The 144,179-nt window shown below is 43.0% G+C and overlaps 1 protein-coding gene across 1 annotated transcript; it reads left to right on the forward strand.

The window, feature by feature from the left end:
* The first annotated feature begins 306 nt into the window (after positions 1-306).
* Positions 307-58,929, forward strand: LOC124717282. Its single transcript, XM_047244097.1, has 7 exons — positions 307-505; positions 2,014-2,278; positions 8,481-8,656; positions 21,211-21,338; positions 27,955-28,130; positions 30,714-30,925; positions 57,415-58,929. Exons 1-7 carry the CDS (start codon positions 346-348, stop codon positions 58,896-58,898), a joined length of 2,601 nt encoding a protein of 866 aa, XP_047100053.1. The 5' UTR covers positions 307-345; the 3' UTR covers positions 58,899-58,929.
* Positions 58,930-144,179: the final 85,250 nt, after the last annotated feature.

The raw sequence follows: 144,179 nt of genomic DNA on the forward strand, positions 1-144,179 counted from the left end.
GGCAAATGACTTTTTCGACAGGGAACTTTGAGTATGACGCAAGAAGAAACGACACGAAACAGCAACGATGTCAGTCCTCTATCTTTTCGTGATGTGTTCAGTTAGGTAGAGTGGTCGGTGTTTTCTCTTTGAGTAAATATCTGGAAGTGAGGAGATAATTGAGGAGCCGCACGGACCAAAATGGAGTCTGCGGCTTTCCTTGACGGAAGAACAGCTTCTGGGTACGGTCACGATTGCCAAACATTCCGTCGCTTCCTGCAAGCAGAAGTCCACTCTTCGTTCTGCCACAGCTTGCTTGTGTCTCACAACTGAGCCGCAGTTTCGTCGACGCGTAATGGCTGAGTGATGCGCCTGTCGGGTCAGATGTGTGTGCTGTTGCTGGTGCTGGAAGCTTCGGCAGACAGCATTTTGGTCCTTCAGTGTTTCTGCCACCATCCCGAACTCCTGAGCGACCGGGGCATTATCACTACGGAAGCGGACTCTGACGTCAGGAGTTACTGTGACGGTAAGTACCCTCTGTTGCGTAAGTGCCGTGTCGCTACTGTCGACAACTCTCTGGATTTCACTTTTTCGGGGGCATTAATTCTTCTGACTGATTTGATGCGGCAAATGCAACTTGTTCATCTGACTACGCCTGCCGTTTTGACCGAGCGGTTCTAGGCGCATCAGTCGGGAACCGCGCTGCTGCTACGGTCGCAGGTTCGAATCCTGCCTCGGGCATGGATCTGTATGATGTCCTTAGGTTTAAGTAGTTCTAATTCTAGGGGACTGATGACCTCAGATGTTAAGTCCCTTAGTGATTAGAGCCTTTTGAACCATTTTGTCAAATGGTCGATCAGTCACAAGGCCTACTGCTAACTTCTCGATGTTAACGGCCTCGAATCACCAGCAGTCGAGATGACAGGCATCTTACCCGCTTGCCTGTAATGGATCGTGCAGCCACGTCTCGATCCCTGAGTCACCAGATGGGGACGTTTGCAAGACAACAACCATCTGGACGAACAGTTCGACGACGTTTGGAGCAGCATCGACTATCAGCTAGGAGACCATGGCTGCGGCTACCCTTGACGCTGCATCACAGCCAGGAGCGCCTGCGATGGTGTACTCAACGACGAACCTGGGTTCACGAATGGCAAAACGCCATTTTTTCGGTTGAATCCAGGTTCTGTTTCCAGCATCATGATGGTCGCATCCGTGTTTGGCGACATCGCGGTGAACGCACATTGGAATCGTGTATTCGTCATCGCCGTACTGACGTATCATCCGGCATGATGGTATGGGGTGCCATTGGATACACGTCTCGGTCGCCTCTTGTTCGTATTGACGGCACTTTGAACAGTGGACGTTACATTTCAGATGTGTTACGACCCGTGGCTCTACCCTTCATTCGATCCCTGCGAAACCCTACATTTCCGCAGGATAATGCACGAGTGCGTGTTGCAGGTCATGTACGGCCCTTCTGGATTCAGAAAATGTTCGACTGCTGCCCTGGCCAGCACATTCTGCAGATCCCTCACCTATTGAAAACGTCTGGTCAATGGTGGCCGAGCAACTGGCTCGTCACAACACGCCAGTCACTACTCTTGATGAACTGTGGTATCGTGTTGCAGTTGCATGGGCAGCTGTACCTGTACACACCATCCAAACACTGTTTGACTCAATGCCCAGGCATATCAAGGCCGTTACTACGGCCAGAGGTGGTTGTTCAGGGTACTGATTTCTCAGGATCTATGCACCCAAATTGCGTGAAAATGTATCACATGTCACTTCTAGTATAATATATTTGTCCAGTGAATACCCGTTTATCATCTGCATTTCTTCTTGGTGTAGCAATTTTAATGGCGAGTAGTGTATTAGTATGACGTACCCTCGACCACATAGAGATAGTTCTTCTTTCGTGTTCGTCTACTTGCCAAAAACCAAACTTGATGTAGATTTCAAAGCCCAGGAAAGCGCGTCAGCCACTCGCACAGAAATCGCCTTCGGGATTTTCAGTGTCACTCCTGTTTCCAGCTGCTGCCGGCATGATCATCAGCTTGAATCGCAACACGACATGTGATGACGTCATGCGCAACAGGACGTTCAGCACCACTGCCGGAGAGCTGGTGAGAAGAATCGTGCAGAAAGGCACCAGGAAGCCTCAGAAGGACGCGTCGGTCCCAGGTCGTGACGTCTGTCATGCTCTGCTGTCGAAGATGAAACCCATTTCCAAACCCAAAGTCAGAGCGTTGCTGTGCGAAGCTGCCTCTGCCGAACAAAGAGTCCCCTTCGTCCACTGGTAAGTGTTTGTGCAATTGTTTAAAAACAAATCATTGTTTATTTATTACTTTTAGATTACCTGTTGTTGTGGTCTTCAGTCCTAAGACTTTTGACACTGCTCTTTAGGCTAATATATTTATTTATTGCTTGATTATCCTGACCAGATTAGGGCCTTAAGGCACCCTCTTACATCTGACCAGGAACAACACATACCAAAGACTTCACAAAAACAGTGTTCAGTAATAATATACATGATATTAATAATGAAAATAGTAATATTGACACTATCAGTAATAATTATCAATAATAACGATAATGACAGCAATAATAATAATAATAGTGAATGGCATAAGGAATTATTTAGATTATTTTAGTACATTTGAGTCCATGATTAGCTTATAAGAGTGAAAAGAATATGGATGAAGGAGAAGATTGAAATGACAGTGAAAATAGGTAACAATAAAATACAAATAGAGAACACTGCTAAACAAGAGGGGAAGAGCGGGTGGGAGTTGTAGGGCAGAGAGAATTTGTGAGAATAAGCTGCCCATCTATGGGATAGACGGCAGTTGCGACAGAAGGTGGACCATTAGCTGTATTTTGTAGAAGGTGTTTGGTTTCTATGATATTTTGTGGAAGATGGTTTCAGGGTCGGATTCCTGATACAGAGAATGATTTAGAGAATATGACAGTGTTATGTGCTGGTACATAGAGGATTTTACTGTGTTGAGAGCGGGTGATTCTGCTCTGCTGTTCAGATGGTAGCGTAAAAGTTGTCGATAAATAAGAGGGTTGGTTCAAATGACTCTGAGCACTATGGGACTTAACTTCTGTGGTCATCAGACCCCTAGAACTTAGAACTACTTAACCTTACTAACTTAAGGACATCACACACATCCATACCCGAGGCAGGATTCGAACCTGCGACGGTAGCGGTCACGCGGTTCCAAACTGAAGCGCCTAGAACCTTTCGGCCACACCGGCCGGCCAAATAGGGAGCGCAGTGATTGAGAAGATGATAGAGCAAGCATAGGGTGTGATAGTCTCTACACTTATTGGCACTTATCCAAGATAATTGTTTGTAGGCAGAAGTGATATGGTCGGGAAAGAGAATGTGACAAATGTATCGTGCACGAGCGTTCATCGCCAGTTGCTGCGTGAATTTTCGTATAAAAGTCCTTAGAGAACAGCATTACCATAGTCGAGTATAGGGAATATAAATGACTCTACAAGCTTCTTTTTAAACTCGAAGGGAAACAATTTCTCATATTTGTCTAGAGAGTGAAGTGACGCAGGCACCTTATCACAGATTGCAATTGTGTGTTCAGTCCAGTCTAGGGGTGATGGTCCAGAACTATTCCCAAGTTGTTTGCAGAAGAAGAAAAGGTTATTACTCTGCCGTTTAGGATTAATGGTGGAAGAGATTTCTGTATTGAGAGGTACTCAGTCTTTTATGAGCGATAAGATTGCTTGTGTTTCAGATGGGGTAAGTTTCAAACCTAATTGCAGAGCCCAGAGCAAGAAATATATGGTATGCAAGTCTCTCCATCTCAGTGAAACTGCTACAAGGTCCCACTCAACTTACTTAGCATAGTCAAGCCTTGATCAGTCTCTGCAGTTATTATTATTTCAATCTTTTCCCCTCACCTAACGATTACACAGTGTCATATTACTAAGACTCATTTTTTAGACGTCTGTACACCCTAGGCCTCTGGCTTTGGCTCTAGTGGTAGCGTCTTTGACCAGTAATCAAAACTTCTGAGTCTCGGGTTCGAACTGAGCCAATGCTTAAACTTTTAATGAAATTCATCGGCAATGACGGCCGAGGAGTTACCGTGTATCGAGTCACCTTCGCATTACCAACGGTCTTGTCAAAAAGGCTGTAGGAGCGGACAGAGTTTCAGGACAACCTCTTCGACGATTGGGGTGAGAAGATGCCCCTAAAAGGCGGAAGAATTAGTGATAATCAATGGCACGAGGGTGTAGAAGGGAAGCCACAGCATTAAAGACACACATTGTGTAGTCACAGGACATGTGGTCTGTGATTGAAAGGAGCCGGAAGAAATGTTAAGTAACAGAAAAAATACTTCAACTGATCGAGAAAAGAAGGAAGTACAAGAATGCCCAGAGAAAGGCACAAATAAAGGAATGTACGTTTCATAACACTGACCCCATGCTACCTGGGGCATACTTTATTAATCGAAAGTAACATTATGTATAAACCTGTTGTGTGATGTCCTTATATTAGTTAGGTTTAAGTAGTTCTAAGTTCTAGGGGACTGATGACCATAGATGTTAAGTCCCATAGTGCTCAGAGCCATTTTATAAACCTGTTCCTGATGTCTGATATCTTTTTGGAATTACTGTTTTAAAATATCTAATTTTTGTCTGATTTTTTTACCGATGTGTGATAAAACACCACACTTGGTCTTTCTTTTCGCTTTATATTTCCTATCACTAAACCTGTTGGGTCGGTCCATGCTAGATGGCAAGGAGTACGTGGGTGCTGTGATAGAGAGCAAAAATAATGAGAAACGCACGTAATATGTATGTAACTCTGGTTTACTTAACTTATGTGCAGCAATTCCGAATATAGTCCAAAAGTTCCGAGAGAGAGGCATCTTCGTCGAACATAGTAACAACAGAGGCTAACTAGTAATGCTTCGAATGCATCGATAGAACTCCACGATCAGATCGGGCAAGCATCAGTGCAGCACCTTCTTAACTCGGCACGGTGGTGGCATTAGCTGCGTGTTCTGCAGAGGCCGTGTCTTGGTGGTCCAGTCATTTGAGTGACTACCCCAACTTCTCGACGTGGGCTCCATGTGGTATCGACAAAATACACAACATGTCTGCTGGATTAAGTCGCCTCCACGGTGACACAAGCTACACGTGCTGCAGAGGTCGTTTCTCAAGAGCAGGCCATAGATTGGTCTGATAGTCAAACGGCCTACTGCCAACTTCTCGATCTGAATTGCCTTGCAAGGTATCGCTAATGTATGACACCACAGTAACACATCTGTTGAATTATGTCAGCTGCACATGCTGCAGAGGGTGTGTTTAAAAGCTGGCCTCAGATTGGTGGGGCTGCCACATCGATTACTGCCAACTTCTCAGTGTGAACTATCTGGTGTGGTATCGAAAGCGCATGAAAACACGAGTAACATATCTGTTGGACTTAGTTGGCTGCTTGGTGGTACTAGCTGTGTGTGGTACGCAGGATGTGTCTCTGAGCTGGCTGTGGCTTGGTTGGGCAGTCATGAGTTACTGCCAACGTCTGCATGTGGAATTCCTGGTATGGTATTGATTGTGGTGTGGTATCGATAGTGCACATCATCACACTAACAAATCTGTTAGCTAAGTCGGCTTTGGTGCTAGCCCCACATGCTATAGAGAGTGTGACTCAGAGCTAGCCATGGAATGGTGGGGAAGTCACATAAGTAACTGCCGTCTTCTCTATGTGGGCTACCTAACATGGTATCGATAGTGTAAGAAACGACAGTCATATATCTATTGGGTTATGCCGGTTGCATGGTGACACTAGCTGTGCGTGCTGCACAAGGTATATCTTGGAGCTGGCCATCGATTGGCTGGACAGTCACACGAGCTACTGCCAACTTCTCTATGTAGACTGCCTGGTGTGGTATCAATCGTTTATGACACCACAGTAACAAATTTGTTGGATTAAATCAGTTTCGTTGTGATGCTAGCTGCGCATGCTGCAAAGGGTATGTCTTGGAGTTGGCTATAGGTTGGCAGCCCAGTCCCATAAGTTATGGTCAACTTGTTGAAGTTGATAGCACGTGGTACCACTACGCTATACTTTTTCTTTTACTTTTTTCATTTACTTGTAAAGATCATCAGCTACTTAGTACCAGCACAAAGGCATGTAGTCGAGTTGACATGGTCATTAGTTTTCTTTGTGCCTTTCCATTACACACATTAAAATATCGTGCTTCCCTTTATTAGACAATTCGTATTTTAAAATATGTAATGGTTTAATTCAATAACAAGACCTATACAATAGCGTTTGGTACATTTTTGAGAAAGTTGTAAGTTAAGTGTTCTTAGTTACATCAATGATCCAAAACGTTATGGTCACATACCACCATGGAACTGAATGCCACCTAGTGGCATAAGGGAAGTGCGGGTGCGTGCTGCAAGGCAATGCCTTCCAAATTTTGATGTGAAAACTCTTAAAGCTTTTCAAATAAAACAAACGTTACTGACATTATACATTTTTATGCCTCATGTCTTCATATTTATTTCTCAACATAGTCACCGTGGCGATGATCACATTTCTCCCAATTGAGATACCAGTTTGTTGATACCATCACTGTAGAATGTTTGAAGCTGTTGACGGAGCCATAGCTTGCATAGCTCCATCACTATCGTAGTGCAGTCTTCTAAGATATTTCTTAAGATTCGAAAACACGTCAGTGGCTCGAAGACTTCTAAATAATAAAATACGTTGTCCTCGACGGGGAGTTTTCATCAAAGACAATGTTATCGTCAGGACTCTCTGTATACATAAATGATCTGGTGGGCGGGATGAGCAGCAATCTGCGACAGTTTTCTGATGACGCTGTGGTGTACGGGAAAATGTCAGCATCGAGTGACTGCAGAAGCATACAAGATGACCTAGACGGAATTTCTAGCTGTTTGGAATGGATGACAGCTTCTTCTAAATATGAAAAAAATATCCGTTGTAGCAAATGAGGAGGGAAAACTTTCTCATAATGCTCGACTACATGATTAGTAGTGTGCTGCGTGACATAGTTGTCTTGATGAAATATCTAGGCGTAACGTTATTCCGTATGCTCAGACCCTTGTTAACACTCTGTAATTGGCCATCGTGCCAAACGCTTTTCGAAAATCTAGGAATACGGAAACTGCCTGCTGCTCTCCATCCATCGTTCGCAGGATATCAAGCGAGAAAACGGCAAGCTGAGTTTCGCATGAGCGGTGCTATTTAAATCTACCCTGATTTGTGTGGAGAAGATATTCGAACTCAATGTATTCAAGAATTCTGCAGTGAACCATTAGAAAGGATTTTGGTCAGCAATTTTAGGGATGCGTTGTTTTATCCTTCCCATATATAGGAGTCAACTGAGCTTTTTTCCAGCCTCATGAAATATTCGCGGTAAATGGAAGCTAAGTTCGGGACCAATGGCGTACAGTACTCTCTGGAAAACCGAAATGGGATTCCATCCATCTTGCTAGCTTATAACGGTGTGAATATTCTTCATGTTTTCCTTCAATTGTATATTGGGACCTGAAGATGGTCGATGCACTCAAACGTATTGTTAAAAAAAATAAATAAATAAAAATTACCAGCAACTCTTGGCGTCAAATCACGACGTTTTTCAAGTGCTGAAGCTTGTTTATGCCAGCAGAAATTAAGACACATTTATTTTCCTGTTACAACACTGTAATACTTACGGATGTATTGCTACAGGTTATGTGTTAAAACCAGCAACGTATTAGAGGTGCTGACATTTGGGATTGCACGTTGATGCATTGCTAAAGGCATTAATGTTGTTGTTGTTGTCTTCAGTCCTGAGACTGGTTTGCTGCTGCTCTCCATGCTAATCTATCCTGTGCAAGCTCCTTCATCTCCCAGTACCTACTGCAACCTACATCCTTCTGAATCTGCTTAGTGTATTCATCTCTTGGTCTCCCTCTACGATTTTTACCCTCCACACTGCCCTCCAATGCTAAATTTGTGATCCCTTGATACCTCAGGACATGTCCTACCAACCGATCCCTTCTTCTAGTCAAGTTGTGCCACAAACTTCTTTTCTCCCCAATCCTATTCAATACCTCCTCATTAGTTACGTGATCTACCCACCTAATCTTCAACATTCTTCTGTAGCACCACATTTCAAAACCTTCTATTCTCTTCTTGTCCAAACTATTTATTGTCCACGTTTCACTTCCATACATGGCTAAAAGCATTAATAATGTCTGTAATAAACTTTATTGTTCGTTATATCATTTTTAAGTTCAGTCCTCGCACTCCTGGATACTAAATCGTATTACAAAACTTAAAATGATTGCCACATTTTCATCTAACTTCCTCTCATTGCTTGTTAGCCTCTGCTTGCAGGGGCCAGCATAGACATCAGTAGTTCTGCCAAGGCTTTTCTCACCCGAGCCACATTTGACTAGAATACTAGTAGCGTCATGCCAGGAACTATTTTCTTCTTTTTGTTTTTAAGGACGAACAAGACGGAATGGAACGAGCAGGACCTTAAAAATGACGACCAAAGGAATTGTCTCGTCGAGCGAGTGCTGGATATCAACAGTCGCATTTCAGAAGCCATTACAAACAACGTCATGTGTTACTATCTGAACAAGGCGGAGTTCGACCTGGGCGAAAGCACGATTGCCGCTGGTGAGTATATTGTTACATGACAAAACTTTCTAAATGTGTGGACTGATGTCTTATTGTTTAACAGAACAAAGCTGTTTTGAAGCCAATGTTTCCTCTGGGCATCAGAGTGCTTCACTAGGCATGATCCGTGGGAGCCGGTACGTCAGTGCATTCCTTCAAATTCTGAACTGACGTGCCCAGTCATTTAAAATGGAAATTTTCGCTTCGACATGGGCCCAGAACCACGGGCCAACACGGCATTTTCTCATTTAGAAATAATGGCCAGATGAGTAAGAAGTGACACACGAAAAAGCGTCGGACAGAGCAGAACTGATGTGCATATGGATCTGTAAGCTGACGTACTTTTGACACATTGTCATTGATTTTCTTCCCTTCCTTTCATCCCTTCCTCCCCCTTCACCATTGTGTTCCATGTCGGAGTGGCATTCTCCAAAATAAAATATGTATAATCTTCTCCTGTGGGATTCCTAAAGCTGTTGCCGCGGCCCATGTATCAGTAGCCACTGTTTCCTACGTACCTATTGTTCCTCTTGCATTTCTAACTTTTTCATGGCCGCCTTTACACTATTTAACCAGGCAGCCTTCGGTGTTCTTCCTGTCTTTTTTCCCTAGGTTCTCGCTGGCCATCCCTCATCCGTCAGTCGCATTACATGTCCAAACCAGCTACTCTGTCATTCTTGTATTCTATCTGCGATTCTTTCTGTAGTGTGGATCACTTCCCTTTAGATTTTCGTATGTGGCCACGCCGAAACTTTCTACCCGATTTTCTGACACAGTTCATTTGTACAACTCTCGGTTTGTTTTTGTTTTATCCAGTCAGGTCCCAGTACTCGCATCCATAAGTTGTTACATGCCCTGCAGTACTTATACGATCTTCTTGAGTTTCAGTTTATCTTGTAAAACCATAACAAAGAGTTTAGCTTCTGGATTGCTGTTTAGCCGTGGTCTACCTGTTGCTGTATTTCCCAATTACTTTTTCCATCTTCCGATAGGATGCTGCCCAAATACTTAAATATTTCACGTGCCTTAATGTGCTAGCCATCAACTATTACGCTTCTACATTTCCTTCAATGCACAGGTATGTTGTAATTTGAAAATTTAGTCTGCAAATTCTAAGGAGAGATAAAGAAGAGTCGTTCGAGTTAGATTACGGTGAACAGAAGATAACTTCAAAGTTATTTTGAAGACAGTATGACGTTAAAGACACAATTGTGCCGGCCGGAGTGGCCGTGCGGTTCTAAGCGCTACAGTCTGGTACCGAGCGACCGCTACGGTCGCAGGTTCGAATCCTGCCTCGGGCATGGATGTGTGTGATGTCCTTAGGTTATTTAGGTTTAATTAGTTCTAAGTTCTAGGCGACTGATGACCTTAGAAGTTAAGTCGCATAGTGCTCAGAGCCATTTTTGACACAATTGTAAGCAAGTGTTGGCAGTTCAAACAGCTCATCAGTTGGTTGATGTTGCCATGGTGTCCTTGTGATGCCAGTTTCCATACATTGTTTAATGTGACAGCAGTTGGATTCACATGATATCTAAATAGGCAGAGTTCTGAAAGGGCATTCTGCAGCGGATACTGACTTCAAGAGTGTTTTCCATTTCTCGATTAACACTGACCACAGACAAAGGAGATGGCTTAATCTGCATGCTTCGATCATTTCCTTGAATTTTTCAGGTGTTTCCATCAGCGGCTTTGTGCTCTGTAATCCAGAATTTTTATGGCACTGTAAATACGAATGGCCTCGCAAAGGAAAGTAATTTAGCCCAGTAAATTGATTGAGAGTTACATAATGAGTGACAGGAAACACAAAGATTTTATTTTGAGCACAAACAGATTCACATAATATACAGTATGTATTAGGAGTAATGACCAGTATTCAGTGATATGCCGGGAATGATTATTTGAAGCAAAACAGGGCTCTAAACTGCATGCCTTAAGAGCTAACGATTTCAATCAGACTTGATATTTATATCTCTTATTGGTTCGAGATCAACTCCGTGGGTATAAAAAACACCTACCTATCAAAGACGTGGGCTGAGTATGAAAAAGCAATGTAGTCCACAACGTGCGAATGCCCATAATTTAGTCTCCAGTATATGGGAATGAGAGAACTTAGCGACTTGCAACTGTAACACAGTTTGTACATAATTACAAATCTTTACGAAAATTTTTCTCGCTTACAGCGCCCACAAAATGATGAATGGAAGAAGTTTATCACTTACTACAATTGCATTGTTCATACAGTAAAATTGCCAGGCAGAAATTGTGTGTTAATTATTTCTATGCTGTTAACAGTATTTGCGAACTGAAGAATTATACCATTATGGGATACATAGTTCAGGAAATATGATGTCAAATACTGAGATGTGCGAAGAACTGCTGCATCGTGTACGACGTTTTAATTCATTACGTCTTTACTAGTAATTCTACTTGCACCACATTTCGCAGACAGCACCCACACATGCCGCTTAATGTAACTATAAAAATGTATCATTATATGACAGGTAGTTCAGCATCAGGCAAGATGTCTGAATTTGTTACTTCGTTGCTACTAACTCCACTCACAACATGTTTCGCAGACAGTAGCGGGTATAGCACTGGATGCATCTGCAGAATTATATCATTGTGCAGCACATAGTCAAGGAGACACTACATCATAAACATCGAGCTGCGTCCAAATGAGAATGCAGAGCGAAATTTGATAGAGATACAGGTGAAATATGCGTTAAATGCATGTGAAATGTATCTGAAATTTGCGTATGCGTCCAAAGCCAATGGAAAAAGTTCATCTTAAACCCCTGGAACGATTTCAACCAAATTTGGTGCACAAATTAGTTACGATCTGGAAAGAAATACTCTTGGGAAATTACAACCAGCCTCCCATTTAGTGGGCCTGATGATGTGGAGAGAAAAAGGGAAGATGAGTAGGAATTTGACAGAGAGAGCAGGAAGGAGGACATCGATAGATAAAGGAAAGAGGAGGAGATGCATAGACAAAGCTGGAGGAAGAGATAGGCAGAGAGAGAGTGGGAGGTGGAAATGTATGAGAAGTATATTGAAATTTGCGTATGCGGCTAAAGCCACAGGAAAAAGCTCATCCTAAACCAGTGGAACGATTTCAACTAAATTTGGTACACATATTAGTACTCTGGGGGAAATTATCACCAGCTTCCCATTGGAGTGAGCGTGATAAAGTGAAGAGGGAAGAGGAGGGGAAAGTTGACAGGGAGAGCAGGAAGGAGGAGTTGTACAGAGAAAGGAAAAAGGAATAGAGGGAGGTGGAAGAAGAGAAAGGCAGAGAGAGAGGGGGAGAAAGAAATGACCATAGAGAGAAGGAGGAGAAAATGGAAGGAGGAAGGGGAAGAGGCGATCAGAGGGGCGAGGAGGCGATCAATAGCTTGAGGGGGAGGATGAGATGGATAGAAGACAAAAAGGATATGCATAGAGAAAGAGATGGAGGAGGAGATGGATAGAGTGTGGGGCGATGGAGGAGGTGGTCAGAGAGAGGCAGTGGAGGAGATAAGTTGAGAATGGGTGAAGGAGGAGAGGACGAGAAGGACTAGTACAAGACTGGAATGTAAACATATGTAGACAGTGCTGGGTATATGAACCAATTTGGAAGTGATTTGGGGGTAAACAAAATGTGAAACTTCAGCAGCAATGATTCTAACCAGACTGGGCTTTACGTTGAGCTGAGTTTGGATGATATCCAGGGTGGTTCATTGGTAGTGACCGGGCCAATTATCTCACGAAATAAGCATCAAACGAAAAACTACAAAGAACGAAACTCGTCTAGCTTGAAGGGGGAAATCAGATGGCGCTATGGCTGGCTCGCTAGATGGCGCTGCCATAGGTCAGACGGATATCGCGTTTTTTAAAATACACTCCTGGAAATTGAAATAAGAACACCGTGAATTCATTGTCCCAGGAAGGGGAAACTTTATTCACACATTCCTGGGGTCAGATACATCACATGATCACACTGACAGAACCACAGGCACATAGACACAGGCAACAGAGCATGCACAATGTCGGCACTAGTACAGTGTATATCCACCTTTCGCAGCAATGCAGGCTGCTATTCTCCCATGGAGACGATCGTAGAGATGCTGGACGTAGTCCTGTGGAACGGCTTGCCATGCCATTTCCACCTGGCGCCTCAGTTGGACCAGCGTTCGTGCTGGACGTGCAGACCGCGTGAGACGACGCTTCATCCAGTCCCAAACATGCTCAATGGGGGACAGATCCGGAGATCTTGCTGGCCAGGTTAGTTGACTTACACCTTCTAGAGCACGTTGGGTGGCACGGGATACATGCGGACGTGCATTGTCCTGTTGGAACAGCAAGTTCCCTTGCCGGTCTAGGAATGGTAGAACGATGGGTTCGATGACGGTTTGGATGTACCGTGCACTATTCAGCGTCCCCTCGACGATCACCAGTGGTGTACGGCCAGTGTAGGAGATCGCTCCCCACACCATGATGCCGGGTGTTGGCCCTGTGTGCCTCGGTCGTATGCAGTCCTGATTGTGGCGCTCACCTGCACGGCGCCAAACACGCATACGACCATCATTGGAACCAAGGCAGAAGCGACTCTCATCGCTGAAGACGACACGTCTCCATTCGTCCCTCCATTCACGCCTGTCGCGACACCACTGGAGGCGGGCTGCACGATGTTGGGGCGTGAGCGGAAGACGGCCTAACGGTGTGCGGGACCGTAGCCCAGCTTCATGGAGACGGTTGCGAATGGTCCTCGCCGATACCCCAGGAGCAACAGTGTCCCTAATTTGCTGGGAAGTGGCGGTGCAGTCCCCTACGGCACTGCGTAGGATCCTACGGTCTTGGCGTGCATCCGTGCGTCGCTGCGGTCCGGTCCCAGGTCGACGGGCACGTGCACCTTCCGCCGACCACTGGCGACAACATCGATGTACTGTGGAGACCTCACGCCCCACGTGTTGAGCAATTCGGCGGTACGTCCACCCGGCCTCCCGCATGCCCACTATACGCCCTCGCTCAAAGTCCGTCAACTGCACATACGGTTCACGTCCACGCTGTCGCGGCATGCTACCAGTGTCAAAGACTGCGATGGAGCTCCGTATGCCACGGCAAACTGGCTGACACTGACGGCGGCGGTGCACAAATGCTGCGCAGCTAGCGCCATTCGACGGCCAACACCGCGGTTCCTGGTGTGTCCGCTGTGCCGTGCGTGTGATCATTGCTTGTACAGCCCTCTCGCAGTGTCCGGAGCAAGTATGGTGGGTCTGACACACCGGTGTCAATGTGTTCTTTTTTCCATTTCCAGGAGTGTAGGAACCCCCATTTTTTATTACATATTCGTGTAGTACGTAAAGAAATATGGATGTTTTAGTTGGACCACTTTTTTCGCTTTGTGATAGATGGCTCTGTAATAGTCACAAACGTGCAAGTACGTGGTGTAACGTAACATACCGCCAGTGCGGACGATATTTACTTCGTAATACATTACCCGTGTTAAAATGGACCGTTTACCAACTGCGGAAAAAGTCAATATCGTGTTGATGTATGGCTATTGTGATCGAAATGCCCAACGGGCGTGTGCTATGTATGCTGTTCGGTATCCTGGATAACATCATCCAAGTGTCCGGACCGTTCGCCGGATAGTTACGTTATTTAAGGAAACAGGAGGTGTTCAGCCACATGTAAAAACGTCAACCACGGCCTACAACAATTGATGATGCCCAAGTAGATGTTTTAGCTACCGTCGCGGCTAATCCGCACATCAGTAGCAGACAAATTGCGCGAGGATCGGGAATGTCAAAAACGACGGTGTTGAGAATGCTACATCAACATCGATTGCACCCGTACCACATTTCTATGCACCAGGAATTGCATGGCGACGACTTTGAACGTCGTGTACAGTTCTGCCACTGGGCACAAGAGAAATTATGGGACGATGACAGATTTTTTGGACGCGTTCTATTTAGCGACGAAGCGTCATTCACCAACAGCCGTAACGTAAACCGGCATAATATGCACTATTGGGTAACGGAAAATCCACGATGGCTGCGACAAGTGGAACATCAGCAACTTTGGCGGGTTAATGTGTGGTGCGGCATTGTGGGAGGAAGGATAATTGGCCCCCATTTTATCGATGGTAATCTAAATAGTGCAATGTTTGCTGATTTACTACGTAATGTTCCACCGGTGTTACTACAAGATGTTTCACTGCATGACAGAATGGCGATGTACTTCGAACATGATGGATGTCCAGCACATAGCTCGCGTGCCGTTGAAGCGGTATTGAATAGCATATTTCATGACAGGTGGATTGGTCGTCGAAACACCATACCATGGCCCGCACGTTCCCCGGATCTGACGTCCCCGGATTTCTTTCTGTGCTGGAAAATTGAAGTATATTTGCTATGGTGATCCACCGACAACGCCTGACACCATGCGTCAGCGCATTGTCAATCCACGTGCGAACATTACTGAAGGCGAACTACTCCGTGTTTAAATTTAAAAATCTACCTTTTACCAGCTGTTCGTCTAAAATTGTGAGTCATATGTTTGTGACTATTACACCGCCATCTATCACAAAGCGAAAAAAGTGGTATTTCTGTACGTACTACACGAATATGTAATAAAAATGGGGAGGTCCTATTTTAAAAAACACAGTTGATGTCCGTTTGACCCATGGCAGTAGCATCCAGCGGGCCAACCATAGCGGCATCCGGTTTCCGTCTTCAAGCTAGACAAGTTTCGTTCTTTATAGTTTTTTCGTTTGACGCTTATTTCGTGATATATATGGCCCGGTCACGATCAATGAATCAGACTGTATGCAGGAATATCGTTCTATACATCTCTCTGCCAGAACCCATCAGTCATAGTGGCTGGCACTGTTGTGTGCCAGTCTGTCTGTCCATAACAAAGTGTTTTCCGTGGGTGAAAATCTGAAGAATATGCTAATCTGGGCAACAGTCGAACACTCTGTGGGGATAAGTCAGAAGTGGCCTTGCGTATTTTTGTCAAATAACAACTACATGGGGACACCGTAGGCGCGCATCGTCCTTGGAATTAAACGTCAGCAATGGAACTGCTGCTGTCCAAATAACCAGGTACGAGAAGTAGAGATGCCTCCCGTCGGTTCGACCGGTCGCCTGCTGCATGCCTTTTAAGATGACGCCATTCGGCGACTTGCGCTTGGATGGGCATGAGATGATGATCATGAAGACAATACCCAGTCCCTGAGAGGAGAAAATCTCCGAATCAGCCGGGAATCGAACCCGGGCCCCTTATCGTGGCATTCCGTCGCGCTGACCACTCCGCTATTGAGGCGGACGCGGTGATGGTGTTGTGTACTCAATGCACCTCGTAGCATCCCGTCACGTTCTCCTCAGAACCTCTACAAGTGGGTAAGTCCGTCATGAAGCTCTACACAGAACTGGGCTTCTGCTGCCATCTCATGAAAATGCGTAACAGTGGTCGCTGTGCTGACTGTTAGTAATGCATTACCGAGCGAGGTGGCGCAGTGGTTAGTACACTGGACTCGCATTTGAGAGGACGACGGTTGAATCCCGCGTCCGACAATCCTGATTTAGATTTTCTGTGATTTCCCTAAATCTCTTGAGGTAAATGCCGGAATGGTTCCTTTAAAGGACATGGCCGACTTCCTTCCCCATCTTTCCCTAATCCGATGAGACCGATGGCCTCGCAGTCTGGTCTCCTCCACAAATCAACCCAACTCATAATGCATTAGTTTATTCATGTTGAGCTCGAAGGGGCGCATCTGTAGTGATTACTTAGGAAAAGAAGAACTTCTTAGCCGCGATCGCTATACAAAACTTTATTGTAGATAACCAGTTTCGGCAAAACTAAGTTACCATGTTCAGATCTTCATAAATGTTATTGCAAACGTCATATGCCACCTAAACACAAAATCTTTCCGTTGAATTTCCAGGTACATAAAGCATGAAATGGACGATGCGTTGGCACGTCAAAATTAAAATTGCTATGTACATCACAATCCCCCAGAACATAGTTCCCGTAACACCACACATCACGCCGGCCAGAAGACTAACTGCCACTAGCCAATGCATGAGGCGAACTGACCACAGGCACAACAGGCGTCGCTGCAACACGTGTTTTACGTACCTGGAAAGTCAATGGAAAGATCTTGTGTGTAGCCGGCACAAGACGTTTGTAATAACCTTTATGAAGATCTGAAAATAGTTTTATCGAAACTGGTTATCTACTACAGTTTTTTTAGTGATTTCTTGCACTGTCTGTGTTGATACTCGTCTTACTGTGCAACAGGTCTACCAAAGAGACTGCTTACATTACGCTTGTCCGCCCTGGAGTACTGCTGTGCGATGTGGGATCCGCATCAGGTGGGACTGGCGGATGTCATCAAAAAAGTACAAAGAAGGGCAGCTCGTTTTGTACTATCGCGAAATAGGGGTAAAAGTGTAATAGGGACCCGTGGTCTAGGGGTAGCGTCTTCGATTCATAATCAAAACGTCTTCGGTCCTGGGTTCGATCCCCGCCAGTGCCTAAATTTTGATAAATAATCAGCACTGGCGGTCGAAGACTTCCTGCATAAGAAGTCAGCCTCATTCTGCCAACGGCCTTGTCAAAGAGGGCGGAGGAGCGGATAGAGGTTCAGGGCATTCTCTTGTCCTAGTGGTGGGAAATTGCCCCTAAAGGCGGAAGAATCAGCAATGATCAACGACAGGAGGATGCAGAAGGCAATGGAAACCACTGCATTAAAGACACGTAACGTGTATCCACAGGACATGTGGCCTGTAATTGAAGAAGTGTCATGATGATCTCTCCATTGGCAAAAGATTCCGGAATAGTCCCCCATTCGGATCTCCGGGAGGGGACTGCCAAGGGGGAGGTTACCATGAGAAAGAGATTGGATAATCAACGAAAGGATAACGTTCTACGAGTCGAGGCGTGGAATGTCAGAAGCTTGAACGTGGTAGGGAAACTAGAAAATCTGAAAAGTGAAATGCAAAGGCTCAATCTAGATATAGTAGGGGTCAGTGAAGTGAAGTGGAAGGAAGACAGAGATTTCTGGTCAGATGAGTATCGGATAATATCAACAGCAGCAGAAAATGGTATAACAGGTGTAGGATTCGTTATGAATAGAAAGGTAGGGCAGAGGGTGTGTTACTGTGAACAGTTCAGTGACCGGGTTGTTCTAATCAGAATCGACAGCAGACCAACACCGACAACGACAGTTCAGGTACACATGCCGACGTCGCAAGCTGAAGATGAACAGATAGAGAAAGTGTATGAGGATATTGAAAGGGTAATGCAGTATGTAAAGGGGGACGAAAATCTAATAGTCATGGGCGACTGGAATGCAGTTGTAGGGGAAGGAGTAGAAGAAAAGGTTACAGGAGAATATGGGCTTGGGACAAGGAATGAAAGAGGAGAAAGACTAATTGAGTTCTGTAACAAGTTTCAGTTAGTAATAGCGAATACGCTGTTCAAGAATCACAAGAGGAGGAAATATACGTGGAAAAGGCCGGGAGATACGGGAAGATTTAGATTAGATTACATCATGGACAGAGATTCCGAAATCAGATATTGGATTGTAAGGCGTACCCAGGAGCAGATATAGACTCAGATCACAATATAGTAATGATGAAGAGTAGGCTGAAGTTGAAGACATTAGTCAGGAAGAATCAATACGCAAAGAAGTGGGATACGGAAGTACTAAGGAATGACGAGATACGTTTGAAGTTCTTTAACGCTATAGATACAGCAATAAGGAATAGCGCAGTAGGCAGTACAGTTGAAGAGGAATGGACATCTCTAAAAAGGGCCATCACAGAAGTTGGGAAGGAAAACATAGGTACAAAGAAGGTAGCTGCGAAGAAACCATGGGTAACAGAAGAAATACTTGATTGATGAAAGGAGGAAGTACAAACATGTTCCGGGAAAATCAGGAATACAGAAATACAAGTCGCTGAGGAATGAAATAAATAGGAAGTGCAGGGAAGCTAAGACGAAATGGCTGCAGGAAAAATGTGAAGACATCGGAAAAGATATGATTGTCGGAAGGTCAGACTCAGCATACAGGAAAGTCAAAACAACCTTTGGTGACATTAAAAGCAACTGTGGTAACATTAAGAGTGCAACGGGAATTCCACTGTTAAATGCAGAGGAGAGAGCAGATAGGTGGAAAGAATACATTGAAAGCCTCTATGAGGGTGAAGATTTGTCTGATGTGATAGAAGAAGAAACAGGAGTCGATTTAGAAGAGATAGGGGATCCAGTATTAGAATCGGAATTTAAAAGAGCTTTGGAGGACTTACGGTCAAATAAGGCAGAAGGGATAGATAACATTGCATCAGAATTTCTAAAAGCAATGGGGGAAGTGGCAACAAAACGACTGTTCACGTTGGTGTGTAGAATATATGAGTCTGGCGACATACCATCTGACTTTCGGAAAAGCATCATCCTCACAATTCCGAAGACGGCAAGAGCTGACAAGTGCGAGAATTATCGCACAGTCACCTTAACAGCTCATGCATCGAAGCTGCTTACAAGAATAATATACAGAAGAATGGAAAAGAAAATTGAGAATGCGCTAGGTGACGATCAGTTTGGCTTTAGGAAAAGTAAAGGGACGAGAGAGGCAATTCTGACGTTACGGCTAATAATGGAAGCAAGGCTAAAGAAAAATCAAGACACTTTCATAGGATTTGTCGACCTGGGAAAAGCGTTCGACAATATAAAATGGTGCAAGCTGTTCGAGATTCTGAAAAACGTAGGGGTAAGCTATAGGGAGAGACGGGTCATACACAATATGTACAACAACCGAGAGGGAATAATAAGAGTGGGCGATCAAGAACGAAGTGCTCGTATTAAGAAGGGCGTAAGACAAGGCTGTAGCCTTTCGCCCCTACTCTTCAATCTGTACATCGAGTAAGCAATGATGGAAATAAAAGAAAGGTTCAGGAGTGGAATTCAAATACAAGGTGAAAGGATATCAATGATACGATTCGCTGATGACATTGCTATCCTGAGTGAAAGTGAAGAAGAATTAAATGATCTGCTGAACGGAATGAACAGTCTAATGAGTACACAGTATGGTTTGAGAGTAAATCGGAGAAAGACGAAGGTAATGAGAAGTAGTAGAAATGAGAACAGCGAGAAACTTCACATCAGGATTGATGGTCACGAAGTCAATGAAGTTAAGGAATTCTGCTACCTAGGCAGTAAAATAACCAATGACGGACGGAGCAAGGAGGACATCAAAAGCAGACTCACTATGGCAAAAAAGGCATTTCTGGCCAAGAGAAGTCTACGAATATCAAATACCGGCTTTAATTTGAGGAAGAAATTTCTGAGGATGTACGTCTGGAGTACAGCATTGTATGGTAGTGAAACATGGATTGTGGGAAAACCGGAACAGAAGAGAATCGAAGCATTTGAGATGTGGTGCTATAGACGAATGTTGAAAATTAGGTGCACTGATAAGGTAAGGAATGAGGAGGTTCTACGCAGAATCGGAAAGGAATATGTGGAAAACAATGATAAGGAGAAGGGACAGGATGATAGGACATCTGCTAAGTCATGAGGGAATGATTTCCATGGTACAAGAGGGAGCTGTAGAGTGATGTGGCTGTACGATTCTGTACAGCAGAGTGGGCGGTCTATTCTCTGGTGGTAGTCACGTTGAGATTAGTTTCTGCGTAGCCCTCCTGAACACAAATATTCCATACTAGCTATTATCCGCGGCTGCCCTCACATATTAGTAAAATGAAATGAAAACTATGTATAGCTTTCTTTACTGGCCGGAAGCCCCCTTTCGGGAAGTTCTGGAGATTGGTGCAAGTCTTTTTATCTGGCGCCACTTCGGCGACTTGAGCGTCGACGATAGTAAAATTATGATGATGACAACGTATGCATATCCAAGCGCGAACTGAAATAGTTCAAGCCGGCCGGGAATCTAACCCAGGACTCTACAGACAGAAGAACGCTAACCTTGACTCTTCTGATCACGCGTCTTAGAAACTAAAGTGAAGCGTGACGCTCAGTGGCTAAAATGCAGTGGGTTTCCTGCTGATATTAGTATGGACGTAATGGTTAAACACATGGACGACTGTATAAGCATTGTATTCATTACATTCAATCGTATTGTACAGACCATATCAAACAATGATGGGCTACTCACAAACATAACAAAGCTCAAAAGTTGAAAAACTATCTAGTTTTTTCGAAGAGTAATTATTGTTCTTTATTTCGGGTTATGTTCTTCAAATCAACAAATGTGTTGTACTAATACTTTCGCATTTATAGCATTTGCATGGATTATCATGAATGCTGTGTGTCCACGACCAACAAAAGCAGCAATATTGTGGAATGAAGATCCCTAGTCGCACTACGGCGTGAACCACAACAGGTCTCGACTTGCTCTTATACGGACGACGAGTGGAAGACTGTATTAATTGCCATGGAGCAGTGTGAAGTACCAACTTCACAATGATTTGCTTAGTGTGCATATATGTCTAAATTTACTACTACTGCTCGCAGATCATTCTGCACAACAAGTATCTTTGTTTCAGAGGCGAAGATATTGTCCGACAACTATCATCAGTACATGACCACACTGGTTCATCACCGCGCTGAGTTAGTATCATTCGGAATAAACAACACTATGCACAATTTTGTCCCGCTCGCCCTCGAAGGGATTGTGAGTATAAGTGGAATATTCCACTCTATGGCAAGTCTTGTATTACTGTGGCGCTTGAACCTTTAATATTAAACAATAACAATGTTTATTTGTTTAAGAATTTACATTTAAGCATATATTTATTCCGATTGCTAATATTAAGTAACTGCCGCCGTGCGGCAAACGTCCAGCATTTGGTAAACAGCAGCCAACTTCTCATTCGACGGTGACCACCAGTCATGGTACATAGCACAAGGGCCAATAGACAGCAGAGGTTAGGTTCTCCCTCCTCCACAACAACCTATAAAATAAAGTTCCCTCTCCTTAACCCTCCGCTGCTCGCGCGGATGACATTCGTCATCCACGTGACTTCTCCGCTCAATTTTTTCTGACAGGGCTGGTTTGAGTTCGCGCCATTTTCAGTACCTTTCTGTTACCTCTCCAGGTGTTAGCTCCAATCATTGTTGGCTTTCAGTTACGAAAGATACATTGTTTACGAAACATTATTGTAGTCTGGAGGACACGTGTCATCCGTGCGAGATCTGCTACCACAGTCTGAAACAAAGACTGTATTACTTTGTTGCTTTCCTAGAATCAATCGATCTTTTATGTGCGTAAATTTAGACGTATTGAAACTGATTGCAGTTACCTTTCGTCTTACCTAGTATTCTCTTTATACACTCCTGGAAATTGAAATAAGAACACCGTGAATTCATTGTCCCAGGAAGGGGAAACTTTATTGACACATTGCTGGGGTCAGATAAATCACATGATCACACTGACAGAACCACAGGCACATAGACACAGGCAACAGAGCATGCACAATGTCGGCACTAGTACAGTGTATATCCACCTTTCGCAGCAATGCAGGCTGCTATTCTCCCATGGAGACGATCGTAGAGATGCTGGATGTAGTCCTGTGGAACGGCTTGCCATGCCATTTCCACCTGGCGCCTCAGTTGGACCAGCGTTCGTGCTGGACGTGCAGACCGCGTGAGACGACGCTTCATCCAGTCCCAAACATGCTCAATGGGGGACAGATCCGGAGATCTTGCTGGCCAGGGTAGTTGACTTACACCTTCTAGAGCACGTTGGGTGGCACGGGATACATGCGGACGCGCATTGTCCTGTTGGAACAGCAAGTTCCCTTGCCGGTCTATGAATGGTAGAACGATGGGTTCGATGACGGTTTGGATGTACCGTGCACTATTCAGTGTCCCCTCGACGATCACCAGTGGTGTACGGCCAGTGTAGGAGATCGCTCCCCACACCATGAAGCCGGGTGTTGGCCCTGTGTGCCTCGGTCGTATGCAGTCCTCATTGTGGCGCCAAACACGCATACGACCATCATTGGCACCAAGGCAGAAGCGACTCTCATCGCTGATAACGACACGTCTCCATTCGTCCCTCCATTCACGCCTGTCGCGACACCACTGGAGGCGGGCTGCACGATGTTGGGGCGTGACCGGAAGACGGCCTAACGGTGTGCGGGACCGTAGCCCAGCTTCATGGAGAGGGTTGCGAATGGTCCTCGCCGATACCCCAGGAGCAACAGTGTCCCTAATTTGCTGGGAAGTGGCGGTGCGGTCCCCTACGGCACTGCGTAGGATCCTACAGTCTTGGCGTGCATCCGTGCGTCGCTGCGGTCCGGTCCCAGGTCGACGGGCACGTGCACCTTCCGCCGACCACTGGCGACAACATCGATGTACTGTGGAGACCTCACGCCCCACGTGTTGAGCAATTCGGCGGTACGTCCACCCGGCCTCCCGGATGCCCACTATACGCCCTCGCTCAAAGTCCGTCAACTGCACATACGGTTCACGTCCACGCTGTCGCGGCATGCTACCAGTGTTAAAGACTGCGATGGAGCTCCGTATGCCACGGCAAACTGGCTGACACTGACGGCGGCGGTGCACAAATGCTGCGCAGCTAGCGCCATTCGACGGCCAACACCGCGGTTCCTGGTGTGTCCGCTGTGCCGTGCGTGTGATCATTGCTTGTACAGCCCTCTCGCAGTGTCAGGAGCAAGTATGGTGGGTCTGACACACCGGTGTCAATGTGTTCTTTTTTCCATTTCCAGGAGTGTATTTAGATTGTAGAAGAGATGTCAAAGGCAAAATAACCTCGGACAGAGTTTAGTAGAGATCCTAATGCATGGTTGAAATGGTTCAATGAGCTAAGTGATGAAGATGCTCACAGTGATAGCGCTGACTCGAAGACTGAGGACTGTGTTCATGAAATCGGTCATGATTCAGAAACAGAGCAAGAAGTGTCAGAAAATGATTAATATGAATCACAAGAAGAAGTAACTCAAGGGGATGCATTTTTTTTAGGGAAAGATGGAATAACTAAACGGAAGAAAAATTAATATCCTACAAATGTTAGAAGCAGATCTTGTAATATTATTACGTATTTGTCTGGACCAAAAAATCAAGCTCGTATAAAAAAAGACAGAAATAGAAATTCTGAATTAGTTCCAGACAGAGGTAACACTCTAATTAACAATCGGGATAATGAATGCTAAAATATCGCTCGATATTTATTGTAATGGGCTTGAACAACAACAGAAAACGTATAGCATGTGCCTTTCGGTACTATAAGTTCTTTACCATAGTCTAAATGCCCTTAAAAGTCAATTCAAGCTCACATGCACGGAAATCCTAATTCTGTGAAGTAGTTATTTGGCACCCTTTAACTATTAATTGACTATTATTGATAGCTAAAACAGCCTCTGCAATTCAGGAAACCTCTTTTGAAGTTCATTACATGATTGTATGCTGTCGCGCTAAATAATAATCAAGTCTTTTCGCTATTTACTCCTGAAACATTATTTTTACTTCTGAGCATACACAATGGTGGTAACATTTATTGTCATCAAACTTCCATTTGGCCTCGTGAAGACTTCATAAGAGATATGAGAATTTCCATTAAAGTTGCTTGACGATTTTTCCTGTACCTACAAACCTTAAAAATTAGGTACTCTTGTATTTCGTATCCCAAATATCATTATACTTCCTGTGAGAAATTCTTACTTACATTCAGTTACCAACTGATACGTGTGGCGCAAAACATAAATTTGTAACCTTCACCATTAGACATCAGATACAATAGCGAGTACAATTCATCAATTCATTTTATATCAAGACATTTTTAGTAAGTAAAATTTAGTCCCGACAATGCCTTTCAGGTCGTCTGCCGCCCAAAAGCCGGAGATTGGTTTCCAGTAGCGCTCGCTATACCTTCTGCTGAGTAGCCAGAAAACCATTAGAAAACCATTTTGAGCTCGATCGTGGATCATTAAACAAATAACAAACAAACATTCCTAAAACTTCAATTGATATAAAATCTACAATGGAAAATTATAATTATTTATACTTGCCTGGCGTCGCTCAACGGAACTACTCAGTGTTTAGCACTATTTATCGTAAACACTACGTGAGTGTTTGAATATGTAACAAAAAGTAATCATGCGCTGTATTTTCAGAATATTTCACGTAATCATCCTGTAACGCTGTTAATAGGGTACTTTATGAATAACAAACACGTCTGGGATGCCATAATGTTAAACTACGTTGCAATAAGCAAATAAAAGAACCAGTGTAACAAGAAGACTGTAACTAGCCGACAATAAAAAAATCGGTGCTTAATGTAAAATGTAAATTTGCATGTGTGGTATGTCATGAGGTTATAAAACATTGCAAAGGCGATTTTTTAACCAAAATTGTTTAAAATGGGCGCTTATTTATAGAGAACAGTGCTCAGGCAACCAACTACAAATAAAAAATAGAAAAATTAAAAAAGTAATGTGGCAATAGCCGTCGGTGATAGCGAAACAGACACAATGTCTGGTTTTCTGGATCGTAATAAAACTGAGTTTGAAATTTTTCTTTACCAGCAAGGACAGGCAAATACAAGCTCCACAAATTCTGTCAACTTTACGTGAAATTTGAAATCAATGTAGAGCGTCTGAAAATCAGTACTTTACAACATATGTTGATGTGAATGGTGGTTAACGGAACAAACTAAAACAGACACCAGCAACATTGAGAGTCACAGGAGTGATCTAAAAGATTTTTCACCCGTAAAGGAGAGTGAAAAAGGAGGACAGTGTATATGATCTAGTAGTCACCTGCATAAACATTTTTCATGTATGTTTCATATCTCTACTCCAAATGTTCACTGACTCCTTTTTCCTTTAATCGGTAGATGTATGAGCAAAAAATACATTTATTAATTCTAGGGATGGAAGAGTGAGATTGGTGTACTTAATTTTTTTCAGTTTAGGGTAAGGCATTTCGCAGGTATGAGCCAATTTTTAATTTATTTTCATGCAACCACTAATTGAAAATAGAAAGGTGCTACCCCCATTAAAAAAATAATGATAATAGGTACAGAATTGAAATGAAAATAAAAAAGAATTGTCAGTAGCGAGATTTGAATCATCAAACATTGACGCTATACATTAAGCCACCGGCGCTTTTGTGAATAAAGGCAATCAAAAATATTGTAATACCGAAAGTGATCTTTTCGAGTCTTTTTGAGAATATCATCATACTTCACGATTCATGTATGGAATAGAAGGAGTTACCTAGGAGAAATGTTTCTAAATTTGAAACTAGCAATACTACCTGTTAAACATTTTATGTTATTGCGCAAAGGATCAAATATTTATGTTGATGGGCAATGAAAGTCTATACGAGTCAGTGACAGCTTTAATACGTGTAACAAAAGTTACATTTTCTTCTAGTGGTTTTCATATCGACAGCGTTAGTCTTCTCAGATTCTGATTTATTTATGAGGAATTTCATTTGCGAATTATACTGTGTAGATGCAGTTAAAGTACCGAACCCATTGAAGAGGTACTTACAACATATATAAAAGTCATTACTCACAGGGTCAACAAGTGGCTTCAGCCCACTGTTCGCTCATGTAGCCCCACCACATTGTAGATTCCTTTGTCCATCACAAATATTTTCAGAGTTCTAGAAACGTCTCCTCTGTTTTGATGTTTCGTATGTTTATTGGGATTTCTTGTAATAATTTGATACTGACATACCGACACCCTGTTTCAAAAATCTGAAGCCTGTTGAAATGAAAGGCACAACAGTTGTTTTCTGTTTCAAGAGTTATGGTTGCGAGATCTGTTAATGTGGTCACAATGATCTTTTATATATAGACATGGAAAAGTGAAGATTTAAAATCATTAAAAAGAGCTCCGTGGCATTCTTCTTTTTCAGTACTATCAAAATGGTTTTTCTTTGTAGTATGAGTCTTCTTTTCATTTTTGTCGTGGTAAAACTTCCCCATACTACGCCTCCATAGTGAACATGGTTGAATAACACCATAAAAGCAAGGCACAAGAGCTCTAGATATGCGTACCTAGAGGATAACTGAAATTAACATATGTGTTGTTTCCATTTTAGCACACAATTTGACCTGATTAAACAAGCACGTCGCCAATAACAAATCTCTTTCATTGATACAGATTTTGGCCATTAGCCTTGCGCAGAACACGAAATGTTTCTTTCAGTCAGTAATACAAGTTTTAGTACACATATATCGTTTCCTGTTAGCGCCTGTCCATTAACTTAGAAAAGAAACAATATAGCTTTATTAGTGACTTCTTGCACAAAATTTCCATTACCTAATTTTAGTCTGACACTCTGACAAGTCTTATAATGACTATCTCTGGGTGCTTTAGTACATATGGCAGTGGTTTCCTCCTCCCCTATTTCTTCATGTACCTTTCTGTTTCATACTTTGTCCGGTTTAGTTTCCTCTCTACAATATCTGTTGTTGAATCCAGCAGGCTACTTTTAAGTCTACCGTATTAAACTATAGTAGAATGCTTTGACCTAAGACAGCCAATTTCAGATTAGTCAGCTTCAATTAAAAGTCAATATGTGGTACCAAGAGTCCATTTATGAAGCCTGCAGCTTTCTTTCGGTGCGGAATTATCTTTCTGATGCCACGTTTCCCTACGCTACCCTGTCTATTTTCTTAAAGAGTCATGTTAGGTACCTAACGAAAAAAGTTTTAAGTGTATTTTGGAGTAGCATGCGAATTCTTTATTAGTTTCTTTTATGGTATTGTTTGTAGGAAATCTTGGTTCATGTTGCGCAATCGAACATTGTTTCCTATTGCTACTTGTATTAGGCAGCTCCACTGTTTAAGTGGTTCAAATTAATATCCAATTAGATGCAAACTTTTCGAAACAATTAATTTGAATCGTTGCAAGACATCAGAAAAATTTTTCTTAAATATTGTATTTAATTCGATACAATGTAATCTGGCTTCGTTGTTATCATCAGTGGAACAAAATTTAAGCTGTTTTTAAAACGTGTGTGTGAATTTTTTCCTTGTATTGCAACATTTTATTACGTGTGTACGTTTGATTGCCAATAACGATATTTACCAGTGGGTCACATTCAATCTTTCTCAAGGTGCACAAGTATCTACTTTTTCATAAAATTTTTGATATACTGGAAACATTTCCTATTTCACCAAAAAATTTGACAATCCGATAAACTGTTTTACTCTTGCTCATATTAGTCGCAGCGCTCTAATGACACAAATTTCAATGTCTGCTTCACTAAATGTTAAATGGACACAGTAAGATCTGTATTTCTGTCTGCAGGGTAGAACACTGCCTAAAGAGCGGCTGCCGGTTTGGGTGAGGCAGATGGGAAAGCTTGCAGACTGGTTTCGTATGAGAATGAATGCAGTGGTGGAAGACATCGTTGCTATAAATGAGGAAATGGACAGAATAGAACTGGACGCCGTCGACCCAAATCCGGGGCGTTACGCATTTCCGTGAGTATGAAAAGTCTTCGAGGTTTACATTCTCTTTCCCAAAATAGCAACGAGTTGTCGAGCACTATTGTCGAGCAGTACTTCAGAAACAATGATTCCATATTCACAGTGCAACGTCCTTTCCGTCGAAATGTTAGATTTGGATGTCGAGGTGCAGTGCTTGATCGAAATACTGTAATCCGATGGGTTGCAGCTTTTAGAAGTACTGGATCTGGGATGAGAAAGACACCCCCTGATCTTTCCCGTTCAGTTTGTACTCCGGAAACGGTAGACCGAGTCAGAACGGAAGTTCTTGCTGGTCCGAAACGATCGGTTGGACGACAGGCTATAGCGCTAGGTATGTCATGTCTTTCGCTTCACCGCATCTTACATGATGACCTTATGTTTCACCCGTACAAGGTAATGATAGTCCAGAAGCTTAGTGAAGGGGATTTTGTGCAGCGCAGAGAATTTTGTCGCGTAATGGGTGCTACAGTCTTGATGAGTGATGAAGCACTGTCAGAGACGGCAAAGGACTTGGAAGAGCAGTTGAACGGAATGGACAGTGTCTTGAAAGGAGGATATAAGATGAACATCAACAATATCAACACGAGAATAGTGGAATGTAGTCGAAGTCGGGTGATGCTGAGGGAATTAGATTAGGAAATGTTCCGAATTGTCGGTATTGGGCGCTAGAGAATCCACATGAATTACACCAAAAACCACTCCACAGTTTAAAAGTAACTGTGTGGTGCTGCATTTCAAAGATGGGGATTGTTGGACCCTATTTTTTGAAGAGGAAGGAACTGCAGTTACAGTGACATCAGCGCGCTACGTTAAAATGTTAAACAAATTTCTTCATCCAGAACTTGAAAGGCGTCAAGTGAACGTGAGAGAAATATGGTTTCATCTGGACGGTGCCACAGCTCAAACGGCGAGAGCATCCGTGGAAGTGGTTCGACAAATGTTCGCAAGACATGTTATTTCGAGAAATGGTGATATTTACTGGTCCCCCGCGCATACGATTTGTCGATATGCGACTTCTTTTTGTGGGGATATCTTAAATCAAAAGTCTACATGAAAAAGCCTCATACACTCTATGACCTGAAGAATTCCATTCGTCAGGAAATTGAAACCGTGCCGGATGAAATGTAGGAGAGAGCCATGCGTAACTTTCTGGAGAGGATCCAAATGTGTATCCAGCAAGAAGGACGTCATCTCCAAGACATTATTTTTCCAACCTAATTAAAGTATGTATATTCCAAAACTGCATTAAATATCTATCACTTAATGCTTCTTTTTATTATTTTTATCAAACCGTGTCCCAGTCATTCAATAGTGGAAAACATGTGTTTCCTCTGCTCCACCCTGTATATCCCTGCATCGGAGCCCATTGGCCATTTCCTGCAAAAATGAATATAAATTTATACAACGTCAGAGCGTTTTGTAGCAAATCTGCTTATATGATGAAGAGGGATTTAAAAGTCTTCCTAGAACAAGTGACGCTGGCAGGTATACAAGAAAAAACTAAAGTCTTTTTATTTCGTTGACTCCTGGACAGCCAACAGAGATGACGTACTAGACAACTCTGCAGTTCCTGAAGGCGTTGAATTCATCAGGAAGCTTATTCCAGCAAAGAGCACAGGTTCAAAATGGTTCAAATGGCTCTGAGCACTATGGGACTCAACTGCTGAGGTCATTAGTCCCCTAGAACTTAGAACTAGTTAAACCCAACTAACCTAAGGACATCACAAACATCCATGCCCGAGGCAGGATTCGAACCTGCGACGTAGCGGTCTTGCGGTTTCAGACTGCAGCGCCTTTAACCGCACGGCCATTTCGGCCGGCCAAAGAGCACAGGCATTTAGCAATCTGCTGACGTTTTCTTCTTCCGTCCACTCAAAAATTTTCTGAAATTTATTACAGATACAGTTATAGTGTGACAATAATATATGGCATAGAGACCACTTCTTAAGCCTCCAGTCGTTTCTGTATTTCTAGTTCTCGGCGGCACGATTCTCCAACTTAAACAGATTTGCGTGTTTTCGGTGCGACTCCACCGAAGACCCTTCTGTTGTATTCAAAACACCTGTACAGTACTGTTTCGAAGATGGATTAACGGAAGACTTTCCGTGAGAAGTGTGACCAACCTGCTTTAATCAAACGTGCGCACTGCGAAAACTGTCTATGCACTGGGCGTGCTGTTATTGCTCAGTTAAACATTTTTTGCCTCCGATAGTGTAGTCAAGAAAGTAATCTCTGTTAAAGAATGTTTCATGTCATATTATTATTTGTCTCAAACAATACAATTGTGCAATAAATAATTCGTACTTATGGTTTTCTCTTCGTAAATTTGACGACTGATATCCCTTGTTCTAATAGTCCATAGCAGCTGCGGTTTTTAAGCTGTATGTATATTTTGTTGCTAACTGCACATTGTACGAATATAATTTGTGCAACAACACATTCTGACTTTCTCTTGCCAGATATTCCATACAAGGTACAAGCTCTATATAAGAGTCTGAGTCGAGTGTATTCAAAAACTAGTTATTTCTCATTCAATTAGAGACACTCTTGAGAATGGTATCGTGTTTTATTTTGCAGGCTAGCGCTGCTAAGTGAGCGATTACTGACTTATCATAGACGGCCACTTCCTCTTCAAGAGGCGTTTGGAAAGCAATGCGGAAAGCAGATACCCGAGGGGCCTGAAATGTTGCAGCTGATTGAGACACTGCACATGTATCTTATTATTAACTGGTTCCAGCTAATACCTTACAATCGAGGATTAACCTTATCCAGAGATTTTACGATTAAAGGTGAGCATACTGTGGTATGATTTCTTTTCCATTCAAGTCCTCTTTTATTTGACGATATCCGTTAAGCTACCAATACCAAGTATCAAGAGTTGAAACTTTCCTGTGAAACGTTAAGGGCTCAATTGCAGCAATTGCCGGAAGTAGCCCCGCGATCACTAGTACGGAAGAGAAGAATATGGTTAGACGCAGGTGGGTGGTTATTAAAAGCTGTGTTTGGAACAGCAGACAACGTGATTGTACTAAGCTCGAACGACACGACAGGAATCGTATAGAAGATAACACAAATAGCAATGATGGAATAGGGGATAATGAATGTTGTCAAAACAGTGGGGAAGCTAACAACAGTATTAGAACAGTACACACAGAGCACCGTAGATACCCTAAATAGAAACTGAAAAGGTGCAAAGTCACCAGTGTGCGCTTCATAAGAGAATGGTAGTAGCGAAATTATTGAGGTCGTTAGCAGACAGCTTGGGGGATGCAAGGATCGAGATTGTAGCGCTGCCATCACTGGACAACTGAGAGCAACTTGCGACAGGATTACAACAAGCACAAAGGGACTCTCCCACGGGGTTGCCCTACGTCGTACCTGTAACAGAAAAATATAATCTTGTTTCATCACACATCTGTTGTTAAAGTTAGTACTGACAAAGCTAGTGTATATATCACCATATAATTTTGAGTAGCAGGAGTAAATGTACAATATCGATTTTTACAATCCATGCATAAGGGAACAACTGACAGGAACGGGGGAAAGAAATACAGTTGAAGAAGAATGGGTATCGTTGAGGGATGAAGTAGTGAAGGCAGCAGAGGATCAAGTAGGTAAAAAGACGAGGGCTAGTAGTAATCCTTGGGCAACAGAAGAAAAATTTAATTGATGAAAGGAGAAAATATAAAAAATGCAGTAAATAAGCAGGCCATAAGGAATACAAACGTCTCAAAAATGAGATCGACAGGAAGTGCAAAATGGCTAAGCAGGGATGGCTAGAGGACAAATGTAAGGATGTAGAGGCTTATCTCACTAGGGAGAAGATAGATACTGCCACCAGAAAAATTAAAGAGACCTTTGGAGAAAAGAGAACCACTTGTACGAATATCAAGAGCTCAGATGGAAACCCAGTTCTAAGCAAAGAAGGGAAAGCAGAAAGGTGGAAGGAGTATATAGAGGGTCTATACAAGGGCGATGTACTTGAGGACAATATTATGGAAATGGAAGAGGATATAGATGGAGATGAAATGGGAGATATGATACTGCGTTAAGAGTTTGACAGAGCACTGAAAGACCTGAGTCGAAACTAGGCCCCGGGAGTAGACAACATTCCATTAGAACTACTGACAGCCTTGGGAGACCCATTCCTGACAAAACTCTATCATCTGGTGATCAGAGAGGCGAAATACCCTCAGACTTCAAGAAGAATATAATAATTTCAATCCCAAGGAAAGCAGGTGTTGACAGATGTGAAAATTAGCGAACTATCAGTTTAATAAGTCGTGGTTGGAAAATACTAACGCGTGTTCTTTGCAGACGAATGGAAAAACTAGTAGAAGCTGACCTAGGGGAAGATCAGTTTGGATTCCGTAGAAATATTGGAACACGTGAGGCAATACTGATCTACGATTTATCTTAGAAGAAAGATTAAGGGAAGGCAAACCTACGTTTCTAGCATTTGTAGACTTAGAGAAAGCTATAGACAATGTTGACTGGAATACTCTCTTTCAAATTCTGAAGGTGGCAGGAGTAACATACAGGGAGCGAAAGGCTATTTACAATTTGTACGGAAACCAGATGGCAGTTATAAGAGTCGAGGAACATGAAAGGGAAGCAGTGGTTGGGAAGGGAGTGAGACAGGGTTGTAGCCTCTCCCCGGTGTTATTCAATCTGTATATTGAGCAAGAAGTAAAGGAAACAAAAGAAAAGTTCGAAGTACGTATTACAATCCGTGGAGAAGAAATAAAAACTTTGAGGTTCGCCGATGACATTGTAATTCTGTCAGAGACAGTAAAGGACTTGGAAGAGCAGTTGAACGGAATGGACAGTGTCTTGAACGGAGAATATAAGATGAACATCAACAAAAGCAAAACGAGGATAATTGAATGTAGTCGAATTAAGTCGAGTGATGCTGCGGGAATTAGTTTAGGAAGTGAGGCGCTTAAAGTAGTAAATGAGTTTTGCTATTTGGGGAGCAAAATAACTGATGATGGTCGAAGTAGAGAGGATATAAAATATAGACTGGCAATGGCAAGGAAAGCGTTTTTGAAGAAGAGAAATTTGTTAACATCGAGTATAGATTTAAGTGACAGGAAGTCGTTTCTGAAAGTATTTGTACAGAGTGTAGCCATGTATGGAAGTGAAACCTGGACGATAAATAGTTTGGACAAGAAGTGAATAGAAGCTTTCGAAATGTGGTGCTACAGAAGAATGCTGAAGATTAGATGGGTAGATCACATAACTAATGAGGAGGTACTGAATAGAATTGGGGAGAAGAGGAGTTTGTGGCACAACTTGAATAGAAGATGAGATCGGTTGGTAGAACATGTTCTGAGGCATAAGGGTATCACCAATTCAGTATTGGAGGGCAGCGTGGAGGGTAAAAATCGTGGAGGGAGACCAAGAGATGAATACACTAAGTAGATTCAGAAGGATGTAGATTGCAGTAGGTACTGGGAGATGAAGAATCTTGCACAGTATAGAGTAGCATGGAGAGCTACATCAAATCAGTCTCAGGACTGAAGACCTCAACAACAACAACACGATCCATGCATATCCGTTTAAGTGGGACACCATCAATAAATGGGTAAAAGTAAAGGCCTAGGAAAAGTCACTGGCCACGAAACAAAAACATGACCTTAGCGGAAAAGTTATTGGTCTCAGAACGAAAAGACGTCCATAGCAGATATAACAAGTGGAGCCATTTTCCAGCCAGGTATATGAGACCAACGAACAACTATTTATTCGGAAAATGGAAGCAGTACAGAGTAAAAGGAAGCACTGCTCCCATAGCCACATTTCCAGAAAGTTGGTTAGCGCTGTATTTACTCCATATTTTCATTAGAGCCGCGCGGACTGGCCACGTGGTTTGAGGCGTCATGTCACGGACTGCGCGGCCGCTCCCGCCGGAGGTTCGAGTCTTCCCTGCATGTGTGTGTGTGTGTTGTTCTTAACATAAGTTAGTTTAAGTAGCGGATAAGTCTAGGGACCGATGACCTAAGCAGTTTGCCCCATAGGAATGTGTGAACATTTTTTCAACAGCAAAGTTGATTGTCAACAGTTATACACGAGCAGAAAATCAACAGGGATGACAGAATTGCGAAATACCATATTACTAATCAACAGAACCAAGTGTGACATAGCGAGAACATGGTTTCATCTTCCAGCTACTATCACAGGGACAACAATGGTTATCTTTTCTCGACAAACGTTGTGTTAAAACCGTGTGCCGGACCGAGTGTCGAACTCACGACCTTTCTTTCGCAGGCAAGTGCTCCATCGTCTATACTACTCATGCACGACTCACGAGCCCTCCTCACAGGTCTACTTACACCAGTACCTCGTCTTCTACCTTTGAGCATTTGCCCGCGAAAAGCAGAGGCACTGTTTTAATCTGCGAGGAAGTTTCATATCAGCGCAAACTCCGCTGCAGGGTGAAAATTTCATTCTGGTAACATCCCCCAGACCGTGGCAAAGCCATTTCTTCGCAATACCGTTTTTATCCTGGAGTGCTAGTTCTGCAAGTTTAGTTGGAGAGCTTCTGTGAAGTTTGGAAGGTAAGAGACGAGGTACTATCGGAAGTACAACTGTGAGGACGGGTTGTGAGTCGTGCTTGGGTAGCTCAGATGGTAGAGCACTTGCTGCGACTGGGAAAGGTCAGTTTTAATCTGACACGAAGTTTCATATCAGCGCACACTCCGCTGCAGAGTGAAAATTTCATTCTGGAAACGTTGTATTGCTAGAAAAAGCATTATGCATATTGAATGTACAGAATAGCTTAGTAATGGGCGTAGGAAGTAAAATTAGTTACTAACTTCTTAAATAAATGGGGAATGTTACGCCACAGGGTAGGAGAGGGGAAGACATTAAAATTTTTCTGAAGTTTACGCAGGCACAGCCACTGGGGACATCAGACAGAGGTCATGTACAATCGAACACTATATGAATATAATTCGTGCGAGAACATATCGCGACTTTCTCTAGTCAAATATTCCATACACTGTACATAATAAAATTTATTTAAGTTATTGAGCATACGCCACTATTGGAACACACTTGAAGACAACAGCAAAGATAACGTGTACATACTAATGTGTTCTAATTGCAAGTTCTTCTGCAGAGTAGAAGAATTTATCTAGAAGAAACAACTTCAGAGTAAATAGATTTCTTTCCTGCTGGTCAGATACTTTGTGTTGTAAAAGTGGCTTCAGATTCTTTCAGGCCACACATACTTCATCCGTTTCCGAAATAAGCAGAGTTTTAGCGATAATTGGTGAATTTATTTTTACTTATACTTTTGTAGGTTGACCATTATTATTACACTGAAATTATTTCCACGTAATGAGGTACCCTAACATGCCAAAGCGCATTAAAGTGTAGAATAGTGAAATTTATACCTATTTATTGATTATGTTTGGTTGTGTTGCGAGGTATGATGTGAAGAGTAGAAGTAAATAAACTAGGTGTCTCATATGTTCCATAATACATTCGATATTTTCATTGATACGTACACCCTAAACATTGTATGTACGGTGCTATTCCTTGCACATTGTCTCTATGATACAGTTAATGTTTGTGTTATTATATCTGTTGTATAGGAACGATATTGCTGTCTTTTTCTTGGAATTTAGGAAGAATCAAATTGTAAATAACAAATTAATTGAAACTAATGTTTACAGTTTTTTCTATGGCTTCCACTCCAAATGATTATTTGAAATTCGTGAGTCACTCGAAAAAAGCCCTACTGTTACATGTAGTACATGGAGGGTGATTTGTAGACGTAATGGAAAGAGTGGACTCCAAAATCAACCCCGCAGGAATGTATACATTATTTCTCCCAGTTTTTCACGTTCTTATTTTTCTTATATTGTCTGAATTATCCAGCGAAGCAATATTCGTTCTTCTTTTAAAGCTAACATCCGTTGCAGTGTTCAAGTACACCTTGTCATCTTCAGAGTATATACCACTATACTTGATGAAGCTAAATTCCTATTACACTCTATGATGACAGGTTCCTTACTCGAAAACAAGAAAAAAAACTTCGGCAAACATGGACTCTAAAACGTATATCTTAAGATCTGTGAGTATTTCCTCAGTAGGAAGGGTGTGTTTCACAGTATCAAAGACGAGCAAGCGTTCTCAGCTTTTAAGGTACTCATATTAGGGCCCATGATCAACGGACATTTCTCTCTTGTTATGGTCGTATTACCTCCTCTACAGAGATGAAATTCATAGAGCCTGCAGTGGGAGAGATTTGTTTAAAGGTTCAGAGGCAAGACTTAGTTTCAGATTGTTTCCGAATATCACGACACTTTTTGACCGATTTCCTTAATATTTTTACACTATATTCTAATAAACCATCGGACGGACGTAGATTACACGCATGCCTGGGCACCTGAGTGAGTTGTGGCCCATGATTTGCGCATGCGCGACGCTGAACCGTATAGTAATGTACACTACTCGCCATTAAAATTGCTGCACCACGAAGATGACGTGCTACAGACGCGAAATTTAACCGACAGGAAGAAGATGCTGTAATATGCAAATGATTAGCTATCAAAGCATTCACACATGGTTGGCACCAGTGGCGACACCTACAACGTGCTGACATGAGGAAAGTTTCCAACCGATTTGTCATACACAAACAGCAGTTGACCGGTGTTGCCTGGTGAAACGTTGTTGTGATGCCTCGTGTAAGGAGGAGAAATGCGTACCATCACGTTTCCGACTTTGATAAAGGTCGGATTGTAGCCTATCACGATTGCGGTTTATCGCATCACGACAATGATGCTCGCGTTGGTCGAGATCCAATGACTGTTAGCAGAATATGAAATCGGTTGGTTCAGGAGGGTAATACGGAACGCCGTGCTGGATCCCAACGGCCTCCTATCACTAGCAGTCGAGATGACAGGCATCTTATCCGCATGGCTGTAACGGATCGTGCAGCCACGTCACGATCCCTGAGTCAACAGATGGGGCCGTTTGCAAGACAACAACCATCTGGACGAACAGTTCGAAGACGTTTGCAGCTGCATGGATTATCAGCTCGGAGACCGTGGCTGCGGTTACCCTTGACCCTGCATTACAAACAGGAGCGCCTGCGATGGTGTACTCAGCGACGACCTGGGAGCACGAATGGCAAAACGTCATTTTTTCGGATTAATCCAGGTTCTGTTTACAGCGTCATGATGGTCGCATCCGTGTTTGGCGACATCGTGGTGAACGCACATTGGAAGGGTGTATTCGTCATCGCCATACTGGCGTATCACCAGGCGTGACGGTATGGGGTGCCATTGGTTACACGTCTCGGTCACCTCTTGTTCGCATTGACGGCACTTTGAACAGTGGACGTTGCATTTCAGATGTGTTACGACCCGTGGCTCTACCCTTCATTCGATCCCTGCGAAACCGTACATTTCAGCAGGATAATGCACGACCGCATGTAGCAGGTCTTGTACGGGCTTTTCTGGATACAGAAAATCTTCGACTGCTGCCCTGGCCAGCACGTTCTCCAGATCTCTCACCAACTGAAAAGATCTGGTCAATGGTGGCCGAGCAATTGGCTCGTCACAATACTACGCCAGTCACTGCTCTTAATGAACTGTGGTATCGTGTTGAAGCTGCATGGGCAGCTGTACCTGTACACGCCATCCAAGCTCTGTTTGACTTAATGCCCAGGCGTATCAAGGCCGTTATTACGGCCAGAGGTGGTTGTTCTGGGTACTGATTTCTCAGGATCTGTACACTCAAATTTACAATTACAATTACAAATTTACAATTTGTACAGAAACCAGATGGCAGTTATAAGAGTCGAGGGTCATGAAAGGGAAGCAGTGGTTGGCAAAGGAGTGAGACAGGGTTGTAGCCTGTCCCCGATGTTATTCAATCTGTATATTGAGCAAGCAGTAAAGGAAACAAAAGAAAAATTCGGAGTAGGTATTAAAATTCATGGAGAAGAAGTAAAAACTTTGAGGTTCGCCGATGACATTGTAATTCTGTCAGAGACAGCAAAGGACTTGGAAGAGCAGTTGAACGGAGTGAACAGTGTCTTGAAAGGAGGATATAAGATGAACATCAACAAAAGCAAAACGAGGATAACGGAATGTAGTCAGATTAAATCGGGTGATTCTGAGGGAATTAGATTAGGAAATGAGACACTTAAAGTAGTAAAGGAGTTTTGCTATTTAGGGAGTAAAATAACTGATGATGGTCGAAGTATAGAGGAAATAAAATGTAGACTGGCAATGGCAAGGAAATCGTTTCTGAAGAAGAGAAATTTGTTAACATCGAGTATAGATTTAAGTGACAGGAAGTCGTTTCTGAAAGTATTTGTATGGAGTGTAGCCATGTATGGAAGTGAAACATGGACGATAACTAGTTTGGACAAGAAGAGAATAGAAGCTTTCGAAATGTGGTGCTACAGAAGAATGCTGAAGATAAGGTGGGTAGATCACGTAACTAATGAGGAGGTATTGAATAGGATTGGGAGAAGAGAAGTTTGTGGCACAACTTGACTAGAAGAAGGGATCCGTTGGTAGGACATGTTCTGAGGCATCAAGGGATCACAAATTTAGCATTGGAGGGTAGCGTGGAGGGTAAAAATCGTAGAGGGAGGCCAAGAGATGAATACAGTAAGCAGATTCAGAAGGATGTAGGTTGCAGTAGGTACTGGTAGATGAAGAAGCTTGCACAGGATAGAGTAGTATGGAGAGCTGCATCAAACCAGTCTCAGGACTGAAGACCACAGCAACAATGCACCCAAATTGCGTGAAAATGTGATCACATGTCAGTTCTTGTGTAATATATTTGTCCAATGAATACCCGTTTATCATATGCATTTCTTCTTGGTGTAGCAATTTTAATGGACAGTAGTGTAGTTTGTGTACTGGTGGTCTCCGCCCGCAGCGAGCGCCTGTTGTACTGGGAATCTCGCGCAGTTTTCAGCGCGTCCGGTTTCCCGTGCGGATACGGGCGCTCTCGGCAGCGTTGACCGCTTCCGATTCCGCTGCCAGTCTGGATCGGGCTGCCGCACAGGCAACTGCTGGAAACGACTCAAGAGGTGTGCCATTGAAAGAGGTGCAGGCACTCACGCCATAATGTATATAAAGCAAATTACTACAAGGAAAATCCTTATCACGACTGATTCTTTAACTGCAGGGGAGGGACCGTTTGTTTTTATAGCAGTGGTACTGAATTTTAGTATTAATAAAACTGCTACGTTCTCTCGTAGTAGTGGTTGGAAACGCTTTTAGCAAAAAGCTAGACAAGTTCTTTGATGTACTTCATATATTTGCACGGTGCTCTAATGAACTTTCAGACGGACATAGGACATATATTTTTTAAGAACAATATACATAAAGGGTGATTTTTTCCACAGTGTACAAACTCTAGGGGTTGATCGATGAGAGGATACGGAACAAAAAAGCTGTAATGAACTTACGTCCGGAAATCTATGGTTTCTAAGCTAGAGAGCATTTATTCGATCATACATTGCCCCAGAGAATGCGGCGTAATACGCGCTTTACCATGCACCCTCTAGGAGGAAACCATGCATACTCTAACTGTGGCTACGTGGTATTAGGTCAGAGTCTCTGTAATAAATTATGATTGAATAAGTGGTGTATACCATTGAAACCAAGCATTTCCGGTATGAGGTCATTAGACCTTATTAGTTGCATGTCCTCTCAACAGTCAATTCCTAGAATTTTTTTATAATGAACTTATATCGGAAATGCATGGTTTCAATGCTAGAGACCACTTGTTCAGTCATAATGTGTTAAAGAGACTGTGGTCTAACATGCACTGTTACAACGCAACAGCTGGAGAGGTCTCTTTCATATCCCATGTACCACTGATCCAAACCGATTAACCCATTCATTCTCAGTGCCTTTAATTCCCGGCCAAGGTTTCGTTTGCAATAGCAATAAACAAGACTCAAGATAAGAGAAAGTGGGCAAGAGGAGAATAACGGGAGAGGGTGGGGGGCGATGTAATGGACGTAAAAGTGGGGGAAAAGGGGGAGGAGGAGAATGACAGAGAGAGGTGGAGAAGAAGACGGTGAGAGATGGGTGAGGATGACATGGACGAAGAGATGGGGAGAAGGTGATGGACAAAGAGGGGGAGGAGGCAGAGGTCATGGACAAAGTCTATGGCAAACCTGTCACGGAGCACTCACAGCCTTGTAAAATGGGAGACATGATGGAATACCTCATTCATGAACAGACCAGGTTAGCGACAGAGGTACAGGAAGATGATGCTTTGGGCTCCCTTGATCTATTAGTCCACCATAGATCTAGTAGATTTGTCAGCTGTAATGCGCACGACAAATCCACCCAAACTGTCCGAAATCTTTACGTTCTTAGCTACTACCATTTAGGACCGAAGTGTCGAATACAAAAGTCATATGAAAAAATTATCTGTATTTACAATGTGTCAAGTGGTTTTATTTATACAATCGTAGGTTAAATGCCCCAAGGAATTTCTGCAACAGCATTCTTCGCTTTGGCATCAGGAACGTTCTATATGGTATCTACAGTAGTACAATATAGACATCATGTGTGAGGTAGCCAGCAGATAATGAGCGTTGCGAAAATCTCAAAGATTGCGTTGTTCAAATACACATACTCCTCGTAGTCTCTTCAAACTACGCCAGCAGCTTATTGCCACAAACAAATACACTGATACACAAGCACACATACAATACACAACACCCCATACACTTACATACATAAAACTTTAAATTTCGTCTTGAACTTTCGGACAACCGTATGTCAAAATAAAATCAAGTAGCTGCAACACCCCGGTTGCAAACAAGTGTTTTGGTCACTAGGTGAACGCCAGACCTGGAAATCTCGAAACTAATATTTCCATCGCCTCTAAAAAAGAGTTCCCAATACAGCTGTCGACTGCAATCAACAAGGTCATCACTGCCCAGGTCGGGCTGCTCATCAACTTCTTTTCACTTACTTTTACTTTTAAGGACATCTCCGCTGTTCATTAATATCTCTCTATTCTCTTTCGCCAACACTGACGATCATCGCAGTCTGCCTCTTTGAGTGTTCTCTTCCTCATCGTTCCAATCATTCCTGCGCTCCATGTTTTTCTCAGCCGTCTGTGCTTCCGCCTTTATGATGGCAACCACTCCAGGGTTTGCTTTCAGCCACCACCGTTGCTTCATTTGCCTCTTGAAGAGACCAATTCTCAGTTTTTTACACGGCCAGTCATTCGAAGTTCACTGCCTCCCTAATTTATTATCCCCTCTTTTCTGGGTAACTTAATCGCTCTCCTTACTCCAGCCATCTCTGCTGCCTGTACTGTACTTCTCTGCCATTCCTCCAGGGACCACCCACCTACACCATATGTTTTGTGTGCAGAATCCTCTCCTGTCTTTCTTTTGATACTGCCATGCTCCACAGAACCCCATTTAGCATCTTACATTCATCCTCTTCCTTGCTCGATCCTGCCTTCCACATCTGCTTTGCAGCTTGCTGATGTATAGATCCTAAGTGTTGAAAATGCTTCAGTACTTTAACAGTTGATTGTGGTGGTACTACATCCCTCCTGCTACTAGCTATTCTGTATTATTCACGTTCATTCTAAACCCATTTCATTCGTATGTTAACTTCTTTACTACATACAGGGTGTGATACTATCTTGTTGTTGTTGTTGTGGTCTTCAGTCCAGAGACTGGTTTGATGGACCTCTCCATGCTACTCTATCCTGTGCAAGCTTCTTCATCTCCCAGATCTTTCTGAATCCAGTGTATTCGTCTCTTGGTCTCCCTCTACGCTGCCCTCCAATACTAAATTGGTGATACCTTGATGCCTCAGAACATGTCTTACCACCCGATCCCTTCTTCTAGTCAAGTTGTGCTACAAATTTCTCTTCTCCCCAATTCTATTCAATACCTCCTCATTAGTTACGTGATCTACCCATCTAATCTTCAGCATTCTTCTGTAGCACCACATTTCGAAAGCATCTATTATCTTCTTGTTCAAACTATTTATCGTTCACGTTTCACTTCCATTCATGGCCACACTCCATAAAATACTTCCAGAAACGACTTTCTGACACTTAAATCTGTCACTTAAAATTGTCCATTCCGTTGAACTGCTCTTCCAGGTCCTTTGCTGTCTCTGACAGAATTACAATATCATCGGCGAACCTCAGTTTTTATTTCTTCTCCATGGATTTTAATACCTACTCTGAATTTTTCTTTTGTTTCCTTTACTGCTTGTTCAATATACAGATTGAATAACACCGGGGATAGGCTACAACCCTGTCTCACTCCCTTCCCAACCACTGCTTCCTTTCCATGCCCCTCGACTCTTATAACGGCCATCTGGTTTCTGTACAAATTGTAAATAGCCTTTCGCTCCCTGTATTTTACCCCTGCCACCTTCAGATTTTGAAAGGGAGTTTTCCAGTCAACACGGTCAAAAACTTTGTCTAAGTCTACAAATGCTAGAAACGTAGCTTTGCCTTTCGTAAATCTATTTTCTAAGATAAGTCGTAGGGTCAGTATTGCCTCACGTGTTCCAATATTTCTAGGGAATCCAAACTGATCTTCCCGGAGGTCGACTTCTACCAGTTTTTCGATTCATCTGTAAAGAATTCGCTGTAGTATTTTGCAGCCATGTCTTATTAAACTGATAGTTCGGTAATTTTCACATCTGTCTACGCGTTCTTTCTTTGGGATTGGAATTATTATATTCTTCTTGAAGTCTGAGGGTATTTCGCCTGTCTCATACATTTTGCTCACCAGATGGCAGAGTTTTGTCAGGACTGGCTCTCCCAAGACTGTCAGTAGTTCTAATGGAATGTTGTCTACTCCCGGGGCGCTGTTTCGAATGAGGTCTTTCAGTGCTCTGTCAAACTCTTAACGCAGTATTGTATCTCCCATTTCATCTTCATCTACGTCCTCTTCCATTTCCATAATATTGTCCTCAAGAACAGCGCCCTTGTATAGACCCTCTATATACTCCTTCCACCTTTCTGCTTTCCCTTCTTTGCTCAGAACTGGTTTTCCCTCTGAGCTCTTGATATTCATACAAGTGGTTCTCTTTTCTCCAAAGGTCTCTTTAATTTTCCTGTAGGCAGTATCTATTACCCCTAGTGCTATACGCCTCTACATCCTTACATGTGTCCTCTAGCCATCCCTGCTTAGCTATTTTGCACTTCCTGTCGATCTCATTTTCGAGACGTTTGTATTCCTTTTTGCCTGCTTCATTTACTGCATTTTTTATTTTCTTTTTTAATCAATTAAATTCAATATCTGTTCTGTTACTCAAGGTTTTCTACTAGCCCTCGTCTTTTTACCTACTTGATCCTCTGCCCCCTTTACTATTTCATCTCTAAAAGCTACACATTCTTCTTCTACTGTGAAACTATAAGCGCAGATATTTTCACTTTTGGTACCTTAGCATGTACACACGTCAGTGTGTTGGTTGTTCTTTCTGTGCATAGAACAGTCTTCCTACAATACAAACAGGTCACATAATTTACTGCATTAACGCATCCACACTTCAACATGTGATCTGCTGCCAAGGGCAAAACAACCATTCTTGCACTTGTTCTTGGAGGTACTAACCAACCTAAAAATATACGATTTGTAACAGGTGTAGTTATTGGCCTGTAAACGAAGTAAAATCTGATCTAATCTTGTTCAGTACACTGTTTGCAGCCATCAATAAAAATATCTGTACGTATGCGCTCTGTATATGTATGGTATCCCCCGTAAACCATGGACCTTCCCGTTGGTGGGATGAATTGCGTGCTTCAGCGACACATACAGATGAACTGTAGGTGCTACCAAAATGGAGGCCAGACAAACGTGTAGTTCCTCAAGAAGGGGAGGAACCTTTTCAGTAATTGCAGGGGTAAAAGTCTGGATGGTTGATTGGTCTGCCCTTGTAACATAAACCAAAACGGCGTTGCTGTGCTAGTACTGCGAATGACTGAAAGCGAAGGAAAACTACAGCCGTAATTTTTCCAGAGGGCACACACCCGTACTGTATGGTTGCATGATGATGGCATTCTCTAATCAGGAGTATGTCATCAGGCGACACAAAACTTGTATTCTATGAACTAGAGTGTGGAAGGATTGACCCCTTAATTGTGCAGGTAGGCTGGAAAATTTTAGAAGGGAAATGAATATATTGAAATTAAATAGTACAGGACTTCTGGACAGATGAATACAGGGTTATAAATACAAAATCAGTTAGGGGAATGCTGGTGTGGGTTTAATAATGATTAAGGAAATAGGAATCAAGTAAGCCTACTAGGTTCATCTTAGCGAATGCATTATTGTAGTCAAGATAGGCATGAATCCCACATCTACCACAATAGTACAAGTTCATAGGCCAACAGATTATAAAGAGATTAAGCAAATGTATGATGAGATAAAAGAAATTAGTTGGATAGTTAAGAGAGACGAAAATTTAATAGTGACAGGGAACTGAAATTCGATAATAGGAAAAGTAAGGGGAGGAAAAACGGTAGCTGAATACGTATTGGTGGTAAGGAATGAAAGAGGAAGCCGCCTGGTAGAATTATGCATGGAGTATAATTTAATCATCATTAACACTTGGTTTAAGAATCATGAAGTAAGGCATTACACTTGGAAGAGACCTAGAATGACTAAAAAGTAAGACGAAACCAGATTTTAAATTGTAAGACTCTGTCATTGGCAGATGTGGACGCTGACCACAATTAATTGGTTATGAACTGTAGCTTGAAACGCAAGAAATTGCAAACACGTAGGAAATTAAGAAGATGTGACGTGGATAAGTTAAAAGGACTGGATGTTGCTGAGAGTTTCATAGGAAACATTAGGCAACAGTTGACAAGAGCGGAGGAAAGGAATATAGTAGAAGACGAACAGGTAGCTTTGAGGGATGAAATAGTCAAGGCAGCTGATTATCAAATAGCTAAAAGGCAAGGTGTAGTAGAAATCCTTGGATAACACAGGAAAGATTGAATTTGACGCATGAAAGGACAAAATATAAAAATGCAGCAAATGAAGTAGGTGAAAGGGAATGCAAACGTGTAAAAAATGAGGAAGTGCAAAATGGCTAAGCAGGAATGACTAGACGACAAATGTAAGGATGTAGAAGAACATTTCAGTAGCAGAAAGATATCGCCTACAGGAAAATTAATGAGCATTTGAAAAGTAAAGAAGCAGCTGTGTGAACATCGAGAGATCAGCTGGAAAACCAGACCCAAGCAAAGAAAAGAAAGCTGAAAGGTGGAAGGAGTAAATAGAGGGTCTATACAAGGGCGATGTACTTGATGGAAATATTATGGAAATGGAAGAGGACGTAGATGAAGATGAAATGGGAGGTATGATACTGAGGGAAGAATTTGACAGAACATTTAAAGGCTTATGTCGAAACAAGGCCCTGGGACAACTAGTAGACTTGACGAAACTCTTCCATTTGGCGTGCAAGATGTATGGGACAGATGAATACCCTCAGACTTCCAGAAGAATCTAATACCTACAGTTCCAAAGAAATAAGATGGTAGTAGGTGCGAATATTATCGGATTATCAGCTTAACAAATCATCGTTATAAAATAAAACACCAATTGTTTACAGAAGAATGCAAAAACTGACAGAAGCCGACCTCGAGGAAGATCGGTTTGGATGCTGGAGAAATATAGGAACACATGAGGCTGACTGTACGACTTATCTTAAAAGCTAGGTTACGGAAAGGCAACCGTACCATTACAGCATTTGTTGACATAGACAAACCTTTTGATGATGTTGAATGGAAGACTTCCTTTGAAATTCTGAAGGTAACAGGGATAAAATACAGGGAGCGAAATGCTGTTAACAGGTGTACAGAAACCAGATGGCATTTATAAGAATCGAGGAGTATGAAGGGGAAGCAGTGTTTGAGAAGGGGCCGAGACAAGCTGCAGCCTATCACCGAAGTTATTCAGTCTGTGCACTGAGAAAACGGTAAAGGAAACTAAATAAAAATTTGGAGTATGAACTAAAGTTCAGGGAGAAGAAATAAAAAGTTTGAAGTATACGCTGACGTTGTAATTCTATCAGAGGCAGCGAGGCACTTGGAAGAGCAGTTGAATAAATGGACAGCGTCTTGAAAGTAGGATGTAAGACGAACATCAACAACAGAAATGGAGACGAGATACTGGCAGAAGTAAAGCTGTGAGGACCGCGCGTGAGTCGTGCTTCGGTAGCTCAGATGGTAGAGCACACAGTTTTAATCTGCCAGGAAGTTTCAGAAATGGAATTTTCTCGAATAAATCAAATTATACTGAGAAAATTAGATCAGCAGACGAGACATTAACAGTAGTAGATGAGTTTCACTATCTGAGTAGTAAAATAACTGATGATCGCAGAATTAAAGAGGATATAAAATGTCGACTGGCAGTTGTAAGAAAAGCGTTTCTGAAGAAAAGAAATATGTTAACATCGAAAATAATTTTGAAATGTGGTACGAGTCTTCTGACGCTGCCGTCTCGAATTCCTCTCCTGCGCCAAGCTCTTCATCTCTTTTGTGGCGGTGTTCGTAGCGACAAACAATTCGCTGTAGAAACGGCTTACGAAGTCACCGCCACACTTTTAATAGCGGGCCGACCGGTCCGCTGGAACAGTGAACAGAAAGATGAAAACCCAAACACTCTGATTAAATAAAAGTCGGTACTTATCTTTATTAACGAAGATACAGAAACACAGGGGTGAACTCCGTGTCTACAGAAATCTGTCTAGTTCGAGTCGGAGCGGCTAGGTCAGCGTCGGCTGACGACAAACTCTGCTGCGATGAACACACAACTGACTAGCAAGTACACAATTCGGTGGCGAGTATACAACTGAGCGGCGAATACAGAACTGTCCTAGCGCTCGCGACTCCAGCGCTTAAGAAGCCAGGAGCCAGCGGTGGCGCGCGCAGACTTGCGGCGATTTGTTGTCTCGCTGGCGCTGCTTATGCGGATGGCGTCCGGACTGTGATGCTGCCAACCTTTTGGCAGCGGGCTCGGGTGGCATTCCTGGCTAGGATATAACAATCTCAAAGTGTCACTTTTCTCCACGACTTTTACAGCTTCTTCTAATACCATGGAGGTTGTTCCGGGATGTCTTAATGCATGCCCCATCATTCTGTACTTTCTTCTTGTCACTGTTTCCATGTGTTCCTTTCTTCACCAATTCTGTGGAAAACCTCCACACTCCTTATCGTATCAGTCCACCTAATTTTCAACATTCTTCTGTAGCAACACATCTCAAGTGCTTCGATTTTATTCTGTTCTGGTTTCCCCACTGTCCATGATACACTACCATACGATGCTGTACTCCAAAAGTACATTCTCAGAAATTTCTTTCTCAAAGTAAGACCTATGTATGATATCAGTAGACTTCTCTTGGCCGGGAATGCCCGATTTCTCTGTACTTCTTATGTCATCCTTGCTTCGTCCGTCAAGTATTATTTTGTTTCCTAGATAGCAGAATATCTTAACTTCGTCTACTTGGTGATCATCAAATTTGATGTAAAGTTTCTCGCTAATCTCATTTCTACTGTTTTTCTGTACTTTGGCTTTTTCCGGTTCAGTCGCTGAGGACAGCAATTGCAGCAGCGAATATCACTGTCATCCTTTCATCCTGAATTTCAATGCCACTCTTGAACCTTACTTTTATTTCCGTCATTGTTTCCTCGCTGTATGGATTGAACGGTGGAAGCGAAAGGTTACGCTCCTGCTTTACACCGTTCTTAATCCGAGCACACCGTCACTTTAATCACTGTAATAGCACTGTTCACTGTATTACAGTGTCTCAGAGCTCACGTGCCAAGATGTAGGAGACAGTTTTCCCTTTGTGCTGTTCGAAAGAGGAACACTAGGCATATACTCCGAAATTGATTGTATGCGGACTCTGCTGAGCACTTAGGTGCGAAAGAAGTAGTGAGGAAGTAGATGATGAAGAAGCTCTTAGGAAAATATGGCAAGTAGGTCTCGAATATAAAAACAAAGAAAACTGAAAATACGATAGCAAGTGGTGACATAGAGCGTGAATAAGGTGCTGGAAATTTTAGTGTTATATGTTTTTTTTTCTTTTAAATATCTAAGTGTGACTACATGTGGAAGGACTGAAGAAGATATCAACGCTAAGAGTGGACAAGAAAAACGTTTTATTCCGCCGTCAAATACGAGGGCAGTTCAATAAGTAATGCAACACATTTTTTTTCTGAAACGGGGGTTGTTTTATTCAGCATTGAAATACACCAGGTTATTCCCCAATCTTTTAGCTACACAACACTATTTTTCAACGTAATCTCCATTCAATGCTACGGCCTTACGCCACCTTGAAATGAGGGCCTGTATGCCTGCACGGTACCATTCCACTGTTCGATGTCGGAGCCAAGGTCGTACTGCATCAATAACTTCTACATCATCCGCGTAGTGCCTCCCACGGATTGCGTCCTTCATTGGGCCAAACATATGGAAATCCGACGGTGCGAGATCGGGGCTGTAGGGTGCATGAGGAAGAACAGTCCACTGAAGTTTTGTGAGCTCCTCTCGGGTGCGAAGACTTGTGTGAGGTATTGCGTTGTCATGAAGAAGGAGAAGTTCGTTCAGATTTTTGTGCCTACAAACACGCTGAAGTCGTTTCTTCAATTTCTGAAGAGTAGCACAATACACTTCAGAGTTGATCGTTTGACCATGGGAAAGGACATCGAACAGAATAACCCCTTCAGCGTCGCAGAAGACTGTAACCATGACTTTACTGGCTGAGGGTATGGCTTTAAACTTTTTCTTGGTAGGGGAGTGGGTGTGGCGCCACTCCATTGATTGCCGTTTTGTTTCAGGTTAGAAGTGATGAACCCATGTTTCATCGCCTGTAACAATCTTTGACAAGAAATTGTCACCCCCAGCCACATGACGAGCAAGCAATTCCGCACAGATGGTTCTCCTTTGCTCTTTATGGTGTTCGGTTAGACAACGAGGGACCCAGCGGGAACAAACCTTTGAATATCCCAACTGGTGAACAATTGTGACAGCACTACCAACAGAGATGTCAAGTTGAGCACTGAGTTGTTTGATGGTGATCCGTCGATCATCTCGAACGAGTGTGTTCGCACGCTCCGCCATTGCAGGAGTCACAGCTGTTCACGGCCGGCTCGCACGCGGGAGATTAGACAGTCTTGCTTGACCTTGCGGCGCTGATGACACACGCTTTGCCCAACGACTCACCGTGCTTTTGTCCACTGCCAGATCACCGTAGACATTCTGCAAGCACCTATGAATATCTGAGATGCCCTGGTTTTCCGCCAAAAGAAACTCGATCACTGCCCGTTGTTTGCAACGCACATCCGTTACAGACGCCATTTTAACAGCTCCGTACAGCGCTACCACCTGTCGGAAGTCAATGAAACTATACGAGACGAAGCGGGAATGTTTGAAAATATTCTACAAGAAATTTCCAGTTTTTCAACCAAAATTGGCCGAGAAAAAAAATGTGTTGCATTACTTATTGAACTACCCTCGTACAATCCTGTGGCGTAACAGGTTCACAAACAAAACTAATAATATTATATAGAAAACTACGTGGAAATCGTATACATGGTGTTACAAAAAGGTACGGCCAAACTTTCAGGAAACATTCCTCACACACAAATAAAGAAAAGATGTTATGTGGACATGTGTCCGGAAATGCTTAATTTCCATGTTAGAGCTCATTTTAGTTTCGTCAGTATGTTCTTCCACCTACGCTCAATGGAGCACGTTATCATGATTTCATACGGGATACTCTACCTGTGCTGCTAGAACATGTGCCTTTACAAGTACGACACAACATGTGGTTCATGCACGATGGAGCTCCTGCACATTTCAGTCGAAGTGTTCGTACGCTTCTCAACAACAGATTCGGTGACCGATGGATTGGTAGAGGCGGACCTATTCCATGGCCTCCACGCTCTCCTGACCTCAACCACCTTGACTTTCATTTATGGGGGCATTTGAAAGCTCTTGTCTACGCAACCCCGGTACCAAATGTAGAGACTCTTCGTGCTCGTATTGTTGACGGCTGTGATACAATGTGCCATTCTCCAAGGCTGCATCAGCGCATCAGGGATTCCATGCGACGTAGGGTGGATGCATGTATCCTCGCTAACGAAGGACCTTTTGAACATTTCCTGTAACAAAGTGTTTGAAGTCGCGCTAGTACGTTCTGTTGCTGTGTGTTTCCATTCCACGATTAGTGTGATTTGAAGAGAAGTCATAAAATGAGCTCTAATATGGAAAGTATGCGTTTCCGGACACATGTCCGCCTATCATATTTTCTTTCTTTGTGTGTGAGGAATGTTTTCTGAAAGTTTAATAACCGTACCTTTTTGTAACACCCTGTATATATACTGGGTGGTTCATTGATTATGACCGGGCCAAGTATCTCACGAAATAAGCGTCAAACGAAAAAACTACAAAGAACGAAACTTGTCTAGCTTAAAGGGGGAAACCAGATAGCGCTGTTGTTGGCCCGCTAGATGGTACTGCCATAGGGCAAACGGATATAAACTGCGTTTTTTTTAATAGGAACCCCCATTTTTTATTACATATTCGTGTAGTACGTAAGGAAATATGAATGTTTTAGTTGGAACACTTTTATCGCTTTGTGGTAGATGGCGCTGTAATAGTCACAAACATATGGCTCATAATTTTAGACGAACAGTTGATAACGGTTAGGTTTTTTAAATTAAAATAGAGAACGTAGGTACGTTTGAACATTTTATTTCGGTTGTTCCATTGTGATACATGTACTTTTGTAAACTTATCATTTCTGAGAACGCATGCTGTTACTGCATTTGCAATACTTGTAACGACATTCCTCTCAACAGCGAGTAGTTCGCCTTCCGTAATGATCGCACATGCATTGACAATGCGCTGATGCATGTTGTCAGGCGTTGTCGGTGGATCACCATAGCAAATATCCTTCAACTTTCCCCACAGAAAGAAATCGGGGACGTCAGATCTGGTGAACGTGAGGGCCATGGTATGGTGCTTCGACGACCAATCCACCCGTCATGAAATATGCTATTTAATACTGCTTCAACCGCACGCGAGCAATGTGCCGGACATCAATCATGTTGGAAGTACATCGCCATTCTGTCATGCAGTGCAACATCTTGAGCGGCGCGGGATTAGCCGAGCGGTCTAGGGCGCTGCAGTCATGGACTGTGCGTCTGGTCCCGGCGGAGGTTCGAGTCCTCCCTCGGGCATGGGTGTGTGTGTTTGTCCTTAGGATAATTTAGGTTAAGTAGTGTGTAAGCTTAGGGACTGATGACCTTAGCAGTTAAGTACCATAAGTTTTCACACACACATCTGTAGAACATTGCCGGCCGGAGTGGCCGTGCGTTTCTAGGCGCTACAGTCTGGAACCGCGAGGCCGCTACGGTCGCAGGTTCGAATCCTGCCTCGGGCATGGATGTGTGTGATGTCCTTAGGTTAGTTAGGTTTAAGTAGTTCTACGTTCTAGGGGACTGTTGACCACAGAAGTTGAGTCCCATAGTGCTCAGAGCCATTTGAACCATTTCTGTAGAACATTACGAAGGAAATCAGCATACATTGCACCATTTAGGTTGCCATCGATAAAATGGGGGCCATTTATCCTTCCTCCCATAATTCCGCACCATACATTAACCTGCCAAGGTCGCTGATGTTCCACTTGTTGCAGCCATCGTAGATTTTCCGTTGCTCGATAGTGCATATTATGACAGTTTACGTTACCGCTGTTGGTGAATGACGCTTCATCGCTAAATACAACGCGTGCAAAAAATCTGTCATCGTCACGTAATTTCTCTAGTGCCCAGTGGCAGAAGTGCACACGACGTTCAAAGTCGTCGCCATGCAATTCCTGGTGCATAGAAATATGGTACGGGTGCAATCGATGTTGATGTAGCATTCTCAACACCGACGTTTTTGAGATTCTCGATCTCGCACAAGTTGTCTGCTACTGATGTGCGGATTCGCCACGACAGCAACTAAAACACCTACTTGGGCATCATCATTTGTTGCAGGTCTTGGTTGACGTTTCACATGTGGCTGAACAAATCCTGTTTCCTTAAATAACGTAACTATCCAGCGAACGGACCGGACACTTGGATGATGACGTCCAGGATACCGAGCAGCATACATAGCACACGTCCGTTGGGCATTTTGATCACAACAGCCATACATTAACACGATATCGACGTTTTCTGAAAATGGTAAACGGTACATTTTAACACTAACCAAATACCGTCCGCTCTGGCGGAATACTACGTGATACCACGTACTTATACGTTTGTGACTATTACAGCGCCATCTATCACAAAGTGAAAAAAAGTGGTCCAACTAAAACATCCATATTTCTTTACGTACTACACGAGTATGTGATAAAAAATGGGGGTTCGTATTTAAAAAAAACGCAGTTGATATCCGTTTGACTTATGGCAGCGCCACATAGCGGGCCAACCATAGCGCCATCTGGTTTCCCCCTTCAAGCTAGACGAGTTTCGTTCTTTGTAGTTTTTTCGTTTGATGCTTGTTTCATGAGATATTTGGCCCGTTCACTATCAATGGACCACCCTGTATATGTCAAAAGTTTGGGAAATAAGAAAGAGAAAATAAATAAAATGCTGTACCGTGGAAATGAATTACTGGAGAGAAAATGCTGGAGTGTTGGGCCACAACTAAAATGAAGAATTCAGAAAAGTTAGGGAAGTTGCAGGGAAGATAAATGAAGCTAACCATACGAGGAATTTACTGCGAAATAACCATTCAGAACTAAATAGTGATAATATACGACAAAAGGGAAAAAGCAAACGGGCTCGCCCGTCTAGAAGGTGGGTAGCCTAGTCAAGGAATTTGTGGGGTCCTGGAAACCCCAAGAGGGGACTGGACAGACTATAAACTATGCAGGTTGAAAAGCGACGAACGGCATTAGCTCCAATTCACTCGTAGATATGTATACATTTATACTTAAAAAGTAAATAAACTGTGTTTTATACAATAAAAATACGAGACGTGTACAAAAATACCATTTTTATTTTGAAAGAATTTTTTTTATGTGTCCAAATCAACGTTCTCTGTTCGAAATGATCCCAACACATATTGTACACTAATGCCACTACATTTTCCGATCCCTGAAACAGTCCTGGTACTCGACCTTTGGGACGGATACTTCTCTCGGTGATGCTTTTTTAGTCTCATCTATGTTTGTAGAATGACTGAGCTTCAAGGTTTCCTTCACTTTCCGGAACAGAAGAGCACATGGGGCTATATCTGCCGAATATAGGGACTAGTGAATCATGACAGTATTGCTTTCGGCCAGTAATTCACAAACAAGCAACGATCTGGGAGCAGATGAAGTATACAGGATGTAATAATAGCTATGGAGAAACTTTCAGAAAAAATTCGTCACACATGCAAGAATAAAGCATGTTAGATGGACATGGGTCCAGAAACGGTCTACTTCATTCATTTTTTTACTTCTCTTCATAATCACATTATTCATGGGCAACACAACTGATTTCATTCATGCTTAACAAACAGACACATTATTCATGGACAACACAACTGATTTCATTCATGCTTAACAAACAGAATGTAAAATGTTGTGAAGCAAGTCCCACAAGGTTCCGTTTTTGGTCCACTTCTATTCGTTTTTGTAAGCTAACGAGAATCCTCACGAAATTTTGGAATCAGGTGATTAACAGAAATTGTGGAATCATATCATCAACAAAGACCTTCTGTCAACATTTGAGCTATGAACCTTAGCGAGTGTTTCTTATCTGATCCAAGCCCAATGGAGAAACTAATTTCTTAGAGGATACTCTACCTGTTCTGCTGCAACACGTGCCACTGCTAGCGCGACAAAGCTTGTACTTAACGATGGAGTTTCTCGTCGTTTCAGTGTTAATGTTCGTAGGATTCTAAATAAGCGTTTCCGTGATGGATGGTAGGTAGAGGTGGCTTCTACCCTCTTCGAACCTAAACCCACGAAACTTTTACTTGTGAGAAGATTTTAAAGCTCTTGTGTACCGAACCCCGCTGCAAGGTGAACTGGGTCGTCATGCCCGTATTATGGAAGGCTGTGAAATAATAGGCAATTCTCCAGGGATGCATCAACGCATAAGAGACGTTTGATTCATGTATTCTCGCAAACGGAGGGCGTTTCGCATATTTAATTAACGGAAGTGTTTAATACTCTGTTGATACGTTCTTTTCCTGCCTGTTTCCCACAATTAATGTGATGGAAGGTTGTAGAAATTGAGCTCTAACACAGAAATGAAGCTTTTCCATACCCGTGTTCATATATTCCCTTCCTCTACATGTGTGTGTCAGAGATTTGATTCTCATAACATCCGAAATAATTTCATGGCATGAACAAATTGATATGAAAGCATCACCAGCGACTTCTATGATTGTGATTCGGCGAACGATCATAGTCATTTCCTTCAGTTTTTTTCAACGATTCCATCGACTGGTGATGTGCTGGAGCGTACAGTGCGGTCCTCTTCTTCGGTATCTTTACAGCCTTCTTCGAAACGCTTACACCACTTGTAAACCCTTAGTTTAGTGGTAGAAGATACGTCAAAAGCAATATTTACCACTACTAAAAGTTTGCTTCGCTTTATTCCGTTCTTACAGCAAAATTTGATGTAATTTCTTTCACTCACTTTTATATGGCTAACACTTTTCACATACTTCAATTTACCAAGACAGCGAAGGAAAAGAATTACTCGAATCGGACTAGTACAACACACGAAAATAGAAAATTCTCGTTGAATTTCATTAGTTTTCGTTTTTGATGTAGACTAGTGTGAGTAGTACTGGAATGAATGATTATCCGAGTAAACTGGATGATCATTTGATAAAGCTGTAAATTATATGGAAACCATGGATGAAGGGCAACTGGCAGATTCCATACTCCTAGGTTCCCAGAAGGCATCTGACACGTTGCCATACTGCAGACTATTAAAGGTACGAGCTTACGAAATAGGTTCCCAGATATGTGAATGGTTCAAAGACTTCTAGAGTTCTTTTTCTCGTTTTGGTTACAGAACACCGCAGTTGTTTTCGTAAATTACACTGTAGGAATTATTGCAACGAGTCACAAGATTTTTTGAAATGATTTTCTTGTACCATTACTAGTTTCGAGCCTGTGCCCATCGTCAATTGGTAGCGCCGACTTCTTTGCAAATTTTACATTGCCGTACTTAAGTATAACCAAGTTTTTGTGTCTGCATACTTTGCAAAAGGTTTTACAGTCGGCAATAAAATATAACAAAGTTTTTGTGCTTATGTAGGTTTACACCTGCCCATGCTCTGTACATTGTAGTTACTGATAATACTCTTCTCGGGTGTGCAGCCGGATCATAACGTCATCTTGTCACAATATTTCAGCGGTCCACCTGACCGCCATCTTCAGGTGAGAGTGCTGGTACACGATCTCGTCGGAACTGACTTAGCGAAAGCGGCGGCCCCTATATAGGCCGCAGAAGGCCCACAACGTGTTGCGCGAGAAGGTGCAGTAACTGCCCTCTAGCGGAAGTAAACATACCGCGCCGCCAGTGGCGGAAACAGGCGAAATCGAGATATCGCTATCAAAAAACTAAAAATTATTCCGACGATTGAAACACAGACCGTTGTTTTTTAATGTCTGATAACACCGCGTTCGAAGTCTTTCTTAAAAGGTAACCCTTGTCTCAATCAATAAGATTATCGGATAATCGAATCTCTAAGGATTCTTTTAAAACACAGCCCCAATAGCGAGATGCAGGGGCAACCATTTGTGTCTCGTCGTACAGCATTCTATGTTCCTGGGTGAGACACTGCTCCGCCACTGCAGATTTCTCAGGTTGAAGCAGCCGTGTGTGCCGCTGGTGTTCAACACATCGGTCCTGAATGGTCCGAATTGTCTGACCAATATAAGCCTTCCCACATTGGCAAGGGATCTCGTACACTCCGGCCTTCCTCAAACCCAAGTCATCCTTAACTGAGCCAATAAGAGCTCTAATCTTGGCTCGCGGACGAAAAATAGTTTTGATATGATATCTTTTTAGAATTCTTCCTATTTTCGAGGAAATGCTCCCAGCAAAAGGTAGAAAAGCCACCGATTTGCAGGTATCTTCTGGTGTTTCAGGCGAAGGTCCAAACGGGAAAGCACGACGTATCTGTTTATCTGTATAGCCATTCTGCTTGAACACAACCTTAAGATGGTCCACTTCTTGTGTCAAGCTTTCTCCGTCTGAAATAGCATAAGCTCTTCTCGCCAACGTCCGCAGGACCCCCGTATGCTGGAACGATGGATGACAGCTAGAAGCATGCAGGTAACGGTCCGTGTGCGTACGCTTTCGATAAACACTGTATCCCAGTGTCCCATCATCCTTTCTGTACACCAAAACATCCAGAAACGGAAGCTTCCCATCACTTTCCACCTCCATGATAAACTTGATGCTAGGATCAGGGAATTAAAATGATCTAGGAGGCGGTCAAGAGCTTCTTTCCCATGAGACCACACCATAAACGTATTGTCGACGTACCTTCCGAAACAGGCTGGTTTTAAAGTCGCCTTCTTCATCCTCATGTCCTCAAAATCCTCAATAAAAAGATTGGCGACTATTGGGGACAGTGGGCTCCCCATGGTCACTCCGTCAGTCTGTTCAAAGTATTTGTCATTGAATAAAAAGTACGTCAACGTCAGCACATGGCGACAAAGCTTAGTTGTTTCCTCATCTAGTTTCTCACCAATTAATTGCAAGGATTCTTCCAGAGGAACCTGGGTAAAAAGGGACACGACATCAAAACTCACAACCTGTTTCTGCACTTGACGTCCTCCTTGCTCCGTCCTTCATGGGCTATTTTGCTGACTAGGCAGCAGAATTCCTTAACTTTATCTACTCATGATTACGAATTATGATGTTAAGTCTGTCACTGTTCTCATTTCTGTTACTTCCCATTACTTCCGTCTTTCTTCGACTTCCTGTCGATACGTATCAGTACTCATTAGACCATACCGCTCATCATGTTGTGTAATTCTTTTTGACTTTCACTGAGGACAGCAATTTGAAAGATAAGATAAGGGAAATTACTGCTTGTATGGAGCCACATAGACATTCGCTTTCTGCCTTGCTCTGTTTGCGAGTGAAACGAGAAAGGAAATGGCCAATAGCGGTGCTGGGTACCATCCTCCAGGCACCATATGGTGGCTTGCAGATTATGTATGTAGACGTAGATGCAGGAGTAGCTTTCTTTTTAAAAATCACTTATGTCTCTTTTTTTCAGGTGAAAAGTCGATACTGGGCGACCAGAACAATGTTGTCGTGTCTGTAGATACTAGCTGTGTGCAGTTGATGGTGGACATGATAGCTGTGCCCACATGTCCAATGGAGGATCTACCTCAGGGGACCGTCAACAGACACAGAGAATGTCGGACTCGCTTGACGAACAACCTCGTCCACAGGGTCTCACATATTCCAGTCACCAGTTACCTCGCCTACACGCAGAGGGTCAACATAGATATCTGTCTGCTCTCGTGGATAGTGTCCAATGAAAGGAGCATCTGTCACGACGTCCATACCGGAATCGTCAAATCGGTGAACGATATGTACTGCGTACTTTCAAACTCGCGCGAGAAAGTTTGTGCGCAGCTCAATGCCAAAGACGGCATCTGCTCCATTTCGAGAGCGATATTATGGCTGATGTGTCCGTCCTTCCACAGAGACAGCTTCGAGTCACTATTCCCACGTCGAGACGACGTAATGGTGTTTACCTTCGATACGGGTCCATATAAATGCGAACCGTACTGGCGGCCCTCAGAGTTTACCAGTATCTACAAATGGAGAAGGAACGTAGTGAAATACTTGAGTCTCAAGACTGACTTCCTGCAGCCTTTAGAGGTTACACTAATTTCTTTGAATGTCGTCTTTCGAGTTTTAACTGCGGGAGTGTACGGTTGTATCCCCAAACTACGTAACGTCCCCGGGAAGCTCTTGCTGTGCTTCCAGATCGCGGGGTTGGTACAGATCGTGCTCTCCGAGATTGTCCACCGCTTTGCGAACGCCTTAGACCTTCCGACGACAGTGCAACTCGACAGCTCGCTCACCATTCTCAGCTGCCTCTGGCTCAACTCGTTCTGTTACGAGATGTTGAAGTGCGTTCGACAGCTCAGTCTTCCGGACCAATTGAGCCAAGGCGAAGCCCGTCGAATATTCCGAAAGCACGTCTTGTGCGTGTCCAGTCTCTGGACTACGGTTTCCACTGCAATGGTCGTTCTAGAGCGTGTGGACGACACGTACATATTCCATAGCAGGGTACTTTTCTTCGTCGCCATCTGCTTATCGATTCTCTTCAACTCAGTGGTACTCGTAATGGTATGGGACCTATACCTTCGGAACCGGTCTTCTATGAAGCAGCTGGATGTTACTACGAAACTGAAGTTGGGCAGCAAGAGACGGTTAGCCTTCCTCATAGCCAAGATGTGTATCTTCAGCGGGCTGGGCGTTTTTATTCGCGTGGCCTTCCACCAGATTGAAGGACTTCCACAGGCCATTTACTATGTCCATCTGGTGAGCATGCTTCAGGGCCCTGCCCTTTTCGTTCTGATTGTCTGCAACGACACCACGCTCCCTCTCCTTAAGAACAGTCTATTACAGTGGTGGAACCCAGGTGTCCAGAGACCGGGCCAAGAGCAGGGATCTGCAGCAATGAGGAACTGGCAGAGGCGCAAGCGACTCACGGAGGCTGACGCTGCAAATACTGCAGTGTGAGTCTGTATCATGGGTCTTCATAGCCACCTTTACACCTACTGCCTATGATTGTATAACAGGTCGTAGTAACAAGACGTTTTTAGAACTTCTTATATAATGTAATGGATAATAAAAATATGTTTCAGCAAAGTAATTATTATTAATAATAAAGCATTATGTTGCGAGGTGCCGGGCTGGCGAAGAGTTTGTACCTCTTTAATTCTGAAGAATTTTGCATGAGAACGAGACATGTACTCGACCTCCTCCTTACCTATCACCTGATTAATTATGCGCACAACGGTAACGAAGGGAAATGATGGTGGACCCTGCTAGTTGGTAAAATAAGGAGCGCATACTCACAATAATTTAATAACAATCGTAATCTACTCAGAGAAAAAAGAAAGAGAACTTTATCACAATAAACAACAGGAAATGGGACTCTGCATATATCTACGACATGAAAGTTGTTGTTGTTGTGGTCTTCAATCCTGAGGCTGGATTGATGGAACCCTCCATGCTACTCTATCCTGTGCAAGCTTCTTCATCTCTCAGTACCTACTGCAGCCTACATCCTTCTGAATCTGCTTAGTGTATTCATCTCTTGGTCTCCCTCTACGATTTTTAACTTCCACGCTGCCCTCCAGTAGTAAATTGGTGATCCCTTGATGCCTCAAAACATGTCCTACCAACCGATCCCTTCTTCTAGTCAAGTTGTGCCACAAACTCCTCTTCTCCCCAGTTCTATTCAATACCTCCTTATTAGTTATGAAATGTACCCATCTAATCTTCAGCATTCTTCTGTAGCACCACATTTCGAAAGCTTCTATTCTCTTCGTGTCTAAACTATTTATCATTCATGTTTCACTTCCATACATGGCTACACTCCATACAAATACTTTCAGAAACGACTTCCTGACACTTAAATCAATACTCGATGTTAACAAATTTCTCTTCTTCAGAAACGCTTTCCTTGCCATTGCCAGTCTACATTTTATATCCACGAAATGAGATGCAGCTTAAATATTACAATGAGATTTATTATACATCAGAACATAAAGGCACATGATTATCGACACAAACAGTAGGTTATTGTGAACTATTATGCGAATAAGAGTTGGCTCGAGAACAAGGACTCCTACTCTCTGTGACGCAAGAGCTTGACGATAATGACTGGCAGTCCTAATCAATTCAAAAATGGTTCTAATGGCTCTGAGCACTATGGGACTTAACATCTGTGGTCATCAGTCCCCCAGAACTTAGAACTACTTAAACCTAACTAACCTAAGGACAGCACACAACACCCAGTCATCACGACGCAGAGAAAATCCCTGACCTCGGCGGGAATCGAACCCGGGAACCCGGGCGCGGGAAGCAAGAACGCTACCGCACGACCACGAGCTGCAGACTCCCAATCGCTCAAATATTACTCTCTCGTATATTGCAGTATCGAAATTAGTAGTGAGAGCTCACATGGAATCACACGGAGAAACAAGCAAGGTGGACTTGTGGCAAAGGGAGCGCGTGCTTCAGTATAAAATTAATCTCTCAGTATTCGGAGAAGTGCAGCCCCCAACCGGAAACGCAGTGTGCCGCGTCCTCCAATGCTCGCCTCGCACAAGCCTCCCAGGGAAGTAACCCAACATTCATAGGAATGAAGTGAAAAGTATTTTGAGCTCTCAGTACAAATACTCTCGTTACAATAACCTTATTCGGTCTGATACCACAGTGCAATGACATAGAACATTAATAGAATTGACGAAAATGAGAGGCGACATGCAAAATAGGGCATGGAAACTCTCACTGTAAGGAACTCATTCTGTACTGTATGGTTGGAAATGAAGAACTTGCTTCGTAAGCTACAATCGCAGTGTAGACGCTTTTATTGTTCCACGATGACAGGTTTCAGTCCCGTGCTGCCATAATCTGGTCTAAGGGGGAAAATTAAGATTATGAGGAGTGAGGGGGAGGGAGGCCACAGTTAATTTCACTAATTCGATAAAATACAAAATTCCACGAACCTTATGGAACCTGTGATAAAATTGCCATGTTACGTTACATGAAGGCAAAGTGTAAAAGGCATTCCGCATGCACCCATCTCTTGATAGAAACCCAGTTGATAACATGCATATAGATGATAAAATGCACACAGTTGATAAAATCCTCAAACCACCCATGGATATGACGAAGACGGAGACTCTTCAATCTTCCCTTTCATCACCACAGTGCCGGCGCAGCGTTAACATAGAGGCGGCAGGGATTTCAGATCGATTCCATATTTCTGGACTTCCGGAAGGCTTTTGAGACTGTACCACACAAGCGGCTCGTAGTGAAATTGCGTGCATATGGAATATCGTCTCAGTTATGTGACTGGATTTGTGATTTCCTGTCAGAGAGGTCACACAATTCGTAGTAATTGACGGACAGTCATCGAGTAAAACAGAAGTGATTTCTGGCGTTCCCCAAGGTAGTTTTATAGGCCCTCTGCTGTCCTTATCTATATAAACGATTTTGGAGACAATCTGAGCAGCCGTCTTCGGCTGATTGCAGATGACGCTGTCGTTTATCGACTAATGAAGTCATCAGAAGATCAAAACAAAATGCAAAACGATTTGAAAAAGATAACTGGATGGCAGTTGACCCTAATAACGAAAAGTGTGAGGTCATCCACATAAGTGCTAAAATGAACTCCAACTTCGGTTACACGATAAATCAGTCTGATCTAAAAGCCGTAAATTCAACTAAATAACTAGGTATTACAATTACGATCAACTTAAATTGGAAGGAACGCAAAGAAAATGTTGTGGGGAAGGCTAACCAAAGACTGCGTTTTATTGGCAGGTCACTGAAAATGTGACAGATTTACTAAGGAGACTGCCTACACTACGCTTGTCCATCTTTTTAGAATACTGGTGCGTGGTGTGGGATCCTTACCTGATAGGACTGACGGAGTACATCGAGAAAGTTCAAAGGAAGGCAGCACGTTTTGTATTATCGCGAAATGTGGGAGAGAATGTCACAGAAATGATGCAGGGTTTGGGCTAAACATCATTAAAAGAAAGACGTTTTTCGTTGCGACGGAATCTTCTCACGAAATTCCAATCACCAACTTTCTCCTCCGAATGCGAAAATATTTTGTTGACACCGACCTACGTAGGGAGGAACGATCACCACGATAAAATATGGGGAAATCAGAGCCCGTACGGAAAGATTTAGGCGTTCATTCTTTCCGTGCGCTATACGAGATTGGAACAATAGAGAATTGTGAAGGTTGTTTGGTGAACCCTCTGCCAGGCACTCTAATGTGACTTGCAGAGTATCCATGTAGATGTAGATGTAGATGTAGGTGTAGATGATACAGAGTTACGCGTCTCGCTGCTGGATGGTGTGCAAGAAATGAATGGCGTTGCACTAGAAAAGTAAAGGTGGTAAAAGTGGCCAAGATAACAATTACAAATGCCAGCTGACTAAACATATGAAATTATGGTAGACTTAAGGTCGAATTAAAGTCTGTAGTACTTGCATACTGCGTGCTTATTGACAGTGAGATTATGGGTGATACTTTACATGACCCCACCAGGTCTGGTAGGTACAGCATACGCATTCCCACCAGTACGGTTTCTTTTTATGTCACGTTACTTCGTAAATGAAAGATGTAGGCTAATTTTTAAAATTTTTGCTTATTATTGTCATCTTCTCACTATCGATAAGCACATGTATTTTATATGGAGCATACGCCCATGGTAATTTTGTCTGTATGGTCAACGACATCATAAATGTTATATCGGGTACTCTGAAATATCGCCCCTCATTTCTGGTGCACCGCTATTCACAGTTTGCAGTCACAGCATGTGATCATTTAGCTTGGACTACGTTCGTCATACATACGCCATACTTTACAGTGAATCTACAGCCTCTACGTTTACATTCCGCCGGCAGCACAGTGCTGTGTGACAATCTTGGGAGACTCGTGTTCGCTCTGCTATGTGCAGTTGATACGAGAATCTTATCAGCTGTGTGCATTTTGTCAAATTTGTGTATTTTATCAACTGGGTTGTCATCAGGATATGTGTATGTTTGGAGTACCTTTTATGTTTTTATTTCTTGTAATGTAAGATGGCAGATGGCAATTTTATAACCACTTCTGTAAGGTATGTGGAATTCTGTATTTTATATAATTATCGAAATTAATTGTAATCTCCTTCCCCACCCCTTCATGATCTTCATGTTTTCACAAGATATCAGATGATGGCAGCATAAGATTGTTGAAACCGGCCATCTTGCAAAAATAAAAGCTTTCAAATGGCTCTAAGCACTATAGGACTTAACATCTGAGGTCATCAGTGCCCTAGACTTAGAACTATTTAAACCTACCAGAATGAGATTTTCACTCTGCAGTGGAGTGTGCGCTGATATGAAACTTCCTGGCAGATTAAAACTTTGTGCCGGACCGAGACTCGAACTCGGGACCTTTGCCTTTCGCGGGCAAGTGCTCTACCAACTTTCTTTTTTTGTTTTTAAACCTAATTTTGTTCGTTGCATCTGCTCGGGGCGGACGTCCTAAGACACCCGTTTAAGTTCGTTGTTGATCCATTAACTCAGTTTTTTTTTATTACAGAGGGCAGCTAACCCTCTGACCGAACACGCTGAGCTACCGTGCCGGCGACCAACTGAGCTTCCCAAACACGACTCACGCCCCCTCCTCACAACTTTACTTCTTCCAGTACCTCGTCTCCTACCTTCCAAACATTTTTACGCAACATTTTACTTAAACCTAACTAATCTAAGGATATCACACACATCCATGCCAGAGGTAGCATTTGAACCTGTGACAGTAGCAGAAGCGCAATTCCGGACTGAAGCGCCTAGGACCGCTCGGCCACAGCTGCCGGCTATAAAAGCGTCCACAGTGCAATAGCGACGTACGAAGTGTGTTCCTTATTTCCAATAAAATATTTCGCTGCGTACTGAATTAATTACATGGCCAGGGCGGCAGCACCGTAGTGTTTACCCTCAAGAAGCAGCGAGTGGAGCTACAGGGTGGGGCAAATAAAAGCGGTCTAGACATTGACAGTTTACATTGCCAACATTTTCAAACTATTTGTGGCAGCATAACAAGAAGAGGAAAAGACATACAGTTACTTCCAACATGATGGAGCAACTGCCCATACAGCTGACCGAACGTTGAAGTATATTTACACAGTCTACACGCCTGACAGAGTTGTTAGCAGAGGTAAGTCTGGTCGCGGCCCTAGCTGGCCATCCAGGTCACCTGATCTGTCAGTGTGCGATTACTTTGTGTGGGGAGCCCTCAAGTCTAAGGTGTATCGCAACGCCGGCCGGAGTGGCCGTGCGGTTCTAGGCGCTTCAGTCTGGAACCGCGTGACCGCCACGGTCGCAGGTTCGAATCCTGCCTCGGGCATGGATGTGTGTGATGTCCTTAGGTTAGTTAGGTTTAAGTAGTTCTAAGTTCTAGGGGACTAATGACCACAGATGTTAAGTCCCATAGTGCTCAGAGCCATTTGAACCATTTTTTTTTGTATCGCAACAATCTACATAGTCTACAAGAGCTGCAGCAAAACATTTCGGATGAGAGTGCAGCAATTCCAGGAGTCCAGCTTCGATCTGCCTCCAGCAACTTGCTGACCCGGACCGAAAAGTGTCAAGAGATGAATGAATGGTGGTCACTTTCAACATTTGCTATAGTCGGGTTATTACTATGTTTCCTTTTTTTTCTCTCTTTCCTTGTATCCTGGAGCACTGTTCTCTGGGCCACTTTTACTTTCCCCATCATGCATTATGTGGACACTAAACGCTGCAGTTTTAGATGGAGGGATGTTTTGCCCGATGACTGAGGAAAGGTCCCCTTAGATGGGCCTTAAATGATGGAAATATTTGGCTGCAGTAGTCTTGCTATCAACACTTCTGCAGTAAGGCGGCACTAGGTGGCAGTATTATTGTACAATTGGGCAATATTGCTGTTTTGCAGGTAGTTCCCTACAATGCTGCCCAGCGGTTTTGCTGGTGTTATCCACCAACGCTGGACAATATTTCATACTGCAGGTCAGTACCTACCTCTCTTATTCTCTGTATACACTGATTAAGCCAAAACATAACGACCACTGCCCACTGCGACGTTGCGTGGCTGCTGGCGAGCTTTCAGGCGGTGGTGGTGGTGGTGGTGGTGGTTAGTGTTTAACGTCCCGTAGACAACGAGGTCATTAGAGACGGAGCGCAAGCTCAGGTTAGGGAAGGATTGGGAAGGAAATCGGCCGTGCCCTTTCAAAGGAACCATCCCGGCATTTGCCTGAAACGATTTAGGGAAATCACGGAAAACCTAAATCAGGTTGGCTGGAGACGGGATTGAACCGTCGTCCTCCCGAATGCGAGTCCAGTGTGCTAACCACTGCGCCACCTCGCTCGGTAGCTTTCAGGCAAGTGACGCGATAACGAAAGTATGTAACCGAAGTAGACACGGATGGGGGATCATCATACCGAAGAAATGGGCTGCAAATGAGCAAATCCATTGAGATAAGCGTCTTTGACAAAGAGAAGGACGAATATCTCGAAAACGTCGATGGTGGTCGAATGTTCATCTACATCTACACCTACATCCATACGCCACAAGCCACCTGACGGTGTGTGGCGGAGTGTACCTTGAGTACCTCTAGCGGTTCTCCCTTCTATTCCAGTCTCGTGTTGTTCGTGGAAAGAAAGAGTGTCGGTATGCATCTGTGTGGGCTCTAATCTCTCTGATTTTATCCTCATGGTCTCTTCGCGAGATATACGTAGGAGGGAGCAATATACTGCTTGACTCCTCGGTCAAGGTATGTTCTCGAAACTTCAACGAAAGCCCGTACCGAGCTACTGAGCGTCTCTCTTGCAGAGTCTTCCACTGGCGCTTATCTATCATCTCCATGACGTTCTCGCGATTACTAAGTGATTCTGTAACGAAGCGCGCTGCTCTCCGTTGGATCTTCTCCATCTCTTCTATCAACCCTATCTGGTACGGATCCCGCACTGGTGAGCAGTATTCAAGCAGTGGGCGAACAAGTGTACTGTAAACTACTTCCTTTGTTTTCGGACTGTATTTCCTTAGGATTCTTCCAATGAATATCAGTCCGGTATCTGCTTTACCGACGATTAATTTTATATGGTCATTCCATTTTAAATCGCTCCTAATGCCTACTCCCAGATAATTTATGGAATTAACTGCTTCCAGTTGCTGACCTGCTATTTTGTAGCTAAATGGTAAAGGATCTTTCTTTCTATGTATTCGCAGCACATTACACTTTTCTACATTGAGATTCAATTGCCATTCCCTGCACAATGCGTCAATTCGTTGCAGATCCTCCTGCATTTCAGTACAATTTGCCACTGTTACAACCTCTCGATATACTACAGCATCATCCGCAAAAATCCTCGGTGAGCTTCTGATGTTATCCACAAGGTCATTATATATATTATGAATAGAAACGGTCCTACGACACTTTCCGGCGGCACACCTGAAATCACTCTCCATTCAGAATGACATGCTGCGTTCTGTTATGTAGGAACTCTTCAATCCAATCCCACAACTGGTCTGATAGTCCATATCTCTTACTTTGTTCATTAAACGGCTGTGAGGAACTGTATCAAACGCCTTGCGGAAGTCAAGAAACACGGCATCTACCTGGGAACCCTTGTCTATGGCCCTCTTAGTCTCGTGGACGAATAGCGCAACCTGGGTTTCACACGATCATCTTTTACGAAACTCATGCTTATTCCTACAGAGTAGGTTTCTAGACTCCAGAAAAGTCATTATACTCGAACATAATACGTGTTCTAAAATTCTACAACTGATTACGTTCGAGATTATAGTTCTGCACATCTGTTCGACGTCCCTTCTTGTAAACGGGGATGACCTGTGCCCTTTTCTTTCGTATCTACAGAAAGAGGTAGAAGGACAATGAAACTATCACTAGCCGCTAAATGATTGGATGTCCACGACTCTTCACAGAATGTGGGGTTCGGAGGCTTTGTAAGGTAGGATAGATGGTGATTTGTGACATCTGTGCTGAACGAGTATAATGCTGGTGCATGCACAAGTATTTGAGAGCACACCGTTCACCATACACTGTTGAGCATGGCGTGTTACACCAGACCAGCCCTACGTGTTCACATGTTGACCCGATGACATCGTCAATTACGATTGCAGTGGGCACGGGAGCATCGGGATTTGACCGCCAGTCTGTGGAAACGTGTCGGCTAAATCACATTTTTGCTGCACTAGGTCCATGGTCGTCTGCACAAACGCTGTAACCGAGTTCAACGGCGGCTCAAAACATGCAGTACACTATGGACACAGGCTGCTGAGAGCAGCAGTATGCTATGGGAGACATTCTCCTGGGCCGGCAGTTGTGACCGAGCGGTTATAGTTGCTTCAGTCTGGAACCGCGCGACCGCTACGGTCGCAGGTTCGAATCCTGCCTCGGGCATGGATGTGTGTGATGTCCTTAGGTTAGTTGGGTTTAAGTAGTTCTAGGGGACTGATGACCTCAGATGTTAAGTCCCATAATGCTTAGAGCCATTTGAACCATTTTTGACGTCACGTCGAAAACCGTCTCCTTTCAATAGATCCAACACATGTTCGACTGAGTTCATGTCGAGGGAACAGGCAGACCTTTCTGGAAATCCTAGCATGCTGGAGGAATGTGTTCAGGAGGCTAGCACGCTAGTTGTTATCCATCAAGGTGACACTGTTAGTAAAATGTTATCGGTATGGACCCACTATTGGTTGGAGAATCTAGTCCCTGTATCAACAACTACGAGAGGTGTACAGTGGCACAATGGAATACCACCCCCAGAGCATCACTCCACCACCACATTGTTGCACTCAATGTTGGAGGTATTCTATACTACTGGCCGAGCGGTTCTAGGCGCTTCAGTCGGGAATCACGCTGCTGATACGGTCGCAGGTTCGAATCCTGCCTCGGGCATGGATGTGTGTGCTGTCCTTAGGTTAGTTATGTTTAAGTAGTTCTAAGTTCCAGGAGACTGATGACGTCAGATGTTGTCTCAAAATATATCGTCACCGATTATCAGGGCACAAACAGATGCGAGTTTTGTCCACAAACAACATACGACGCCAGTACTTTGGCGTCTGTTCTGCACGGTTTCTGACCCACCTAAAAGAGAGTCCACGGTGTCATGGTGTGCCATCTATCACAAAGCGAAAAAAGTGGTCCAACTAAAACATTCATATTTCTTTACGTACTACACGAATATTTAATAAAAATGGGGGTTCCTATTTAAAAAAAAAGCGCAGTTGATATCCGTTTGACCTATGGCAGCGCCATGTAGCGGGCCAACCATAGCGCCATCTGGTTTCCCCCTTCAAGCTGGACAAGTTTCGTTCTTTGTAGTTTTTTCATTTGACGCTTATTTCGTGAGATATTTGGCCCTGTCACTATCAATGGACCACCCTGTAGCAACGACATAGAAGACAATCTGAGAATCCCTCTTAGATTATTTGCGGGTGATGCTATCATTTACCGTATTGTAAAGTCATCAGATGACCATAATGAATGTGCGCCTCGATAGCTGAATGGTCAGAGTGACGGACTGCCGTCCTAAGTGGCCCGGGTTCGATTCCCGGGTGGTTCGGGGATTTTCTCTGCTCAGGGACTGGGTGTTGTGTTGTCTTCATCATCATTTCATCCCCATCCGGCGCTCAGGTCGCCCAATGTGGCGTCGAATGTAATAACACCTGCCCTGTAAGGAGCCTTCCGGCCAATAACGCCAAACGCTCATTTCATTTCCATACTAAAATGAATTGCAAAATGATTTAGATAAGATATCTGTGTGGTGCGAAAAGTGGAAATTGACCCTGAATAAAGAAAAGAAGTTATTCACATGAGCTCTAAAAGAAATCCGCTAAATTTCGATTACGCGGTATGTCACACAAATCTGAAGGCTGTAAATTCAAATAATACTTAGGAATTCCAATTACAAAAAACCTAAGTTGGAACGATCACATAGATAAAGTTGTACGCAGAGCAAACCAACGACTGCGATTCATTGGCAAAACACTTAGAAGGTGCAACTGATCTATTAAAGAGACTGTCCACCCTATTCTGGAGTATTGTTGTGCGGTGTGGGATCCGCATCAGATGGGAGTGACAGATGACATCGAAAAAGAACAAAGTAGGGCGGCTCATCGGCTCGTTTTGTATTACCGCGAAATAGGGGAGATAGTGTCACAGACATGATAAGTGAATTGGAGTGGCAATCATTAAAATAAAGGCGTTTTTGTTGCGACGGGATCTTTTCATGAAATTTCAATCACCAGTTTTCTCGTCCTTTTGAGAAAATATTCTGTTGGCACCTACCTACATAGGGAGAAATGATCATCACGATAAAATAAGAGAAATCAGGTCTCTGACAGAAAAATTTAATTGCTCGTTTTTGCCGTTCGCCGTTTGAGATTGGAACTGTAGACAGACAGCTTGAAGGTGCTTCATTGAACTCTCTGCCAGGCACTTTATTGTGAATAGCAGAGTAATCACGTAGCTGTAGCTGTAAGTGCTGCCTGGCACTTGTAAGGGTGACCATCAAGTCTGCGGATCGCTGTTGGCAAGCGGGTTGCGTTCAGCACTTGTGAGGCAAACTGTGGAGCTATTTGATTGAGAAGTAGCGGCTCCTGTCTCGGAAACTGACATACGGCCGGGAGACCGGTGTGCTGACCACATGCCCTTCCATATCCGCATCCAGTGACGCCTGTGGGCTGAGGATGACACGGTGACCGGTCGGTACAGTTGGGCCTTCATGATCTTCATGGCATGTTCTGGCGAAGTTTAGTTTTTTTATGTAAGTGATAAAACTCTGACTTAGGAACTCTTGACAGTGAAGTTGGAACGTGTTAAAAAAAAGAAAAAAGAAAAGGGGGACCATTGAGTGAGTGTTATTGATGTGGAGAACCTAGGAAAGACAAAGTGTAAGTGAAATCCTGTATGTGGCAAGTGTTGCAATGTGTAAGCTGAATATTTCGCCGAACGGGACGCATAAGAAGATGGAGAACAATTTGCCGACCTGGGCTGGATCCTGTGAGCATCTGGCTGGCTTCTGTTTTTTGTGTGGAAGACGGATGTTCTCGGAAGGTCCTGCAGTGCAGTCCATATAAACGTGATTACGTGAGTGTGTTGGATATCCACTCTACGCCAGTACCGACGAACTGTCTACGCCCTTGCGTGGCGGGAACCTTACGACTGTCTCATTTGTACAACGCAGACTTGACCGCTCGCTGAAAGCGGGGGGCAGACTGTTGCCTACACGACAGAATTATGAAAATCCAAATGAAATAATTAAAACGAACATCAAATACAAACTTAATACAGAGACGAGCTGTGTCTTATGCAAATTTTCGTAACATGTTACATTTTCCTGGCAGTTCTTGTGCTGAAACTTCCTGGCAGATTAAGACTGTGTGCCGGACCGAGGCTCGAACTCGGGCCCTTTGCGTTTCGCGGGCAAGTGCTCTACCAACTGAGCTACCTAAGCACGACTCACGCCACGTCCTCACAGCTTTACTTCTGCCAGTACCTCGTCTCCTACCTTCCAAACTTTACAGAAGCTCTCCTGCGAACCTTGCAGAACTAGCACTCATGAGAGAAAGGATATTGCGGAGACATGGCTTAGCCACAGCCTGGGGGATGTTTCCAGAATGAGATTTTCACCCTGCAGCGGAGTGTGCGCTGATATGAAACTTCCTGGCTGATTAAAACTGTGTGCCGGACCCGAGACTCGAGCTCGGGACCTTTGCCTTTCGCTGGCAAGGTTCGCAGGAGAGCTATCGTGATCCACCGACAACGCCTGACAACGTGCGTCAGCGCATTGTCAATGCATGCGCGAACATTACGGAAGGCGAACTACTGCTACACCATATCGGTGTATTACGTGTTATGTGAGTTCAGGAACAAAAGGAATGAACAGACAGTATTCAGCGAGTTGTTGAATGACGTTGTCCAACCTGTGGTGATAAATTGTGCCACACCATGCAAGGGGACTGTTTAATCTCAGAATTCCTGCGGCTGTTCGGGAAGTAATGTCCTAAGAGTCACGAAATGGAAACGACAGTGAAAATCCGACGTAGCTTAGCACAGTTGTTGGACTGTGTCTATGCCTGTCGATCTCGTCAGGTCCCTCTTTTCAGTTCTGAGCCCATCATGAGCATGTAAAGATGGCTGTAACAGTAGTGTTAACAGCAAAGTACGAGAGCCCACTCGGAAGTTTCTCCTGATTTCGTGCAACCCCACATAACGTACCTGTCTTGCGTTGCATTTTTCATGACAGATCTCAGCCGCGTAACGCAGGGGCAAATGAGGACGTCACCTCTGCAGCGTTTTCGATGGGAAAATACAGCTTGGATTTGGCTCGCACTGGTGTTCGTCTCTCCTTACATGAACCGCTGGCTATGAAGACGATATTTTGGGACAGAGAAAGAGCTGTGGACCAGCGTAGAGAAGTGACGGAAAGCACAGGCGGCTGCGTTCTATGACGAGGGTATTGGAACGTTGGTACATCACTACGAAACAAGTCGTAGCAGCAACTATATAGCGAAGTAGCTGGAAGGTGTAGCCAACTATTGCAAAATAAGAATAAATTGATTTTCGCTGCCGGCCGGTGTGGCCGTGCGGTTAAAGGCGCTTCAGTCTGGAACCGCGTGACCGCTACGGTCTCAGGTTCGAATCCTGCCTCGGGCATGGATGTGTGTGATGTTAGTTAGGTTTAATTAGTTCTGAGTTCTAGGCGACTGATGACCTCAGACGTTAAGTCGCATAGTGCTCAGAGCCATTTGAACCATTTTTGATTTTCGCTGTGGTATCCATTTGTTACTTTCCAGATAGCCCACATATTATCATTACAGTTTCCCGACGTCTGAGATATGCCTCTTCACCTTTTTTCCCTCCGAAGTACTGTCTTAGACTCTCTTGTCTCGTAGCCGTCTTGGTGAACGGATGGAAAAAAAGTGGTGTCTTACAACGTTATTTTAAATAAGATGAATTACACTAATATGAATATTAATATGAATGTTTACTGTATTCATTTGTATTATTTAATTTTCTCCTTGTCTCGTCTGACAATTTTTAACGTTTTCCAGCAAATATTCATTGTTAGTCGTCTTAATACGATGATGCAATGCACCGATCAGAAAACAAACCAACCTCCATTCGGTTGCACGATAACGAATTCCGATACCGATTTATGAGCGTCCTTTTTTTTTGCAAACTTAATTCTGACGCACAAAACTGATTAAACCTCTACCCATCTCCGCATTAAGATAGGCTTACTGAAAAATATTCAGTATTGTAGAAGACTCAGTATAATGTCGTTTATTTAAACCAAACTACACTTCTCGAAATATCACTATATACACACACAAAGAAAACGAATAACATGTAGACAACTATTCATTAAGAGCGTGGGTGAGGTCTGTCGGAGCTGGTCCTAGCTCGGTGAGGAACTGGCTGTACTGCTGCTGCGGTGGTCTTATAAGGCTGGCGGAGGTCGGCGGAATACTCCAATTTTCCCTGTGTCTGTGAGGCGCCTCTGCAGAAAAAGGTTCGCATTAGTCTATAGCAAGTTATGTTTATTTTGAAGAATTGTTTTTCTCTTGGTTGCGCTTGCAAGTGCTTGTCTATGTTATATGGTACACAGGGGTGTCTTGAGTGTAGTCTGCCTAGCAGGGGCCGTATGTGGCAGACGTAACACGTACAACATAGGCTCCGCCCATTTCCGTTGTTATTATATCATTACAGTCGTCCTTTCGAGGACAGGAGAATATGTTGTAGATTTTGATTTTGTTGATAAATATGTTGGATACTAGTCTCTGCGTTTTGATACGCGATCCTGTTCGGAAAGTTGACATAATCCGCTCTGTACTACAACATAATTTATATGGATGCGAATAGAAGTTTTTTGTAAGGAACGCCGTTTGCTCGGGGATGACGGCTCTTGCTAATAAGCTTTGCTACCCTGCTTCTGCCATCTGGTGGCCATCGTTTGCGCTAAAGCAGGCTGGCCGCAGCCATTGCCAGCAGCTCCTGCCGTCTACCGGCTGCTGCTGACACTACTTGCTCCGAGCCGTCGCCTCCGGTGCTGAAGTATCTCCAACTGTTCCCCACACTCGCAGCGCTGCTGTCGTCTTGTTTACCAACATCGTTCGGCTACAGAGGACACGCATTTTTAAGGTCAGAAATAGGACAAATTGCATTCTTGTACTTAAACACATGCATCTCTAAAAATATTACAGCTAAAATTGTAAAACTTGAGGACATTATGCACAACATAATACTTGATATTCTGTGCAATTTTCGTTTGAAAATGCCCATCGACACACATTTTATATGGATTTGAACTTTTAATTACCATTGTGAGACCTGAGTTTCTCCTGGCGTATACAACTTTCAAATAATTTTCCGGGAATTCAGCCAGGTAACACTTTCAGCGACCGCCGATATTTCGGCGGGAGAACACCCCGCCATTTTCAAGGCAAACTGCAACGTACAGGAGACGTACATGGGTATTCGGTTCTCGGAGTGAAGCAGGAAAGATAACACACTCACTGAACACTCGTGCCACCAAAGATGACCACAGTCAGAGCTATAGAAAGTGAGAGTACGAATTCGCAGGTGAGGTAGCATCTTCGACCATGGATACTAGTAGACTGGCCTCGCTGTGTGGCTCCAACATAAACCATGTGACTGTTGACAAAACGTGGCGGGATTTCAAATCAGCGGTCTGTTTGTATCATATTTTACCCACATTTCTCAATTGACTGCCAAACGCTTCCAACAAAAATTACTTTCTTGTTTGCGAAAAATTATGTCAGAACTACATTTGACCTGGATTTGTTCACAGTACCATTTATAAAATCTAACAAATACATCGAACGCCCCTCTGGTGGGCAGCGGGACGAAATTACTATGAACTATCAATTAAAATAAAATGTCGTTAAAATTCTTTTGAACAGTAAGTGTGGGCTCGTGTCCAAACTTTAAATATTGGATTCGCCGCGTTTTGAGCTCTAGTCACTTATAGAAGAAAATGGGATATGGGAATTGTGTCAACTATAGATGCCAAAATTGTCGACTTTAGGAACAGGTCCATTTTAGAGTAGCGATTTTACGTGCACTTCAAAGGTTCAGTTCCTACTATTTTTACAAAAGTTTAAACTATCAGTTTAAAAAAAATGGTATTTTAGATGAAAGGTGAGACTTTGAAGTTTCAGAAAATAATTTTGGAGCCTAAATTTATTTAATAGTATTAGAAAATAGAAAAGAATTCTCTTCATGTGTCGACTATAGGTGCTCTTACCTTATTATAATCTCACTTGTATATACAAAAAGGCGCGTATGTGCAGATGGCTTGAAGTTTTTCGATTTCAGGGCCTGTATCCAAAGCTGCCTTCCGTTTTCATCCCTAGGGAACCTATGAGTAGGAACGAGAAACAGTTATACTTACTTCTGTAACCGAACTATCACAGATACTTTCCAACATGTAATATGAGTCTGACTTTACAGGCATCACTTTCAACACTTTAATTTACGTGATACTCTATTTCAAGTGTAAAAAAGTCACTTCAGCAGATTTCAATAAACGCATCTGCACTATCATAGAAACACACGTTAAATGTAATGCCATTTCCCCCGACAAAACGCTGAGTACAGCCATAAGCGCAACACGAAACAACCATGTTTTGCCAACATTCACGTGACTTTAGCTCAGAGATGTTGGAGCCAGGAAAATGACGTCAGGGCCAGTGTATTATATTTATGGTCGAAGGGTAGCATTAAATCTGTCCCTCTGTTTTTTGACAAGGGAGAGAGCCGGATTCCAACAGAGTTTAAACAGAAACCTCCATTCCTGTTAACGAGGTTGCTCGCTAATTTAATATCAACTGCCTCCTTAATAACACTGTCCCGACAGCTGGACGTGCATGCCAATATCTCGGTGTTATTATTTAACATGGAGTGACCAGTAACCAAGCAATGTTCGGCAATAGCAGATCTACTTGGTTGCTGACCTCCATCTAAAATTAGAGCGCTTTTGAGTTCTGTTAAGGATGATCTTGGTCTGTGAAAGGCGGGTGTATATCGTATTCCTTGTAGCTGCGGCATGGCATATATTGGTCAAACTATCAGGACCGTGGAGGACAGATGTACTGAGCATAAAAGGCACACACGATTACAGTAGCCAAATAGATCTGCTATTGCCGAACATTGCTTGGATACTGGTCACCCCATGTTATACAATATCTCCGAGATATTGGCATGTACGTCCAGCTATTGGGACAGTGTTATTAAGGAGGCAGTTGAGGTTAAATAAAGCGAGCAACCTCGTTAACAGGGATGGGGGTTTTTGTTTAAACTCTGTTTGGAATCCGGCTCTCTCCTTTGTCAAAAAACAGAGGGACAGAATTAATGCTAAATCGCCTGCGAATTCGTAGTCTCACTATCTATAGCTCTGTCTGTGGTCATCTTTGGTGGCACTAGTGTTCAGTGTGTGTGTGTTATTTTTCCTGCTCCAGTCCGAGAACCGAAGTTTTAAATTTGCATGTACGTCGCTTGTCCGTTGCAGTTTGCCCTTGAAAATGGCAGTTGTACTCCCGCCGAAATATCGGCGGTCGCTGAAAGTGTTACCTGGCTGAATTCCCGGAAATTATTTGAAAGTTTAATTACCATTGTTTACGTCTGCGTAAGAGGTTAACAAAGAGCGAGGCACAGATTTTTATTTAATGCCATAGTTGCTTTGAAATTAGTTTTTGCAATTTTTCCTTCTGGTGCCTGAACTTTGTACAGTCGCACGTCATCAGTGCTTCTGAATGCCGCTCGGTACAGTCGGCCCTTCATGCTCTGTCCTGGTGGAGTTTAGTTTTAGTTTTTATCGAAACGAGTACACTAGCACGTCTAATAATTTCAAACACGATTTTCTCGAAACGGATTGAGAGTTTCGTCTTCCATTTTACAAATGTTGAAGTCCTACTCGTCAGAATCAATCACATATGTATGGAAAGACTCGTAAGGCCCCCTTTTGAGCCATTCTCTCCATCCGTCCAGCTGACAGGCGCTGCAAAAAAGTGCGGTTAAGGCAGCGATCCTCTCTACATCTGACGGGAACTGCTGTATCATCTCACCGCTTAACGCCTGCTGTTCACGCAACCCTGCTAACTTATCTGTACTGCGTGGGGCCTCTGTGCCCCTTGGAGACGATAGTAATGTCTGATGCATGTGATGTGCTTTAACCCTTTCGTGAGCCGTGGGAAACATGCTTCCCACTACAATGAACTCGCTCCTAGTCCCGTGGGATTCACAGTTCCCACCTCTGCACGGTGCTACCACCTAGTGAATAGTATAGGGTACTACTTCCAATCGGAAGTTTCCGCCGTTTTTTTGCTGTACCTTCGCGCAGAGGCATTGTATAGCTGAGTGTTGCTCTGTAGAGGAGCCCTTCAGTGCTGTTTCCGTTACATTTTGTGATTTTTTTCCCTCAAAGCTATAGTATAATGTAAATACTTTTTATTTACCCAAATTTATGAAGGAAAGCGTAAAACTGGAACGAGGAGAATTCCAGTTTGAAACAAAAGGAGCCATTTCCGTAGTGAAATAGATGGATAACCGCCCAGTCACTTTCCTGTCCTCAGTTCATGACCCATGAGAAACAGCCACTGTGAAAAGGAAAAAACAAGGATGGTACTAGTACAGAGATTTCTTGTCCTGAAGTTGTGGCAGATTATAGCAAAATAATGGGCGGTGTCGATAAGTTTCATCAATTACGAGAAAGGTATGCTATTGGCAGACGTTCTGTAAAATGGTGGCACAGAATATTTTGTTTCCTGATGGACGTTGCTGCAGTGAACAGTTTTATCCTGTGGAAAATAAGTGAAAGAGAAAGTGGACAGCATGATCAGCTCACATACAGGATCCATCTAGCCAGACAATTCATCGCTGACTTCTCATCCCAAAAAAGGCGTGGACAAAAACCTGCCTTTCTGGCAAAAAGAGGTAAAGTACCCGAAGATTTTCGTCATGTGGCTGTAGGGGAGCATCAACCCATTTTAGGAGAAGCCTACTGGACGTGCCGTCATTGTAGTACCAAAGCTGCGGAAAAGAGCACTCGCTGTGTTTGTACATATTGTCAAAAACCATATTGCATAGACCCATGTTTCAGAAAATTTCATGGCAAATAATTGTGAACAATCATTGTAACACGAGAAGTAGATTTATCAAATAAATATGACATACATTGAAAAAGTTGTTTTTGTCATTTAACTCCAAGGAAGGGCAGTGGGAAGAATACTTCCCCTTGTTGTGTGACCCCACTTTCACAGTTGGAGCAAATTTGATATTCTGTATGTTAAATATACCTATCTGTTAACTACTATCTGCTCGCCATTCATTAAAAAAATTGTTCAATAATTTTGCTCACGAAAGGGTTAATGTCTAAAGAGGTAGTATTAGTTCAAATATTAAGATGTTCGCAGATCTTGCAGTGGGTATATACGAGTAAATTCTGCTTGGTAGTACCCAATTCCAGGGGAACGAACTGCCTACTGGCGTGTCGGAAGAAGGAATGTAAATGGATGTGGAAGGTGTAGGATACCCACCACTACAGTTAGTCTGATAGAGATTTGAACGTTTCAACATCAAGTAAGGCAGAAAGTACAGATTAAGTTACTACGAAGATTTTAAAATAATCGAGGGAAGCGGCAACCAAGCGTCTATTCTAGCTGTTGTGTAGAATCTATGAGGCTGATAACTTACCATTACACTTTCGGGAAGAATATCATCCACACAATTTAGAAGATAGCAAAAGCGGACAAGAGCGAGAACTATCGCGCAATCAGCTTAACATATCATGCATCCAAGTTATCGGCAGGAATAATGTACATGAAAACGGAAAAAGAAACAGAAGACCTCTGAGGCAACCATCAGTTTGACATTAGGAAAGATAAAGGCACCAGAGAGGCAGTCCTGAAGTAGCGTTGGACGATGGAGACAAGAATTGAAAAAATCGAGAGGTATTATATATGATCTATCAAATTAGAAAGAGAGTTCGATAGTGTAAAATTGTGCGAAATGTTTCAAATTATCGTAAAAAATAAATGGCCAAATACAAGTAGGAATCGCGATCTGAGGTTTCCGTACAAACATAATTATAGATGCAGACAGTTCATCCAACCCGGGAATTCTGAATGTCAACGATTTTTACCAGTTATCCATATTAGTAATGGCAATATATTGGTCCCCAGAATTCTAAGGATTTCTAAATGTTTTCAGGTTAATCTTTTTAGGTAATTTCGCATTTGCCATGACAAAAAGACGTTTGTTACATGTGATATAATTACGAATAAACGATTTTCGGAATTTTCTTGACTTATAGTGGGAAACCTTGCTTACTGTCAAATCTCATCATTCCAGGTCATGGGGAACACCCTGTAGGGTTTGATGTGTGAGTTTGCGAGCATCAAAATATTTACTTTCTTATTTATTGCTTATTTAACCTGATCAGTTTACAGCATTAAGGCCCTCTCTTACATCTGTCCAGGAGTAACACATACCAAAGATATGACTAAATCTTCCGATAATAATAACAATAACTGACACTAATAACTACAATAATTAAATGTGTGATGTAACCGTCGTATCTTTTGACTGCATTGAGTTAGGAACTCACGATTTTTACACAGCCAAGGGAGCAAAGACCTTAGTATGTGATGCAAGTTTCAAGTTTATATCGCTACCTGTTTCTGAGAAAAACGGGTCTTAATAGACGGACAGACATTCAGACGGATAACAAATGAGGCAGAAAAATATTTTTTCATCTGATGTAAATAAATTTCGCGATTTTCATATTTTTTCGTTCGTTTCTACTACCGAACCTTACGTCTTCCCAAATTTCATGATTCTAGGTAAACAAGACGTACCATATAGGTTTTAATGAGAGAGTTGGCGAGTGCCAAAATATGTGACATAAATGACTGATTGCATTGAGCGAAGCAGAAGAAATTAATTAAAATGTGTACTGTGGCCGGAAGTCGAACGCGGGTTCTCTTGCTAGCTAGGCACAAATGCTAACCACTACACCACCACAGGACAATGGTCAACATTGCTCCACAGCTACCTAAGTCTAGTGCCCTCCCCAACAGAAACTTAATGTTGTTTTTGTGGTCTTCAGTCCTGAGACTGGGTTGATGCAGTTCTCCATGCTACTCTATCCTGTGCAAGCTTCTTCATCTCCCAGTACGTACTGCAGCCTACATCCTTCTGAATCTGCATAGTGTATTCATCTCTTGGTCTCCCTCTACGATTTTTACCCTCCACCCTGCCCTCCAATGTTAAATTTGTGATCCCTTGACGCCTCAGAACATGTCCTACCAACCGATCTCTTCTTCTAGTCAAGTTATACCACAAACTCCTCTTCTCCCCAGTTATGTTCAGTACCTCCTCATTAGTTATGTGATCTACCCATCTAATCTTCAGCGTTCTTCTGTAACACCACATTTCGAAAGCTTCTATTCTCTTCTTGTCCAAACTATTTATTGTCCACGTTTCACTTCCATACATGGCTACACTCTATACAAATACTTTCAGAAACGACTTCCTGTCACTTAAATCTACACTCGACGTTAACAAATTTCTCTTCTTCAAAAACGATTTCCTTGCCATTGCCAGTCTGCATTTGATATACTCTCTACTTTGACCATCATCAGTTATTTTGCTCCCCAAATAGCAAAACTCCTTTACTACTTTAACTGTCTCATTTCCTATTCTAATTCCGTCAGCATCACCCAACTAAATTCGACTACATTCCATTATCCTCGTTTTGCTTTTGTTGATGATCATCTTATACCCTCCTTTCATGACACTGTCCATTCCGTTCAACTGCTCTTCCAAGTCCTTTGCTATCTCTGACAGAATTACGATGTCATCGGCGAACATCAAAGTTTTTATTTCTTCTCCATGGATTTTAATACCTACTTCGAATTTTTCTTTTGCACTTCCTGTCGATCTGATTTTTGAGACTTTTATATTCCTTTTTGCCTGCTTCATTTACTGAATTTTTATATTTTCTCCTTTCATCAATTAATTTCAATATTTCTTTTGTTACCCAAGGATTTCTACTAGCCCTCGTCTTTTTACCTACTAGATCCTCTGCTGCCTTCACTACTTCATCTCTGAAACTTGATATCTTCTGTTGTTTTCCGTTACATTGTCACTACTGCCAGGGCGCTCCGATACTGGAATAGCGATCCAGCGTTGGACGTAATTGGAAAGTCCTATACCATAGGTGATCTTACAGATCTTATAATTTAATGTTTCCCTGAGACATTGAGTACAACGCTGGACTGCTATTCCAATGTCGGAGCGCCCTGGCAGTAATGACAATGTAAGGGAAAATAAGCAGGAGATATAAATTGAAGTTGGTGTTGCGGAGGGCACTCAACTTAGGTAGTGCGTACAGCAATGTTGACCATTGGCCTGTGGTATCAAGCAAGAAGATCCGGGTTCGAGTCCCCGCCACAGCAGAAATTTTAATTAATTTCTTCAGCTTCGGTCATTATCGTAGATGATAAAGAGACTTAAATATCTCAGGGACACATTTAATTATAATGATTGCATTGACTTGGAAACTTAAATTTTTTACCATACCAAGGGAGCAAAGGCTTTAGTGCGTGACATAAATGTTCAGTTGATACCAATACACGTTTCTGAGAAAAAATAAATCGTCTAAACAGTCAGACAGACGGACCAAAGAATGATTCTGCAAGGTTCCGTTTTTACCGATTGAGGTGTAACATATAGGGAAAGATAATGTGCGATACATATAAGTGCGAGAAAAGGATATCAGGAGTGGAAAATCAATAAGTAAGTTCTCAGGTTAGAGAGGGTGTGAGACAAGTATGCATTTTTTTCTCGTGTACTGTTCAATCTTTGTATCGAATTCACAATAACAAAAATTAAAGAGAGGTTCACGAGTGCTTTGAAATTCATTGTGATAGAGTAGCAGTGATGCTATTCGCTGAGACATAGCTATCTTCATTGACAGCGGGTGAAAATTACAGAACTTACTGAATGAAATGAACATTCTACTCAGTAGACGCTATGGGTTGAGCGTAAACGTAGGGAGGACGAAATCTATGAGGAGTAGCCGGAAAGAGGTTAGTGAGAAACTATGAAAAGTGGTGAATATGGAGTAGGAGGATTTCTGCTACGTAAGAAAGCAAAATAACGCGTGAAGGAGGACATAACGCATGACAGAAGGTATTAAAAATTAGACCAGACCAGGCAACGACGACATCCCGGGCTGAAAGAAGTCTCCTATAATACAGTTAGCGAAAGGAAATCCCTGACAGCTTGTCAGCACTGTTGCCAGGTTTCAGCTGCGAAGCGCATGCAGCTGCGGAACATAACAGTGGCTGTCTATAGGCCTGTGGCAACGCTGAGGCTTTGCCGTAGAGACGTATGCAATATCTCGTTACGCGATAGGCTGCAGCAGACACGCAAATCAGACCACTGCAATTGACGGGGATCTTCTCTCGCTGACTGCAGTGTGATATTTTATGGTTCCTGTACATGGTCAAACTTATTTGACAATTTCGCTATTTTCTATCCACGGGTTTGTGAATTAAGTTGTCAGACGCGCCAGGGAAATTTGATTATTCAACATCACTTTTGAAGCAGACGCTGTTCGCGTCGCCAGTTGGTAATAGTCTGGCTACACCCCTAAATAAGTCGAACGGTCTGAGGAATCACAATGGCGTCAGGAATGTGATGTCCGTAGGTGAGTGCGCAACTATGGCAACAGAGACTGCCATTCTGAAATTCGCCATCTTGGGTTTGGGATCGTGTTTCAAATAGGAAAAGGGTCATGTGGCACATTATTTTGAACTGCCTGTTTGTCAGTAATACACATGTGAAATACGTTTTAAGATATCTTTATTTCTGTAGGAGGTTTGACCTGTTAATGAATAGGAAACTTGTCGGAGTCGGCATTACAGCATGTACTAAATACGACCTCAACTGCACTGGACATACAAACGGTGGCTTTTTCGCCAGTCCTGCTGCACATGTCGCAACAAGATCTGTGGGTCAAAAGAGGTTTCCGCCTGCTTAGTACGCCGGTTCAAATGGTTCAAATGGCTCTGAGCACTATAGGACTTAACTTCTGAGATCATCAGTCCCCTAGAACTTAGAACTACTTAAACCTAACTAACCTAAGGACATCACTCACATCCATGCCCGAGGCAGCATTCGAACCTGCGACCGTAGCGGTCGAACGGTTCCAGACTGTAGCGCCTAGAACGCCACCCCGGCCGTCTAGTACACCGGCAAGGGTTGGTTACAGTGTTGATTTTTACCTCATACACAACTGATTTCAAGTTCCCCCACAGATAAAAGTCAAGAGGTGTACCATCATGGGGCCGTGGTGCACTCGGCAGGACACCTACCTATCCAGCTACCTCCAGACTGTTCATGCAGAAACTGACTTCAGTAGCATAGTGGGGAGGTTCACCGTGTTGTTGGAAGAAGGTTGGGGAATCACCCTGCGGATTCGACAGCACTGATACCTCTCCCCATTCAAGGTTTGCCGGCCGGAGTGGCCGTGCGGTTCTAGGCGGTACAGTCTGGAGCCGAGCGACCACTAAGGTCGCAGGTTCGAATCCTGCCTTGGGCATGGATGTGTATGATGTCCTTAGGTTAGTTAGGTTTAAGTAGTTCTAAGCTCTAGGCGACTGATGACCTCAGAAGTTAAGTCGCGTAGTGCTCAGAGCCATTTGAACCATTTTTGAACCAATTCAAGGTTCCATCATTAAACACCAGACCCATGATTCTTGGGTTGAAATTCCACGCCAAACCAGGACTTTGTCACCACCACCATGTTTACGGGGATCCACCCACGACGGTTTTGTATCTAACCAGTAACGATGATTCTGTTCATTTACTTTTCCTTGCAGATAAAAGTTAGCGTCGTCACTGAACAACATCTGTCGTATGTAGTTTGGATTCCTGTTACACTGATACGGAGTCCATTCTATAAATTCCACTCACCTGTCAGTGTCGTCTCCGAGAGGGGATGTTGCGACTTTAACTTGTACTTGTGCCATTGGTGTGTGTGTGTGTGTGTGTGTGTGTGTGTGTGTGTGTGTGTGTGTGTGTGTGTATGTATGTGTATGTAACACCCACAGGATTGAACATTGACTGGCACCGAATACTGCTGATGACCACCGTCTGCGGCGATGTGGACTTTTCACAAACGATGCCACAACTGCTGTTGCAGTCTCCTTGTCGGTGGCTGTTCTTGGACGTCCACTGCGTGGTTTATCCACCACAGAACCTGTTGCACGAAATTCGTCCAAATATCTGAATACTGTCATATGCGAAATGTCATTTCTCTAAAAGGGGCCGGCCGGAGTGGCCGTGCGGTTCTAGGCGCTACAGTCTGGAGCCGAGCGACCGCTACGGTCGCAGGTTCGAATCCTGCCTCGGGCATGGATGTGTGTGATGTCCTTAGGGTAGTTAGGTTTAATTAGTTCTAAGTTCTAGGCGACTGATGACCTCAGAAGTTAAGTCGCATAGAGCTCAGAGCCTCTAAAAGGATGCCGGAAATTGAAGTCAGCAGCAATCACTCTGGTACTTCTTCCACCACCCATTAACAGAATTCCAATGCTTTCCTGCTGTGTGAGTGCCATTGTGGATCACCTGCAACAACAAACAGAATTGATCACATCCTTGCATTTTCAGACTTCAACAAGTCATAGCTCCTACACAAATAAAGATATCTTAAGACAGATTTACGTGTGCGTTCCTAAGAACGAGTCAGTTCAAAATTATATGCCACGTCACCCCCTTCCCATTTGAAACATGTAACGCATCCAATATAGCGGATTTCAAGAGATGACCACCGACATCGCCGTAGCTCCCAAAACTTGCACACTCACCTAGAGAGACCCCACATCAGATGCCACATTGATTCCTCGCAGCGTTCAACTTGCGTAGGGATGTATCCAGACTTTTGCCTCACCCTGCATTTTAACTGTAGTGGGAAAGTCTACCACTGACAAAGTACTTCTTGTAACCACTTTAGCATTGTGTATAAAGGATAATAATAAAACAAAACGCTCGTCAAGGGAATAGTTGAAATCGAGAACTATTCGAAAAATATGGTACAATTTGGTGCGAACTAGAAACCACAGTGAGAATTGGATGAAATTTTTTACAGACGTGTTGAGGAGTGCCTCTAATATTCCGATCAATCGCGAGACATCGATCTTTTCAGTTCTGAGCGCACATTGAACATGTAAAGACGCCAAGAAAATCGTGTCTCCTGCCAAGTATGAGGACATAGCGAGAGATTTCGCCTGATGTTATGCAGCCAACATAACTCTCATGCATTCCCTCTTCTCAGGAACGTACATGTGAAATCTGTTTTCTGATACGCACGCAATACTCGGTCGCTCTCTAGGGATGGCGGTTATCGTTGAAACAACCTGTTTTCTGTTATATAGTTTTTTCCACGACATTTTAACCCGGCTGCTAAAATATTTCGAAATAAACGACTTCTGAAATAGCTGATTGCGATATTTGTTCGTATTATTGCTTGTAACAAATACAGAAATCCAACAAAGACTGAAAAATATTGTATGCAATAAAAGAAAATTTAGTCCCTCCACCGTTCGCTACTTTTCTGGGAAAGTGATAAAACGGTTCAATACTACAAAAAAATCACCAGTATTTTTATTCACCAGTATTCTTTTAATTCCAATTTTTAGAAACTCTGTTAAAAAATCATGTCATAATCGGGGATCATACGACTATTTGGGTATTAGAAATAGTCAGTGCTAAAGGGTGAAAACTGAAGTTACAGATCTTTATATTTCATTGAAGTAAGACGTGTTTCTTCATAACTGAGAATAATTTGTGAAATATGCGAATCGTGATTCAAAAATGTAAAACACATAAAATGTAATCTGAGGCATATAAAGACTAATTATATGCAGTAAAACAAGTTTATTAAAAAGTTATTAATTTCATTATTTTCACGTTTGCATCTGTCTATTGTCAGATCATCAGACCTTTCTGTAAATTACGTGTGTGTTAAAATTACTTAAATAAGAACACCTAATTTCAGCAGGACACTTGAAATCGTAAAAAGTTTGGATATGAAAGCAAAAACCGGGTAACATTGAAGGAGACCCATATTTTAAGCTCACACCATGTGCAAATTCAAACAAGTGCTAGGTTCATAGTCTCACAATAGGAAAAAAATCTACACCTTCGATTCATATTACTTGTCAGTATTGACAAAGCAAATTTCAAGAATGAGAAAAGCCAAATCTGAATCAACTGCAAGGACGTCAATAGTTTATTCACCTATATTGTCGAAGAATATGAATGTATACTCTTTCATAGGAAATGGTCACAACGCTGTTCCCATAACTCTTAACTAATTTGAGATGAGTAGAGACATATTTTGTTATTTATGTCATTTATACGTTTATTCAGGCTTCGCACAGTCACAAGCAGAACAATGCACAATGTGAGGAATCATAATTGTGGTTCTGGTATGTAAAATTATTATTCCAGTCCAGTACCACTCCAAATTAAAAACCGAAATTTTGGAGGGCGCAGCAGGGGACTTGTTAGTCATCTTTAATCTTCTTGAAACTGAAGTAAAGAATTAAATCTTGAAAGTAGACTGTCACTTTCATAATTTTCAGTTCCGGAATTATTTGTTGTTCGCTTTAGTGGTGTAAGATTTGAGTAAAATAGAAGTCACAGTCTCTTGTTCATTCCCAGATGTTTTCCCTGTTAATATATGGCTATTTTGTATTCTTATTAAGAGGCTTGAAGAGGTAATATTCACTGGATTATCGGAACTTTTGTGAGTAGTTCCCATGTTGAGATTTTACGTTTATATCTTTGTAGAGTGCGTGATGTTGGAAGCACGGAACTAAATCGCGTTTCCATTAATCGATCTAAACATTAGGGTACTTAAACTCGTTACACTCCTATTACATGAACTTCTCTCAAAATTTAGTAGAATCGATAGATTTTCTTTTCTCTCAACGTCTCACTTCTTGTGGTCTTCTGTACCACGTGCTATACGCAGATATGCTGTGAGTGCTATTATGGTTTAATTATATTTTGAAAGCAATTACAAGTTTTGTCTGCTTAAACTTTCTAAAATTATCCCAGATTCCATACCAATATTGTCAAATTCTCATGACTTTGCAGTCGAGAGCCACTATGTCATCGGTATCAGTCAGTTCTGCGCAACATACATTTTGTCTTCAGCAGAGACAGTAATTTCCCTGCATTTTTGTTGTCATCAATGTTATGCATTTCCGTAATAACGGTGAGCAATAAGTTTAATCTATTCCTTTGCATAATTTTACAGCGCTGAAAATAAGTCAGTTGGTCCATCTGCTGAAGGACTTGGCAGTTCATCACTTATATAAAGCGTGACTATTTCACATCTTTCATTTATAGACTTCGCTGTCATAAATTCAAGCTATAAAACTGATTCAGTATCCTCCGCGCACACTGCTTGGTTACAACACAGTTATATACTCGTTATTCATGTTACTTTAGATGTTTCTTACAGTCTAATAGGTTCAAGAAATTCAATTAACTATTTACTTATGCCCATTATAAATACGTTATGCAAAGCAAGCTAATCGAGTTCCACGTCATATTTAGTTAATGGTGCAGTCACATAGATTACTGCATGAATGTATGGGCCTACACTTTGTTCACGAAATATCTGAAAAACTACCCAACGGACTCAAAAACTGAAAAATACATATTCAGTATTTCCTTAAATGATCCATGGCAATAACAGTGTTTGAAAGATACGCCTTATTTTCATATTACATTTATAATATTACCTTTAATTTTAATTCAAATGTGGGTGCGGGATTAGATAAATACGAGGGTTGGAACTTTAATAGTGTCAACTACCATTTACAGCTTGTACGAAATAGATCCGAGTTTCAAAGTTTTACTGACCTTCGAAGTAGTCACCAGCATTGTGTATAACCCGTTGTCAGCGATGTGGAAGTCGTAGGATACTCTTAGCAGTGCCAGTTGTGTTGACAGTTCGAGCGGCGCCGTCTATTGCTTGATGAATTTGTAGCAGTTCTGAAGTGAATACCATGAAGTGTTTCCTTCAGTTTAGAAATCGAGTTGAACTCACAAGGGCTTAAGTCAGGGGAGTGCAGTATGTGGTATAGCACTTAGCAGCCCTATCAGTCAAACAAATCAGTAACAGCTTACACTGTACGTCCTTGAGCATTGTCCTGCAAAATGATGTTCAGGTCCTGCAGAAAGTGGCATCACTTCTGTCTCTAAGCTGGTCGTAGGTGATGTTCCAAAAATTAACAGCATAGAGACAGAAGTTATGACACTTTCTGCAGGACTTGACCTTCATTTTGCAGGACAATGCTCAAGTACGTACAGTGTGAGCTGTTACTGATTAATTGTTTGACTGATGGGGCTACTAAGTGCTATACCACATACTGCAATCCCCTGACTTAAGCCCTCGTGAGTTCAACTCGATTTCTGAACTGAAAGAAACACTTCACGGCATTCGCTTCAGAACTGCTACAAATTCGTCGGGCAATAGACCGCGCCGCTCGAACTGTAAACACAACTGGCACTCCTAAGAGTATCCTTCGGCTTCCACATCGCTGACAAGAGGTTATACACAATGCTGGTGACTACTTTGAGGATCAATAAAACTTTGAAACACATATCTATTTTGTACGAGCTGCAAATAAATAGTTGCCACTGTTAAAGTTCCAACCCTCGTAATTAACTGTTGCACGAGCTTTACTACTCCTACAGTTGAAAGAATTATGAAGTAAGTAATTATGAAGTTAACTAATAAGCAAGCTCCTTGAAATTAAATTATTTCATGACAAGGAACGTTAGCATTAAAGCTCAATTGAGCTGAGTCTCTCTCTCTCTCTCTCTGTAAACACAAATGATTCTCCATTGCAATATTTTCTATATCAGGACTAATATTTTCTTATTTGTAATAATATATCTTTCACCTTTCTCCCGTATCGCTACCCCCAACCCCTTCCCTTCCTCCTCCCTATCTTCACGATAAACTAATTCGTTTACCATCGTTTACTCTTCCTTTATTTAAATATACACATGTACATTATAACATATGTTCAAACATATACGTTTACTCTCATATATTTTCTTTATTACAAAATATGTGCTAGTGTTATATTTAATCTCGAAAGGAAATTTACTTTATTTTTATGCATTATAAATGATATCACCATGGTACATCGTGCTATACTATATATATTTTCCATTTATCCTTGAAAAATGATGTATAATCGAGATGAGTAAGGCAGCTTTAATTAATAAACAGTATGGCTAAGACAACTGGATATTCTGACTGCAACACGGCCGCTACGGCTCATACTGCATTTCTGCAGACCATTAACAAAAAAGAATTACCCGGCATATGAGGGAGTTTCAATTGAGTGCATATTTAGGATATACATCAGCATGTAATTCGAATTTCAAGCAAGACCGGTGTAAGCTTTTCATAAAAAATTGTCTATATGCTCGAAAACTGAATATATTGCTTCCAAAAACTTTCTCCTCATATAACATATACTTCAGGTATCGTATTCAATTGCTGAACAAAACTGGCTGTTGTTTGCTCCCGTGTTGCGCATTTGAACAATGTCGTGGAAAAAACTTTAACTTCATACAACGGAAAATTTGAAGTAAAGAAAATGAATCCAACAAAATGTGCTCACTGAAAACTGTGCAACTAGAAGTCAGTACCGACGCACTTTATGAACAATGCGTGATAAGAGGTGCAATGTTAGACTAAGAGGAGCCGCAAAAATAAATTACTGCTCTGCTCGGGAGAAACTAACTGTTTGAAGTTACCAACACCTTTCACGAAAATTAATGTACTTGGTAGTACGACATCAGGCAATCCTGTCTATACACCGTTTACACAAGACTGCACTGTGAGAACTGCCCTCAAAGAAAGAGTTACCAACCACTTGCTGAAAATGCAGTTTTTGTGTCTAGAGTACTGACGTTCTCGAAAGCAAATACAAATCAGCAGATGCAGCAATTAAAGATAAATAATCTATTCTAATTTTTTTGTCGGACACAATCTGTTGCTTTTTGTGGCGTTAGGTGCGATGCACACACCACGATAATTCAAAACTTTACCGTGAATCAAGGAGGTTAGTTTTACTATAAACACTCGTTTTTGAGAAGTCAAACTCTGATTATTGACAAAAAGACAGTACAACACGAGGAGACTCTAACAATTACAAAATTCTCTCATTACAAAAATTACAAACATACCTTCTAAGGTCTTCAAAACAAGACAGTATTAAATGAATTTCCATCTACATAATAAAGTACTCCATTTAGCTTCTCCCAGATTTACAATAAAAGGTCTCAGTCTATGAATAACTGATCTGTTTGCTACTATGGCTCAGCTGAGGTCTCAGAGGTCACAAAAGAGTGACTAGCAAGTCAACCGCAGATATAATGAAACACAAGAAAAAAAAAAGGTTCAAATGGCTCTAAGCCCTATGGGACTTAACTGCTGAGGTCATCAGTCCCCTAGAACTTAGAACTACGTAAACCTAACTAACCTAAGGACATCACGCACATCCGTGCCCGAGGCAGTGTTCGAACCTGAGACAGTAGCGGTTGCGTGGTTCCAGACTGTAGCGCCTAGAACCGCTCGGCCACCCCGGCCGGCATTAAACACAGAGTCATGGATTTTATTCACTACTCATGCAGTGTGCTCATTCGTCTTTGTCCCAGTACACTAAAGGTGAATTATTTACAATAGCAGAAAACATATGAGAATCTTACAAAGGGTGCTTACAAACCGTAATACGTAACTCAAAGCCCAGTGCAAGTGACAGGGATTATAGTGTGCCTTTTGAAATATTCAAGCCGATATATTTGAGGTAAAAATTAAAAGGACTCTGAATAATATTACATGGACATAAACTACAAATTAATTACGAAAATGTATTAAATTAGCTTCAAAGGAAGACTATATCGATTGCAGTGTTATAAAAAGAGATTATTTATATTAGATGAGATCGTAGTGCATTATGTTCTCGAAACTAACATAATAATCTTTGTCATTATACATAAGAGAAAAAAGATATTTAAAATCACTTCGAGTCAGATCATTTCTGCTGCTGTATGTAAAGTACGCTTGAGGTAGCTTTTGTTCTCGTACGTAGCGAATAATTCAAGTGTGTGTTCTGTGCTTTGTGGAAATATATTTATAAAAGAACCTTTGCAAATCCACAGAAATAATTCTTTCTGAATTAATAATTGCAAGAAGTTATTTAGCATTTTTTCAGTCTCTGCGAAGCGAGCAGCGATGATCTCTGACTGGCAAGAATTGGCCGCCATTATGCGACGTATTTAAATTTATTTTTCTGTGTAACATAGCACCACAGCCGGAGCAGAAAGAATCATTTCTAGTTATTCAATTAACTAAAGTGCAAAGCTTCACTAATATTATTTCGTCAAAAAATGCACACTTTCAAAGATACGATTTATTCTAGGTCAGTGAACTTAGCGTGCATTACATTTCGACGAATGTATTTGAAATAATTTGTAGGGAGCCTGGCGCTCATTTGAAACATAAATTGATATTTATCTTCGGCTACATACAAATCAGTATATATATACATACATATATATATATATATATATATATATATATATATATATATATATATTATCGCTTTCCTGTGTCAATAATAATTATACTTAATAACCACAGAAAGGAATACAAACGTCTCAAAAATGAGATCGACAGGAAGTGCAAAATGGCTAAGCAAGCATGGCTAGTGGACAAATGTAAGGATGTAGAGGCTTATCTCACTTGGGGTAAGATAGATACTGCCTACAGGAAAATTAAAGAGACCTTTGGAGAAAAGAGAACCACTTGTATGAATATCAAGAGCTCAGATGGAAATCCAGTTTTAAGCATTCTTTGCATTCCGGGAAAGCAGAAGGGTAGAAGGAGTATATAGAGGATCTATACAAAGGCAATGCACTTGACAGCAATATTATGGAAATGGAGGAGGATGTAGATGAAGATGACATGGGCGATATGATACTGCGTGAAGAGTTTGACAGAGCACTGAAAGACCTGAGTCGAAACAAGGCCCCGGGAGTAGGCAACATTCTATTAGTACTACTGACAGCATTGGGAGAGCCAGTCCTGACAAAACTCTACCATCTGGTGAGCAAAATGTATGAGACAGGCGAAATACCCTCAAACTTCAAGAAGAATATAATAATTCCAATCCCAAAGAAAGCAGGTGTTGACAGATCTTAAAAATACCGAACAATCAGTTTCATAAGTCACGGCTGCAAAATACTAACGCGAATTCTTTACAGGCGAATGGAAAAACTGGTAGAAGCCGACCTCGGGGAAGATCAGTTTGGATTCCGCAGAAATGTTGGAACACGTGAGGCAATACTGACCCTACGACTTATTTTAGAAGAAAGATTAAGGAAAGGGAAATCTACGTTACTAGCATTTGTAGACTTAGAGAAAGCTTTTGACAATGTTGATTGGAGTACTCTCTTTCAAATTCTGAAGGTGGCAGGGGTAAAATACAGGGAGCGAAGGGCTATTTACAATTTGTACAGAAAGCAGATGGCAGTTATAAGAGTCGAGGGGTATGAAAGGGAAGCAGTGGTTGGGAAGGGAGTGAGACAGGGTTGTAGCCTCTCCCCGATGCTATTCAACCTGTGTATTGAGCCTCGAGTTAACTCGGGTGATGCTGAGGGAATTGGGTTAAGGAATGAGACACTTAAAGTAGTAAAGGAGTTTTGCTGTTTGGGGAGCAAAATAACAGATAATGGTCGAAGTAGAGAGGATATAAAATGTAGACTGTCAATGGCAAGGAAAGCGTTTCTGAAGAAGAGAAATTTAGTATAGATTTAAGTGTCAGGAAGTCATTTCTGTAAGTATTTTTACGGAGTGTAGCCATGTATGGAAGTGAAACGTGGACGATAAATAGTTTGGACAGAGAATGGAAGCTCTCGAAATGTGGTGCTGCAGAAGAATGTTGAAGATTAGATTGGTAGATCACATAACTAATGAGGAGGTATTGAATAGAATTGGGAAGAAGAGGAGTTTGTGGCACAACTTGACTAGAAGAAGGGATCGGTTTGTAGGACAAGTACTGAGGCATCAAGGGATCACAAATTTACAATTGGAGGGCAGCGTGGAGAGTAAATATCGTACAGGGAGAGCAAGAGATGAATACACTAAGCAGATTTAGAAGGATGTAGGTTGCAGTAAGTACTGGGAGATGAAGAAGCTTGCACAGGATAGAGTAGCATGGAGAGCTGCATCAAACCAGTCTCAGGACTGGAGACCACAACAACAACAACAACAACAACCACCACAGAAAGGAAGGGATAATATAGGATCCTTCTTCGCCGACTCTCCTGCAATATTATCCCCTTCTGTCTACTGCTTATGCACGGATTCATGGCAGTTTCGAAGTGTAATTTGCGCGAGACTATGTGTCTCTGCTAATTCCCTCAGATGCACTTGTTCAACCACCACACGGCAGCCGCGTTAGACCAGTTCAGTTAGCGGTAGAACTTCGTGTGCAACGCATCTTCAAGCTCGCGCAAGATAAGGCGGATATCAGGCCAGACTGAGAGATCAGCTCCGGCCTTTGAGTCTACTTGCCCTCGCAAGCCACAGACCCTTAAGGGCTGCCAGAAGGGCGACCGCCGTTTCCTCGGCCGCGTTCTTCGCTTCCCTTCGCGGCCGCGCCTTCCTTCCGCCTAAGTGAGTGCAAACACTCCGCGTTGGCGAAGTAATTAAAATTTTAATCTTCTTCGCTTGTCTCCTCGCCAGTTCCACTGCTGGCGCGTGGCGCCCTTGGAGATTATGTAACCAGGCGTAAAGCACTAAGAGGGCCTCCACAGGCCGCACGGAGAAAAACTCCTTTCGCACTAAGGCGCATTCCGCAAACACGAATTGGAAGGAATTACAGCAGGTCGCTGCCCGATAACGTCGCATTGCAGGTTGGTGGAAGCACAGTTTGAGCTGCATTCCTTCAGGATCACTCCGGCACAACAAAGAGTGTAACTATCTTTGCAGTAAGCTCGCCGGCCAGGAAAGAGTATATATACTCCTCTCATTTTATTACTTCTCTTCAAATCACATTAATCATGCAATGGAAACACACAGCAACAGAACGTACCAGCGTGACTTCAAACACTTTGTTACAGGAAATGTTCAAAATGTCCTCCGTTAGCGAGGATACATGCATCCACCCTCCGTCGCATGGAATCCCTGATGTGCTGATGCAGCCCTGGAGAATGGCGTATTGTATCACAGCCATCCACAATACGTGCACGAAGAGTCTCTACATTTGGTACCGGGGCTGCGTAGACAAGAGCTTTCAGGTGCCCCATAAATGAAAGTCAAGAGCGTTGAGACCAGGAGAGTGTGGAGGCCATGGAATTGGTCCGCCTCTACCAATCAATCGGTCACCGAATCTGTTGTTGAGAAGCGTACGAACACTTGATGCTAGTACTGTAGAGCAATGAGTCGCATGTCAACACAAGCATCGAAGTCAACATTACCTTCCTTCAATTGGGCCAACTGGCGGTGAATCGAGGGAGTACGGTACATACTGGCGAAACTAAAATGAGCTCTAACATGGAAATTAAGCCTTTCCGGACACGTGTCCACATAACATCTTTTCTTCATTTGTGTGTGAGGAATGTTTCCTGAAAGTTTGGCGCTACCTTTTTGTAACACCCTGTATATACTTACTTACTTACTTATCGCGAATGGACCCAGAAGGATCACGCAAAGCTTTCTGACGTCGTTTCTTCCATACTTCTTTCATTCGTTCTCCATGTTTTCTTTTTCTTTCTTCTGTCCATTTTGTTCCTAGTCTCTTTACTGCTTCCTTCTCCGACAATACAATCCACTTTTCCACCTTATTTCTAAAAGTTTTTCTATCTTTGACATCTTTAAGTTCAATATTTGCTTTTTGTAAATCTAATTTTACTTGGCTAATCCATGGTGTTGTTGATTTGACTTTTTCTATGTAAGTGAGAATTCTGTTGGTGAGTCGTGTGGGGGGAAGTCTAGTGACATGTCCATAAAATTTTAATCTTCGCCTTCTTATGTCTGCTGCCAGGTTTGATATAGTTTCTGTGGTTCTTCTTGATTGTATCCGGTATCCTTCTTCTGTTAATTTTGGACCTAAAATCTTTCTCATAATTTTGCGTTCTTCTTTTAGTATTTTTTCTAAATCACATTTTGTGTGGGGTGTGAGCGTTTCACTAGCATATAGTGCTGCTCGCTTAATTACTGCGCAGTAGTGTCTGATTTTTGTGTTTGAGGAGATGCATATTTTATTGTATATTTCATGTGTCATACCATATGCTCTCTTCATTTTCTGTTGTCTGATCTTCTGTGCAACTTTCTCTCCTCCGGTTGGCTACAAAATTTCACCTAGGTATTTAAAATGTTTTACTCTATTTATTTTTCCATATTTTGTGTTCAAACCGTGTATATGGAATTTCGTACGGAAAAATTCTGTCTATTGAAACGAAATTTGTAAACCTACTTTATCCGCGCATTCCTTAAGGATCTCTATTTGTTTGGTGGCGATTTCTTCATCATCTGCAAGTATGGCCAAGTCGTCCGCGAATGCTAAACAAGATATCTCCACGTTGTCTTTCGTTCTACCAAGATGGATTGGTTTCCAGTAGGATTGATTTTTTAATTCTTTTTCCCATTCCTTAATGACTTTATCCAGGACTATATTAAACAGAAGTGGAGATAGCCCGTCACCTTGACGTACTCCAGTTTTTATGAGAAATATATATATATATATGATAATGATGATGATGATGAGGTCCCATACTCTGTAACAGAGCGTAGGGGACGATGCGGGACACCCGCACCGCCGTACTAGGCAAGGTCCTGATGGAGGTGGTTTGCCGTTACCTTCCAATCCGACTGTAATGGAGATGAATGATGATGATGAAGACGACACAACAACACCCAGTCATCTCGAGGTAGGGAAAATCCGTGACCCCGCCGGGAATCGAACCCGGGACCCCGTGCTCGGGAAGCGAGAACGCTACTGTGAGAACAAGAGCTGCGGATATATATATATATATACATACATATATATATATATATATATATATATATATATATATATATATATATATATATGTATGCACTGAGGAAACAAAAGACATGGGGTACCTCCTTATATCGACTTGGACCTCCTTTTGCCAGTGCAGCAACTCGACGTGGCATGGACTCAATAAGTCCTTGTGAGTCTTCTGTAGAAATATTGAGTCACATTGCCTTTATAGCCGTCCATAATTGCGAAAATGTTGCCGGTGCAGGATGTTGTGCCCGATTATGTCCAATAAATGTTCGTTGGGATTAATATCGGGCGACCTGGGTGGTCAAATCATTCGCTCGAATTTTCCAGAAAGTTCTTCAAACCAGTCGCGAACAATTGTGGCCCGATGGCATGAAATCGTTGTTTGGGAGCATGAAGTCAATGACTGGCTGCAAATGGTCTCCAGGTAGCCGAACATAGACATTTCCAGTCAGTAATCGGTTCATTTTCACCAGAGGATCAAGTCAGCTCCATGTAAATATGGTTATCTAGAACAGTGCAATGTTGATAGGGATGGGAAAAACCGCCCGGTTAAAATCATTACCGGTATTTTAGTACATACATACATTAATCCTTGTTCCATAGATCATGAATACAACATTTCGTAATGAATTATTCAAAATGACAGTCACAATCGCATTATTTATTTTGCCACCAACCAGTTTCAACCCACGATGGGGTCATCTTCAGGGCAATTTACACCATTTGGTCGCTCGCTGGAGTCTTCACCCTGCCTGTGCTCCGTTGGTAACTATGCCAACTGTGTACAGGCACCAGCGAGCGACCAAATGAAGTAAATTGCCCTGAAGATGACCCCATCGCTGGTTGAAACCGGTTGGCGGCAAAATAAATAATGCGATTGTTACTGTCATTTTCAATAATTGATTATAAGTAAACTAATCGCTGTTATCTCCACAAAACTATGTTGTCTAAAAATTTATTGCGTAATGGCGAAGAACGTGTCACTTTAACATGTGTTTTCATTACACAAAGTAATAATTAATATATATATTTATTTATGTACAGTTACTACTTCCTATCTAAGAATTCATCTATTGAGTAGAAGGAGTTGTCATTCAGAAATTCTTTTAATTTGCTTTTAAATGTTGGTTGGCTATCTGTCAGACTTTTAATACTATTTGGCAAATGAGCAAAGATGTTTGTCGCAGCATAAGTCACCCCTTTTTGTGCCAAAGTGAGATTTAATCCAGAATAGTGAAGATCATCCTTTTTTCGAGTGTTGTAGTCATGCACTTCGATGTTATTTTTGAACTGGGATGGGTTATTAATGACCAATTTCATAAGGGAATCTACTGTATGTATTGCAAATGTACTGTGAATATCCCGCATTCCTTAAATAAATGTCTGCAAGTTGATCTTGGGTGAGCTCCAGCTATTACTCTGATTACATGCCTTTGTGCCAATGAATACTTTCTCTCTTAATGATGAATTGCCCCAAAATTCGATGCCATATGAAAGCAGTGAATGAAAATAGGCATAGAAGTCTAATTTACTGATATGTTTATCAACAAAATTTGCAATAACCCTAATAGCATAAGTAGTTGAACCTAAATTTCAGCCGATCAACAATGTGAATTTTCCAGTTCAATTTCTCATCAATGCACACAAACAGAAATTTTGAGTGTTCTGCCTTAGCAACAGACTTCTGTTTATAGTCTATATTTATCAATGGTGTTGTGCCATTTATCGTACAGAATTATATAAATTGTGTTTCCTCAAAATTTAGTGAGAGTCCATTTGCAGAGAACCACTTAATAATTTTCTGAAATACATTATTTGCAATTTCCGCAGCTGATTCTTGCTTGTTGGGTGTGATTACTATACTTGTATCATCAGCAAAAAGAACTAGCTTTGCATCTTCATGAATATAGAGTGGCAAGTCGTTAATAGATATTAAGAACAATAAGGGACCCAAGATTGAACCCTGTGGGATACCATTCTCGATACCTCCCTAGTTAGAGCACTGTGTTGGTTTTTGCAGACTATCATTACTGTTAATTTCAATCTTCTCCATTCTTCCAGTTAAGTATAAATTAAACCATTTGTGCACTGTCCCACTCATACCACAATACTTAAGCTTATCTAGAAGAATTTCGTGATCCATACAATCAAAAGCCTTTGAGAGATCACAGAATATTGCAATGGGTGATGTTCGGTTGTTCCATGCAGTTCTGAATAACTGGTAGTTTTCGGTATTTTTTTGGTCTCGATTGTAGTAGGTGTTTTTATGTTTTAGTAATACTCGAGAAAAAATTCGAAATATCGATTAGCCATCGCAACAGTGCTAAATATTTTCGTTTTGAATTAAACCTTATTTTAAAGGAAGGAGTAAGTTTTATTCGCAATTTGCATTGGTTTGAAACATTGCGTTAGTACAGAAAATGTGAAAACCCATCAGTGGTATTTTAATTACAATGTCGACAGAAACGAGTAACAAACACAGGGCATGAGGCTTGCTACAGTATTGCAGAGACAATAACGCCCTTGCTGCCGTGTGTCGGGGCTGTAACACTCCGGTTTAATCTTCTGACTTATCCCGCTCGATCGGGATCTGATAGCAGCCCAAATAGATAATAATTAATGTGACCATGTGCCTAATGGGGCTGGCAATCGGATTGGACTGCTACGGAGTTGTTACATTCCATTTTGTCCTTCGCAAATACTGTAATAATGTACTGTTTGGTGGCAAGAAGAACAACAAACACAGCTTCACTAAACAAAACCTAGATTCTTATCAAAAACCACAAAGATAAGGAGACAGCCACTGCCTTCGTCAATACACTATTAATAACGGCTAATCTCAGCACAGGCTTCCTCGCTACTCATAATCATCACACGCAACATACAATCACTGTAATCAAACACTGTAATCCAAATAATGCCGGCGCGGTAGATGCGGAATCTCAATAATGGCACATTAATATCACTGAATCACTCTGTTAATTATACTTTCTCACTTTCCCGTATAATACTAACACAAAGGGGTTGAACCGCGGCGATGGCCACTCCCTGTTGTAACTGCCTGACCTCCATTTCAACCCTCTTGTTATCCTCTTCTCGTTGCACGGCTATGGCATTTCTCAGATTGACAGCTAGTTGGTTTTGCCTATCTCCTATCCCCTTAACCACATCATTGCATTGTTTCTGCATCTGCGCCACCTCGGCGATTCGATGATTGCAATTTGTTTCCACTTCATTGATTCTTTCTCCCAATTCCGCTTTCGTTTCTTCAATATCGTCTTCTAACTTTTTTGTTAACTTTCCTTCCACCTTCTCCATGTCTCCCTGGACTTGGTCTATACTCTTCTGCAGCTTATTCTCTCTCTCGTTGATATCCATTTTCAACTGTTATTGTAGCTCCTGTATTTCCTTCTTCAGATTACATTCCATCTTCATCCGCGATGTTTTGATCTCTTTTGCTACAGTTTCTTGCAAATCTTCCTTTAATGATTTGCGAAATATTTCTTCCCTTTCTCTAGCTTCTTGTGCACTCTTCCCTAACGATGCGTTAGTTTCTTGTAAACGCTTCTCTAACGATTCTCTTGTTTCTTGTGAATTCTTCTCTAACGATGCGTTAGTTTCTTGTAAACGCTTCTCTAACGATTCTCTTATTTCTTGTGAATTCTTCTCTAACGCTTCTCAGGATATTCTTCCCTCTTATCTAGTTTCTTGTAAATCTTCCTTTAACGATGCGCTAGTTTCTTGTAAACCCTTTAGTGATTCGTTAGTCTTCTTTATCAAGTCTACCAACATCGACCATCAATCGGCATCCTCTGAAACTGGCTTATTTCTCGTCGTTTGTCCCAGTGTCTCGGGATAACTAGTTGAATGTGCTAATGGGCTATCTAATGACAATCCACAATCACTGATTCCTGAATCATCTCTGTCCTCCCGTCCTATCCCTTTCCTTTCAACTACTGCCTCACAAACCTGCTTATCTTCCGTAGACATGTTTGATTTATTTTTAATGCACAGGCAAGTAATACAAAATAACCTCTAGTCACCCAAAACACTCCTAATTACCATGAACTAATCAAACAGTACCTGCAGTCTTTTCAGTTAATCCCCAAAATGACACAACATGCATGAGTACTGAACATTACAACTCTCAAAAACCTAATAATTTCCAGTAACAACTTCCACTTACACAGTTTATGTAAAAATGTTTTAAACAAGATAATCCCAACACTCATAAAATCTGTAAATGTAAAATCCCCAAAAACAATGAGCATATCTGTATAATTACCATTTAGACAGTGCAGTGTGCATAAATAAGTATGCTATATTTCAGAGTATGCTTCACAAATTTTTCGGAAATTACTACAATTGGGCACTTGTCCTAATGTAAATATCAGTTAAAAATTGTTTATTTATCGCAAAGACTGCACACCGCAATTTAATGTTATGTCAACCAGTCGTCTTCACTCACCAACTGACGTTACCGCGAGTCGCGATGTTTTGACGTTTGAGGTGGGCGTGGCGCTGTACTGCCGCTGGAGCTGCGTGAGGTTGCGCTGCTGTTGCAAGTCGTCGTAGTTCTCCATCGGCTGCTCCGTGGCGCTGCAGGTGGGCATAGTTTGTAATTTGGCCGCTAGGTGCCAGGACTGCGCTCGGTGTCTCAAAGTCGCGTCGCTCAGCCGGCCGCTCCGTGGTGGGATGTCGTGTGAAATCACCTCGCGGATCGAAGCTCTTTGGTGCAACTGCTACATGGGTCTGCGTGACGTCACTCAATAATTGCGTCGCCACAATACATTGTCGTCCGCATAGCAGTTTATGGGTCCACACGAAGCTGTCCGATTTTCACTATTCAAAAAGCAATTTCAGTCAAAATACTACCGCTAAACACTTCTTTAAAAACTTTCGTGACGAATTCTTGGCTCGTTTTGCTATTTTACTGTTCACACGTGTCTTTCTTTGGCGTTCACTTTTCACAGTTTTTCGCGCGGATTTATGCATTTGCACATTATAACACAGTTTATTGACACTATTGTTCTATTTAATATGGCAAGAAAAAACAGTTTAGTCACAATCGTAAGATATTATTACTTCGTATTGTTAAAAAATGCACTATTCCTTGTCGCGATTTTACAGTTCCTACTCTGTCTCGATCCAAATTGAAAAAACACTTTCTTGCGTTAAGCAAGGTAAAATTATCTATTGTTCTTTACTACTCGTCCGAAAATTGCACTAGTCCTTTCACGGTAAGCCGAGAGTGTAACACTCCGGTTTGATTTTACTGACTTATCCTGCTCGATTGGGATCTGAATAGCAGCCCAAATAGATATTAATTAATGTGACCATGTGCCTAATGGGGCTGGCAATCGGATTGGACTGCTACGGAGTTGTTACATTCCATTTTGTCCTTCGCAAATACTGTAATAATGTACTGTTTGGTGGCAAGAAGAACAACAAACACAGCTTCACTAAACAAAACCTATATTCTTATCAAAAACCACAAAGATAAGGAGACAGCCACTGCCTTCGTCAATACACTATTAATAACGGCTAATCTCAGCACAGGCTTCCTCGCTACTCATAATCATCACACGCAACATACAATCACTGTAATCCAACACTGTAATCCAAATAATGCCGGCGCGGTAGATGCGGAATCTCAATAATGGCACATTAATATCACTGAATCACTCTGTTAATTATACTTTCTCACTTTCCCGTATAATACTAACACAAAGGGGTTGAACCGCGGCGATGGCCACTCCCTTTGTCGGTAATTTCTATCAATTGCTGGCTTCTGCTCAGCTCTGCCCGCCTCGCGGGAACCTACAACACGCACTGACTGACTCAACTCTCGCTCTCGCGACCCGACACACTAATCAATAGTTGCCCTGTCGACCTGTGTGAGTGCAAACCTGGTAGTAAGGGCCTGCGGACCCCTTACAGGGCTTAAGGTAGGCGTGTGTGTGCAGTGTGCAAGACCTGCCACCACCTGGTCTGCCACTGTAGTCTTTCGTTGTCGTCGTTGGGCAATCCTTATACAGCAGAATGGCGCCAATACTTTTACCAAGTCACATAGCAATGAAGTATAACGCTTCACTTGCTTTAAAGGATTTAAGTATCATTTATACGAAATAATAGAATAGGATGGAAATTATGGTAACAATAATAAATTAAATACTTAACAACATTTCATTCACAGTGTAGTATTACACCGGTTATGTGTGGGAAAGATTGTTTGTATACTGTTCCATTCCCGAAAAACACCACAGGTGATGGCTGCTGGGGAACTTCCCTAGAACCTTACAACTAACATTTAGTTCTATATAAGAGATAAAGACACTTTTGATGCTGAGCAGCCAGTGAAATATCTTGTCAAGAATACTTTGCCGCCAACTTAAATCAAAATTTACAATCGTTGTACTTAACAGGCAGTTTCTTCAAGTGTAGTTTTCTGTTATATCAGATGCCTTTTCCAAGTAATGCATTTTATAGAACTGGAAAACATATTAAAGTTTCATAGCTTGTACTTATGATAGCGAATCTACAAAAGCAGGATGTAAAACATTCACAATTTATATAAGTGATGGACTGCCAGCTTCTTTAGCAGAGCCTCGCATAGGAGCTGTGCGGTCTTAGCCGCTTTGCCACGGTCCGCGCGGCTCCCCCCGTCTGAGGTTCCAGTCTCCCCTTGGGCATGGGTATGTGTGTTATCCTTAGCGTAAGCTAGTTTGAGTTAGACTAGGCAGTGTGCAAGCTTAGAGACCGAAGACCTCAGCAGGTTGGTCCCATAAGACCTTACCACAAATTTCCAATTCCCTTCAGCAACTGACTTACCTTCAGCTCTGTAAAATTATGTAAAGGAATAGATGAAACTTGTTGCTCACCATTATTACTGAAATGCATAATACTGATAGCAGCGAAACTTCAGTGCTGAAGACAAAATGTGTGTTGTGCAGAACTGATTGATACCAATAATATAGTGGTTCTCGATTGTAAAGACATGAGAATCTGAAAATATTGGTATGGAATCTGGGATAATTTTTTAAAGTTTAAACAGAATAAACTTATAATTGCTTACAAAATATAATTGAACCATAACAGCACTCACAGCATATCTGCATATAGCACATGGTACAGAAGACCACAAGAAGTGAGATGTTGAGAGAAAAGAAAATCTATCGATTCCACTAAATTTTGAGAAAAGCTCATGTAATAGGAGTGTAACGAGTTTAAGTACCCTAATATTTAGATCGATTAATGGAAACGCGATTTAGTTCCGAGCTTCGAACATCACACACTCTACAGAGATATGAACGTAGTATCTCAACATGGGAACTACTCAAAAAAGTTCTAATAATCCAGTGAATATTACCTCTGGAAGCCATGTAGTAACAATAAACAAATAGGCATACATTAATAGGGCAAACACCGGGGATGAACAAGAGGCTTTAGCTTCAATTTTACTCAAACCTTACACCACTATAAGAAAACAACAAATAATTTCGCAACTGAAAATTATGAAAGTGACAGACTATTTTCAAGATTTAGTTCTTTACTTCAGTTTCAAGAATATCAAAGATATCTAACAGGACCCTTACTACCCCCTCTAAAACTTCTATTTTTAATTTGGGATGGTAATGAAATGGAATAATAATTTTACGTGCCAGAACCAAAAGTATGCTTCTTCACATTGCGCAGTGTTCTGCTTGTGACTGTGCGAAGCCTGAATAAACGTATAAATGAAATGAATAACCAAATATGTATATACTTATCTCAAAGTAATTGAGAATTGTGAGGACAGCATTATGACCATTTCCTATGAAAGAGGAAGCATTCATATTCTTCAACAATGTAGGTAAACAAACTGTTATCGACCTTGTGATTGATTCAGATTTGACTTTTCTCATTCCTGATATTTGCTTTATTCATACTGAGAAGTAATCTGAATCGAAAGTGTAGATTTTTTTCCCATTGTGAGACTATGAACCTAGCACTTGTTTGAATTTGCACATGGCGCGAACTTAAAAGATGGCGCTCTTAAATACATCAGTGTTACCCAGATTTTGCTTTCATACCCAAACTTCTTACGGTCTCAAGTGTCCTGCTGAAATTAGGTATACTTATTTAGGTAATTTTAACACACATGTAATTTACAGAAAGGTCTGATGATTTCAGAATAGTCAGACAACATTTTAATTATTCTGTTTCACTGGCTATAATTAGTCTTTACATGTCTCAGAACACATATCACATGAATTGGCCAGACTATAAGATTTGAAAAATTATGGTGAAATGGCAATGGTTAACTAATTTTCACATAACCCTAATTTTTAAATACTAGATATTGAAAAATGCAAACGGAAACTGTAAGAATTACTACTACAGTGCCGTTTCAATCCCTGATAAATTTTATAAATGTTTTAAATTGATGTGAAATGTTATAGCATTATGTACAAAACAATTTTTATTAAAGTACTGAAACTGAAAACTTATTTTGGATATCTTGTTTCCTACATGAATTACCTATGTCTAAATAATCGTAAGCTAAACAATAACAAGTGTAAATAAAGAATTTCTCAGGCCTCAGAAACTGTAAACATACGACTTCAGCGCAAATTATGTATTTGATCGTCCATGGAGAATGTACCATAAAACAAATTTAAAGGTTGAAATAAAGATGACATGGTGACCTGTTCCGTTCGAGAGTAAAATTGCAGTGAGCGCATGACGGCTGATAAGTGAGTCCAACGTCATCGGAAATTTTTATCAGCACGCACAGGCGACGTGCGTGGGATGTGTTGCCATCTTTCGGACAATGAAAAACGTCTCATTAATGGAATGAGACACATGGGAGCAACATAGCGAGAGATGAGATCACACAGGTAATTGGCTGGAATGAAAAGACTCCAGAACGAGTGACGAGAAGTAGACTCAGGAAGGCACTGTGCTAACACCCAAACCTCCAGAAGTCAGACAGCCAGATCACTACCAAACGTTGTACATCGACAGAGCGTAAACCAAAACTCTGATACAGCTTGTCTTACTTGCTGTCGTCGAGGAGAACGTGCGTCAACGGTAAGTACGAGAGTTATTCTGAAAGTAAGGAACGATCGGTCGCGAAATGGAAACCACAGAGAAAATCTGAGGGCCTGGTGAGAAACTTCGCCTGAAGCTATGCAGCCCACATTAGATAACTGTCGTGTACTTTCTTCTTCAACACAACTCTCAGCCCCAATCTGCAGGGGCAATGAAGATGCTCCTGCATCGTTTTCAATTGGAAATGTTTGATTACCCAAAATACAGCCAGTCATTGTCTCCCTCTGAGTTTCATCTCTGCTCACATGAAACGCTGGCTATGAAGACATTTTGATACAGACAACGAGCTGTAGGTCAGCATAGAGAATTGGCGAAAAGCACTGGCGGCTACCTTCTATAATAACTCTACGACAAACGTCTAAGTCGGATCGGCGACTATGGAGATAAGTAGATGGAAATTGTAGCTAACTGCTGCAAGCCGGCCGTTGTGACGGGGCGGTTCCAGGCACTTCAGTCTGGAACCGCGCGACCGCTACGGTCGCAGGTTCGGATCCTGACTCGGGCATAGATGTGTGCGATGTCCTTGAGTTAGTTAGGTTTAAGCAGTTCTAAGTTCTAGGGGACTGATGACGTCAGATGTTAAGTTTCATAGTGCTCAGAGCCATTTGAACCATTTTTTAACTGTTGCAAATAAAACAGTTTTCATTTTTACTGTGGTTTCCATTTCGCAACCTATCGTTCCTTACTTTCCGAATAGCCCTAGTAATTAGTGGCACATCACCTATCGGAGCACAAGAAAAGCATTGCTACGAGCGTCGATCTTGTGGAGCTCTCGTTGGGGAAGTCGGTAGTGCGTTAGGTCGTCGTACTAAGCGTCCCGTGAAGGTCGGGTAAGCACTAAGGACAACTCGAGAACTGGAAGGCGATCAACTCCCACAGACTACACTCTACGTTTGGAGAGAGGATCGGCGAAATAGATATGAGAAAACTGCATATGAGGCCAGAATGTCTGTCACTTCAGTTTACAGAACGTAACTAAACAATTAAAGGCGAGAGAAGCTGCTGCCAGATGGGTTCTGCATGGTTTGAGTGAAGAGCAGAAAGCATGTCGCAAAAGAATCGAGGAAGACTTGCTTCATTCTTGTCGAACAGGAGGGGATCAGTTTCTGAAAAGGATTGTTGCACTCGACGATATTCGGATACGAGACTTTGAACCGGAACTGAGGTCTCAGACGTCACAGTGGAAAAGCTCCGACCCTCCATAACCTTAAAAATTCCGCCACCGCCAACAATCAGGGCGAAACTGATGATGATACTACGTGTGACATGAATGGAGTCACAGCTATACACAGAAACGCAGAATACCCCAGGGGACGTCTGTAACATGTGTGTAGTACAAGCTGTCTCTGCAAAACACATTGAGTACGAAAATTCATCAAACAGGGCTAGCAGATGGTGTCCTTATTTTGCACGATAATGCAAGGCCACATAATGTCCTGGCAGTCAGACAAGAGATCGACAAATACGCATGGGAAATACTTCCCCACCCACCCACACAGTCCTGACTTTAAGTCCATCAGGCTATATTTTGTTTCCCAAATTGAACGAAGTTCTCCGCGCCGGTTCTAGGCGTTACAGTCTGGAACCGAGCGACCGCTACGGTCGCAGGTTCGAATCCTGTCCCGGGCATGGATGTTTGTGATGTCGTTAGGTTAGTTAGCTTTAATTAGTTCTACGTTTTAGGCGACTGATGACCTCAGAAGTTAAGTCGCATAGTGCTCAGAGCCATTTTTGAAGTACTCAGCGGAAAACTTTTAATACAACTGACGAACCTTCCCAGTGGCGTGACCCGAGTAACAGACAGCTCAACAATGAATGTGTCCAATCCGTAATACAGATATTGCCAGAGCGATGGGAAGCTGTCATAAGCAAGAACGGAGATTACTTTGAAGATCTATAAAGGCAGCGAAATAAATTATTTTCTTCATCCTATAGTATGCCGTAGTTCATCTACATCTACATTTATATTCCGCAAGCCACCCAACGGTGTGGCGGAGGGCACTTTACGTGCCACTGTCATTACCTCCCTTTCCTGTTCCACTTTTCTCTGCCTCGTGATGACTGGGTGTTGTGTGATGTCCTTAGGTTAGTTAGATTTAAGTAGTTCTAAGTTCTAGGGGACTGATGACCATAGATGTTATGTCCCATAGTGCACAGAGCCATTTGAACCATTTGAACCTGTTACACTCGTGTATGGTTCGCGGGAAGAACGACTGCCGGAAAGCCTCCGTGCGCGTTCGAATCTCTCTAATTTTACGTTCGTGATCACCTCTGGAGGTATAAGTAGGGGGAAGCAATATATTCGATACCTCATCCAGAAACGCACCCTCTCGAAACCTGGACAGCAAGCTACACCGCGATGCAGAGCGCCTCTCTCTCAGAGTCTACCACTCGAGTTTGCTAAACATCTCCGTAACGCTATCACGCTTACCAAATAACCCTGTGACGAAACGTGCCGCTCTTCTTTGAATCTTCTCTATCTCCTCTGTCAACCCGACCTGGTACGGATCCCACACTGATGAGCAATACTCAAGTATAGGCCGAGCGAGTGTTTTGTAAGCCACCTCCTTTGTTGATGGACTACATTTTCTAAGGAGTCTCCCAATGAATCTCAACCTGGCAACCGCCTTATCAACAATTAATTTTATATGATCATGCCACTTCAAATCGTTCCCTACGCATACTCCCAGATATTTTACAGAAGTAACTGCTACCAGTGCGTGTTCCGCTATCATATAATCAGACAATAAAGGATCCTTCTTTCTATGTGTTAGCAATACAGTACATTTGTCTATGTTAAGGGTCAGTTGCCACTCCCTGCACCAAGTGCCTATCCGCTGCAGATCTTCCTGCATTTCGCTGCAATTTTCTAATGCTGCAACTTCTCTGTATACTACAGCATCACCCGCGAAAAGCCGCATGGAACTTCCGACACTATCTACTAGGTCATTTATATATATTGTGAAAAGCAATGGTGCCATAACACTCCCCCGTGGTACGCCAGAGGTTACTTTAACGTCTGTAGACGTCTCACCCCTGATTGTCGTAGAATAAAACAATATTATATTTAAAGCCGAAGCGTCAAGCAAGTTAAACAAGTACCGAAAGCACCCGAAAAACAAACTGATGAAAACGGTTTTCATAAAACGCAGGACACTGGTAGGAATATAAGACAGGCGGATTGTAGTTATTCTTATCATTAGCTGCTTAGAGTACTACTTTTAACAATAGCAAAAACCTGAAAAGATTGCAAAACGTGAGAGAAAAGAATAAAGCAGGAAAACTGCAAAAGGATGTAAACAGAAAGCGCCTCTTACGGAAATCGGAGGACATCGAGCTGCCCAATTAATTGGAGAATAAAAAACATATACGGTAGATGTCTCTCAGACATACTGAGTCTCACATTTATCTACATAATTATGTAGGCCGAAGCAATGAATTAGAAAGTGTACCAGGGCCTGGATCGCGGGAGTTAGAATGTGTACTGAGGTGGTTGATTCAGTACTGCAATTCGTGTAGCTGTGTTAAGAATAGTACCAGTGCCAGTGTGGTATAGCATCCAGTGCATCTGCCTAGCAAGCACGAGACTTTGTTTCGAGTTCCAGTGTTGGTACTGTAACATCGACGAGATAAATTTTAGCTACAGTACGACGAGAGGAAATTATGCCTCTAACAGTTGTAAACGTTATCTATCCGACATATGAAAAAAAAACGATGATAAATATTAATTATTTATATAATATTTTATGATGTAATTGGATATATCTACACTCCTGGAAATGGAAAAAAGAACACATTGACACTGGTGTGTCAGACCCACCATACTTGCTCCGGACACTGCGAGAGGGCTGTACAAGCAATGATCACACGCACGGCACAGCGGACACACCAGGAACCGCGGTGTTGGCCGTCGAATGGCGCTAGCTGCGCAGCATTTGTGCACCGCCGCCGTCAGTGTCAGCCAGTTTGCCGTGGCATACGGAGCTCCATCGCAGTCTTTAACACTGGTAGCATGCCGCGACAGCGTGGACGTGAACCGTATGTGCAGTTGACGGACTTTGAGCGAGGGCGTATAGTGGGCATGCGGAAGGCCGGGTGGACGTACCGCCGAATTGCTCAACACGTGGGGCGTGAGGTCTCCACAGTACATTGATTTTGTCGCCAGCGGTCGGCGGAAGGTGCACGTGCCCGTCGACCTGGGACCGGACCGCAGCGACGCACGGATGCACGCCAAGACCGTAGGATCCTACGCAGTGCCGTAGGGGACCGCACCGCCACTTCCCAGCAAATTAGGGACACTGTTGCTCCTGGGGTATCGGCGAGGACCATTCGCAACCGTCTGCATGAAGCTGGACTACGGTCCCGCACACCGTTAGGCCGTCTTCCGCTCACGGCCCAACATCGTGCAGCCCGCCTCCAGTGGTGTCACGACAGGCGTGAATGGAGGGACGAATGGAGACGTGTCGTCTTCAGCGATGAGAGTCGCTTCTGCCTTGGTGCCAATGATGGTCGTACGCGTGTTTTGCGCCGTGCAGGTGAGCGCCACAATCAGGACTGCATACGACCGAGGCACACAGGGCCGACACCCGGCATCATGGTGTGGGGAGCGATCTCCTACACTGGCCGTACACCACTGGTGATCGTCGAGGGGACACTGAATAGTGCACGGTACATCCAAACCGTCATCGAACCCATCGTTCTACCATTCCTAGACCGGCAAGGGAACTTGCTGTTCCAACAGGACAATGCACGTCCGCATGTATCCCGTGCCACCCAACGTGCTCTAGAAGGTGTAAGTCAACTACCCTGGCCATCAAGATCTCCGGATCTGTCCCCCATTGAGCATGTTTGGGACTGGATGAAGCGTCGTCTCACGCGGTCTGCTCGTCCAGCACGAACGCTGGTCCAACTGAGGTGCCAGGTGGAAATGGCATGGCAAGCCGATCCACAGGACTACATCCAGCGTCTCTACGATCATCTCCATGGGAGAATAGCAGCCTGCATTGCTGCGAAAGGTGGATATACGCTGTACTAGTGTCGACATTGTGCATGCTCTGTTGCCTGTGTCTATGTGCCTGTGGTTCTGTCAGTGTGATAATGTGATGTATCTGACCCCAGGAATGTGTCAATAAAGTTTCCCCTTCCTGGGACAATGAATTCACGGTGTTCTTATTTCAATTTCCAGGAGTGTATATGTATCATACAAAGACAATGACAATTGTAAATTCGTTTTATGATCTGCGTTTGTCTTCCTTTGTTTTTACCTTTTGTTGGTTGGCTTTTGTAGGTTGTGGACGCATATCAAACTGAGGTCTGTTAAGAAATTGTAATTATTTGTTAATTATTACTTGAGAATAGAGTTGGCTCTGGCTCTGAGCACTATGGGACTTAACAGCTATGGTCATCAGTCCGAGAATAGAGTTCATTATTATTATAAATATGAGTGAATAATTATTTGTAACTTTAATTCCTCTCTCAGTAAGCATTATGTGTATTAGTTACTTCTTTCCGCTGCATGGAATGCAGCCATTGTTGATAGTGATTTGTAACGCGTTTTTGTCTGTTTTCCTTAGAAAAAAAATCAAATGTTTGCTTGATGAAGTCTAAATAGTGCACAATACGAAAGTAAAGTTTAATAAGCATTTCAAATACTTATCTTATTTGCTCCAACAATAGAAAGTCTCTATCAATTGTCTGCCGCCATCTTAACAATTATCTCAGCGGCAAATTCAAATTACGCAACTCTGCAGACATAAATGCCAAACGTAATACAAATGTGTAAAAATAAATGTGCATCGGTGGTCCCGAACTCATAATAATTCGAATCAGATTGGTTCTTTAAAAACAGTGGTCATAGCACGATCGTTATAACAAACTTTTCTAGCTGATGTATGGAGCCGAAATTAATTAAGCACGAGTTGCGAACAATATTGTTTCAGATAACATACGCCAGTGTTGTGCGCGGCTGATATTCGGTGGTTTTAATGATCATTTTGCTGAAGATAACTGTTTCCATCATAATCAGTAGTTGTATAGAATCTGTTGTATGAACTGTGATTTAGTGACACTTACACAACTTACACACAACATTTTAACACGACGTTAACTTGGAGTTCTTCAGCAACTTGACCAAATCTTTAGCCCGGAAAAAAATATTTAGTAACTGTAATAAAATAAGATTTTCATTTTTATTTACAAATTAATAAAATACCAAACCACCGAATAACACAGAGAACGCCACAGTACCAATTAATAAAAATTTTACAAATTTAATATGCGTTCGCCACAATCCGCAAGGACGTGCAACTCATCAAATACAAACGAGTGACATTGCACTAGAAGACCAGACCAAGAACGCGCCAGAGGAAACAGAATGCGCAAAATTAAGTAATGTTACCAGTGGACCTCACTGTAGTCCACAATATAGGCGGTCAACAGTTCCACATGCAGACCCCTTCCCTCAGTGGTCGCGAAGATGACAGTCAAGACCCTATCTGGTGTGATGGCACTGGTAACTGTTCATGGGCGACAGCTCCACAGTTCAGCAATGTTCGACTAATACAGAGGGCTCACGCTTCTTCAGTCAATACGGACCTCAAACTGCCAATCTTGCGATCCACTGGAACAAATCATTGGAGTCTGTGCCGTTTACCGCTGGACCCACTGCGCAGATCATGCGGTAGAGCCAGAGTCATCTGGGACGCTGAGTGTGCTTTCCAACCGTGAGCGTCGTTTCTGTTTTTTCGCTGTCATCTCGACGTCAGTCTCCGTAGACGCCCAGTGAAAGGTCAACAGAAGGAGCGATTTTTCAGCCCATATGCCTCCAATTCCTGCAATCTTGGTGAGCGGAGCTATTGAAAAAAAAAAACCTATTTTTAATAGTCTTTTTTTAGGCTGAAGCGACCAATAAAAATTTGTACCTAGGGTAGGATCCGTATCTGGGTCTCTGGCTCACTATGCTGATAAGTTAACCGCTACACCACAGTGGCTGTGCACACCTCCATAGACTACCCTAGCATGCCTCATTCCTACATACAAATTCCCATTAATGCCTCAGCCCACTTTGATATTTCCCCCAAACTCGAATAGCATTGCCGAAGCTCTCCAGATATATGGGAATACCAAGAGGGATGAGGTGTGTATGGGAATTTGTATAGAGCAGAGAGGTTTGCTGGGGTGGTCCATGCCATTGTGCAATGTGCCAGGATGAAGTAGAGGTTAGCGTATCTGTCTAGAGAAAGGGTGACCCCAGTTCGATTCCTACCCTTGGAACAAATTTTCACTCATCGCTTCAGTGTGCATATATGCACCGTTAAAGTTTGAGACGTGAAAATGCCTCGAGAACCATAATAGTTTAATTTCATTAAAGCACCTATCCTGGATTTCAGGCAGTATCCTCAATTTCGTTCGATGCTGTGGTACCATCCCAATACAGCTGGAGAGCCTTCCAAATGCTGTTCGAGTCTGGAGGAGCACCAGGTGGGAGAATACCAGGATGCAGCACACTCGCAAATTTAGAGGAAGAATAAGAGAGGCAGGGATTATGTAGGAAACACTGATAAGGAGAAGGGACAGGATGACAGGACATCTGTTAAGACAGGAGGGAATGACTTCCACGGTACTAGAGGGAGCTGTAGAGGGCAAAAACTGTAGAGGAAGACAGAGACTGGAATACATCCAGAAAATAATTGAGGACGTAGGTTGCAAGTGCTACTTTGAGATGAAGAGGTTCGCACAGGAGAGGAATTCGTGGCCGGCCGCATCAAACCAGTCAGAAGACTGATGACGATAGGAAAAAGAAAGATACAAGTTTTTTCGGAAGTTGACGTCAGGGGCACAATTTAGCACCGCCAGGGACGCATGCAGAACTGTTTTCTGTTTGGAGCACAAGGATTAGAGTCGTGAACATGTCCTTGTAGGCGTTGTGAGTACAATTTAAAGTAGATACACACACACACACACACACAATCACTCACACACGTACCTACACATGCAGGTTGTCTCACCTACGGGTTTCACCGGCATGAACGTACTGCAAGAACTTAGGAAACCAAATACTATGCCAAATTTTAAAACGTAAACAAACACTATTTTCAACAAAAACTTGTGTATTTTTAAATGGACACCCCCTATTATTTCGTATCCAATCAATAGTATGAAAAATCACAAAAATAATGGCTTTGGTTGCACCGCAATACGTCAATTACATCTAGAGAAGTTGCGATGCGAAGTTGACGCTGGAAATAAATGAAGCGCACAGCTAGCGCACGTCCTGAGACTCAAGCGTGCACCTCACTCTGCCTGTGTCAGTGGGTCACAAAATGAAAAGGTATGCAGAATCCACAAAAATAAACAAGTAACACGTCCAACGCAAAGTTAGGTTTTTCTAATTGTAAATGTATGTTTATTCTAGCGAAATGACAACTAGAGCTACAATTAAAGATAACACACTTGAATTCTCTTTGCTAAACACCGCTCTGTCGCCCACAGATACTGTGTTGTTGCGCATTACATCCAGCATAGAAAATACACCCACATCTTGACCAATGAAAATGTGTCAAGTCAACATATGATCGAAATGCCCTCCGTTTGCATCAATACACGTTTGCAGACGGGTAACGAGAGTATTTCACAGATTGTAGGGTTTCTACAGATACTGCCGCACACGACGCAGTAATACGATGTTGCAAATCCTCTACTGTCGTTGGGGGTTCTTGATATTGGGGGTTCGCCGGCCTTGTGTCCGAGCGGTTCTAGGCGCTTCAGTCTGGAACCGCGCGACGGCTACTGTCACAGGTTCGAATCCTGCCTCGGGCATGGATGTGTGTGATGTCCTTAGGTTAGTTAGTTTTAAGTAGTTCTACGTTCTAGGGGAGTGATGACCTCAGATGTTAAGTCCCATAGTGCTCAGAGCCATTTGATATTGAGGGTTCTTGATACACTCTGTGTCTCACTGTGTCCCAGGGAAAGAAGTCTAATAGCGTCGAGTCGGTGGACCGTGCTGGCCATCGCACAGTATCTCCCCGCCCCATCCACCTATTTGGAAATGTCGCATCTAAAACGTCTCTGTCAACTTTTGTATTGTGTGCGGGACGTCCATCAAGTTGGAACCACATTTATAGACGACTTTCCAATCATAGATCCTCCATGAGGAGCGCTAGTGTATGTTGAAGAAATGATGCATATAGTTTTGTTAGCAGAAGAGCCAACATCGTGTTACTAATGGAGGCCGAAATGCACGCGTTTTAGGTCACGCAGGCTGGCGTGAGAAGGGAAGAACTATACTGACGGGAGGTCTGGAACATGACAAGGAATTAGAATTCAGAAAGCGGATGTAATTATTTTGATGCTTAGCTTTAATCCATTAGTGATTAACGTCGTTCTTGACGGTACATGATTCACAGTGTTATCTGTTCAGAAAACATATAGTAACTGAATATGGCGCCTTGCTAGGTCGTAGCAAATGACGTAGCTGAAGGTGGTGCTAAACTGTCGTCTCGGCAAATGAGGGCGTATGTAGACAGTGAACCATCGCTAGCAAAGTCGGCTGTACAACTGGGGCGAGTGCTTGGGAGTCTAGACTAGACCTGCCGTGTGGCGGCGCTCGGTTTGCAATCACTGATAGTGGCGACACGCGGGTCCGACGTATACTAACGGACCGCGGACGACTTAAAGGCTACCACCGAGCAAGTGTAGTGTCTGGCGGTGACACCACACATATCGCTGTCCATTGAATGTTCCAAGGTAAAAATATGGACCTACAATACAGTTAACAATGATACCGCACCAAACATTGACACTCCACTGTCGTTGATGAGCAACTTGGCGAATCCAGTGGGGACTTTGCACGGACCAGTAGTGCATGTTCCGCAGATTCACATCACCACGATCTGTAAACGAAGCCTCGTCCGTAAATAACGTATTGCTTAGCAATACTGGATTACTTTGCAACTGCTGAAGTGCATAACGACAGAATGGAATGCGTGATTCAAAGTCATTCCCGTACAGTACTTGGTGCAGTGAGATATGGAACGGATGTAAGATTCTGCACACACTACTGTGGCTTATTCTTACAGTTCGTGCAGTTTCTCGTACCCCCACCTGAGAATTGTGCGCTACAGCAGCCAGAACAGCAATTCCGTTTCCATTGCCAGTCGCTGGCGTTGTACGTCGACGTTTTGTGGGAGCCCAGCTTCCTGTTTCCGTGATTGTCTTACAGATGTTGCCAATGGTTCGACGTGACGGACACCACCGAAGTGGGTCGCGTTGAGCATACAGTGTCACAGCTGCTGTTGCATTTCTGTGACATTCGCCATAAATTAAAATAATATCTAGTTTTTCTTCATTACTGGAGGCCGGCAAGTCGACTAGATGACGGCAAACGTTACAAGCCACAAGAAAACAGGTTTCAATGTGGCAACGTATGTGAATTACGTTACAGTATGAGAGCAGTTCAGCAGACCGGATTAGGAGACACTTGTACACAGAAGGTACAGCGTGCCGTGGTGATATTTGTATGTTTACTGCTGGATACAGGCGCCAGTGCAGGCAACCCCTGCTCTGAGCGCAGTACTACATGCGATGCATTACGTCAGAAACTGTGACGCCGTTGCTGTCCTTTGCGAGCCACGTATTTCAGAACTTATGACGTTTAGAAACGTGAAACCAAGTGTGTTATCACTAATTGTACCTCTTGTTTTTTCGTAACAATAAAAATTATGACCGAGCGAGGTGGCGCAGTGGTTAGCACACTGGACTCACATTCGGGAGGACGACGATTCAATCCCGCGTCGCTCCATCCTGATTTAGGTTTTCCGTGATTTCCCTAAATCGCTCCAGGCAAATGCCGGGACGGTTCCTTTGAAGGGGCACGGCCGACTTACTTCCCCATCCTTCCCTAACCCGATGAGACCGATGACCTCGCTGTTTGGTCTCTCCCCGCAAAAAAACCCCAACCCAATGAAAATTATGCGCAGGGCACCCATCATTCTGATATCGCATCATTTGACACACTATACAGGCTCAAGTAAGGTGCAGCTCAAGAAGGGGCTAAACTACCCCCTTTTAGGAGTGCCGCCAACGAAATATGGGCCAATGATGTGTCGTCATACAATACCACCCCATACATTAACACTCCACTGACGTAGTACGTCAATCACACCACGATTACCGGCAGCGTGAGGTGCACGCTTGAGTCTCAGGACGTGTGCTAACTGCGTGCTTCGTTTATTTCAAGAGTCAACTTCGCTTCGCAATTGCTTGGGATGTAACTGACGGGTTGCGATACAACCAAATCCACTATTTTTGTGATTTTTCAAGTTATCGATGCATACGAAATAATAGGGGGAGTTCATTTAAAAATACTCAAGTTTGTGTTGAAAATAGTATTTGTGTACGTTTTAAAATTTCGCAACACACAAAGACATTTCCCTTGTTTTGTAGCTTTGAAAGGAGAGCTACAAAACAAGGGAAATGTCTTTGTATAGTTCAGCACTTCACAAAAAATCCTCTGCATCTTTATCACTAAAGTTTATAAATGTCCGATTATTTGTGGCTGAGGTGTAGGGTGTCTTAATAACATCTCATTTAATGAATGATGAAGAAAGGGTATGAATACTGACACAGTGTAATAGGCTTTATAGACTTTCTGAAAATTGGGTCGCCGGCTGGAGTGGCCGAGCGGCTCTAGGCGTTACATTCTGGAACCACGCGACCGCTACGGTCGCAGGTTCGAATCCTGCCTCGGGTATGGATGTGCGTGATGTCCTTAGGTTAGTTAGGTTTAAGTAGTTCTAACTTCTAGGGGACTGATGACCTCAGAAGTTAAGTCCCATAGTGCTCAGAGCCATTTGAACCAAAACTGGGTCTGTCGGTTAGTCCAAAGCATAGCTGCAAAGTACTACATTAACACAGAGCCACCTGTAAGCACTCGAAAGTCCTTCAACGATTAGTAGTAGTGTCTGTTTATTTGCACATTCAATTAGCTTGTATCCCCGGCTTCGTTCGTGTGCCAGTAGTATTGCTATGATGAGCAAGTGTCGGAGAACCACAGCTCGCGACTTAAGCCGTCCCCTCCGCTGTTCCATCGCACGAACTCACGTGTTATATGTTTCCCTTTGTATGTCTGTGGCATCACAGCATCAACACGAATACATCGATTTCAATGCAGATTTTTCTTTAATTTGGATGCTAGTTTAATCAGAATTGTCGTGACGTATGTTTGATGAAAGGTTGTTCAGACGTTTAAAGGTAGTCTGCTATATGCAGTAAAGATATTAAAGATAGCAACACACTTCGTAATCAATTTGTGTAATTTGATATACTGATATATACTGATATACAATTTGATATACTGCAATATAGACCTCAAAAAGCACCACTAAAGTTCCTTGAGAACATATGTTTATCTTTTATGGTTCATTCACAACCGCCATTTATGCGATGCCTTTCCACATCTACATCTACATGATTACTCTCAAATTCACATTTAAGTGTTGGCAGAGTGTTCATCGAACCACAATCATACTATCTCTCTGCCATTCCACTCCCGAACAGCGCGCAGGAAAAGCGAACACCTAAACCTTTCTGTTCGAGCTCTGATTTCTCTTATTTTATTTTGATGATCATTCCTACCTATGTAGGTTGGGCTCAATAAAATATTTTCGCATTCGGAAGAGAAAGTTGGTGACTGAAATTTCGTCAATAGATCTCGCCGCGACGAAAAACGTATTTGCTTTAATGACTTCCATCCCAACTCGCGTATTATTTCTGCCACACTCTCCCCCCTATTACGCGATAATACAAAACTAGCTGCCCTTTTTTGCACCCTTTCGATATGCTCCGTCAATCCCACTTGGTAAGGATCCCACACCGTGCAGCAATATTCTAACAGAGGACGAACGAGTGTAGTGTAAGCTGTCTCTTTAGTGGACTTGTTGCATTTTCTGCGCGTCCTGCCAATGAAACGCAACCTTTGGCTCGCCTTCCCCACAATATTATCTATGTGGTCTTTCCAACTGAAGTTGTTCGTAATTTTAACACCCAGGTACTTAGTCGAATTGACAGCCTTGAGAATTGTACTATTTATCGAGTAATCGAACGGATTTCTTTTGGAACTCATGTGGATCACCTCACACTTTCCCTTATTTAGCGTCAACTGTCGCCTGCCACACCATACAGCTATCTTTTCTAACTCGCTTTGCAACTGATACTGGTCTTCGGATGATCTTACTAGACGGTAAATTACAACATCATCTGGGAACAACCTAAGAGAGCTGCTCAGATTGTCACCCAGGTCATTTATATAGATCAGGAACAGCAGAAGTCCCAGGACGCTTCCCAGGGGAACACCTGATATCACCTACGTGTATAATGATGGCGACATATCACGCCTTGATTTCTGGCAGTACTTACAAACCGCCCACAGTCAAGTCGAACACCGACCGCGCTACCGCGCCTTCTTCGCCAATTACCTACATGCGATCTTTACGTCACCCCCGCTCAGTTGGATGGTGCCACACGCCGACAACACTCCCGCCCCCCCTGCTGACATCTGAGACTCCCCGCGCTACTTTCTATATTGTAACCCACAGTCGAGTAGGCGCATGGACACGTGCCTCCTTTCTTTTATGCACTATACCAGAACACAGTGGTTTTTCCCTCACTCCACTGTATATTGCTTCACACCTCTTGCTTACTTCAGGATTATTATTCTTTTTTTCCTGCACCTTGTTCATAATGTCTTGTGTTATTTTCGCCAGAAGGGTGGCATTTCTGTTGTATTTAAGTTTGTACCAATAAAGATCTTTTGTTAATTTACCCTGTTCCTGGTAAAACAAAAAAAAATCTTAATAATAAAATAAAAATAAATATAAAAGCTCTTGTCCTAGGGGTGGGAAATTGCCCCTAAAGGCGGAAGAATCAGCAATGATCAACGACAGGAGGATGCAGAAGGCAATGGAAACCACTGCATTAAAGACACGTAGCGTGTATCCACAGGACATGTGGCCGCTAATTGAAGAAGTGTCATGATGATCTCTCCATTGGCAAAAGATTCCGGAATAGTCCCCCATTCGGATCTCCGGGAGGGGACTGCCAAGGGGGAGGTTACCATGAGAAAAAGATTGAATAATCAACGAAAGGATAACGTCCTACGAGTCGGGGCGTGGAATGTCAGAAGCTTGAACGTGGTAGGGAAACTAGAAAATCTGAAAAGGGAAATGCAAAGGCTCAATCTAGATATAGTAGGGGTCAGTGAAGTGAAGTGGAAAGAAGACAAGGATTTCTGGTCAGATGAGTATCGGGTAATATCAACAGCAGCAGAAAATGATATAATAAGTGTAGGATTCGTTATGAATAGGAAGGTAGGGCAGAGGGTGTGTTACTGTGAACAGTTCAGTGACCGGGTTGTTCTAATCAGAATCGACAGTAGACCAACACCGACAACGATAGTTCAGGTATACATGCCGACGTCGCAAGCTGAAGATGAACAGATAGAGAAAGTGTATGAGGATATTGAAAGGGTAATGCAGTATGTAAAGGGGGACGAAAATCTAATAGTCATGGGTGACTGGAATGCAGTTGTATGGGAAGGAGTAGAAGAAAAGGTAACAGGAGAATATGGGCTTGGGACGAGGAATGAAAGAGGAGAAAGACTAATTGAGTTCTGTAACAAGTTTCAACTAGTAATAGCGAATACCCTGTTCAAGAATCACAAGAGGAGGAGGTATACCTGGAAAAGGCCGGGAGATACGGGAAGATTTCAATTAGATTACATCATGGTCAGACAGAGATTCCGAAATCATATACTGGATTGTAAGGCGTACCCAGGAGCAGATATAGACTCAGATCACAATATAGTAGTGATGAAGAGTAGGCTAAAGTTCAAGACATTAGTCAGGAAGAATCAATACGCAAAGGAGTGGGATACGGAAGTACTAAGGAATGACGAGATACGTTTGAAGGTCTCTAACGCTATAGATACAGCAATAAGGAATAGCGCAGTAGGCAGTACAGTTGAAGAGGAATGGACATCTCTAAAAAGGGCCATCACAGAAGTTGGGAAGGAAACCATAGGTAGAAACAAGGTAGCTGCGAAGAAACCATGCGTAACAGAAGAAATACTTCAGTTGATTGATGAAAGGAGGAAGTACAAACATGTTCCGAGAAAATCAGGAATACAGAAATACAAGTCGAAGAGGAATGAAATAAATAGGAAGTGCAGGGAAGCTAAGACGAAATGGCTGCAGGAAAAAATGTGAAGACATCGAAAAAGATTGATTGTCGGAAGGACAGACTCGGCATACAGGAAAGTCAAAACAACCTTTGGTGACATTAAAAGCAACGGTGGTAACATTAAGAGTGCAACGGGAATTCCACTGTTAAATGCAGAGGAGAGAGCAGATAGGTGGAAAGAATACATTGAAAGCCTCTATGAGGGTGAAGATTTGTCTGATGTGATTGAAGAATAAACATGAGTTGATTTAGAAGAGATAGGGGATCCAGTACTAGAATCGGAATTTAAAAGAGCTTTGGGGGACTTACGGTCAAATAAGGCAGAAGGGATAGATAACATTCCATCAGAATTTCTCATGGTGTGTAGAATATATGAGTCTGGCGATATACCATCTGACTTTCGGAAAAGCATCATCCACACAATTCCGAAGACGGCAAGAGCTGACAAGTGCAAGAATTATCGCACAATCAGCTTAACAGCTCATGCATCGAAGCTGCTTACAAGAATAATATACAGAAGAATGGAAAAGAAAATTGAGAATGCGCTAGGTGACGATCAGTTAGGCTTTAGGAAAAGTAAAGGGACGAGAGAGGCAATTCTGACGTTACGGCTGATAATGGAAGCAAGGCTAAAGAAAAATCAAGACACTTTCATAGGATTTGTCGACCTGGAAAAAGCGTTCGACAATATAAAATGGTGCAAGCTGTTCGAGATTCTGAAAAAAGTAGGGGTAAGCTATAGGGAGAGACGGGTCATATACAATATGTACAACAACCAAGAGGGAATAATAAGAGTGGACTATAAAGAACGAAGTGCTCGTATTAAGAAGGGTGTAAGACAAGGCTGTAGCCTTTCGCCCCTACTCTTCAATCTGTACATCGAGGAAGCAATGATGGAAATAAAAGAAAAGTTCAGGAGTGGAATTAAAATACAAGGTGAAAGCATATCAATGATACGATTCGCTGATGACATTGCTATCCTGAGTGAAAGTGAAGACGAATTCAATGATCTGCTGAACGGAATGAACAGTCTAATGAGTACACAGTATGGTTTGAGAGTAAATCGGAGAAAGACGAAGGTAATGAGAAGTAGTAGAAATGAGAACAGCGAGAAACTTAACATCAGGATTGATCGTCACGAAGTCAATGAAGTTAAGGAATTCTGCTACCTAGGCAGTAAAATAACCAATGACGGACGGAGCAAGGACATCAAAAGCAGACTCGCTATGGCAAAAAAGGTATTTCTGGCCAAGAGAAGTCTACTAATATTAAATACCGGCCTTAATTTGAGGAAGAAATTTCTGAGGATGTACGTCTGGAGTACAGCATTGTATGGTAGTGAAACATGGACTGTGGGAAAACCGGAACAGAAGAGAATCGAAGCGTTTGAGATGTGGTGCTATAGACGAATGTTGAATATTAGGTGGACTGATAAGGTAAGGAATGAGGAGGTTATACGCAGAATCGGAGAGGAAAGGAATATGCGGAAAACACTGATAAGGAGAAGGGACAGGATGATAGGACATCTGCTAAGACATGAGGGAATGACTTCCATGGTACTAGAGGGAGCTGTAGAGGGCAAAAACTGTAGAGGAAGACAGAGATTGGAATACGTCAAGCAAATAATTGAGGACGTAGGTTGCAAGTGCTACTCTGAGATGAAGAGGTTAGCACAGGAAAGGAATTCGTGGCGGCCCGCATCAAAACAGTCAGTAGATTGATGACAAAAAAAAAAAAAAAAAAAAAAAAAAACTACGAACTGCGACCTTCCTGACAGGAAATCATGAATCCAGACTTGAGATCCCCTGTCGATAGCGGCCATTACTTCGTGCGAATAAAGAGCTAGCTGCGTTGCAAAAGAACGATGTTTTCTGAAACCATGCTGATTACGTATCAATAGATCGTTCCCTTCGAGGTGATTCATAATCTTTTAATACAGTATATGCTCCAAAAACCTAATGCAAACCGACGTCAATGATGTAGATTAGTTCGATGGATTACTCCTACTACCCTTCTTAAACACTGGTGCAACCTGTGCAATTTTCAAATCTGTAGGTACAGATCTATCGGTGAGCCAGCGGTTGTATATGATTGCTAAGTAGGGAGCTATTGTATCAGCGTTATCTGAAAGGAACCTAATCGGTATACAATCTGGACCAGAAGACTAGCCGGTATCAAGCGATTTGAGTTACTTACTCCATGAGCTCGTACCTTCGTCAACAGCCTCTACTGGGGCAGAGTGTCAAATGCTTTCCGGAAACCTCGAAATATTGAATCTGCCTGTTGCCCTTCATCTATAGTTTGCAGCAGACCATGTGAGAAGAGGGAAACCAAAGTACGATCGATGCTGTCTAAAACCAAGCGTGGATATAAGCTTTTCAGGCAGAAGAAATTTTATTTCGAGGACTGGAACTTAAGTAGTGGCAACTGTTTATTCACAACCGACACAAAAGAGTTACATGTTTGCTCCAATTACTGTCCTTCAAAGTAGTCACCAGAGTTATGTAGAACCCGTTGCCAGTGATGTGGAAGGCGTAGTATACCGTTAGAAGAGCCTGTTCTGTTGATGGTGCGGATGGACCGGTCTACCGCCTGTCGAATCTCTGGAACGGTTCTGAAGAGAATGCCACGAAGTGGTTCTTTCATCTTTGGGATCAAATCAAAGTCACAAGGACTTAAGTCCGGGGAGTATGGTGGCTGGTACAGTACTTCCCAGTCCCATCGACCGAACAGAAGAGCCACAGCTTGCGCTGTATGCACCAGCGCATTGTCGTGCAAAATGATGGGTGGGTTGCGCAGAAAGTGTCGCCGCTTCTTTCGCAAAGCCGGTCGCAGGTGATGCTCCATGCATTGACGGTCTGCCGTGGAGGAACGTAATGCGTTAGGATAACACCATCATAGTCGTACACGAGAATCACCATAACTTTAGACCGCTCCATTCGCACCATCAACAGAACAGGTTCTGCTAACGGTATACTGCGCCTTCCACATCGCTGCTGACAACAGGTTCTACACAACGCTGCTGACTAATTTGAAGGACAGTAACAGGTGCAATCATGTAACTCTTTTGTATCGGTTGTGAATAAATAGTTGCCACTATTGAAGTTCCAACCCTAGTAGTATTGGTACTTTATGGAATCATTAACTCAGCCCTTGAACAAGAAGCGAAGCGCTATATTATGCTTAAAATACGCTGCTTCCTGCTAAAACCGCCAAACAGGACAATACGCAGTATATGCCGACAAGAGGACTTAAAAACTAGGAAAAAATACAAAGAGACCAGATACTTAACGAAAATATCTAAACGTGTGTGTCTGTACGCAACTCTAGAAATTTGCAAATTTTTAATAAAGTGGAAGTCTTTACTTTGCTGAAAACCTACACGAAGGCTCATTTATCTGTTACGCAATCACGAAACAATAAACGACGTCGTGTTATATTGCATTTTTATCGTAAATTGTGCCAAAAAATAAAGAAGAAAGCGTAACACAACAAATGAGACATATGTTCCGTTACTTCCATGCTTTATGAATTTTTAGACTCACAATTACATGCTGCCCGCAAGTAAAAATTGTGATCATGCTGAAATTCCGTGTCTCTCCTCTGTCTCCCTCTCGGACTGTGTGTGTGTGTGTGTGTGTGTGTGTGTGTGTGTGTGTGTTGTGTGTGTGTGTGTGTGTCTGTGTGTCTGTGCGTGTGTTGTGCGCGCGGGGGGGGGGGGGGGGGGGGTTGGGGGGAGGGTAAGGGACACAACCCTTCCATTGTGCCTTCATTACCCCCCCCCCCCCAATGTAAATCGCCCTTGCTCACCACAATATTTATGAATATGATCTAACATTCAATTTACTGCGCTAAGCTATACGGATTTACTGATTTCGCTTTGTATATTACAAACTTTGCGACATTGCTTTGCTTTTGTCGATAGGTTTTAGTTACACTTGATTTCTTTGCTGGCAAAAAGTATCACAATCTAATTTATTAACATTGTCATCCTACAAAGGTTCTACACTCCTGGAAATGGAAAAAAGAACACATTGACACCGGTGTGTCAGACCCACCATACTTGCTCCGGACACTGCGAGAGGGCTGTACAAGCAATGATCACACGCACGGCACAGCGGACACACCAGGAACCGCGGTGTTGGCCGTCGAATGGCGCTAGCTGCGCAGCATTTGTGCACCGCCGCCGTCAGTGTCAGCCAGTTTGCCGTGGCATACGGAGCACCATCGCAGTCTTTAACACTGGTAGCATGCCGCGACAGCGTGGACGTGAACCGTATGTGCAGTTGACGGACTTTGAGCGAGGGCGTATAGTGGGCATGCGGGAGGCCGGGGGGGACGTACCGCCGAATTGCTCAACACGTGGGGCGTGAGGTCTCCACAGTACATCGATGTTGTCGCCAGTGGTCGGCGGAAGGTGCACGTGCCCGTCGACCTGGGACCGGACCGCAGTGACGCACGGATGCACGCCAAGACCGTAGGATCCTACGCAGTGCCGTAGGGGACCGCACCGCCACTTCCCAGCAAATTAGGGACACTGTTGCTCCTGGGGTATCGGCGAGGACCATTCGCAACCGTCTCCATGAAGCTGGGCTACGATCCCGCTCACCGTTAGGCCGTCTTCCGCACACGCCCCAACATCGTGCAGCCCGCCTCCAGTGGTGTCGCGACAGGCGTGAATGGAGGGACGAATGGAGACGTGTCGTCTTCAGCGGTGAGAGTCGCTTCTGCGTTGGTGCCAATGATGGTCGTATGCGTGTTTGGCGCCGTGCAGGTGAGCGCCACAATCAGGACTGCATACGACCGAGGCACACAGGGCCAACACCCGGCATCATGGTGTGGGGAGCGATCTCCTACACTGGCCGTACACCACTGGTGATCGTCGAGGGGACACTGAATAGTGCACGGTGCATCCAAACCGTCATCGAACCCATCGTTCTACCATTCCTAGACCGGCAAGGGAACTTGCTGTTCCAACAGGACAATGCACGTCCGCATGTATCCCGTGCCACCCAACGTGCTCTAGAAGGTGTAAGTCAACTACCCTGGCCAGCAAGATCTCCGGATCTGTCCCCCATTGAGCATGTTTGGGACTGGATGAAGCGTCGTCTCACGCGGTCTGCACGTCCAGCACGAACGCTGGTCGAACTGAGGCGCCAGGTGGAAATGGCATGGCAAGCCGTTCCACAGGACTACATCCAGCATCTCTACGATCGTCTCCATGGGAGAATAGCAGCCTGCATTGCTGCGAAAGGTGGATATACACTGTACTAGTGCCGATATTGTGCATGCTCTGTTGCCTGTGTCTATGTGCCTGTGGTTCTGTCAGTGTGATCATGTGATGTATCTGACCCCAGGAATGTGTCAATAAAGTTTCCCCTTCCTGGGACAATGAATTCACGGTGTTCTTATTTCAATTTCCAGGAGTGTATTTTTACTGACGGAAGTATGGAATGCTAAAAAGAAGCTAAGCGATGCTAAGATTCTTCTTTAACGTCCGTTGCGAAGAACGTGTGTATGACTAGCAGAAAATAATTCAGGGCATGCATGGTCGAATGGTCAAAATATTACTATGGAATGGATAGTGTCCTAAATAGTGGTTGTAAGACGACAACCGGAATAAAACTAGAGGAATAATATGTAGCCGAAGTTTACCATGTGATTCTCATAAAATTATGTTAGGGAATGACACACTAGTCAACGGGTTTCGCAATTTGGGCAGCAAAATAAGTGATGACCGTCGAAATAAAGAGGATATTAGGTATCGAAGACAACAGAAAGAAAAACAATTCTGAAAAAGAGGAATTTATTAACATTTCGTGTAAACTTAGGGAGGTCTTTTCTGAAGATGTTTATATGGAGTGTGTCTAAGTGCTCCACAAATGTCTGCCGCATTATACTGCCAGTGCACACGTTACTCAGGTATGAGTCTTCTGTTAACTTGCGCTCCGGAAGCCTATCAGTCTGTCTTGGGTACTGTTATAGCAATAAGACAAGTCGCTCGCAAAAGTGTCGAGACATTTACAGTGTATACGACAGTCGACAAAGGGAGCATCGTGTGTGATGAATGTCCTCAACTTACTAGAGCAGCGGCGAGGTTTCGTGGTGAAGTGTATCTACACAGTGCCAAACACACACGGTCTGTCTTTGTAAACATTATAAAAAAAAAGGTTCCAGAAACTGAACGTGTGGAGAGTAACATATTCCAAAGAAAAGAAGAGCTACAGATGAAAGAAATGAAACTAACATTTTGACAGCAGTAACACACAATGCAAACGTCACTAACAGAAATTCGGGTCGTATGTAAAGTACACAAGCGGCAAGACGCACTCAATACCTTCGCTGCGCAGTGCCGATGGTACTATTACCGACGACTGTGCCGCTAAAGCGGAGTTATTGAACGCAGTTTTCCGAAATTCCTTGACCAGGGAAGACGAATGGAGTATTCCAGAATTTGAAACACGAACAGCTGCTAGCATGAGTTTCTTAGAAGTAGATACCTTAAGGGTTGCGAAGCAACTCAAATCGTTTGATACGGGCAAGTCTACAGGTCCAGATTGTATACCGATTAGGTTCCTTTCAGATTACGCTGATACAATAGCTCCCTACTTAGCAGTCATATACAACCGCTCGCTCACCGATAGATCTGTACCTACAGATTGGGAAATTGCGCAGGTCGCACCAGTGTTTAAGAAGGGTAGTAGGAGTAATCCATCGAACTACAGAACTATATCATTGACGTCGGTTTGCATTAGGGTTTTGGAGCATATACTGTATTCAATCATTATGAGTCACCTCGAAGGGAACGACCTATTGATACGTAATCATCATGGTTTCAGAAAACATCGTTCTTGTGCAACGCAGCTAGCTCTTTATTCGCACGAAGTAATAGCCACTATCGACAGGAGATCTCAAGTTGATTCCGTATTTCTAGATTTCCGGAAAGCTTTTGACACCGTTCCTCACAAGCGACTTCTAATCAAGCTGCGGGCCTATGGGGTATCGTCTCAGTTGTGCTACTGGATTCGTGATTTCCTGTCAGGAAGGTCGCAGTTCGTAGTAATAGACGGCAAATCATCGAAGAAAACTGAAGTGGTATCGGGTGTTCCCCAGGGAAGCGTCCTGGGACCTCTGCTGTTCCTGATCTATATAAATGACCTGGGTGACAATCTGAGCATTTTTCTTCGGTTGTTCGCAGATGATGCTGTAATTTACCGTCTAGTAAGGTCATCCGAAGACCAGTATCAGTTGCAAAGCGATTTAGAAAAGATTGCTGTATGGTGTGGCAGGTGGAAGTTGACGCTAAATAACGAAAAATGTGAGGTGATCCACATGAGTTCCAAAAGAAATCCGTTGGAATTCGATTACTCGATAAACAGTAAATTCTCAAGACAGTCTATTCAACTAAGTACCTGGGTGTTAAAATTAGGAACAACTTCAGTTGGAAAGACCACATAGATAATACTGTGGGGAAGGCGAGCCAAAGGTTTCGTTTCATTGGCAGGACACTTAGAAGATGCAACAAGTCCACTAAAGAGACAGCTTACACTACACTCGTTCGTCCTCTGTTAGAATATTGCTGCACGGTGTGGATTCTTTACCAGGTGGGATTGACGGAGGACATCGAAAGGGTGCAAAAAAGGGCAGCTCGTTTTGTATTATCGCGTAATAGGGGAGAGAGTGTGGCAGATATGATACGCGAATTGGGATGGAAGTCATTAAAGCAAACACGTCTTTCGTCGCTGGAGACTATACAATCATTATAAGCCACTATTCCAAGAAGAATAGCGGATGTATTAAGGGAAAACCATTCCCAAGTAAGTACAGGTCTACATCTACATCTACATCACACCCCGCAAGCCACCTAATGGTGTGTGGCGTAGGGTACTTTCGGTACCAGTATCTGATTTCTCCAACCCTGTTCCACTCGCGAATAGTGTGGGAAGAATGATTTGTCGGTAAGCCTCTGTATTGGCTCTAATTTCTCGAATTGTCTCCTCGTGGTCAATTTGCGAGATGTTGGTCGGAGGGGGGGAAGTAATATGTTGTCTGACTCCTCCTGAAAAGTGCTATCCCGAAATGTCAGTAGAAAGTCTCTCCGACATGCAAGACGTCTCTCTTGTAACGTCTGCCAGTGATGTTTGTTTAGCACCTCTGTAACGCTGTCTCGCCAGCTAAACGATCCCGTGACGAAACGCGCCGCTCTTCGTTTGGTCTTCCCTATCTCCTCTATCAGTCCTACCTGATAAGGATCCCAGATAGGTGAACAATATTCGAGAATCGGGCGAACAAGCGCCTTATAAGGCACGTCTTTCGTGTATCAGTTACATTTCCTTAATATTCTTCCGATGAATCTGAGTCTTGTGTCTGCTTTTCCTGCTATCTGTCTTACATGGTCTTTCGACTTACGGGCGCTCTGCATAGTTACGCCTAGATATTTTACGGCAGACGCTGTATCCAGCTGTTCGTCATCTATATTGTAGCTGTACAGTAGTGGATTTTTTTTCCTATGTGTGTGCAATACACTACATTTATTCATGTTCAGTGTCAACTGCCAGACTCTGCACGATTCATCAGTTCTCTGCACGTCTTCTGCAAATTCTTACTATCTTCTGGCGTTGCTACTTTGGCTGCGAATAGCCTAAAGAGCATCCGACGCTTTCTACTAAATCGTTTATATATATTGTAAACAGCAACGGTCCTATCACACTTCCCTGTGGTACTCCGGATGTTACCTTCACATCTGTCGATTTAGCTCCGAGCTCCGGTAAGGGGGGGGGGGGGGTCTTGGAGAAGGAGAGGCACCACAGGACATTTTAATTTGCGCCATCTATAATTTTACAAATAAATTCATACAACTTTGTCAGCATGACCAGGAAGGATTCAGGATTCACACTCATAGCAGTAGAAGTTCAAAAACACAAAAAATAATGTTTTTTAAAAGTGAAATTTTCGCTTAGGCCTACTGTTGGCTGCATTTGTTGCTATAGGTACACTTTTCTTTATAAGTAAGAGATTCTTCTATGAATTTTGCACAGCTTACAAACCATACTTATAGGTGTATGAAACTCTAGAATTTATTTAATCTATGAAAAAATGAATGGGCTGTTACATTTTAAACTTCGTGTTTAGAGAAAAGTGGAATTTTATAGTTAATTATCTAAATTTTTACCACAGTTTTTAACAGATTTGGGGAATTCTAGAGTTTCATACACCTATAAGTATGGTTTGAATGATGCACAAAATTCAACTAAGAATATCTCTTACTTATGAAGAAAAGTGTACCTACAGTAACAAATGCAGCCAATACTAAGTGAAAAAATTATGAAATTTCCATGTAAAAAAATTATGTTTTATTATGTTTTTGAATTTCCACTGCTATGAGTGGAATCCTAAATCCTTCCTGGTCATGCTAACAAAGTTTTATGGATTTATTTGTAAAAGTATAGACAGTGCAAATTAAAATGTCCCGCGGTGTCTCTCCTGCTCCAAGTCGGCTCGTTTCACGTCCTACCCCCCCCCTTAAGAACGACGTGTTGAGCTGTATCTGCAAGAAAGTCTTGAACCCAATCGCAGGTCCGCTCCGATACTCCGTAAGCTCGTAGTTTTTTCATTTAACGGCAATGCGGGACGGTGTCAAATGCCTTACTGAACTGAAGGAATACAGCATCAGCCTGAGCACCGTTGTCCACATTATTTTGCCTATCCCCTGTATATGTCAATTATTTGTAATATAAAATATTTTTTAATGATAATGGCGATGTAGTTGCACCAGTTGTAAAAAAAGCCGAAGTGCCTCTTCACAGATCCACGAAAGGTGTGCTCGACGAACCGTTAGATTACAGTAACGAAACTTGTTCCCGAAATTGATCTCTGTGAAGCTTCATTGTGCGATTTCTGTTGATGCAGCCACACAGTGAGTGCCTCGCCGGGAAATGGCCTCCTTATCTGCGACAATGGCGACTCCTTCGGCAGTGTCTGTGAGCAGACGACATGAGGAGCCGACATATTTCCCCGGGGAGCCCACTGCTCTCTCCGTAACAATATGTCCGGTCCGGACAATGGAGCATACATTACGGGCTGGGCCGAGACACTCTTACCGTGATTGCTTCCACGATGAAAGGGAGAGCGCTGGATGCAGCTCCCTAGCAGGCTGGTAGTACATAGACACTGGCGTCCCCGGAGACGTCATTGTCAATCTACTTACACGGAACAATGACGTCACAGGTACAGGTCCGCGACATCGTGCCAGCGGCTACATAGGTGGCAGCAGGGTGGGAGGAGGGCTAAGATCCTAGACCTCCATACGACTGCACCTTCGCTCTCTGAACACAACAGCTCCAATACTGCGAGGTGGGAAAGGCAGTTCAATTGGCACCCAACAACCTTATATATACAGGGTGGTCCATTGATAGTGACCGAGCCAAATATCTCACGAAATACGCATCAAACGAAAAAACTACAAAGAACGAAACTCGTCTAGCTTGAAGGGGAAACCAGATGGCGCTATGGTTGGCCCGCTAGATGGCGCTGCCATAGGTCAGACGGATATCAACAGTGTTTTTTTAAAACAGGAACCCCCTTTTTTTATTACATATTCGTGTAGTACGTAAAGAAATATGAATGTTTTAGTTGGACCACTTTTTTCGCTTTTTGATAGATGGCGCTGTAATAGTGACAAACGTATAAGTACGTGGTATCACGTAACATTCCGCCAGTGGGGACGGTATTTGCTTCGTGATAGATTACCCGTGTTAAAATTGACCGTTTACCAATTGCGGAAAAGGTCGATATCGTGTTGACGTATGGCTATTGAGATCAAAATGCCCAACGGGCGTGTCCTATGTGTTCAGGAAAGATAGATTAGGCAGAATTGGTGGTGGAGTGTTTGTGTCTGTCAATAGTGGTTTATCTTGTAATGGAGTCGAAGTAGATACTCTGTGCGAATTGGTATGGGTGGAGGTTATACTTAACAGCCGAGCTAAGTTAATAATTGGCTCCTTCTACCGACCCCCAGACTCCGATAATATACACTCCTGGAAATTGAAATAAGAACACCGTGAATTCATTGTCCCAGGAAGGGGAAACTTTATTGACACATTCCTGGGGTCAGATACATCACATTATCACACTGACAGAACCACAGGCACATAGACACAGGCAACAGAGCATGCACAATGTCGGCACTAGTACAGTGTATATCCACCTTTCGCAGCAATGCAGGCTGCTATTCTCCCATGGAGACGATCGTAGAGATGCTGGATGTAGTCCTGTGGATCGGCTTGCCATGCCATTTCCACCTGGCGCCTCAGTTGGACCAGCGTTCGTGCTGGACGTGCAGACCGCGTGAGACGACGCTTCATCCAGTCCCAAACATGCTCAATGGGGGACAGATCCGGAGATCTTGATGGCCAGGGTAGTTGACTTACACCTTCTAGAGCACGTTGGGTGGCACGGGATACATGCGGACGTGCATTGTCCTGTTGGAACAGCAAGTTCCCTTGCCGGTCTAGGAATGGTAGAACGATGGGTTCGATGACGGTTTGGATGTACCGTGCACTATTCAGTGTCCCCTCGACGATCACCAGTGGTGTACGGCCAGTGTAGGAGATCGCTCCCCACACCATGATGCCGGGTGTTGGCCCTGTGTGCCTCGGTCGTATGCAATCCTGATTGTGGCGCTCACCTGCACGGCGCCAAACACGCATACGACCATCATTGGCACCAACGCAGAAGCGACTCTCATCGCTGAAGACGACACGTCTCCATTCGTCCCTCCATTCACGCCTGTCGCGACACCACTGGAGGCGGGCTGCACGATGTTGGGGCGTGAGCGGAAGACGGCCTAACGGTGTGCGGGACCGTAGCCCAGCTTCATGGAGACGGTTGCGAATGGTCCTCGCCGATACCCCAGGAGCAACAGTGTCCCTAATTTGCTGGGAAGTGGCGGTGCGGTCCCCTACGGTACTGCGTAGGATACTACGGTCTTGGCGTGCATCCGTGCGTCGCTGCGGTCCGGTCCCAGGTCGACGGGCACGTGCACCTTCCGCCGACCACTGGCGACAACATCGATGTACTGTGGAGACCTCACGCCCCACGTGTTGAGCAATTCGGCGGTACGTCCACCCGGCCTCCCGCATGCCCACTATACGCCCTCGCTCAAAGTCCGTCAACTGCACATACGGTTCACGTCCACGCTGTCGCGGCATGCTACCAGTGTTAAAGACTGCGAGGGAGCTCCGTATGCCACGGCAAACTGGCTGACACTGACGGCGGCGGTGCACAAATGCTGCGCAGCTAGCGCCATTCGACGGCCAACACCGCGGTTCCTGGTGTGTCCGCTGTGCCGTGCGTGTGATCATTGCTTGTACAGCCCTCTCGCAGTGTCCGGAGCAAGTATGGTGGGTCTGACACACCGGTGTCAATGTGTTCTTTTTTCCATTTCCAGGAGTAAAGTTGCTGAACAGTTCAGAGAAAATTTCAGTCTCGTAACAAATAAATACCCCACTCATACGGTTATAGTTGGTGGGACTTCAACCTTCCCTCGATATGTTGGCAAAAATACTTGTTCAAAACCGGTGGTAGGCAGAAAATATCTTCCGAGATTGTCCTAAATGCTATCTTTGAAAATTATTTCGAGCAGTTAGTCCACGAACCACCGCGAATTGTAAATGGTTGCGAAAACACACTTCACCTCTTAGCCACAAACAATCCAGAGCTAATACAGAGCATCATGACTGATACAGGAATTAGTGATCACAAGGATAGCAACAGCAATTGAGAGATTCATACCTCATAAATTGGTAAGAGATGCAACTGATCCCCCATGGTACACAAAACAGGTCCGAACGCTGTTGCAGAGGCAACGGAAAAAGCATGCGATGTTCAGAAGAACGAGAAATCCCGAAGATTGGCTAAATTTTACAGACGCGGGAAATTTGGCACGGACTTCAATGCGAGATGCCTTTAATAGGTTCCACAACGAAACATTATCTCGAAATTTGGTAGAAAATCCGAAGAAATTCTGGTCGTATGTAAAGTACACAAGCGGCAAGACGCACTCAATACCTTCGCAGTGCAGTGCCAATGGTACTGTTACCGACGACTGTGCCGCTAAAGCGGAGTTATTGAACGCAGTTTTTCGAAATTCCTTCACCAGGGAAGACGAATGGAATATTCCAGAATTTGAAACACGAACAGCTGCTAGCATGAGTTTCTTAGAAGTAGATATCTCAGGGGTTGCGAAGCAACTGAAATCGCTTGATACGGGCAAGTCTTCTGGTCCAGATTGTATACCGATTAGGTTCCTTTTAGATTACGCTTATACAATAGCTTCTTACTTAGCAATCATATACAACCGCTTGCTCACCGATAGATCTGTACCTACAGATTGCAAAATTGCGCAGGTCGCACCAGTGTTTAAGAATGGTGGTAGGAATAATCCATCGAACTACAGACCTATATCATTGACGTCGGATTGCAGTAGGGTTTTGGAGCATATACTGTATTCAAACATTACGAATCACCTTGAAGGGAACGATCTATTGATACGTAATCAGCATGGTTTCAGAAAACATCGTTCTTGTGCAACGCAGCTAGCTCTTTATTCGCATGAAGTAATGGCCGCTATCGGTAGGGAATCTCAAGTTGATTCCGTATTTCTAGATTTCCGGAAAGCTTTTGACAGCGTTCCTCACAAGCGACTTAAGCTGCGGGCCTATGGAGTATCGTCTCAGTTGTGCGACTGGATTTGTGATTTCCTGTCAGGAAGGTCGCAGTTCGTAGTAATAGACGGCAAATCATCGAGTAAAACTGAAGTGATATCAGGTGTTCCCAGGGAAGCGTCCTGGGACCTCTGCTGTTCCTGATCTATGTAAATGACCTGGGTGACAATCTGAGCAGTTCTCTTAGGTTGTTCGCAGATGATGCTGTAATTTACCGTCTAGTAAGGTCATCCGAAGACCAGTATCAGTTGCAAAGCGATTTAGAAAAGATTGCTGTATGGTGTGGCAGGTGGCAGTTGACGCTAAATAACGAAAAATGTGAGGTGATCCACATGAGTTCCAAAAGAAAACCGCTGGAATTCGATTACTCGATAAATAGTAAATTCTCAAGGCAGTCTATTCAACTAAGTACCTGGGTGTTAAAGTTACGAACAACTTCAGTTGGAAAGACCACATACATAATATTGTGGGGAAGGCGAGCCAAAGGTTTCGTTTCATTGGCAGGACACTTAGAAGATGCAACAAGTCCACTAAAGAGACAGCTTACACTACACTCGTTCGTCCTCTGTTAGAATATTGCTGCACGGTGTGGGATCTTTACCAAGTGGGATTGACGGAGGACATCGAAAGGGGCAAAAAAGGGCAGCTCGTTTTGTAATATCGCGTAATAGGGGAGAGAGTGTGGCAGATATGATAAGCGAATTGGGATGGAAGTCATTAAAGCAAAGACGTCTTTCGTCGCGGCGAGATCTATTTACGAAATTTCAGTCACCAACTTTCTCTTCCGAATGCGAAAAATATTTTGTTGAGCCCAACCTACATAGGTAGGATTGATCATCAAAATAAAATAAGAGAAATCAGAGCTCGAACAGAAAGGTTTAGGTGTTCGTTTTTCCCGCGCGCTGTTCGGGAGTGGAATGGTAGAGAGATAGTATGATTGTGGTTCGATGAACCCTCTGCCAAGCACTTAAATGTGAATTGCAGAGTAATCGTGTAGATGTAGATGTATGCTGCTCGGTATCCTGGACGACACCATTTACGTGTCCGGACCGTTCGCCGCATACTTACGTTATTTAAGGAAACAGGGAGTGTTCAGCCACATGTGAATCGTTAACCACGACCTGCAACAAATGAGGATGCCAAAGTAGGTGTTTTTAGTTGCTAATCCGCACATCAGTAGCAGACAAATTGCGCGAGAATCGGGAATCTCAAAAACGTCGGTGTTGAGAATGCTACATCAACATCGATTGCACGCGTACCATATTTCTATGCACTAGGAATTCCATGGCGACGAATTTGAACGTCGTGTACAGTTCTGCCACTGGGCACAAGACAAATTACGGGGCGATGACAGATTTTTCGCACGCGTTCTATTTAGCGACGAAGCGTCATTCACCAACAGTGGTAACGTAAACCAGCATAATATGCACAATTGGGCAACGGAAAATCCACGATGGCTGCGAAAAGTGGAATATCAGTGACCTTTGCGGGTTAATGTATGGTGCGGCATTATGGGAGGAAGGATAATTGGCCCCCATTTTATCGATGGCAATCTAAATGGTGCAATGTATGCTGATTTCCTACGTAATGCTCTACCGATGTTACTGCAAGACGTTTTACTGCATGACAGAATGGCGATGTACTTCCAACATGATGGATGTCCGGCACATAGCTCGCGTGCGGTTGAAGCGGTATTAAAGAGCAAATTTCATGACAGGTGGATTGGTCGTCGAAGCACCATATCATGGCCCTCACGTTCACCGGATCTGACGTCCCCGGGTTTCTTTCAGTGGGGAAAGTTGAAGGATATTTGCTGTCGTGATCCACCGACAACGCCTGACAACATGCGTCAGCGCATTGTCAATGCATGTGCGAACATTACAGAAGGCGAACTACTCGCTGTTGAGGGGAATGTCGTTACACGTATTGCCAAATGCATTGAGGTTGACGGACATAATTTTGAGCATTTATTGCATTAATGTGGTATTTACAGGTAATCACGCTGTAACAGCATGCGTTCTCAAATATGATAAGCTCACAAAGGTACATGTATCACATTGGAACAACCGAAATAAAATGTTCAAACGTACCTACGTTCTGTATTTTAATTTAAAAAAAACTACCTTTTACCAACTGTTCATCTAAAATTGTGAGCCATACGGCTCACAATTTGTGACTATTACAGCGCCATCTATCACAAAGCGAAAAATGTGGTCCACCGAAAAGATTGATGTTTCTTTACGTACTACACGAATATGTAATAAAAATGGGGGTTGCTATTTTAAAAAAAAAACGCAGTTATTATCCGTTTGACCTATGGCAGCGCCATCTAGCGGGCCAACCATAGTGCCATCTGGTTTCTCCCATCAAGCAAGACAAGTTTCGCTCTTTGTAGTTTTTTCGTTTGATGCTTATTTCGTTAGATATTTGGCTCATTCACGATCAATGGACCACCCGGTATATTGAAATTTAGGCTAGGTGTCACATGTGATGAAATTTGTTGACATAAATATTTGGTTCTCAGCGTTTTTGCTTAAGTTTCGTAAAAACAACAGATACACCTAACAAAGATTTAGTCATCAATAATATATTCTCCTTCTCTAGCTACAACAGTCTGCCAACGCTCGGGTAAATTTTCGATAACGCGACTGTACATACCATGTGGTTGTGATGCGAAGAAGCCGTCGAGTGTTGTTCGGAGCGCATTTTCATCCGAAAAAAAGGTAAATAAGGTGGTTGCGGAATGACTTCCCACATCAACTTCTGTACAGCGTTATTGCCAGTCTAGAAGAATGTGGGCGGGTGTTGTTGTGAGGTAGCGTCACTTCACGCAGTCTTACTGGTCGTTGTTCGTGGACTGCGTCCGCAAGACGTCTCAGTTGCTCATAATAAGTGTCAGTTGTGATGGTCACTCCTCGATGTACATATAAGGTTTTGGCTTTGAATGCGGCCTTCCCGCCATAAATGATAATTGTGTCGGATGCTTCAGATGGCGCTGTGTAATGTTTTTTATTGCGTAACTGGAGATTTCTTGCCAAAGGTTACAATAACAATGTAATTCGAAAGAAGATGTAACTGTTTTACGTCTCTTAGCTTATTTTATTTCTTTCGAGAATGTGTGGATAACATATAACAAAATAGTTATTTTAGGATTTAGCATTAAAATGGCTCTATGCACTTTGGGACCTAACATCTGAGGTCATCAGTCCCCTAGACTTAGAACTACTTAAACGTAACTAAGGACATCACACACATCCATGCCCGGGGCAGGATTCGAACCTGTGACCGTTGCAGCAGCGCGGTTCCGGACTGAAGCGCATATAACCGCTCGGCCACAGGGGCCGGCTGGTTTTAGCACTAACTCCATGTATGGAATGTAGTAATTTTTGGTACTGTAATACAAAATAGAGGGTCGCGGTAAGTTCTCAGGACTTTGTACGTTTCATCTGGATGCTACGTTATTTTGTAAAACTAAGTTGTTAACATTTCCTGCAATGTGAAATTGATACTGTTTTCTACTTTTTAAAGATGTTATCATTAACTGACAGTTGGTGTGGCAGCACCGTAGCAAAATAGTTGGCAGTTGTATGCGCACGCACTTATTTATGGGACTGACACCTACAAAGGTGTCATGTTGAATAATGAAAGTTATATTTGTCAGTTTGGTTGTGTCGTACGGATGCAAAAGTAGACACGTAAGCCATCTTATCAGTGAGAGTACTTGTAGCCCACAGTTCCACTTCCCGTACAAAGCTATTTGTGCCTTTTGGCACTACACTGTATGAGTAGTTTCTGTTAATAATAAGGTATGTGCGATGACCGACTGGTTAAAACCGATACCACTCTTTTATTTCTGAATAACGGATATTTTTCGGAATTTTTTTCTCCTCGGTTTTCAGAGGAGCTTTTTTATGTTTTGCTAACAAACGAGTAGGAACATCTAAATATCCATTATTCATAGAACCAGTGCTAAAATGTTCAGTTTTTATTCAACAGTGCTAAAATAATTCGCTTTTAGATAAGCGTTTTTTAAAAAGGATTATTTTTTATTCGCAAAATTTGCGTTGGTTTGAAACTTTCCGTTATTATAGACAATGGCAAAAGTGGCCAGTGATTTTTGATAACAATTCCAATGTAAACGAGCATAACGATTGGTACAGCACTGCTGAGGCGTTAATGTCTCTGTTGCCGTGTGTCATGGAGTGTCGGATAGACCGTCACAGACAGAGCACCTCGTGTTCCCGGTGCTAGTAAGGTGAGTACACCGTTCGTTTGTTATATATTTTTAGGAGATTCCAACAGGAGCGACTTTTTTACAGATAACGGTACCTGTGTAGTTACTACATTATTTTTGTAATTTCTTGTGTGTTTGAGTGCTCACTAGGCACAACCTTTTATTTCAATAACAGTGTAGTGTACAGTACTGCAGTTGCTATCGACCCTCATATTGTATAGGTTGCGAGGTGCCGGGGCTAGCAGTGTATTTAACACTAAATTCTTCTAGAATCTACATATGTAAATGATGCTCTAAGCCCCCCCTATTCTAGCTCCGACTTTTGCTGTTGCACATGGATTAAAACAAATACGCGAACTGACTGTAATCAACCCTGCCAGTGGAGTAGAAAAGAGTTTGGCACCTGCAATAATTTAATTTGATAAATAAGTCAAATAAACGAAGGTTTCATTAACGTAGTGAGAAATGATAGGGTTGCTCTACCGATTAACAGAATGAAAGTTCTGTCCAAAATAACAATATGATTTATTAAGACTAAACACAAAATAATAAACAAAAACACATGAAACATTTACAATACATCAAATTGGCTCAAATTGGATACTCAAACAAACGCTGTGAAGGTGAAGTTGTCCCTAAACTAGATTGTGAGGATTATGACGAAGTGGTATGTGGAGCCAATTCCTTGCCACTCAAATCTTGAGAGAGACACACAGCTAACCCAACATTAATTGCTGCTACATTAGTGAGAACTCAGACGATGAACACCCAAGACAGAACAAAGTTAGAGAAAGACGAAGAGGCGCGCTCTGCTGAGCTCTGATTATCACCTAGGAAAATCCCTATCTGCCGGTGCTGCGGACATACATTACCTAACTGTCTTCTTAACTGCAAGAACACGATCTGGCGTACCGGAGGCGATGGCTGGTTGCTTCGACGTCCCGTCGTGGGGATGATAATGTCGCGAGTATAGCCCGAAACTAATTATCCTGGTCTGGTTGTTCCAGACTAAAGACTTCCTAGCAATACAAATCCGCCTCTGAGGGAGATGAAGAAGGCTCCCCACGCAATCACTGATGGTACAGTGATGATTTTATCAAGTGAAGTCACACTGTAACGATACAGTCAACTTTAACCAAAACTGCTCAAGACAGACAACATAGCCCGGTTGTACGCAGAATGCTCAATTGCCAACTGTACTCGGAAAGTTACGTTGAAGTCGAAACTTCAGCAACTTTGTCAAACAGTTACAATTAAATAAAAGTATATTAGACAGCCAACCGAAAGACGAGAGCCGACCTCACAAGAGCACCCGTACAAACTGAACACAGAACATTCCCGCCCCCACGACAGTGGCCGTGGTTAACCGTTCCAATCAGCAACTCGAAAACCGGCGGAAAATTCCTCTCTATTGCCGGAGCACTACCATTCCACCAATGGAGATTCTTGGCACCAATTTCTGCGCCGATTTTGCTACGTCACGGAGCAATGCCCTGAGCAAGCCAATCACAGTTACTATACGGCAGAAAACGCGGGAATTTGCGCGCCAAGGCTGCTTGGGAACACAAATCATTCCCACGCCTCGCTGGTAGCCCGCCAGAAAGTGTTTTCGCTACGTCTCTGCGAAGTAACGGAACCTCTAGCCCAGCCGCTACTTCAGGCCCCTCCTGGCGTGTCTTTTGACAATGTCGGCGTCTGAAAAGCATTCACTTGAGTCCCTCACACACGTCGGCTTACCCTTTCAATATCAGCAGCGCCCGCCTGTCACTGGACCACCTGGGTGACGAGAGACGCTGCGTGGGAAGTCCGCGTGTGAAGGAATAGCAACTTTTCACCGCATGCAATTAGAGAGGAAAATCGTAAGATAGAAATATGAGAGGGGGCTCATGCCATCTCTCAAGGTTTTGTTTGTTTTGGTTAGTGTAGCTCAGTGTCGTTTAGACCATTAGTGAGAGAGCACTTCGAATCCTGCTGCTAATAAGCCGAGTTCACCAATCGTTTGTTACATATTTTTACAAGCTTTAAACAGGAGCAACTGCAGTAATGGATAGGAAATGTGACTACTGTGTACAGATGCGAGCTGAGTTGGCGACCATTCGCTCACAGCTCCAGTCTGCATTGGCTTCCATCACACAGCTTGATGCTGCTACCAAGGGGCATCACTGTGGGTGGGGGGGGGGGTAGTCGGAGACAGGGATGCGAGGGATGTCGAGCACATTCCACGTGTCCCCCAATCGGTCCACTGCCTCGGGTATTGCCTGCACTGAGGTTGACCCATCACCTGTGGTCGAGTGGCAGATCATTCCGAAGTCTGGCAGGCAGTGAAATACTTTCAGATGGGCCGATTGTAGTGCCTCCCCCGTTCGTTTGACGAACAGGTTTCGGGTATTAACCGTGGCTGTCGATGTGTGAGCGGGATGCAGTCGTCTGCCCTATTCCAGAGGAAGCTTCTCGGCCAGCAAGGTCTGGGCATTCACAGAGGGTGGCTTTGCTGTTTGGTGGGAGCTCCAACATTATGCACGTGATGGGGCCCATTAGGAACATGGTTGCCAAGCAGGGGAAGGATGACTGTGTGCATACTGGGGGGAGTCATTCCAGATGTGGAAAGGATGCTTCAGGATGCCATGAAGAGTACAGGGTGAAGCCAACTGCAGGTGGTGCCTCATGTCTGTGCCAATGACACGTGTCGCTTTGGATCGGAAGAGATTCTCTCTGGTTTTGGGTGACTGCCTGAAGTGGTAGAGACTGCGAGATTAAGGCGGAGCTCGCCGTCTGCAGCATCATCGATAGAACCGACTGTGGTCGTTTGCTGCAGAGCTGAGTGGCGTGTCTGAATCAGTGCTCAGGCGGTCTGCAGATTCCTTGACTTGCTCCATCGGGTAGTGTGTTTCCCGGTTCTGCTTAATACGCCAGGAGTCCACTACAGACGAGAAGTGGCTACACGGATAAGGGGGGGGGGGGATATGGCTATGTGGAAGGGACTGGGCTGTTGTTCAGGTTAGAGGGTCTCAGGGAACCACAGAAAGGGCGTCTGTCTAAAAGGAGACAGGTAAAACACTGCACGTTAGTTGTAGAAATGATCGGTATTGTAATTTGTCGTAGCTGTGTTGGGAAAGAACCAGAGCTCCAAGTCCTAATAGAAAGCCCTGAAGCTGAAATAGTTATTGGAACAGATAGCTGGCTAAAGCTGGAAATAAGTTCAGCCCCAAAATTTTTTCACACCATCTAACAGTGTTCAGGAAGGATAGAGTAAATACAGTTGGTGGTGGAGTATTAATTGCTGTCAGAAGTTGTTTGCCTTGAAGTGATATTGAAGTAGATAGCCGGCCGGGGTGGATGAGCGATTCTAGGCGCTACAGTCTGGAACCGCGCGACCGCTAAGGTGGCAGGTTCGAATCCTGCCTCGGGCATGGATGTGTGTGATGTCCTTAGGTTAGTTAGGTTTAAGTAGTTCTAAGTGCAAGGGGACTGAGGACCTCAGCAGTTAAATCCCGTAGTGCTCAGAGCCATTTGAACCATTTTTTGAAGTAGATAGTTGCTGCGAAATAGTATGGGTAGGGGTTATACTTGACAATCGGACTAAACTGGATCGTTTACCCCCATCTGAGAAGATATAGTTGCTGAACAGTTCAAAGAAAACTTCAGTCACAAATAGGTAACCCACTCATATAGTCGATGGTGACTTCAATCTACCCTCGATATGCTAGAAAAGCTATACTTTTAAAGCCGGCGGCAGGCATAAAACGTCATCCGAAATTGTACTGAATGCTTTCTGAGAAAATTATTTGGAACAACTAGTTCATGAGCACACTCGAAGCGTTAATGGTTGGGAAAGCATACTTGACCTCTAAGTAGCAAATAATCCTGGACAAATAGTAGGTATTATGACGAATAGAGGGATTAGCGACCACAAGGCAGTTGCTGCTAGGCTGAATACCGTAACACCTACAACCATCAAAAAGAAACGCGAAGTCTATCTATTTTAAAAAGCTGATAAAAATGCTCTTAACACCGATTTAAGAGACACACTTCTCCCGAGCTGACCATGTAAGCGTAGAAAAGTTATGGAATGATTCCAGTGTGATAGTATCGACAACAACTGAGAGATATATACCACACAAATTAATAAGTGATGGTAAGGATCCCCCACGGTGAACAAAACGGGCAGATCGCTGTTGCAGAAGGAGCGAAAAAAGCATGCCAAATTTAAAAGAACGCAAAATCCCCAAGACAGGCAAAGTGTTACAGCAGTTCGAAACGCTTTTAATAATTTATATAACGAAACTCTGTCTCGAAATATGGCAGGAAACCCAAAGAGATTCCGGTCATACATAAAGCACCCCAGTGGCAAGACGCAATCAATACCTTCACTGTGCAATAACAACGGTGAAGTCACTGATGACAGTGCCACTAAAGCAGAGTTATTAAACAGAGTTTTCCGAAACTCCTTCGCCAAAGAAGAAGTAAATATTCCTGAATTCCAATCAAGAGCAACTGCGAAGATGAGAAACATAGAAATAGATATCCTCGGCGCCCAAAGCAGTTTAAATCACTTAATAAAGGCAAGGCCTTGTATACCAGTCAGGTTCCTCTCAGAGTATGCTGATACAATAGCTCTATATGTAACAATTATATACAACCACTCGCTCACAGAAAGAGCTGTACCTAAAGACTGGAAAACTGATCAAGTCACACCAATATCCAAAAAGGGAAGTAATCTATTGAATTACACGCCCGTATCACTAACGTTGATTTCCAGTAGGGTTTTGGAACATATACTATATTCGTACATTATGAAGTACCTCCAAGAAAACGATTTATTGACACACAGCACGGATCCAAAAAATATCGTTCTTGCAAAACGCAGCTAGTTATAGTTATGAAATAATGAGTGCCATCGACAGGGGATGTCAAATTGATTCCATATTTTTAGATTTCCATAAGGCTTTCGACACCATTCCTCACATGCGTCTTCTAACAAAACTGCATGCCTATGGAATATCGCCTCAGTTGTGCGATTAGATTCGTGATTTCCTGTCAGAAAGGTCACAGTTCGTAGTAATAGACGGAAAGTCATCGAGTAAAACAGAAATAATATCCGGCGTTCCCCAAGGAAGTGTTATAGGCCCTCTATTGTTCCTGATCTACATTCAGGATATAATAGCCAATCTTAGTAGCCGTCGTAGATTGTTTGCAGTTGATGCTGTCATTTACCGTCTTGTAAAGTCATCAGGTGGTCAAAGCGAATCGCAAAATGATTTAGGTAAGATATATGCATGGTGCAAAAAGTGGCAGTTAAACCTGAATAAAGAAAAGTTTGAAGTTATTCACATGAGTACTAAAAGAAATCGGCTAAATTTAGATTACGCGATAAGTAACACAAATCTGAAGGCTGTAAATTCAACTAAATACTTAGGGATTACAATTATAAATAACCTAAATTGGAACGATCACATAGATAATATTGAGGGGGTAGGGCAAACCAAAGACTGTGATTCATTGGCAGAACACTAAGAAGGTGCAACAGGTGTACCAAAGAGACTGCTTACACTACGCTTGTCCGCCCTATTCTGGGGTACTGCTGTGCGATGTGGGATCCGCATCAGGTGGGACTGACAGATGACATCGAAAAAGTACAAAGAAGGGCAGCTCGTTTTGTATTATCGCAAAATAGGGGAGATAGTGTCACAGACATGATACGTGAATTGGAGTGACAATCGTTAAACAAAGGCGTCTTTCATTGGGACGGAATCTTCTCATGAAATTTCAATCACCAGTTTTCTCCTTCGATTGCGAAAACTTTCTGTTGGCACCCACCTACATAGGGAGAAATGATCATCGTGATAAAATAAGAGAAATCAGGGCTCGCACAGAAAAATTTAAGTGCTCGTTTTTCCCTCACGCCTTTCGAGAGTGGAACGGTAGAGAGACAGCTTGAAGGTGGATCATTGAACCCTCTGCGAGGCACTTTATTGTGAATAGCAGTGTAATCACGTAGATGTAGAATGTATGCGTCCAGGAGCAGTGTGCAGGATTTGCTCCCACCTGGTCTTTATGGAAGTTTCTCTCTGTTGTCGATTGGATCCGTTGTTTTGCAGAATGACACCAACCCTCGTTTGGAAATATTTTAGCAGTGTAGTACTTGCTTTAAATAAAGTACTTGCTTTAAATATTAAAGATTTATCTGCCATTTCAATGACGTAATAAAAGAGGCAGGAAATCATGGTAACGGTAATAAATTACAAACAACAACTCATTCGTAGTGTGCTGCCTGTATGTACATAATAGGTCTTCATCTGCTTGTAGTCCTTCAAATTGAACAAATTAACGCGTAAAGCAGAGTTCTTCCACGTCGGGTTCCAACTTACAACACTATTCGTAATGTCCAGGTAGTGGTATGGTTCTCGAATACAAGATAATTTTTGAGCAGAGTTTCGAAAAACTGGAATCAGTGGTAGAGTGCTGCTGACAGTTTGAGCTTGATACTTACAATTTTTAGAGGAAAAAGCAGCGAACGATCGATAGACTTTTTTTTTTTTTTGCCTGTTCAATTTCATATTCTGATTTTATGTATCTTGCAACAAGGAAGTCAAGATTTTCCAATCTTCGTTCGATTCCTACGTTTATCACGAGAAATACGGAATAAAAAACCGAAAATGGATTATTTCAGAGACCGATTATTTTGAGCGGTGTTAACAGTCAAGTTAAACTCGCGTGGAAAAAACCGGTATAACTGACGATACCCGCCATCCGTATTTGATATTCAGGGAAGA

This window comes from Schistocerca piceifrons, chromosome 9, assembly GCF_021461385.2.
Source record: "Schistocerca piceifrons isolate TAMUIC-IGC-003096 chromosome 9, iqSchPice1.1, whole genome shotgun sequence".
Lineage (NCBI taxonomy): Eukaryota > Metazoa > Arthropoda > Insecta > Orthoptera > Acrididae > Schistocerca > Schistocerca piceifrons.

What these genes read in the sequence shown, in the direction of transcription:
- LOC124717282 (XM_047244097.1), top strand. Translation starts at nt 346, where the DNA reads ATGCGCCTGTCGGGTCAGATGTGTGTGCTGTTGCTGGTGCTGGAAGCT. An exon ending in AGAGTCCCCTTCGTCCACTG is followed by an intron (nt 2,279 to 8,480) that starts GTAAGTGTTTGT and finishes TTTGTTTTTAAG; the next exon opens with GACGAACAAGACGGAATGGA. An exon ending in CGAAAGCACGATTGCCGCTG is followed by an intron (nt 8,657 to 21,210) that starts GTGAGTATATTG and finishes TCTTTGTTTCAG; the next exon opens with AGGCGAAGATATTGTCCGAC.